Here is a 121,896-nt window from a genome sequence, read left to right on the forward strand (position 1 = left end):
TGCTCAGAGGTTAAGGAGGTGAGCTGGAGCAATTGCACGAACAATCCTGATGGCAGAACAAAGCTTCAGATCCCACCTTGCCAGCTTCTAAGACTGTTTCCATATGCTTCCTTCTAGGATGGTGCGCTCTGAGGTCAAGACCACACGGGTTGTCTTTACTGCCACTCCTCCTGTAAATAACCCAATGTTTGGCATACATTCGGGTCTCCCTAAATGTTCATTGATGACTAAAGATCTGTGTTTGTAGGACTGCACTTGGGCCAGGCATAGTACAGATAGGGCATTGGGACCCTAAGGAGAGAAGATATTAGAACCCAGTGGATGATGTGTCCACAAACATTTACTGAGCAGCTGCTATGAAGGTACCATGTCAGGGACCACAGAGCAAAACAATCAGGGCTGCTACTTTGTACAAGCCGAGGTGGCACCATTCACAATGGAATTGCATGGAAAGGAGGTGGAATGTGGAGGAAGGAGGGTCCTCGCTGGCAGGGCTGTGACAGAGCAGGGCTGCATTTTTCTGTTTTCTCTGTTTTGACTCTTGGGAAGTTAGCATTTGGAGAACAGATGCTTGGTTTAAAAATAACCAGTCCTATTGTTTTTTTAGATGTGGAAGTTGAGGTTTAGGTGATTTGCACTGAGCTGCCCAAGGATGCCCAGCTGGTTAGTGGCAGACCCAGAACTACCTCCAGATCCTGGGGAGAAGACCAGAGCCTTCACAGTCCATTCTACCTTCGAGTACTGAGTAGCAAGGCCCCCTCTTGGCAAGGCATGAGCTGGATTCAGCCTATCTGAAAAAAGATCCTCATGGGGCATCATGAAAACCCATCTGTCTCATGAGAAGCCCCAAGCTCCCATTGGCAACAATAATGGTTGACCAATCCATTGATGGCTAACTCCATGCCAGACTGTTCTAGGTGCCTTTCAAGTCTTGTCTCATTCAATCGTCACAGAAACCCTGTGGGAGAAGCACTGTTACTAACACCATCTTGCAAAAGGGGGAAAACTGGTTCTTGATGATTTGCCCATGGTGACCCAACTGAGATCCCGGGCAGAGATTTCAGGTCTTACCAAAGGCTCCTTCTCCTTAAACATTGCACAAACACATCAATAACTCAGCTGTTGTTTCTATATATTTTGCAATTTCTTCAGATTACTGCATCTGTGTGTATGTGTGTGCGTGTATTTTAATCTGGTGAGGCATGGTTGACAGAGGATAGGCCAAGAGATCTTATTTATCATTTAGGCAACAGTTCCAGTGATGACTTTCATATGAACCTTATCAGTGTCAAAGCAGAGTTTACTAACACTTTGCTAACTTATAAACAGGCTCCCACACACTCACTTTTGTGCTTATTCAAAGAAACACATGTAAACATTCCCAAACATTTGAGATGGGCAATTAATTTCTTTTCATTTGGGAAAATATTCAATTGATGATAATAATGAAGTTATGCATATTTTGGAGATAAATGATATTAAAATGGATAGCTTTGGTCTCGTTCAGGAATTTCAGGTCCTTAGACGTTGTCATTAAATTACTGTGTACTTAGATATTCCTTTTGCAGCATGCTCCTAAGAGTGTGCTTAGGCATTTGTGATGGAAGGGGGTGAGGCAGGCAGGAGGTTCTTTGGTTTATTTGGAAACTCCATGTCTTCTGAGGAGCTGAAGACTTTGTTTGGAACAGTCTTTGTTTTTTCTAATGAATAAGGCTGCATTTCTAAGAACACTCTCTACAATTACTTCCAGATTTCTTCCCTGCCACTTCTGTTTCCTCTTTCCCTCCTCTCTTCTTTCTGTATAGGAAAGGTAGACTGGGAAGGGTGGCCAATGCTGGAAGGAGGGAGAAGGGGAAATCATGTTTATTAGGTCTTTTAAGACCCCTGTGTTTTCAAAAGGACAAGCACTCCCATTTGAGCATCCTCCCTAAGTCAGATGCCCATCCTGGAAACCTTCAATGATCTCTTCCAGGAAGAAGTCCTGGGTAAATTCTTATGCCTTATTTCTTGTATTAGTCAGCCAAAGGGGTGCTGATGTAAAGTACCCAAAATCTATTAGTTCTTATAAAGAGTATTTGGGGTAGAAGCTTACAGTTACCAGGCCATAAAGCATAAGTTACTCCCTCACCAAAGTCTGTTACCATGTGCTGGAGAAAAAAAGGCTGTAGACATCCTCAAGTGTCCAGCCTTTCTCTTCTTCTTAAGGCTCCATGGTCCCAGCTTCTTCCAATATTAGCTGTAGGCTGGGATAAGTCTCGTCTCTCTCCTGGGGCTCATTTCTCTCTAGGTTCAGCAGCTCTGGTCTCTTTGTAGACTATCTGGTCTCTCTGTAGACAAGGTCTACTGTAGTCTATCAGGCTCTCTCTTTTCCTGGGGCCTCTGCCATATCTATGGAGCCATCTCTATTCCTTTGTGTTCTTCTCCTGCATGTTTACTTCCTGGGGCTCCAGCTCAAAACTCCAGCCAGCTCCATTGCCATGTAGTTTTCTATGTGACACTGACGTGGCCCAATCAAAGCCTTACTCATAATTTAACCAAGTAAAAGTGAAACTTCTGAATCCAATTTAATCTAATATGCCCAGAAGAACAGACCAGTTTATAAACATAACACAATATCTATTTTTGGAATTCATAAACAATATCAAACTGTTACATTTCTCTCTAGCTATATTAAGATAACACCATTCCTCCATTTGAATGCCAAACAAATTTTTGGTTAAGTGATTTGAGAAAGTCACCGCAGAATTCAAATATATGACCTCCTAACTCTAATGATATATGTTGACCAACGATTTTCAAAACCTTTTCTCTCTGGGCTCACGATAGTCGTTCTCCTTTTTCCTGGCACATAGTAGGATTATACTTCCTTACTCCCTTTGAAATCAAGCATGACATTGTGACTTGCTTTGGCCAATGAAATGTGAGTGGCAGACCAAAGATCCAGAACATGGTTTATCATATTAAATGTCCTCCTGCCATGGCAACTAGCAATGTTTTAGAGGGTGAGGACTCCATCAGCCAGGGGTGGCCCTGCCATCTGTGACAGGTGGTTACAATGGGGTATGGATGCCACATAGGTGTTCTAGGACTGGATGACCATTTGTGGAGAATTCCTTGATTGGATAAGAGCTAGCTTTTCAGGTTCCTTTTTATTCTAAATTCCCAATTACTTTGAAATTTTAGATTGGCAGTTAGCTCTGGTGTCTTGCTGTATGGCACCTCCTTAGTCTGTTTTCTGACTTATAGTCCAAAGATCCACGTGTATTTTTTGTTTCTGTCTCTTATTAGCTGAGTAACCCTTATTAGTCAAATCATTTAACTTCCTGAATCCCAGCCCCAAACATCTAATTGGGAATGGCATCAAGCTCAGGCTATTTCTTGACTTTTTGGTAGCATCTTAAAGTCAAAGTAAGATAATGTATATGAAAATGTAGTCTAATCCTCTAGAAGTGGAAACAGAGTCATTACTGTATCATCATTCCTAGCTACAAAGGGGTATTTCTGCCCATCAACTCCTAGTTTCTGGGATTGGTGATCCAAGGTCTGGTGTAGAAGATGTGTCCATCCTGGTTGGGGTAGGACCCATGGTGCCCCACTGGATGAAATAAACTCTTTCTGAACTCAGGTTCTGGTGGCCCCACGTATACCTGCAGTTGGACTTTCTTTTCCAAACACAAGTTACTTATCTTGACTTATCCAAAGCACCTAAAATGGCTACATCATTTGGCTGATGCTTTATAAAATGACATCTGAGGAAGCATTGTGTAAATGTTGGAAAAGTCACCCGAAGTGTCCTAATAATGACGCTGGTGCTTTTTCCATCAGAGAGTGCCAGAATCCCCTTCTGCCAGTTTGTCCCCAGGGTTTCTGATCTCTGAAGACCAATCCTTTTGGCTATTTTCCAGTCAGCAGGAAGCATGGCAGCGTTTAAGAACTCCTGAAGATCTGTCTTTCCTAGCAGATAGTTCCCTTTCCTGGACATAGCCACACTAATTTTTACTAAATCAATCTTTTCCTGCTGAGTAGATCCTGAGCTTTGGCTATTAACTCTATGAAAATATTCTGATGTCTCAAGACAAATAATAATAATAATAACAACAACAACAACAAGGGCCCTTTTCTTTTAAGTGTAATGTTTTCATTTTCATACACTTGGCATTACACAGATTCAAAATAACTCAACTCTTAATTCCTTCATTCTGCCCTCCTTTTCGCCCTTCTTGCCTACCTCTTTTTTTCCATCTTCCCTCCCTCCCTCTCTCCTTCCCTTGCTTCCTTTTCTGTAGCATATTAACCAATTCTCTGCCAGTCCTGGATTTAATGGGGAAATCATCCTCAGCAGCCCCTGAGAAGGTGATTGTGGTAACTGCCAAAAGGCCAGGCATAAATGGACTTTTCTTCAGGACCGTTCTGGAACCAATTCCCATCCTCACCCCAAGACAGGTTGCCACCCCATTCAGGAGTATGGTTAGAGACTTTTGGTGGGATGTCAAGGCGTAACTGATCCATTCATCAGTCTGGCCACAGTGCACAGTGAGAGCCCTTTCCCTGCCCTGGACCCCACCAACTCCCAGCCGAAGAGTTAGAGCTTATCTTTAAGAAGATTAGAGAGCCTCTGGCTCATCACTGGTTGTCTTTCTATGCCAAAAGGCCTGGCAGATCAAAGTCGACTTTACTTCACATAGCTAGTGGCTTATCTCCTGCCTGTCCTAAGACCACTGACCTCTCAATTAAGGTTTGAACAACAGTTTCTCTTTGGGGAGGAAATGCTCATAGGATAGAGGGTAGTTTATACTATCAGACCTTCAGCTCTGACCTCTCTGGCTACGCAGCCTGTCCTGACTGCTCGCCATGTAATTAAGCGACATTTTTTCAGTTCCTTTTATAAAGAAAAAATGTTTTTTTTTTACCGAAAATATCTCCAAGTGTCCGAAAACGTTTTATTTTTCATATCTAATGAGGTGACAGTGGAATTTGTTAGATGAATATGACTTTATCAGGCTTTAATGCTAACATTCCTCTCAAATCCAGAGCTTCATGGTGCACAGAAGGAGACACTGCTAATCCAAAGCATTTTATGAGTGATGTATCTTTGTACATTCCTTTACTTTCTCACTGAGACCTGCCCTTCACCCCCTTTATGGCTTCATCCTCATTGGACTTTCTTTCAAATCACAGCCTGTCGTTTGCAAGTTTTGAGTTACTTGAACATAAATTGAATGCTAAAGAAAATTAGCTTGTACTTCGGCACTGGAAAATTTTATGAAAGACATGGGCTTTTTAGACAGATGTTCTAAGCTGGGTGCATTATGTATATACAATTTTTACTAGCAGATAAATTCCTTTTATTGAATGTCTGTGCCAGTTACCGTAGAAGATGCTACAGATGTATATAACACTACAAGTGGGGAGGTGGCATGACAATGAGGCTGGTTAATTGGGTGTTAAACCCTTGCCAGAGACTAGAGCTCAAGCTCTGGGTCAGAGAGGACTGAGTCTGAATCTCAGTTTTGCTCTTTATTTTTTTTTTTTTAAGATTTATTTATTTAATTCCCCCCCACCCCGTTGTCTGTTCTCTGTGTCTATTTGCTGCGTCTTGTTTCTTTTGTCCGCTTCTGTTGTCGTCGGTGGCACGGGAAGTGTGGGCGGCGCCATTCCTGGGCAGACTGTACTTTCTTTCGCGCTGGGCGGCTCTCCTTGCGGGTGCACTCCTTGCGCGTGGGGCTGCCCTATGCGGGGGACACCCTTGCGTGGCAGGGCACTCCTTGCGCGCATCAGCACTGCGCATGGGCCAGCTCCACACGGGTCAAGGAGGCCCAGGGTTTGAACCGCGGACCTCCCATGTGGTAGATAGACGCCCTAACCATGGGCCAAGTCCGTTTCCCAGTTTTGCTCTTTATTATCTATGTACCCTTGGGAAGTTGATTTGTGGACTTCCTGAGCCTCAGTTTCTTTGTAAAATTGGGAGAAGTACCTTTGAACTATCTCACAGGGTATTTATAAGGCTCAAATTACAAAAAGCAATAAAATATGTAGCCCAGAGCTACATATGGCAACTGCTGGTGGTTTTATTATTATGGTATAAATTCTTGAAAGATATTTTTGTAAAAGATGGGATAGGATTTACTTAAAGGTGGCCGGGCAGGAAGCGCTTACAGGGACAAAGGTAGACAGGAATGCCTACTGAGTACTGAAGGGACAGCTGGTAAACCCTCAACAACCACTTGTTGGTTCGTTGATTTAACACCTGCCTTCCTGGTCATCTGCCTGTACGACCTGCTGAGAATTACTGGGGAAGCCACAAAGTTAGTTTGCTGTATCTGTTACAGATGAGGGTCAGTTGTCATGTCCATCATAAAATCCATGCTCCATGGATATAAAGCTTGGAATTGAAAATGACATGGGGCTTAAACTCTACTTAACACTTTTGATTTAAAGCCCAGTCAGAGAACAGGAGTTCTTAGTCCACATGGCAGATAATATCACTGTAGGCTCTTGGTATAAGTTGCCTTTTTAAAGTGAATTCTATATCTGGCTTTGTACAGCCATCTAAATTGCAAATAGTTTTAAATGAAGAGTCATAAAAAATCAACACTTTTATAAAAATAAATAAATAGCCATATTTGTGTTCTCCATGGAAAAATGACTGGTGCCTTGGGAGGGTTTTGTTTTCATGCATTTTAATGATGACTTTCCAAGATGGCTACTTTTAAAAAGGGGCAATTTAAGCAGAGGAAGCAGAAACATTTTTACTACTTTCTTAGCCTCTTGAGATATATATTTAATTTATCTATATTTTTATATGAAATTTTATTTTAAGATAAAAATGCATTATGTACAATACCAGTAAATATTTCAGCTGTTGGCTTATGCATCAAAGGCATACTACGGCTAGATATGCATCTGTTAGCAGACTGATCCTAAAGCATTTTATATAAAAATAATAAAAATAAAAAGATAAACATCCCACAGGAAATATCTGATGACCAGGATCAGGAAGGAATTTTAACTTTTCGTTTAAAAAATAAATGTGTTGCTCTGATTTCAATGTTAGAAAGAAATGAAAACATGAAAACACTCAGAGAATTTTCCAAAGGAAGGTTGAGAGTTTGAAACACCCCCGGGAAGTGCTCACAAACTTGTTGAAAATTTAAAGCTCCATATCATTTAGTATCACACTATAAACATTGTGCAGCATCCAAGTGAAGGTGATGGTGAAAGGATAATGTAGCTCCTTTTTAATTTACTTGTGAGCAAGGAGGATGGGACATAGAGAAAAGGTTGCAAAGTAGGTTTTGGGGAGATTGATTTCCCACTTCTGGGCAGACCAGGATATCTGCCATAGACTTTTTAGCTTTCATTTTCCAGGGTCCAGTGAATATATCTTCAGACCTCCAGCTGCTTCATAATTAGGGCAAGATTTTAAGAAAAGCTATCACTGAGTGCCTGTGTGGCGAGCCAAGTACCCACTCAGCAAGCCAAGTGCCCACGTGGCAAACCAGTGCCCACGCAAGTGAGTTATGCAGCAAGATGATGATGCAACAACAAAAAAAGCAAGAGGAAAGGGAGAGTCAAGGCGAGGCACAGCAGAAACCAGGAACTGAGGTGGCACAAGTGACAGGGAACCTCTCTCCACATCAGACACAAATCCCGGTGAATCCTAGAGGAGAAAAACGCGAAGAGAAGACAAAAAGAGAAGTAGATACAAAAGGTCACACAGCAAATGGACACAGATAGCAAAACAAAAACAAAAAACAGCAGGGGGAGGGGAGGGGGAGGGAAGAAAACAAAAGAAAAGCTATCCAAAGCCTTGGGCGAGGCTAATAACGGAGTTTAGTTTTATAATTGAATTGACTTCCATGAACTCAGGCTGGTAGCACAGAGCCCAAAATACTCACAGGCTCCAGTGAATTTCTATAGAGATATGAAAGCTGAGGTATTTTGTTCATTTCTGAGGTAGACTGAAAAATATGAGCCTTTGATTTTGGGCAGCATTTTCTAGAACCAAGGGATGGAATCTATTTCTCCGCCTGGCATGGCCTCGTGGCTTGCTTTACCCAATAGAAGAGGCAAATAATAATGCCCAAGTTTTGGATTCTAGTCTTCAAAAAGCCTTGAAGCCTCTACCTTTGTCATCTTGGAATGTTCCAGAAGGAAGCCCCAGCTAAATTACTAAATGACAGAAGACCACTTGGAGAGAAAGAGAAAGGCAGCACCAAGGTCCAGGCATGTGATTGGGGCCAACTTAGACCCTCCAGCCCCAGCTGACCTACTGGTGGCCAGCAGCCACATGAGTGAGGCTGGGTGAGACCAGCAGATCTGCCTAGCCAACCCACGGAGGAGAAATAATATCTCGTGGTTTTAAGACAGGAATTATCCAACTTCAACCCCTAAGCCAAACCTAGTGAGGCACCTGTTTTATGATAAAGTTTTATTGTAGCACCCCCATTCTCATTCATTTAAATCTTGCTTATGGCTGCTCTTGAGCTACAGTGGCAAGTTGAGTCAGGGCTGAGTTGTTACAACAGAGGCCATGAGGTCCACAAAGACTAAAACATTTACTGTCTTACCCTTCACAAAAAAAATTGTCTACCCATCTTTTAAGTTGCTGAGATTTGGGAGTGGCTTGATACATAGCAATAGAAAACTGATATGGAAATTGGTACCTAGAGGTAAGGTATTACCGAACAAAATCTAAAATTTGTGAGTTTGGCTTTGAAATAGGATGGAGTCAGAGGGAGGACAGGGCTGGAAGAGAAGTGAGGAAATTGCTAGAAAGGGTGGAGAAAAGGAAACCCAAGTTATGTAGTGGCGGACTAGATCAGACTCCTACTTATGGCAACTTGGAATATTTATTCAACTCATAGATTTGGCAAAAGAAATCTCTTGATAGAAGATTGAAAGTGCCAGTTGGCTTCTCCTAGCTGCATATGATAGTGTACATGAAGAAAGAACAGAGCTGAAGAAGGATCTGTTTCACTTATAAGCTTGATTAGAAGATAAGACTGTCTCTCCCTCCCAGCATCCCCTCCACCCCACCAATAAAACATTCTCCAAGTGAAACAGGTCAGGAGCTAAAAAGAAAGTCAAAGGTTGGCTGTAAGACCTTTATTAAAACCTTAGAAAACCCTAAGCTATTGCCTAAGAGAGGCTTCCAGCTAGACAAAATTTCTAAGAATCTTAAGGGACTGTCCTAAGGCAGTTTTATACTCAGCTCAAAGCAGAAAGAGCTGTCTTAAAAATAATGGGTATGATTCAACCCCAATGAGTCAAGGGAAACCATCAACTTGATCTAAGAGCAACAGAGAAAGTTCAAAATTAAAAGAACCTCTGGGCCCCCAATCTTCTATGGGCAACAAATAAGCAGAAAAAACTACTCCAATGCAAAACATGGATCATTTCCTATAGAAAAGAAAGGATAACTCACGGGGCAGAGCCCAGGACCCAAAGGATGGGGCCAAGAACCCAAGGAGAACAAGGGTTTATGGAACCACTCTCAGATTGCATAAGTGAGCCCAAATCCAGAAGCACTCCCTGTTCCTGGAGAAGGGGAAACCGGCAAGATGTGCCCAGCTGGATTTCAGAATGCTTTCGACCAGCACCTGCCATATGCCACCCGTTGCTCCAATTTTGAAAGTGCATGTCCACTGAGATTAGCTTGTCCCTGTTTCACCATAGTATGTTGGGGAACATGGGACATGTGACATGTCTCTTTACTTTGCAGTTCTCTGACTCAAGAGGAGCTGCATCTGAAGGCTGCACCAAGGTACTTCCTTCTGCTTCTGCATTTAGAAGACCAAGAGCTTGGACTTTGAGACTGAGGCCAATGCTGTAATGGGATAAGACTGTGAGCAAGCGAATGAGTGTATTTCACATTTGGGAACAATGAAAATAATTTTTCAGCCCTTCCTATTAGAAAGAGGATCCATACTCCTTGTCCCTAAGTGGGTGTAGTAGTTTGTGACTGTATGTACCCCCCAAAATCTTAAAGCTGGTCCATTCCTGTGCATGTGAACTTAGAGTGGGTGGGACTTTTGATTAGGTTATTTCAGTAAGGCTTGGCCAAGATGGGTCTTAATCCTCTTATGGGAGCCCTTTATAAACTGAATGAAATGAAGAGAAGAGCGAGAGAAACAGAAGCAGGCAGCTGAAGGCAAGGAAGCCAAGAGGAGAAGGGAGAGCCCAGCAGGTGCTGCCATGTGCCTTGCCATAGGACAGAGGAGTCCAGGATCGCCAGTAGCTGGTCTGTGGGGAGAAAACATCACCCAATAATGCCTTGGTTTGTATATTTTTTCTCAGCCTCAGAATGGTAAGCTTGCAAGCCAATCAATCCCCATTGTAAACGCCAACCCATTTCTGGATATATTGCTTTCAGCCACCCAGCAGACTGAAAGACCTGACTTTGCAACTTGCTTTGGCTGATGGAAGTGGCATTAAGGAGCTCCAGAGCTTGGGCCTCATGAACCTTGCAGTGGCCTCCTTTGCCCTCTTGGAAGACCAGCATCCACGGAAGCCCAAGCTGAGTTTCTGAATGGTGAGAGATCAGAGAGAGAGGGGGGCCCAACCAACAGCTAGCCCTAGGCAGGTGACTGAGGTCACCTTAGATCCTCTGACCTAGCCGACGGTCAGCTCAGCTCCCTGCAGCCACAGAAGTGAGCTCAGGGGAGACCTGCAAAATGCAAAACAACTCCCCAGTCAGTTTACCAAGTCATGAGAAGCAATAAATTGTGAACTTACGCAACTATATTTTGGGTGGTTTGTTATGCAGCAATAAACGATATGCTTTCCGACTAATTATTTTTATGTTCACATCCAACTGAAGGAAATTCTGGGGGAGCAGCATGCTTTAAACTCACCACCTATGGGAAAGTAATTATCGCACACAGATTTTAATATAACTCTTTCCCTTCTGTTAAAATCTACCTTAGTCACAGGCACTCTACCAAACTGAATATAAATCTAGGATCATAAAAATGTATTTGGATCCAACAGCTAAACAGAACAGTGTCAAACGCACAAATCACATAACTTGTTTATTTTTATTTAAAAAACGACTCCAGGGACTTTTCTTCCAAATTAGGAACAAGAGTTTCCATCCCAGAACCTACCTGGGGCAACCTGGAGAGACATATTTAACTCAGAAAATACTGGCTAGCCACATCAAGCTGGAACGCGCATTAGTCAGTTGTAACAACGTTGTCACTACAATGAAGACAAAGAGGAATTTGAGTGCATTGTTTTAAAGGGTGGCTGACTGCAATACTTGCTACTGTAAAATTAAAATAGAGCTTGAACAAAAGTCTGAGAGATAGAGCTTTCCTACTTTCACTGAAAAAAGAAATCCATATAAGCAGTGATGAATTTCTTTGTCACTACTTTTTAGCAGAATGAGGGCGCATTGAAGCTCTAGGAACATTCAGCCAGCCACGGGGGGGTGGGGGGTGGGGGGGTGGGTTGTAGGTTTATTGGCGTCTTGCCCACAGCTGGAACTTATGTGAGCCATTTCGTTTTTGTGTCTCTGATTCTGTTCATAAGAGGGAACTTCTCCCCACCCCCAGGGCTTGGCCGGGTTTAGCCTGTGGCTGTTGGTGTGCAGAGAGCAGTGCCAGGGCCTCCCTCTGATCAATCTAGGCTTAAATGCTCTTTCAAAAAGTCTCCTGGCATTCATTATTCATCCTTCCTAACTAGGGTTCAAAGTGCAGCTCCACTACTTCCAGCGACCTTGGGCACATTATATGACCCCTCTGAGTCTCATCTACAAAGGGGAAAAAGGATCCCCACCCTTTGCAGGGTGGATTCGAAGATTAGAGATAATATCAGAACTACATCTCCCATGGCTTGTAGCTGGCATGTCGAAGTGCCTCTCTCACATGGGCTTTTTATGAGGACTTACTAAGTTAGGATTTGTAAAGCTCTTAGCACATCGGTTCAAACATGGTAAGAGTTTGTTGAATAAAATAAATAAAAATCTTCCCCATGCAGGTGGAATCAGCAGAATCAGGACCTCAAGGAGCTTGCCTTCAGCTGCATACATGGGACACAAGGCCAAACGCCTGACTGGGGGCAGGTCACTTCTGCACCTGTGCCCTGGTATTCCGTTCAGCCCACTTGTATGGGATGCTTGCTGTATGCACTGTGCTAGGCACTCCAGGAGGCACAGGAGAGAGCACCCAGTTATACACCCTGTCTGAGCAGACAGAGAAGAGATTAGCTAACTGCTACTTGGCTCACCTAGGGCAGCTTCTATAGTGGACATTGGTGGCACCTGCTCCAGTATCCATGCCCCTCTCTTGCACTTAATTTGGGGGAGTGACCCATCCCCCCAAGGACACAGTGTTGGCAGGAGAGCACAACAAGGTTCTATGAACAAGAGGCAGACCTGGCTGGTCTGGGCCAATCAGAAGCTCTGTCTCCCTGCATTCTGATACAGCTGAGGGAACCGTGAGCCCTGGAACTCGTGAACCCTGGGCATGCTCTGGTTCTGATCGCCCAGAAACTTTAAATTCTCTGGACCCAGAACCTGGGAAATGGTACTTTTATCAAGGTCCCAACAATTTGGTTTTTGAGCTGTTGGTTAGAAGACTGACTTCTGAGTCATTGCTACAGCCTAGAGCCAGCCTGAAAGAATTGCACTAAAATCACACCCGAAAGCAGTGTAAGTGGGTGGGAAATAAAAGGAAAGAAAGTAAAGTAGTGAAGAGCAGAATGGAGTGGAATGGAATGGGAAAGAAAATAATGGGATGCAGATAATAAGTCTGAGTAGTGTTTCCTTGAACTTTATTATCAGTTAAGAGTCTATTGATTTGCAATGTCAAAGGTATACATGAAAGCATTTTTTTAAAAGATTTATTTATTTATTTCTACCCCCCTCCCTCCATTGTCTGCTCTCTGTGCCCATTCGCTGTGTGTTCTTCTGTGTCAGCTTGTATTCTCACTAGGCAGCACAAGGAACTGATCCTGGAACCTTCTGGAGTGGGAGAGAGGCAATCATTCTCTTATGCCACCTTAGCTCCCTGATCTGTGGCATCTCCCACTGTCTCTCCTTTTTCTTTCTTTTTGTTGTGTCATCTTGCTGTGTCAGTACTCCGTGTGGGCCAGCACTCCTGTGTGGGGCAGCACTCCGCACAGGCCAGCACTCCATGTGGGCCAGCTAGCCACACGGGCCAGCTTGCCTTCATTAGGAGACCATGGGTATCAAACCCCGGACCTCCATATGGTAAATGGGAGTCCAATTGCTTGAGCCATATCCGTTTCCCACACTGATGTATTTTTTACTATCATTTTTGGCCAAAAAAAATCTGTGTAAGTCATGAAATATATTTGGTATAAATTAGGTATATACATATGAAATATACTTAGCATATTTCTCAAACTACCTTAATAATAAGAATCCCCGAAGAGGCTTGTTAGAAATACAGATTTCTAGGCCCTGCCCCTGGCCATTCTGATCAGGTAGGTTTGGAGTATGGGCAGGAATTCCCTGCTTTCTCCCTCCTCCTTTTCTGTCTTTAAGTTACAGGCATCCCTCTGGTGATTCTCATACCATCAAGTGGATGTGGTGGGGGGGGGCGAGGAACTGTTCTAAAAGCACCTAAGCTCTACTTTTCAGGGGGAAAGAAGCCAGTGAAGAAAGCTAAATGCACAGTACAATTAGTTGTCAGAGTGGGAAAGGTGCAAAACTGAGACACAGTAAAAACCTAATGGTGAAAGGAGTGGGGAGATGGTGAGCTCATTGTGTTCAATTGAATCACATCTCCCACAAGGATTGTTCAAGTCTAACACCCTTCCTGTGAGTATAAAAACCCACTTGTAAGTAGGACCCTTGGAGATCCTATTTAGATGAGGCCAAACTGAATCAGGTTGGGCCTTAAGCCAATATGGCTGAAGTCCTTAGGAGCAGAGGTAGGAGAAGCCAGAGCAGGAAAGGGGAAGATCGTCATGTGACAGAGGCAGAGACTGAGCTACCACCAGAAGGCTACAGACTTTGGAGAAGACATGGCCTGTCAATACCTTGATATTGGACTTCTAGTTTCCAAAACAAGGAGCCAATAAATTCCTGCCATTAAGCCAACCTGTGTGTGTGTGTGTGTTTTTTTTGTCATAGCAACACTGGCAAACTAAGACATTGTTAACCATGATATGACCCAAGATGATGGATCATTTTTGTACTTGCTTAAGGCCACAGTACTCATTCCTCCTTCCAACTCACAGCTCCTGAAACTACTAAAAAAGACATTTAGAGATGAGCTCCTTGAACAAAGCCCTTCAAGTACAGATATGAAAACCGAGGCTGAGCTCAGGGACATCCTACAACTGCCAGAGAAAGGCTGAGGAGGAACTGGAGCCTGAGTCAGTGGGGTCCAGAGTCTGGGCTCTTCCTGCTGGGGGGGTCTCTGTGGGGATCACTCTCCTCCTCTTGGATGCCAGCCCTTTCTGGACTTCAGCTGTTTCTCTGTCCCTAGCAGGCAGGCTGTGTCCTTTGACCTTTTCCAGCTTCTGTCATTCTCACGTGGTGACAGAATATACCCTGGTCCAGTCCTCAGATAGAAGGGAGAAAAGAAAGCCCATGTCTGATCTTGGCTACCTACAATGAGAATGGCCAGTGCCCTGGTATGTGAGAGGGCTGCTCGAGGAGAAGCAGGTGTGATTCCTCATCTGTCCTCACTCACCTACCCCCACAGCTTTTATCAAAACACCAGCAGTGGAGGGCAGGGGACACCCAAGTCTTCAAGGAGACCCTATGCCTGTCCTTTGGGCCACAGCTCTTCCTCTTCATGAGATAAAATGGAACCGTGGCTTGGCACAGCCCAGAAACCTCTGCCCAGTTTTTCCTCTCTTGTGAGAGAAAGAAATCTTCAGTCCCCATCCCACTGAGGAACCGGGAAGCAGAGAGTGCCTGGTTTTCGCTCTGCATCCTGTCCAGACAATCACGCAGTCCGTCAGGGGGTGCTCAGGAGAGGGAGGAAGATTTGGGGAACCACCACAGCCCATTCCGTACCCTGGCTCAGAATTCGTTCCCTGGACTGAAAGGTTGTTATCTTCATCTGTGGAGACACCAGCCACAGTCCAGGGCCCCCAGGCCATCAGGGAAGGCTCCCAGCCGGAGCTGGCTGCATGGGGTAATGAGCCTCAGGCCTGTTCAAAGCCTTTACATGGGGATGCACCTTGGCTGAGGGGAAAGATGAATGTATGTTGGGGAAAATGTTAACCTAATGTAAAATTCTAGAAATGTTAATTGGAAAAATGTTCGGTTGAATCAACTAACATTTACTGAGGGTGTGTGTGAGAGAGAGAAAGAGACAGAGATTGAGATTGTTCTAGAAAAAGTGGCATGAGGGGTATAAAGAGCAATGATCTGAGAATCAGAAGTCATGAGCATGAATATTAGCTGTATTGATTCCCTCTGTCCTCTGAATCTCAGTGTCTCCTTCTCTGAAAGGGAAGAAATGATAAAAGCTATCTTAGATTCACCAGCAGTTGGACCAAAGTCTCTCTCATGTGTCTTATGTCACATGGGAACTTTTCACACATATCAATAATCCATCTTCGAGGAAATGCTGCCCGTTTTTCAGGTGAGGAATGGAAACTTTCGAGATTCCCTTGGAGCCTCATGATGAGGTAAACTGCAGACTGGATCTCCCAAATCCTATGTCTCTGCTGCACTAGGGTGGCTCCTGGCTTATATCGAGAATTGAGAAGGCAACCATTCATTCTCTCAGGCACTTGTTTATTGCATGCCTTTTTGTCTAAGCCGGGAGGCATGGGTGAACAAGACAAGGCCACCGCTCTTGTCCAATTCCTCCTTTCTCTAGGGGAGGAAGACACTATAAACAAAAAAATAATAAGGTATAAGGTAGGAACAAGATGCTATGGATAAAATAAAACAGGGCAGTATGATAGAGAAGTTTGAGAACCATGACTCACAAGAGGCAGGGCTTCTTTCAGAACAAAGTTAATCAAACTCCCCAGAATCCTACTGACCTCAAGGAACAACTGTGCTTAGCCAAGTGCCCCGAGTCCTTGGATGCAAAGCATCCCATCTTATCTTTATAAACACTCCAAGTTGCTTGGTTCCTATCCCAGGTGTTTGGTTCCATGTGCAGATGTGTGTATTAATCTTCAAAAGAAGATTGGGTAAGGAGATGAAGACCGGCCAGTGGACAAAGGAAAACACATGGTCTTATGCCAATTTGAACTCAATTTAGAATGGAACGTAAGGCACCTTCTAAATAAACCATGGGATTTCTAAAATGAATAGCCTCTTTGTGTGTGTCTGTTTTGTTTCTTTCTGTTAACACAAATTGCTTTGGGGCCAGCACTTATCGATGAGCTTTGGATGCCGCCCAACTCCCCATCACTTCATGTCCATTGTCACTGGGACATAGAAAGAATTACTCATGAGCCAAGAACCTTGCACATCCAGGATCTTGGTGTGTGGGGCCCAGCAGGATTCACATGTCCCCCTTCCCCCGCTGCTGAGCCACACTCATCCCGCCTTTCGGACCCGCTCCACGGTCACCAGCCTCATCCCTGCCATTGCGTGGGAGCAGAGGGAAACTCTCAGTCATCCGCAGGACTCCAGTCTCACTTTTCATGGTCTCTGGCCTTAATTATGGGTTCCTCTTATCCCTGCTGTCCTGACAAATCCCAAATAAGAGCGCAGGCAGCATGGTTTTCATTTTCATGCAGCAAGTCACATTTTGTGTCCACTGCTGGTTTTGCAGAGAGGGTTTTCATGCCAGAAGGGCCCTGAGGAATCATGGCATTCAGCAGTTTTATTTGACTAATGTAAGCATTTAATTAATTAATTAATATATTTTTAGCCGCCAAACCCTTTGTTGAAACAAAAGGTCATGCGGAGTTCTACGCTATAAAACAGATGAAGGCAGGATAGGGCCCCAGAGTCCCTCCATCTGGCCTCCCCCTCCTCCCACGGCAGTCCCCAGGGCGGCCCCTGGAAGGCCCAGAGCTCTTCACAGCAGCCACTTTGGAAGGCTCCCATCCTATTAGACCCCTCCTGCTGCGGGAGGACCTGGAGGAGGGAGAGGCCCTGTTCAGGGGTGGCACAGCAAGTTGATAGAGAACAGGTGATTAATTCAATTGACAGGGGAAAGAACAACCAACAACCAACAAACAACATGGCTACCACGGACGGGCACGGCAAGATTCGGGGGCTGGCATGGGAAGCCGGATCATCCGGGTCAGAGGGAAGCAGTAATTCCCACCTCCAAGGAGCGCCATGTGGAGCCCACACGAGCGCCTGGAGCGTGGAGGAAGCTGAGTGATGACAGCTCGATAATGCATTTATCCCCAGGTGCTCTTACACACGTTATGAGTTTTGATATTTTTATTTAACTGGAAGCGGTCAATCTGGTACATGTGAAGCAAAGAGGATGAGTCCACTGTGGCTGCCCCCTGCCTCCCCGAGAGTGCTCCTGGCCTGACTGAGTGTTCAAGGCAGGGCACCCATGTCCCTTGCACAGCCCATCCCACCAAGCCCTGGGCTTCCCCTTAGATCAACAGCCAGTTGGAAAGGGTTTGGTCCCAAATGTTATGGGCCAGGAGGCTGGGTGGCCAAGAGAGGATGAGCAGGGGTGACCTGACAAGCCACGTGGCTGCAGGCCATTTTCTTAGCCTCTCTGTGCTTTTGTTTTCTGTTTTGTAAAATCAGGTTGATGACAGTAGGATTTACCTTACTGGGTCCTTGTGAGGAATAAAGGAGCCAACCCTATAAAGTGCTTAGACTAATGACCTAGTAAGGCCTCTCACCAGACTTCTCCCAAAAGGAAGTCAAATTGCATTGACACTTATCTGCCTGGAGGGCTGTCTCCCAAAGACCTTTTGGGAGATTCTATAGGAGAAAATTCTACTGCTTGCTAACAAGCCTTGAACTCTTCCTGAGAACCAGCTACTCTCTACTGAACAATCTCTACTGAACAATTTGTTTTGCCATGGAAGGCTCACACTGGCTCTGAAAGACAAGGACTGTTTTCAGCTCTGTTTTAAAGATGAGGAAAATTAGAAAGTTCAGGGACTCAAGTCCTCTCCATCTGCGTTTTGCTGGACTGTGTTCGGTAGAGAGAGGACCCACAGGCACCTGCAAGAGAACAGCGAATGCTGCTGGATGATGAGATGTCAAAACTTAACGTGGATTTGGCCCAATGGATAGGGCATCCGTCTACCACATGGGAGGTCCAAGGTTCAAACCTAGGGCCTCCTGACCCATGCGGTGAGCTGGTCCACGCGTAGTGCTGATGCGTGCAAGGAGTGCCGCACCACGCAGAGGTGTCCCTGCATAGGGGAGCCCCACACGCAAGGAGTGCACCCCATAAGGAGAGCTGCCCAGTGTGAAAAAAGTGCAGCCTGCCCAGGAATGGCGCCGCACACACGGAGAGCTGACACAACAAGATGACTCAACAAAATGAGACACAGATTCCTACAGAAGAACACACAGAGAATGGACACAGACAGCAGACAACTGGGGGCAGGGGGGTGGGGGGGAGGAGGAGAGAAATAAATAAATAATAAATCTTTTTTAAAAAAAACTTAACGTGGGGCAACGTGGCACCTGGAGACGGCATGTGACCCAGGAGGGCGGAAGAAGCCTGACAGCCTCCTTGGGGAGACCAAGGGACATTCCAGAGTTCGGGAGCCCTGGTGGAGGGAGGAGACACACAGGAGCAAGGGCGAGGCTGGGGCGCTTCTTCCTTCCATACAACGCAGTGAATCCGTCCCTTCTTCAGGCCGGGGGATGGAGACCCAGCTCCATTATGAACGAGAAGCCTGGCCTTCCACAGGTCTCGTGACCTCTCTGTGGTTTAGTTTCCTCCTCTACAAAATGGGGATAATAAGTCCTGGTCACTGTACTTCCTAAAATGTTACAAGGACTACAAATACGAACGCCTAGAAAAATGCCGTATAAACTGGGAAGCACAGGGAATTCTCATGGTCCTGCTGGACATACTTTTTACTGCATCATAACAGAAACTCTCAGGAAGACACAGAAAGTCTCATTCTCGAATAGAAATAACTTTATCATGCCAGACACCTTTATCAGAAGTGGAAGGGAAGCTCAGGGGGTTAGGGAGCTCAGGGAGGTCCCATACTCTGCTTGTGAAGTGGCAAAATTCAGATTTCAACCGGGATCCGTCTGGCTGAGAAGCTCCTGCTGTCTCCACTATGCCACATGGCTGTTCTGGGGCTTTGGGCACTGACAACATCACCCACAGGGGATCTGATGGTTAGGTATTTGGCCATCTTCTTCACTCTTGTATTGGGATCAGGACCATGTTTGGTGCTTGGTAGTCACTCAAAGGGTATTTGTTCAACCGCATTGAAGCAAGGAGCACCCCAGCCCTGCCCTGGCTCCTGAATCTCTCCTTCTCCCTCCCACTGGGACTCATGCCCACAGGACTGGTTCTAGAGGTGCCCCAAGAAGCCTTTGTCAGGCTTTCTTGCCCACCCGAATTGCATGCCCTTGTTTGCTGGATGGACGACAGTTACCCAGAAACCCTCATGCTTACAACAGCCGAGTCTTTGGAGAGAAGCGTCTTTCTCCCAGCTCAGCCCCTGCAAGTGGGCTCATTTTCCAGCTCTCTCTGCCAACGGCCGACTCTATTGTTGATTAGGGTAATGAAGCTTATGCAGCCTTCCTCTGTCCCTCCCACTTCCTTGACTCTGAAAGTTCATCCACTGTCTAGCAATACTGTCTGGCACGAGAAAAAAAGCCCCTCTCCCTTCCTGCCCCCGGCATCTGGTTGCCTGGAAACCAGCACAGAAGCCGAGAGCATCTTGGGTTTCCTTTTAATTTCCCTGCCAGGTCCCGAAAGCAAGCAGTGTTTGTTTGAAGCGGAACCTTTGCTCTGTGGAGGCTTGTCTTACCCATGCCCAGAATGATTTCATCAACCTGTGTAAATGTGATGCGTAAAGACAGGGACAGCGGCTCCGGGCTCAATGGCACTTGGTTATCAGTGCTCAGAGTCATAATTAACAGTGAAGGCTGAAGATGGATTGTTACAGAAGGAGCCAGGAATAGGATTGAGGCGTGTGTGAGCGTGTGTGGGGGGTGTGCACGTGTGCCCATGCACATGTGTTGAAATTGGCAGCTCCATGGATAGCAGCTTGCTGTAGCCACATGCAAATGGGAAGAGAGATTTTCCTTTTTCCAAAAGTACAAAAAGCCTGTCTTGAAAATGAACATTCTTCCAATTTTGCTTGACAAATGCCACATAATCCAGGGTAAAGGCTCCAAGCCTCTGCTCGGCTCATCCAGCTGTGCCTCAGTGGGAGCAAGGATGGCATTCAGACTGGGCTACAGGACTGATGTGGGCAGGAGAGTGACCAGTGCAAAGAGAACTTTTCTTCCCAAACCTCTGGCTAAAGAGACTGAACACGGAGAGGGCTTGCCAGGGTTTAGGGCTAAACGCTGGCACTTCTAACCTGTCCTCGCTCTCACCACCGGCTGCTGTGAGTTCCCCAAGACTGAGAAGCATTCCATTCGGGGTTGGGGAGGTTGGATTTTCAAGGCTGCCCTGCATTCCCCAAACATGAAATCTTTTGAGGATCCATCAAATAAGGCCCATTGAGGAAGCAGCTTCCCAGTCAAGCATCTGCCCTGTGCCTGGTTCTGACCCTCACCTCACCTTACCCACCATGTGTCCCCATTTTCCAGATGAGGATGGGGAGGCCCAGAGCAGCTGTGTGTCTTACTTGAGACCACAAAGCTAGTGGGCAGTGAGCCAGAACTTGAACTACATAGCTTGCTCAGAAATCATTATACTACATATTTTAGCTGACTTCTAGCAACTGAAGATCTTTCAAGGAGACGCTGAGTCTTAGAGCTGACTGTCTCCTGGAAAATTCTTATCTCTCAGAGAATAAATTGGAAGAGAGCTAATAATAGACAGGTATTTGGCATGCCTGGAAAGATCTATACGCTATGTCTTCTTGCTAGGCTTTTTAAAGAAGTATTTGGGTGTATGTCCAAATAAGAGGATGAGGACTTTCGAGATACTTTTACTATGTAACTAAATACACGTTTCCCCTTTCCATTGCTTCCCTGGACTTTCTTTACCTCTTCTGGGGCCTATCAGAGTCATGTGTGGTTAGTGGTTTTTTTAATTCAGCAGTGGCTTTTCTCTTTTTTTTGAAAAACAGCAATTTGAAGGCATCAACTCATGTTTTCCTCTCATAAATGGGGCAGAGTGGTTAAGCAACAGGGAGCCAACATTTGGCCTGAGCAGTCGAGGCTCTGGATGGCACATCCTGGCACTGCCCTCTTCTTGCATGCATGAACTGGAGTGCGCCGATGATCTATCCAGGCCTTGGTTACTAATCCCGGAAATGGGGATGATAATGATTTTGAGGATTAAAAGAATTAATGAGTAAAGTGATGACCACAGTACCTAACGCATAAGGGCTCCATGAGAGGCAGCGACCATTAGCATTTTCTTATCAACTTGGAAGTTAAACAGTAGACTTTTATAGTTATGGAATAAAATCAGGACTCGAACTCAGAAATTCCAGAAAAACCTAAGGAGGTGCTTGGAAAAGGCTTTCCTGGTGGGAGGAAGATTTTGCCACATGCCCTTGTCCCAAGGTCCCTCCATCCTTTGCATTTCTTTTAGTCTTTAAAATAGTACTGACTTATAAGGAATCGTCAAAACACCTTCAGTGCAGGAGGCTATTGTACCCGTAAAGCAATCCCTAGTCCTTGCTTGGAAGCACTACCCTATACAGTTCAGTGAAAGAATTTGAAATTATAGCCTCAAAGAAAAAAGAAAGATAATAGAATTTCTAGCCTAGACTCCTTCCCACCTCAAAGAGAAACATCCCTTCCTCTTCTTCCTCTTCCTCTAAAGAAGAGCCGAGATGCTGTAACTGCTCAGGAAGTGTTCTTTTAGCTCCGTGTCCACCACAAACCTTCACCATCCTTAGGCTGTTTTCACCTTCGTAGTTTTTATCATTCCCTGTTCAAACACATAAGGCAGGCCATTAAGCATGAAGGGATAGAACCTGTGCACCAAGCAGACCCTCCTTTCCAGTGTTAGTCTCCGGGCCACCACTGCCCACCTATGCATCTCCGAGGATTCCGCTAAGCCACCTCACCTGGACCTGCCTCCCCCTTGCCTTGGCCTCACACAGCAGGGCCTGAGATGGAATTTGCATCTGTGCCTGGGCCAGGACAAGATTCTAAGACTGTGAAAAGTTCCAGCGAACCTGCTCCTGCCCTCTCCCCTCCAGAATCCCCAGACCCCTAGGCAGACCCCACCTTGCCCACCAGACACAGCCCCTGGGTCATCCCTGGAGCTCACTAGAGAGAGGATTCTTTCCCTAGAAAGAAAACTCTTCTTGCCTCTCTTCTTTCTCATTCACTTATCATCCTCACCCCAAACTCTCCCCAAAGAAACTGAATTCAACAATTGGCCAAGCAGATGACTTAGTATATTTCCCTGCTCAGGAAACTGATTTGCATTTTAATGTGAGTTTCCTGGCACCTCCGAAGCCATTAGAGACACCTAAAGTATCAAGTCTAATGGTACAAACCTTGGGCGCCAAGACCTAACATCTGGGTCTGTAATTTTAAACATATGGTCCATTTCAAATCATGCCATCCAACAGCCGGCTGCTGTTTCTGCCAGCCTTTACCACAGAGGCACAGTTAGCACCTTCACCGCCTCATCTTACTACCCTGCAGGTTCAAGGCCGTCATCCTCGCCACCAAGAGGCGAAGCAGCTGTGGGTTCGCTCCTGATGGTGACAGCTGAGCATGTGATGTGCGCGGTGCTCTGGCACCTTGTGCCTCTCATTGACACAGTGAGCCCAGATACAGTGGCATAACAGCTCCTGTGTTGTCCAAGGCCACAAAACTAGAGGTGAAGCCAGAATTCAGAAACCAAACTCAGGTCCTTGGGATTTCAACCACGACACCTGGAGACCCTCTATTTCCAGATACTCTTAGTCATGCTAAGGAGTAAGAGCCAGCATCAGCCAGGAAGTACTTACAGGACGCGGCCAGGTGCTTTTCACGTATTTGCATTTGGTCTTCCCAAGAACCTACAGAGCAAAGTACAAACCTCATCCTCACGGTACAGGTGAGGAAGCTGAGGTTCTGAGGTCATGAACATGTCCGCCTCGCCAAGCACTAGAGACTGGTTCAAAAACACCTTTTACTGCTTTGCGGTTGATTCACCATGTGGCTTTTGGCAAGTCCCTTAACCCCTCTGAGGAGGGGAGGGGACCTTTCTCATCTGCCAAATGCAGTCATTGGCCTGGAAAATCACTAAGGTGTCTCCCAGGGTCTCCACGCCGACACCGCCCCACCTCCTGAGGACGGGCTTAGGCTGCGGAGCCAGCCTGGCCAGCCTCCCCCATATGTGCTCCCTGTCTCTGGAGACTGGACGGCTCCACCATATGGGCCATTCCTCCCTGGGAGGGGCCCAGGGCCACCCCCAGAAGCTCAGGTCCTGGTGCCCCTGCAGGAGGGAATTCGCTGGAGGGCCGCAGTCCCTGGTTTGGCCCCTGGGCGGGAGGCGGGCAGCAGCACGGCCCCCACGGAGCAGGGCCCTTGCAGGCTGCCTGGGCTGCTTTTATTGCTTCGTTATCTCAGCCGTGGCTGCAATCTGTCAACCCACCGGCTCTTGGGGCCCAGCCTCTGCAGAAGTCAGCAAATGACGCTCTTCTTGGCTTTCCTAACCAGCCATTTTATTGCACACATCCTGAGCTCCCAGGGGGCAGGTGGCCTTCTCTTCTCTTTGTCTCCGCACCTAGCAACAGCCCTGCTCTGCTGCGGCGAGCTGGAGAGTCAGAGGTGGTCTCCTAAACCCCAGGGCACCGTGCCCACCGTTGTTGGTGTTCCTTGCTTTTGTTGATTTTCAGGAGAGGCAAGATGCCCCTGCCCTCGAGCACCCCAAAGCTGAAGGTTCCCGGCTTTACTCCGCAAGCCACTTTGGTGGTCCCTAGCAGCTTGCTCATGAGCCATGCCATAGCCAGCCCAGATCCCCAGCAGGGGCGCGGGCCCTGCCTTCCCCCTTCTGTCCAGAGAAGGAGCTGGAACTGGGTGAGCACGGTGGGGCATGTGCAGGAGGTAAACCCTGCTTGAAGGGCTATGTCTTCCTTTCCAAGCTCTCTGGCAACACCTGGAAAAACTACTGGAAATTTGTCCCAACACTTCAATTTTCTGAAAGACTGGAAAGGCCAGGAAAGTTGTTTTCTTTTCTCTGTGCTGAGGAGGAGTTCCAGCTTGTAATGATGATGTGGAAAGGAAAGACTAGCAAAGGAGGGAGGGAAAATGAAAGACAACTCTTCCAAGAGCATCTGGTCTGAAGAGATGTTCAAACTAGACATGACTGGGGTTGGGGGGCCCGTTTTTCTTACAGGGTGGAAGGGGCTTCTCTTCTCTCCTGGGGAGGGGTTCACCCTGAGAGGCACTGAGCAGCTGCACCTGGGGCTCCTTCTGGACTATTTCAAGAACAAGAGGCAAAGCATGTAAACAGCATGTGGAAGCACCCCTGCAGTCACTACCTCCAGCGAACCTGATCTGGTGGCAACCTGATCACAGGAAACCCCTCCCACAGCCCCCAGACTCAGCCTCCCCAGTCACCTGGAGTCCAGGCTGATGACGGTGATGAGATTAGCACCATTTGCTTAGTTTAAGCTGGGATTTGTGCTGGCTCGTATCAGATCAGCACCACCTGATGGTTGCAAGGCTTTTCCCAGCGATGCTTCCTGGAAATCACTTGAAACACCGACCTGAGGGCTCCAGGTGCACCTGGGCCTGAGGGGGTGGGAGGAAGGGGCGGGCAGCTCCCCAGGGCCTGGGAGCCTGCTCAGAGCTGCCTCCTCCTGCACCCTGGCTGGAGGCGCCACGCCTCACTGCCCCTCCCCGGAGACCGACTCGGGCCAGAGCAAGAAATGGGAGGAGCGAGAGGCTGGATCCGTGTGGAGCTAGGCGGGAGAAGCCTTGCCTTCTGGATCCCTGAGGACCCCAGAAAGGGGTATCTGAGCCCAGACACGTGTGTTCCAATGCCAGGAAGAAGGAGCGGTCCGTGGAACCGGAAAGAGGCAAAATGGGAAGGACTTAAGTCACTGCCTTGGTGCCAAGTGCAGAGTGGGAGGGGAAAGGCCCAAAAGAAATGCTGAGGTCCTCATTGTCGGGGGATCCGGAACCTAAGACAAGGCCTGGTCAGCAGGGTCCTTAGAAGGAGCCCACAGCCATGACTCTTGCTTCTGGCAGCATCTGGAATGTCCCTGTAGCAGTTTGATATTACAGATGAATTCCAAAAAGAAATATTGGATTATGTTTGTAAACTGATCTTTTCTCTGGGCATATTAGATTATATTGGACTCATAGGTTTACTTGATTAAGCAATTACGTAATCATCTTGTACCAGTAGGGCGTTGAGTCCCTACCCTTTGGTGGGGGGCATGGCAAAGGACAAAGTTAAGGGTTATGATGTTGGAGTTTGATGCTGAAGCCTTAATCTGGAACCCTGGGAAGTAAGCTCACAGAGGAAAGAGAAGCCAGCCCCAGGAAGAGAGGAACTCTGGGCCAAGGAAAAAAAAGCCTGAGGAAGGGAGGAACCCAGGAAGCCTGAACCCTTGCAGACTTTGGCAGCCATCTCGCTCCAACATGTGAAAACAGACTTTGCTTATGGCCTGGAATCTGTAAGCTCCTACCCCAAATAAATACCCTTTATAAAAACCAACCTATTTCTGGTATTCTGCATCAGCACCCCTTGGCTGACTAATAGAGAATTTGGTACTGAGGAGTGGGGAACTGTTTTTGCAATTACCGAAATGCTGGAACAGTTTTATAAATGAGTAAGGGGTATTTTTTGGAGGAATTGTGAAATGTTTGATGGAAAAGGCCTAGATTGCTTTGAAGAGACTGTTGATAGCAATATGGAAGCTGCAGAGAACCGAGCAAGATTAACTCCTGGTGTTTTATGGAAGGCAGAATTTGAAAATGGCAAACCTGGCTATTTACCTGAAGAAATTTCCAAAATAAATCCAGAGAATGCAGCTTGGCTTCTGCTTGCAGCTTATAGCAAAATGCTAGATGAGAGAGATATGCTGAGGACTGAATTGTTGGGCACAAAGAAATCAAGCTCTCAGATGAAAGTGTCCCACTGGAGGTCTTAACTATACTTGGAACTTGTAAATCAGGATTGAAAATGCAGTTATGTCGGAAAGACTTGTGGAAAGTCTTACTGTCTGGTGGCTGGGACCCCTGCTTCCTGTATGCTAAAGCAACAGACTTTTTGAGAGAGCTGTATGAACAAAACCACTGTCAGCCTGCAATAAAAGGGACATGGAAAGGAGAGATTGAAGAGGAAACGACCTCATGAGGAAAACCACGGAAACTGAGACCTGGAATTAAGCCATCACCTTGGGCCAAGAGAGGAACCCTACCCAGGTGCACAGAGAGGGTGAGTTTGCTCCAGCAGTTGAAGAGAGTGGATGTTCCTGTCCATCGTTTTGGGAGAGTTTTGCTGCCCCAGGGTAGAGAGGGGGTGGAGCACATTCCCCAAGGATTAGGGCAGTTAAGGTCAGCACCCCACAGGTCTGAGAGGGGTGGATCTGTCCCCCAAAGGTTAGGGAAGGCCATGTGGTCAACTCGTTGATCTGAGAGGGTTGATCCTGTTTGCCAAAGGTTAGGGAGAAGGTTGTCTTCATGTCACTGTACAAGGGGGGTTAAGACTCTAACTCAAAAATTGGGTAAGGTATGGCAATCACCCCAACACTCTTGGAGGGAGAGGTCTGGAGCTTGGTTAACACCCAAATGCTTAATGAGAGTGGAACCAAGAAAATGGCTGTTGGGCAAGCCTATGGAAAGGGTGGGTTCACATAAGGCCCCAAGGAGAAAAGAACATCTTCTTAAGAATGACTCTCAGACTTTGAAATTGAACAGAGAATTCCCTGCAGGTCTACTGAACTGTAGAGAAACCATTATTCATGTTTCCCTCCCAATTTCTCCTTATGGTAATGAAAATATTTATCCTTTGTCCATTTGTGTATTGGAAACAGATGAATTGTTTTGTAAGTTTCAGAGGTCTATAACAGACAGGACTTTGCCCCAAGACAAACTGTATTTCTTTAAATTCATTGTGATATAATTTAGTACTTGCATTATAACTGATTTAAGGGTTTTAAAAAATATATTGTAATGTCTTTTTGGAATTCAGAGGGTAGAGTCTAGCAGTTTGATATTATTGATGAATTCCAAAAAGAAATAATGGATTATGTTTGTGAACTGATCTCTTCCTCTGGGCATATTAGATTATATTGGATTCATAGGTTTACTTGATTAAGCAATTATGTAAACCTCTTGTACCAACAGGGCATTTGGTGGGTGGGGACTGACAGAAGGCACGCCAAGGGACAGAGTTAAGGGTTTTGATGTTGAAGTTTGATGCTGAAGCCTTAAACTGGAACCCCAGGAAGAAAGCTCACAGAGGAAAGAGAAGCCAACCCCGGGAAGAGAGGAACCCTGAGCCCAGGAAGAAGCAAACCCTGGGAAAAGAGGAACCCTGGGCCCAAGAAAAAGAAGCCTAAGGAAGGGAGGAACCCAGGAAGCCCGAACTCTCACAGACGTCGGCAGCCATCTTGCCCCAACTCGTGAAAATAGACTGTGGTGAGGGAAATAACTTATGCTTAGCTTATGGTCTGGTGTCTGTAAGCTCCTACCCCAAACACCCTCTATAAAAACAAACCCATTTCTGGTATTTTGCAGCAGCACCCCTTTGGCTGACTAATACATCCTCTGGGCCAGACGCTGGGACCAGTGCTGGAGGAAAAGAGCCAGAAGGATGCCGCGCAACCAGCAAGGAGCCAGCAGGCCATCAGCGCAGATCACGCCCACTGCCAGTGTGGAGTTTTGGAGGAGGAGGAGGGCCTGGACTGCTCAGGGAGGGTCAGGGGGCACATCACAGGGGGTGCAGGAGCACCCTACCAAGGCCTGCCAGATGGAAGTTGAGGCGGGCTCGTTAGGTAACCATAATCACTGCCATCTCCTGTGCACTTACGTGGGGCCAGAGACCATGCTGGGCAGTAGAGCAGTAGTGTTAGGATCTGAGTTGGTGGTAGGATTCAGGTAGGATAAGATGACACAGGATAGCATAATAATCTGTCAGTCAAGATTGGAGCCAGGACTTATCTGTCCCCAAAGCCTGCCCAGCACTATGGCGCCTGCCTCTCCTTGTATAACTTTAGTCCCCAGGAAGGAGAGAGGAGCTGGGCATGAGACTGGCGACAACAACGACGCTCTCAGGATACTGGAACATTCTTCCCGGCATCGGGGTAGACATCCCAGATAACAACCAAGGCCTCCAAGGAACGCTCCTTCCTGCCATCAGTGAGACAACGTCGCAGGGTTATCCAGGCCTGAGCCCAGCCTGCAGACCTCACGTCCAGCCTTGAGAATGCTCCCCAACGATGTAGCACAGTGGTTGACCACCTGCCTCCCATGTACAAGGTCCCAGGTTCAATCTCCGTACTTCCTTAAAAAATATATATATATAGATGCCTGGGCCCCACTTGAAACTCATTAAATCATAGTTCCATGGGGTGGAGCCCGGTGTCTGATTTTCTAAAAATTAAAAAAGAAGGCTCCCTAGGCAATGGGACTTGTGCAGTCCCTCACCCTTGACGGGCTTGGGTTAAAGTAGCCCTCCCGGTCTCAGGTAGTTTAAATTCCATCCTTCCTTCGTGTGGGTCCCAGCTGTCTTGTTTCTCACCATAAACCCACATGGTAGGGGGGCGATGGAAGTCGGAAGCAGGGAATGGGCCCTCCCAGGTCCTACTTTCCTCCAGCATTGACACTTGTACATCGGAACACGCTCGCTACCGGCTCCTTTTAGGGTCTGGAAACTCGCTAAGACCGGCATTAGATAATGAAAAATGAGGAACAGAAGCAATTTTCCTTTTGGACTTGGCCCCAGAACGACTAGCAGTCTTTGCCCTGGATACAGATCCTTGTCCGTTCTGCTGTTAATTTATTCTCACTGATCTGCCCAAGGGCAGCTAAAGTTAAAGGAAGGAGGAGAGTGGAGGGCAGGAGCCCCGGGCTGTTTCACTGGCTGAAGGAGAGAGGCTGCCGCGGGCCACCGGGACTGCAGGGGCGGGCCCCGCCCACACGCCACGTGGCCGTGCCAGAGACCCCGGGAGATGGGAGGTGGGAGGTGGCCCTGCCGCCCCAGACCCCGGGAGAGGCCTGTCCCGGGCCTCACTCTCATTGGATGGATCGTCAGACATTCAAAACGGGTTGGAGCACTTGGAAATGGAGCTCGCGGTGCAGGGCGAGGGGCAGCAGCGAGGTCCCCGTGGCCTCCTCTCGGGAGCGTCTCTATGTGAACAGAACGGCGTTTCCTTGGCCGGTCGCTGCTGACTACACCGCACTGCCTGAGAGGGAGATGGAGAACGGAAGTGACTGCAGAGTATTCTTCCATGGGAGCCTGGGATCGTGACCCCGGGGAGGCCCCCACGCGCTCCCTCAGGTCTGCCCCTGAGGTGGAACGCCCAAGCGCTCTGACGAGCCCATGAGACAGTGCAGTGCTGCCCGTGCCCACAGGACGGAGCTTGCCATCTTGGCTTTGGCCTTTAAGGCCCTGTAAAATCTGGCCCCACCTGCATGTCCAGGGGTCTCTGCCGCCTCCCTCCCCCCTTGCACTGCCTCCCGGAAGGCGGAACTGCTTGAACTTCAGGCCTCTACCCCGTTGGCTTCAGCCCAGGCTGTTCCCTGTGCCTGGACTGCTTCCCACACCTTATCTTCCTGGCCAACTCCGACTCCCCTTCCCTAAGAAGACTTCAGAACCCCTCTCCTGGCCCCTCCTCCACCCCTTTGGGCAGGCGCTTCTTCCTATGTCCCCACGTACCTGTGTGCACCTTCCGGCCTCTCACAGTGATTGGAATGCATCTTGATTACCCAGCCAGAACCGGGGCTCAGCAATACTTGCAGAAGGAGGGAGAGAAGGATGGGGGCCTGGAGGAACAGAGGAAGGCAGGAAGGATGGTCTGTATCCCTACTCTGCTGTCACCTAGCTGAAGGCAGGAATGTTGTCATTCACGTCTATATTCATGCCTCCCCCAACAGTGGCCAGAGCAATCATTCAAAAAAACCTACGTAAGACTATGTCAGTCCTTGGTTAAACCTCTGCAATAACTCCTTACCTCTGGGAGTAAATGTCCTTACAACGACCTACCAGGCTCTACCTAAGCTGGACACTGCACCTCTTGGACTCTCGGATACTCTCTTTACAGCCCTCCCCTCATTCTGCTCCAGGCCTACTGGCCTCCTGGCCAAGTCAAAATCCTGCACCCTCATTGGAGGCAATATTGTGCCTTGAGGGCAAAAAACACCTTACTCTATTTATAAATTACAGTTACATTACATAAACAAATATACAGAATATCCATGGAATAAAAATGTTATAGGGTTGGGTATTGACATAGGGGGTAGAGTTGCATATGACAACTGAGCGAGTGCTGAGTTCCCATTCTGGGAAACTCTGTTGCACTCCCCCAATGCTGCAGCAGCAATCCCCTAAGTGCAAGGGCAAAGACCAGTGAGGAAGGATAGTCCAATGATGGGCCCTTGATACTGATGACTATGCTTATGAACCTGTGTGATTGAAATTTCAACTAGGCCTAGAACTGCAGGGTGCCTAAGAGTTACCTCTTGAGATCCTCCATGTTGCTCAAATGTGACCATTCTCTGAACTAAACTCAGCATATAAATGCATTACCTTCCCTCCAGTTTGGGACATGACTCCCAGGGATGAGCCTCCCTGGCACCGAGGGATTACTCCCAAGCACCAGCTGGTGATGCAACTAGAAAAAGGCCTTGAATAAAAGGGGGAAATGGTAAAGACAAATGAGTTTATATGGCTAAGAGACTTCAAAATGAGTCAGGACTCATCAGAGGGGTCACATTTAAGCACATCTCAGCAGGATCTCAGAGACAGCCAAAGTAGATACAACCTCAGGTAGGGGTGCTCCTGAGGGCTACAGAGACACCCAGGTCTTATTGTCATGACAGATGGTTCTCGATTTCAAGGCCCTACTTTGGAATTTGTGCTCCTGAGTGTGATGGAGTTGGACTCAGATATGACCCCTCTGTGCATGCTTCTTCTGTCACTTTTACTGAACCTGTGGTTGGCACTGGGGTTGGTATATGCTCAGGAGACTTGAATCTCTGGACTATCCATGTGCCAGCTGGGCCCTGAGCCTCATCAGAATTGCAACATCTTTGGTTCATTGGACTTACCCAGGTCAGCTAACAGAGAGGTGAAGATGGTCAACCACCATACCAGGGAACTGAGAGTCTACAGCTACAAACTGGAAAATTCCATCCATCATCCATGTGGGATCTAAGCCCCTCTTGATTTAGAGGTGGAGTGGACATCGTCATCCCAGGGTCCTCAGGATGGAGGAATAAAATATGGATTAGAGTGAACTTACTGGTATCCTACTATAGAATTATTGTGACTCTAGCAATGGAAGAAATTATATCAATGATGTGGAAGCAGTGGCCACGGGAGTTGCTAAAGGCAGGGAGAGGAAAAAAGAGGTGTGATATTGGGGCATTTTTGGGACTTGGAGTTGTCCTCAATGATATTGCAGGGACAGATGCAGGAAATTATATATCCTGCCATAAACCAGTGAATAGACTGGGAGAGAGTGTAAACTACAACATAAACTATAATCCATGCTGTGTAGCAATGCTCTGAAATGTACTTATCAAATGCAATGACTGTACTACCCTAATGAAAGAAGTTGTCAATGTGGGAGAAGTGGGGGATATGGGGAGTTGGGTATATGAGAACCTCTTATATTTTTTAATGTAACATTTTGAGTGATCTATGTATCTTTTTTTAAAAAGATAATTTTAAAAAATTTTAAATTGCAAAAGAAGAAAAAAAATTTATAGGGGAGAACGATTAGGAAAAAAATATCTAAAAAGGCTCCTTGGGGAGGATTATCTGGGGAAAAAAAATAGTTGAGAAACACTAACCTATATCATGCCAGGAACAATTGACCCCAGGGCCTTTGTGCTTGCTGTTTCCATGCTTATAATTCTCTTTCTCCAGATCTCGCTGGACTCACTCCCTCTCCTTCTTCACCTCTTTACGCAACTGTCATCTCCCTTGGAGGAACTTCCCTGGCCACCTTACCTTCCATATTTCCCATCCTATTCTCTATTTCTACTCTTAGACCTAGCTTATCTGGCCCACTATATATTACTTATTTTTCTTGCTTCTTGTTTTCTTTAGTACTGATTACCTGAGTGGTAAATCTTATTTGTTTGTTCACTGCTATATTCCCAGTGCCTACTATAGGCTCTGAAGCACAGTAGGTGCTCAATAAATTCTTGTTGGATGAAATGAAAAGAAGCCTAATAGATACTCAGAGTGTCAGTGGCTGGAAAGGTCCTAGCAGCATCTACCCCCCATCCTAGGCAGTAGTTTCAACTTTCCCCCCTGCAACGATATGTGGAAATGCAAGCAGACAGCTCAGCAGATCAAGGTGAGGCAGAAAACAGTCTGAGATTCCGAATACCCAGCCCTAGACAATTGAGAATTAGCAGAATGTGTCCCATGTGTGATGGGGACATGGCCTGCCCATGGCATGGTGTGGGCTGTTCTAAATGTCCATGGGACACCATGTGGCATTGGCTTGCCTTGGAATGAGCATTAAGGAGCAGAAGAGGGAAGACGTGCTGGAGTGTTCCCCGCCCTGGCCCAGCCCCCTCCTGCCACCCCACCCCATGGGCATGGCAAAGGCTGCAGAAGTGGACGGGACCATAGCAGGGCCACCCCAGACCAGCCTGTTTTCCCCCAAGAAATGGGTTCCTTTAAGCCCCATCCACTCACTGGCAGGTACTTGTCATCACAAATTGGATGTTTTTCTTTCCAAGTGGTGCAGAGTGTACTTTCTGACTGTAGTAGAAAACTTCATGGAAGAAATGTTACCCAACATCGTCATCACTTTTTTAATGAGCAAGAGTCAACTAGTCAGACCCTTATTAGCTAATAAACTTATGTGAATCTTGACACCATGAGTTTTGAAATGTCTTTCAGACATTTTTCTCTATCACTGACTCCTTCTCCACATGTTTGAGTGGATGCTTAGTATTCCATCATAGCAATGAGCTATGATTTATTAAACCAATCTGGTATTATTGAACCCTTAAGTAATCTGCCCCTCCTTTTTTAATGCTATAAGTAAACCTCCAAGGGATGGTCTCAAACAAAATATACCTTTGCCCACTACCCTGAATTTTTCTTACAATAAATTCCTAGACTTGGGGTTGCAGCATTACAAAGTACAAACATTTTTTTACTCTTCCTCTTAGATCTGTCAATTCCCAAGTCAGATGCCATCCCCAACCCCCATGGCAAGGGAAATTCCTGTTGAGTCAAGGGGACTTTCCAATGCCCTGTCTTCCTTCCTTCACATCTGCTGCTGACCTTTGCCCTGAAGATCCCTTTCCCTTCTTAGGGGAAGCCATTCCAGAGAGCAGCTGTGTGTCTGTAAATCCACATACCTGCACACTCTGACCTAAGGTTAGCAGCATTCAAAATCCACCGGAAAAATCCTAAGATTGCTAAATCCTGGCTAGAGTTGCCATGCCAACAGACAACCACAACCCTTTAGTCACCTCCCACCAAAGTCTTTAGAAGCTTTCAAGATTCAAAAGACTTTGGGGAAAATGTCTGTTTTATTGGCTGGAGCAGTTTAATCCTCTTCCACCCAGTTGGGGGCCACATATGGGCAAAACTAATGGCCATTCAAGATTTCATGGGAATCTTATAAAAATACCGCTTCTTTCTCTCTCCTTTTTTTTATTGCCCTTTGTTCTTTATTCCTGGCTTTCCCTGCCTTTAGTATATCCCAAATAATCCTTAGTTTCCAAAAGACTACCTATGCATGTGCCTAGAACACCAAGAAAGCATGGACTTTAAAGACACAAAGACACAACCATGTGAAAAGACCCTTTTGAGACAATCAGGAAAATTTTATTATGAGCTATTTATTGGAGGATGCCCAAAAAGTGCTTAATTAATTCAAATTTTATAATGCCTTGTAGCTAATATAAAAATATTACCATAATTTTTAGAGAGACATGCTGAAGTATGCACGGGTGAGATGATATGATGCCTGGAATTTGCTTTCAAATAATTTAGCGAAGAAAAAAAAAGCAAATCTCTCTCTTTACCTTTCAATGAGGCAAATGTGGCAAAATTCTAATTGGATGACAGGTTCAAAAATTGCACTCCTCTCTCCACTTAGAATATGTTTAAAAGTTTTCATAAAATAACAACAAAAAAAATGAAACAATTTTAAGGGTTTTATTCATACTGTGGCAGTTTCCAAAAAGAGAGAGTATGTTTGTAAACTGGTCTGTTCTTCTGGGTGTGATAACCTTTTGATTGTATGAGATTCACCTGTTATGTTACATTATGCTAAGATTAGGGCTTTGATTTAACCACATCATTAAAGGGCAACTCAAAGTTGAGTCCCATCCCCATTGGGCTAATAAAACAGACCCTCACACGGAAGTAGACACACAGGAGAAAAACACAGAGGAAGAGAGATGTTCAATAGACACAGCAGAGGCCCCAGGAAAAGAGATGAGTCTGAGAGTCTACAGCTGACCTTGTGAAGAGACCAGAGCAGCTGAGTCTGGAAAGAAATGAGCCCGAGGGAGAAAGGTGACCTCTATACCAGCCTACAGTGGAGGCTGGAAGAAGCTGGGACCATGGAGCCTTAAGAGGAAGAAGGAAAGCTGAACCCTCACAGACGTCACCCGCCATCTTGCTTCAACACACAGCAACAGAGTTTGGTAAGAAAGTAACCTTGAGATGGGCTCTCTAAGACTTTGTGACTATAAACTTCTACCCCAAATAAATACCTTTTATAAAAGCCAACAGATTTCTGGTACTTTGCATCAGCACCCCTTTGGCTGACTAATGCATATACAGTTTTAAACAAAGTATTGAAAGGGTCATTAATGAAAAACCATCAGAGCTCTCATATTTGTTTTTGCACCTGAACCTTGTTTTCTTCTGAATTGCTCATGGAGTTGCACTGCAATCGCTTCAGGGCTTAGGGTCCCTAAAGGGCTTGAACTTTCCCTGGTCTCTATGTTCCAGTCCTGAAACAACAACAGCTAGGCAGAGAGACAAAAAGCAAAGAGCCTGACCACTCTTCCAGGGTGATTCAGACCTGGTGAGATCCAGTGATTCTTAGTCTGAGCTCCCTCTACAGAGGGGATTCTTACCAAGGGGACTGGGAGCTTGAACTGAAATTGAAGGAAACATTCTTGTGGGGACGTGTTGGTGTGGATGTGACATATTTATTAAATAATACACAATATAGTCTGGACTTAGAAAGGAGTCTGTGGAACAAAAAAGGTTAAGAACCCCTGCTCTACACTTTCTGCAATTTAACATACAAAAATATATCACTCATACAGAAGAGATTTTTACTGCAGTTTACACACAAGGGCTTGCAAAAGCCAACCCTCTTCCTTCAGCCCTCCTTTGTTCTTGGTTGCTAGGCATTCGGTTGTGTAAGAGTACAATATTTACTTTTATTTATTTTATTTGCCCTCACATTTGAAGAGTCTGGGAAGCGCCTGGGATGCCGGGGATAAAACCCTCTGAGAAGCAGTCTGTCCCTGCTTGCATCTTGGTGTAAGGTTCTTCCCCACACAAGGCCAAGGCCTTGGATTGGTGCTTGGTCTCTGCCTCAAGGGGCAATGTGAGATTCCCACCCGGGAAATGGGGGCAAGAGGTTCCAGAAGGCTGTGCGAACGTGCCGGCCAATGCACCACTTCTTCTGTTCATCGTATTTTGCAAGCTAAATGTTTTTAAATCAATACAGTCTTGTTCTAAAAGACTCAAATGATATGAGAAGTAAAATGCAGAATCCCTCTCACTCCCAGCCCCCAGTCCCTCTCTGGAGAGAACTACCACATACAGTTTGACATGGTCCCTGACCTTCTGGAGCTTACAATTCCTCAAAAGATAATTCTAAGGACCTATTTGGGAGTGGGGGAGTAGGGACAGATTTAAGAAAGACAAGCCCTTGCTCCCATCCTTAAGGAGATTATGAGATTAGGGTCAAGAAGGTCCCTATAAGGAGACCCCTAAAGGGTGAGTTAGATTCAAAGATTTAGGTTCTTCTCCCAGTAGTTTAGAGAAGGGAAAGAACAGTGAGGAAAGAAGTGATGAAAAACTCGAGGTGATTGGAGCAATACTCTGAAGGATCCAGAGGCCTCAAAACACAGAGGAGGAAGACTTCTGTGTGTTGGGGGGGCAGGGTCTGGGTCCCTCCAAATATCTGTGGGCGTATATGGCACTTGCATTCTTTAGGACTCTGTTGGATATGGAAGACAGAAAATCTAACCCAAATTGGCTTACACAAAAAGAGGATTTATTTATTCACGTAATTGAAAAGTTCACGGGAGGATGTGCATTCAGGCACAGCTTAATCCAGGAGCTCATAAAATGTCAAACATCTTTATCCCTCAGCTTGAGTCTCCTCATGTTGACTTTATTCATAGACCCCATGAGCTGGATGGTGGCAAGATGGTAGCCAGCAGCTCAGGGTCACATTCTTTCAGGTTAGAAGTTGTAGACAAAAGAACATGTCTCTACCTGTTAGCTGCCGAGCAAGTCTCAGGATGAACTTTGATTGGACACACTTGGGTTACCTGCCAATCCCTGAAGCCATCACTGTCACCAGAGACTGAACTTATACGGATGGACTGACCTGAGTCACAGACTCAGGTTGAGAGAGGGGGGCAGTAGTTATTCAAAGGAGATTGGGGTTCTGCTACTAGAGAGGGGTGGACTGAGGCTGAACCACGAACCCCACGGCTGGTAACTCGCACCGAGAGGACCCTGGCCTCCACGGGGACTTTAAACACAAGATCTTTGCATGTCCTTAGTTGCAGGTACCTGTTCAAAATAGAGCAAATGCCCACAATAAAGAGATTAACTTGAGCAAACGCTCCTCAATCAACACTGGAGAGGCTACCGTGCTCAAAGAGTTCTGCAAGGGTGACTTAGGAGGGCACACCTACTTCAGCCAGGCCTCCCCAGAGCCTTCCAAGGAGCAGCTGGCTGGGGCGTGCTGGCTGCAGTGTGCACAAATGGGAGCCTGGGGGATCGGGAGGACTAAACTGTTTACGCCTCTGGAGATGATTAGTCATCCAGAGACCCAGGACACAGGAACCCTGAGGACGTGCTTACTGGGAGTCTCTCCCTGTTGTCTGCACAGAATTGGGAGGGAGTGGAGGACCTCTGCCCTCAGCAGAACCCTGGGCAGTGCAGAGCACTGAGGAAAAGGCACCATGCACTGGAGGCCCAGTGAAGGGGCACCCCCCAGGTGTCCTACTTCTGGGGATGTGGGGCTCCCAACCTCTCTGGCTGGGACTCCTTTAGTCCAGCAGGGACATGGAAGGGCATAATCACTGCAGCTTCAAAAGATCCCCAAATGAATTTTTATTTCTTTCTTTTGCTCTTCCCCCAGGGCCAGGCATTCTCTTTCACTGGAGTTGGGAAATAAGGGAACCTAAGAAGGAGCAGAGAGAGACTGGTGGTTGTTGAGAGAGAGGAAGAAGGATTTAGAAGAAAATCTGGTATAGGCTTGAGATTTAAGTGTTTCCTCAGAAAGTTCTAGAATGAATATGTTGCTTTAACTGACAACTAGAAGTAAACAGAGAGCATTGTCTTGGGGCTCAAGTGGGGCAGGGGTTGGGCAGAGGAGTTAGCCTTTGAGCACCAATACTTTCATTTTATTTAAACCATCTTGCACAAAATATTTTCAGTGTTTTATATAATACCATGCCACCTGAAACATAGGATATAACTGAGTTACTTTTCCTTTTCTCCTTCAGTTGTTATTGTAGGTATCAGGTATGACAATATATTCTGGAGCATAGGGATGTTTGACATAAGTTGGAGTAACTACCTTCTGTACACTGGGTATTTTAAAAAAATAATAAATACCTGAGGAACACTCTAAAAATTAGGAATAGGAGTATACTTCTTCAACCTGACGAAGGGCATCTATGAAAAGCCCACAGCTAACAGTATACTAAACAGTGAAAGACTGAATGATTTCCTCCTACAATCAAGTATAAGACAAGATGTCTACCCTCACCACTTCTACTTAACATTGCACTAGAGGTTCTAGCCAAGGCAACTAGGCAAGAAAAAGAAATAAAAGGCATTCAGTTTGGAAAGAAAAGAATAAAAGTATCTCTGTTTGCAGATGACATGATCTCATATGTAGAAAATCCTGAAGAACCATTTTAAAAAAAACAAACTAGAACCTAGAACTAATAATCAAGTTCAGCAAGGTTGCAGGATATAAGAGCAACATACAACAGATAACTGTATTTCTAGTTTGTAGTAACTAGCAAACCAAAATAAAATTAAGAAGAGAATTCCATTTATCATAGCAACAAAAAGAATAAAACACTTAGGAAAAAAACTTAACAAAAAAAATGTAACTGGCACACTGAAAACTATAAAACAATGTTGAAGGAAATTTTAAAAGACCTAAATAAATGGAAAAACATCTCCTGTTCATGGATCAGAAGACTTAATATTGTTAAAATGGCAATATTCCCCAATTTGACATATGGATTAAGAAAAATTCCTAACAAAATCATTTTTGTTTTTGTTTTTGTATGTGTGTTTGTGTAGAAATTGAAAAGCTGATTGTAAAATTCACAAGAAAATGCAAGGAATCCATAATAGCCAAAACTATCTTGAAAAAGAGGAACAAAGTTGAAAGACTCATGCTTCCCAATTTCAAAACTTACTACAAAGCTACAGTAATCAAAATACTGTGGTACTGGCATAAAAATAGACATGTAGATCAATGGAACAATCGAACAGAGTTGAGAGTCCATAAATAAACCGATACATCTATTGCCTACAGATTTTCAACAAAGGGGCCAAAACCGTTCAATGGGGAAAGAATGCTCTCTCAACAAATGGTCCTGGACCAACTGGATATCCACATGCAAAGAAATGAACTTGACAGCTAATTCACACAATATACAAACATTAACTTGAAATGGATCAATAATTGAAATCTGAGGGATAAAGCTATAAAACTCTTAGAAAGAAATGTAGGAGCAAATCTTCATGACCTTGGGTTAGGAAATGGTTCATTAGATACAAAACCAAAAGCACAAGATTCAAAAAGAAAATGAGATAAATTACACAGTAAAATTGAAAACTTTAGTACTACAAAAGATATCATCAAGAAAGTGAAATATGGGAAGTGGATTTGGCTCAATGGATAGAGTGTCCACCTACCACATGGGAGGTCCAAGGTTCAAACCCAGGGTCTCCTGACCCGTGTGATGAGCTGACCCATGGGCAGTGCTGATGTGTGTAAGGAGTGCCGTGCCATGCAGGAGCGTCCCCCGTGTAGGGGAGCCCCACACCCAAGGAGTGTGCCCGTAAGGAGAGCCGCCCAAGGTGAAAAAAGTGCAGCCTGCCCATGAGTGGCGCCACACACAAGGGGAGCTGATGCAGCAAGATGACACAACAAAAAGAGACACAGATTCCTGGTGCCACTGACAAGAATATAAGAGGACACAGAAGAATACACAGTGAATGGACACAGAGAGCAGAAAACGGGGAGGCGGGGGAGGGAGGGGAAAGAGAAATAATAAATAAATAAATAAATAAAAAGTGAAATACAACCACCAGAACAGGAGAATATATTTACAAATCATATCTGTACCAAGGGACTTTTATCCACAATATCTGAAGAATTCTTACAACTCAACAACAAAAAGACAAACACTAGCTTAAAAAATGGACAAAGGTCTGAGTAGACATTTCTCCAAAGAAGGTATACAAATGGCCAGTAATCACATGAAAATATGCTCAATGCTATTCATCGTTAGCGAAATGCAAAACAAAACCATAATAAGGGAAGTGGACTTGGCCCAGTGGATAGGGTGTCCATCTACCACACGGGAGGTCCGCGGTTCAAACCCCGGGCCTCCTTGACCCATGTGGAGCTGGCCCATGCACAGTGCTGATGCGCGCAAGGAGTGCCCTGCCACGCAGGGGTGTCCCCCTGTGTAGGGGAGCCCCATGCGCAAGGAGTGCGCTCCATAAGGAGAGCCGCCCAGTGTGAAAGAAAGTGCAGCCTGCCCAGGAATGGTGCCGCACACACGGAGAGCTGACAGCAAGATGACGCAACAAAAAGAAACACAGATTCCCGTGCTGCTGACAACAACAGAAGCAGACAAAGAAGAACACGCAGCAAATAGACACAGAGAGCAAACAACTGGGGTGGGAGGGGGAAAGGGGAGAGAAATAAATAAAAAATAAATTTAAAAAAATAAAACCACAATGAGGGGAGCGGATTTAGCTCAGTGGTTGAGCACCTGTTCCCATGTACAAGGTCCCAGGTTCCCAGGTTCAATCCCTGGTACCTCCTTAAAAACAAAACAACAACAACAACAAAAACACAATGAGATACTACCAGGATGACTATATTCTAAACGACAGAAAATAACAGGTATTGGCAAAGATGTGGAAAAATCAGAACCCTCAAACATTGCCAGTGGTAATGTAAAATGGTACACTGTTTTGGAAAACAGTCTGGCAGTTCCTCATTATGTTAGATGTAGAGTTATCATATAACCCAGCAATTTCACTTGTAGGTATATATCCAAGAGATATGAAAAATGTGTGGCCACACAAAAACTTGTACACAAATGCTCAGAGTACCATCAATCATAATAACTAAAAAGTAGAAACAACGCAAAGGTCCATCAACTGATGAATTGAAAATAAAATGTTGATATATCAATATAATAGAATATTATTCAGCAACAAAAAGGAAAGAAATACTAACACAAGCCACAGTATGGATGAACCTTGAAAACATCATTCTAAGTGGAAGACCCCAGTCACAATAGACCACATTTTCTAAGATTCCATATATAAGAAATGTTCAGAACAGGCAAACCTACAGAGACAGAAAGTAGATTTAGTGATGCCTAGGGCTGGGAGGTGGGTGGACATGGGAATGACTGCTAATGGATACCAGATTTCTTGTCAGAGCGATGAAAATGTTCTGGAACTAGATAGTGGTAATGGTTGTGATCTTGTGACTATACTAAAAACCATCTAATTACACACTTGAAATGGGTAAATTATATGGTATGTGAATTATATCTTCCCCCCCTCCAAAAAAAAGCTGTTTTTAAAAAGGCAGGGAAAAAACAACTAAGGAAATGGAAACTGAGATACCATGAGATCTAGAAGACACTCAAAGATTTTCTCGGTTGCCCCTTTTTTCTATATACAAACTGATACTATTTTTAAAAACTTTATATTATAGATGTTGCCACACTGACTTCAGCCCTCTACTTCTTGTGTGGTTTCAGTTTCCACATTTGCTATGAATTATTTTTGCATATATCTGACCAGCACTGGATTCCCAACGTTTTTGGAGGCAGACACAGACAATCTGGTGTACAGCTGGGTGTCTGGTTCAAGAGAGCAGGAGTTTCCACCTTCCCAAAAAGAAGTGGTAGGTGGTTGTATTAGTTTCCTATTGCTGCTGTAACAAGGCCAACAGCATAACATCTGCAAATCTCTTTCCATCTCTCCCAAAGCTTTCATTGTCACATATCCTTCTCTTCTTCTGAAGTCAAATCTTCCTCTGCTCCCCTCTTATAAGGACACTTGTATTACATTTAGTGACCTCTCAGATAATCCAGGATGATCTCCCAATCTCAAGATCCTTAACCTAATCACATCCACAAATTCCCTTTGCCATATAAAGTAACCTTCACAGGTTCAGCTGAGAAGGACCTAGAAATATTTGGGGCCATTATTCAGACTATCACAGTAGTGATGACATCCAGTTTATGAATCCAAGACCCCATCAGAGGTAGGAGGAATGGGTGGGTCTCTCTTTGGCCTTTAGTGACAATGTTAAACAACCAGCTGGAACTACCTTTGGGGAAAGATTCCCCTTAAGAACTTTGCAAGCATTATTGTTCCATTTATTGTGAACAGGTGAAATTGATCTTTCTGAGGTGGGTGCATGCAGCTTTTGATGGAATCTATTTGAAACCAGTGGTGGACAGCCAAAACTCATTTGCATTTGTTTCCCATGAGAAAGGGAAGGGCCTCAGCTGTAAAGTGCATATTTCAGAGTTCAAGCACTAGAAAGGGCTTCCTGGAACATAGGCTGCCTGGGTCAGGAACAGGCCTATTGCCTCCCCATGGAATGGCTCCGGCCCACTGGACTTTGATTGCCTATGTCTGTGTTGGACTGATTTTCTCTTGCCTCCCTTAAATTCTGCTGTCAGCACCTCTTGATGGGACTGTTATGCCTGCCTCTGGGAAGTCCTCACGCTCCAGCAGTTTGTAGCTTTCAACATGCTGTCATGCCGTGAGGATGGGAAGCAGATCGCACAGCTGTAGGTGAAGGTGGAAGAGATAAACCTTGGCAAAGACACCAGAGTAGGTCTCTGTATTCTCTCCTTGCATCTTATGAGTTGAGTTTGAGGTTTCCCTTTTGACTCCTGGATGGTTTTTTGGACTTACTTCTAAATTTTATAAAATATTCCAAATGTGAGAGGTTGCAAGTAGCCTAGGTTCTGAATAACCAAAGCTTTCCAGAATTGATCATCCCCAAAGTTAGCCAAATTCCACTGAGACATGCGTATGCTTTCTGCCTGAGTAATGAATCTCCTCTTAACAGTTTAACACCCAAATATCAATTGTATTTCTATAACTAGCAATTAACAATCCAAAAATGAAATCAAGAAACAGTTCCATTTAAAATAGCATCAAAAGAATAAAATGCTTAGGAATAAATTTAACAAGGAGGTGGAAGGCTTGTACACTGAATCCTACAACACATTTTTGAAAGAAATTAAAGAAGATCTAACTAACTGGAAAGGTGCCCAGTGTTCATAGATTGGAAAACTTAATATTGTTAAGATGCTAATACTCCCTAAAATGATCTAAGTGTTTCAGTGCAAACCCTAAAAGGATTCCAAAGGCCTTTTTCTTAATAAATGGAAAAGTCTATCTCAACATTCATATAGAATTGGAAAAGACCCCAAATAGCTAAAACAATCTTGGAAAAGAACAAAGTTGGAAGATTCATACTTCCTGTTTCAATAAGACTACAAAGCTATAGTAATCAACACAGTGTGGTACATACATAAGGATAAACATATAGATTAAGGGAATAGAATTGAGAGTCCAGAAATAAAACCCATATACCCATGGACAATTGATTTTCAACAAGGGCACCAAGACCATTCAATGGACAAAGAATAGTTTTTCGATAAATGGTACTGTAACAATTGGATATCTGCATTCAGAAGAAGGACGTTGGACACCTACCTCATACCATATACAAAAATTAACTCAGAATGGCTCAAAGACCTAAATAAAAGCATTAAAACTATAAAACTCTTAGAAGAAATTGCAGGGGTAAATCTTTATGACATTGCATTGGCAATGATCTCTTAATTATGACACCAAAAGAACAGGCAAAAAAATTAAAAAATAGATAAAGTAGACTTCATCAAAATTTTAATACTTTTGTATTTCAAAGAACACTATCAATGGAATGAAAAGATGACCCACAGAATGGTAGAAATTATTTGTCAATGATATATATGGTAATAGACTTACATCATAATAATATAGGGGAGCCGATGTGGCTCAGTGGTTGAGTGCCAGCTTCCCACATATGAGGTCCCCAGCCCCAATACCTCAATAGGTTCAATCCCCAGCCCCAATACCTCAAAAAAATATATACAGAGAGAACTCTTACAACTCAATAAGATAAAACACACCCAATTTAAAAAGGGACAAAGGACATGAATATGACATTTCTAAAATATATACATATATATATATAAATGGCCAAAAAAACACATGAAAATATGCTCAGTATCATTAGTTATTAGTTAAATGTGAATAAAAACCACAATGAGATACCACTTCATATCCACTAGGATGGCTATAATCAAAGAAATGGAAAATATCAAGTGTCGATAATGTTGTGGAGAACTTAGAACCCCAGTACTTTGCTGGTATAAATGTAAAACAGTGTAGCCACTGTGGAAAATATTTTTGCAGTTTCTCAAAAAGTTGAAAATGGACTTAATATGTGACTCAGCACATACTTCTAGATATAGATCCAAAAAAATTGAAAACAAATATTCAAACAAAAATTTGTATGTGAATGTTTGTAAAAGTATTATTCACAATATTCAAAATGTGGAAACAACCTGAATGTTCATTAACTGATGAGTGGATAAACAAAATGTGGTATAATTCATACAACGGAGTATAATGTAGCCATAAAATGGAATGAAGTAATGACACATGGCACAACATGGATAAACCTTGAAAACATTATGATAAGTGAAAGAAACCAGGTACCAAAGGCTAGGTATTATATGAAATGTCCAGAATAGGAAAATCCATAAAGACAGAAAGTGATTGGAGTTCACCTAGGGCTGGAGAAGAAGAGGGAAATAGGGAATGACTGCTAAAGGATATTTGGTTTCCTTTAGGGGGATGAAAATTTTCTGGTATAGACAGTGGCAACAGATGCACAATATCGTGAATGTATTAAATGTCACTGAATTGTAAACAATTTAAAATGGTTAAAATAGTAAATTTTATGCTATGCGTATTAACCACAATTTAAAAAATCAATTGACCATATATTGGGAGTCTATTTCTGGACTATTTTATGCCTTTTGCATTTTCATGAATATTTTCATATTATCTAGTCCATTTCTAACCCCCAAAAGCCTACTAGGATTTTAATTGAGATGGTATTGACTCTGTAGATGATTTGAAGAGAATTAAGATGCTAATGAGTTTTCTAACCTGTAGACATAGTACAGTATATCTCTTTTTATTTAGAAATTCTTTGATTTCTCTCAGCCAATTTTTGTTGTTTTCATTGTAGAGGTCTTGAAAAACGTTGTTGATTTTATTCCTAAGTATTTGATGGCTTTTATCGTCAATCTTCTCACACACTAATCTAGGTGAGGGTACTCTGTTGATGTGATTGAAGTCTATAATCAGTTTTCTTTAAGTAAGGGAGATTATCTGAGATAAGCTTGGTGGACCTGATTCAATCAATTGAAAGCCCTTAAGAATAGAGCTGAGGTTTCCCTGAAGAAGAAATTCTTCCTAAAGACTGCAATTTCAGCTTATGTCCTAGAAATCCAGGTCGCCCTTCCTGATGGCCTGGCCGACAGGTTTCACACTTGCCTAGCCAGCCCTCCTGATCGTGTAAGCCAATGCCTTATACTAAATCTCTTGAGATATATATGTGAGTGTGCCTTTGTGTGTGTGTGTGTGTGTGCCCTCCTGGTTCTGCTTCTCTGGTGGAATGCTGACTGATACACTTGCTAAGAACTTTTAATATGAATGAGTGTTGAATTTTAACCAAAACTTTTATTTGCACCTATTGACATGAAAATGCAATTTTCTCCTGTTTTCTATTACAGCAACTAATTATATTGATTGATTTTTGATTATTAAACCAATCTTACATTCTTGGAATAAGTTCCACTTGGTCATAATGTAGTATACATTTTATATATTCCTGGATTCTGTTTGTTAATACTTTGTCAAAGATTTTTGTATTTACTTTCATAATTTTTAGCTTTTATGATGTCCTTGTCAGATTTTAGTATCAAGGACAAATTGATCTTTATTTAAAAGTTAGGAAATGCTCCCTCTCTCTAGTTTCTGGAAGAGCTTATGTATTTTCTTATTTTTTTAAAGGAGTTACTGGGGATTGAATCCAGGATCTTGTACATGGGAGGCAGGCACTCATCCACTGAGCTACATCTACTCCCCTCTTCTTTCTTTTTTTTTCCCTCTTCTTTCTTTTTAATGACTATAGAATCTGCAGTAAGTCTTTGTTTTTATTACCAATATGGTCACTGTTTTCTCAATTTTTAAAATATTTTTGTCTTTATAGAGTGTTGTCAATTTTATAAATCTTTCAAAAAATCAGTTTTGATTTCATTGACTTTTATCTCTTCTCTGTTTTCTATTTCACTGATTTCCCACTCTTATTTTTATTATTTTCTTTCTTCTTCTTACTTTTTTTCTGGTTTTATGAGAAAGAGACTTGGTTCATGGATGTCAAAACTTTTTTCTTTTCTGTTATAAGTATTTAAAGCTATAAATTTCCCCCTTTAAGTGTTGCTTTAACTGCATCCCACAAATTTTGATAGGGTTGTGATTTTATCTCTTAGTTTGAAATAATTTCTAATTTTCCTTGTTAATCCTTCTGTAACCCATGGTTTACTTAGAAGTTTGAGGATTGAACTTCTTTCCAAATGTCTTTTTATTATTGATTCCTTATATAATTCCATTTTGACCCTTTAGAATTTTTAAGGCTTGTTTTGTGGTTCCTATATACTCTATCTTTGGTGGCCCTTCCACATGTCTTTGAAAATAATGGCATTTCTGTAATTGTTGGTCGTTATGTCCAATATTTGCTAATTGGGTCAAGTTAGTTAAGAGTGTTACTTAAATCTGTATTTCTACTGATTATTTTGTGTGTACTTATTCTGTCATGATTGAGAGAGATTAGAATCTTCAACTCCAGTGGTTTTTTTGTACTTATCCCTTTAACTCTGAAAATTTTTGCTTTGTGTATGTTGAGGATCAGTTATTAGGTGCATGCACATTTAGGATTATGTCTTCTTAAAAAATAACACTTCTAGCATTATGAAATAAATTCTTATCTTTGGCAATACTCTTTCTTAAAATTTATTTTGCCTGATATTAATATAGCCATGATATCTTCCTTATGAATATTTGTATATGGTATGTTTTTCATCTTTTTATTTTGACCTCCTAATTGCCTTGTATTTGAAGTCTGTTTCTTCTACACATCATATAATCAGATCTGATGTGGTGGATCCCTGAATCTTTATTGGATTTATCTCTCACCTTCAGGACAGGAGTTCATGTCTTTCCAAGACCTCCAATGTCCATGTCTTGCTCATTTGGTTTGATTAACAGTGATGTCATTTATATAATGGACAAATGTGATATTGTATGGAAGGATCAGTTATTTCAGGTCCCTTCCGAATATATTATGACCAAGGATTGGAGAGCTAAAATAACACTAGGAAAAGACTGCAAAATATTTGTTATGCAACTCGTGAATACAAACAGCTTCTGGTTCTCCTTTCTGATAGGGATGAAAAAGAGTACATTCTCTCTGTTGCCATGTAATCTGCTCTCATGAAGATACTACATTAGGCATCCGAGCTACATTGGGGCTACTTCTTGGTTGAGTTTGCTTTAATCTTCTAGGATCTGTTTTTCGTAGGGGCCAGTCTGGTGAATTACATGAACATCGGATGGACCACAATCCTTGCATTCACTAGGTCTTTATGGGTCTCCACCATTTCTCCAGAGATGAGGTTTGTCCATGGCATGGATTTGAACTTTGTTTCTTTTTATGGCTATGGCAGAATTGAATATCTGAATTTTGTTTATCCACTCATTTGTTGATGAATCTTCCCAAATGCTCAACACCCAAAACCTACAACCTCCAGCACGTACCCCTCCCCAGTGTCCTATCCTATGTTCTCACTAGTGAATATTTTAACAAGTGCTCCTACCACCAGTGAAGAGGTCCTCATGCACTCATTGCAGGCAGCTGGCAGGTAATCCAGTTCCAACATACTCCTAGGACCAACTTTCATAGGTCAGCATCCCCAGGAAACAGACTGTGTGCAGGACGTTTCCTGGAGAGTGCTCCCAGGACCACCTCCTGCAAGAGGCTGAGGGAGAAGTTAAACTGTGATCCAGGTGCAATGGAGGACTCAGCCAGTCCCACGGGGAGCTCTGGTATTGGGCTTGTCCTTCAGAGTCCTCCAACTGAGGCAAGGGGGCTAGACCTCTGCACCCCCTGTGGCCTTGAGCAATTAGATACAGGTTGCTCCCAGGAAAGGTGCAGAACCTGGAGGGAAGCTTCTTCCTGGGGCCAAGAACAATCCTGGAGAGGGACTCAGCTAGGGCCTACAGCAGCTGAGGGAATGGGCATTCCACCCTGAAGGAAAAACTAGGTGGCCCTCTACAGAGAGAAAAGGATGGGCGAAGAGGGGAGGAGAGAGGGGAGTGGCAGCATAAGCCCCCCATTTTGAGTGATTGTTCTAGAGATTATAGCCTGCATCCTTGATATAATACACACTGAGTTAATTTTATACCACTCCAAGTATCAGGTTGTAGCAGTATATTCCTATTTACGTGCTTCATCTTTTGTGCAATTATGTCAATTCTTTTCCTTCTACATATGTTATCAATCCCATAGTATATAGCTATTATTTTTGCTTTAAATGGTCAATTACCTTTTAAGGAAATTAAACATTGAAATAAGGGTCTGTTATAGTTACTCATATATGGACAATTTCAGGTGTGCTTTGTTTCCTTTTGTGTCTCTACCTTTCTGATCTTGTAGTATTTGAGCTGGGGGGGGCGGGGGGCGGTGAGCTATGATTCCCAGTGCCTTTGGGTCCCTTTGGGGTTTTCCTCAGTCTGGGTTTCAGAATCCAAGCACCCAGGTTTCCCTCACTGACACTGTCTCAACAAAACGCAGGATGGGGTATCAACTAGTGGGAAGAGTTTTTGGACTGAATTCGTCCGTCTATCACCCTCACTATTCATTTCAGGCTCAACTGAGTTCCCCTAGTTCCTGCAGTTGCTCCAGTTCTTCTCATAGCAGGATCAGATTCCTTCCCCACGTATGGAAGCTGCTCACCCATGAAGGGTTCCCTTCTCTCTGGTATTCAGTTCATCAGGGATTTCTTGCATCCCACCACTCTTAACCAACCTAATAGAAAAGTACACATTTATTTTGCTTCAGTTTCTCTTGCTCTTACCCCAGGAACGAAGGTCTTGCCCCATCTTCTTCTGTGTCCTAACCAGCAGTGTAAGGCCTCTGCTTGTCTGCTTTTGCTTTTGGTTTCTTTTCTGCTTTATCAGTGGCTTGTTGTGAGGAGTGAAGGTGAATCGTGCTGTACTATGAGACCAGAATGATCGCCGAGCCTGGTGTACCCAAAGCCGTGCCTAGGATGCACGTTGGCTTCACCCCTACTTGGATGATTATAACATTTCTCTTCCTAAAGGGAAGCGCCAATGGAAGAAAGAGAGCACATGCTGCAGTGCAGGATGGAAGTCCTGGGATTTACCTGTAGGTCCTGCTGCCAGACCATTGGAAGGTCTTGGGCTTGTCACAACCCCTTTGAGCTTTGATTTCCTCATTTGCAAAATTTGGAAGAGTTTGTGCTATACAGTCATGATGGTTAAGCTTGTGTGTCAACTCAGCTAGGCTGTAGTACCCGGTCATTAAACCCAACACTCACCTAGCTGCTGCTGCGAAGGCAGCTCGTAGATGAGGTTCACAGCTGCCGTGAGCTGACGCTACGCGGTTACCCTCGACACGGTAGGTGGACCTCATTCAATCGGTTGAAGGCCTAAGAACAAAGACTGAGGTTTCCCAGAGAAGAAGCCTCAAGACTTCAGCCTCACCTCCCATGAGAGTTTCCAGCCTGCTGTCCTGCTCTACAAATTTCGAACTTACCAGCGCCCACAATTAAAATAGATCTCCTTATACATTATGTATGTGAATATGTATGAAGATCCAGATCCTATTGGTTCTGTCTCTCTGGAGAACCCAGACAGCTACTGACGCAGAACTAAGCTGTAGCGCTTTAAGACTCTAGCTCCGTGTTTGCCCGAAGAAAATGAAGAGGACATGTTGTGGTATCTGAGTTCCGGTAATGTGAGAGGCCCCAGTCATGCCACCTCCTCATTACCTTGTGATGATAATGTACACATAAGGCACTAATTCTTTATTTTTTTAAAAATAAGATGGTGGCTAATTTGATTTGAATGCTCCGGTCCGTGAGTAGGCTGCATGATTTTTAATCCAATTAGTGTGGGAGATATTTCTGATTCTAAACGGATCTGGTTTCTGGGTATGGTATAAGTTCTATGCCCTGATGACTCATGTTTCAAGAAGGGAGAAGTTGGGACCTATAGTCAATAAAGAGGGTCTGTTTATGCGGCTTTGTTTTCCATTATTGAACCCCAGCTCCGGGGAGCATAAGCCTTGCATTTAGCTCCGATTTCTGTAAGCAGCAGAGAAGCCACAGGCAATTTCAACTTGAAAGTTTGCCATACAAATTAGCATCATTTCTCAATAAGGTCTCAAAACATCCACTGGAAGGTAAACAAAAGCTGCCACCATGACCACCCCACTGGGGAACATTCAGGAACGTCTCAGCCAAGAAGTGAGGGTCGGTCAGCTAGAGGGCCAGGGCTTGTTTTGAGTTGAATTATACAAGCAGACAACCTTTGGTGCCCAATTCCCCACGTCCTTGCAGCCTTTCTTTTCACATTAGACCTCAAAATCAGTTTGAACCACTCTCCAAATAAGTAGCAGGTTCGCTGAGAAAATAGCCCTCCCCATCACATCATCAGCTCTGCTTTTGTTGGCACCAGATCAATTTAATAGTTCGAAATTTCTAAAAGGAATATGTGTTTGTAGTAACATAATGGTACAATTTTCACACTTAAATTTTTTAAATCAATAAAACTCTTCATCATTCTCAAGGTAACTTAGAAAAAGAAATTTTCTTCTGGTCTCGGCTGCTGTGGATAAAAGTTGAGTGAAACCATCTTAGGCACAACACAATTGGGCCCCGTTGCCCCTGTGATAAAGCAGCCTATGATCCAATTTTTATGTGACAGGGAACTTAAAACAGTAGAAAGTGAAAATGATGGATTGGAAAACACTTTGTGAGCCCATCTGTTTGAGAACATGTTTTTAGAACTGTGATTCTGCTCAAATGATTGGGGAATAAAGTTTGTAATGAAGTGCAGTCTGGTTTCGCATTGTTCAGTGGGGAATGTTGCTAAATAGTTTTGGTGTTCTTTCACAAGATGGAATTTAATAGCTCTGCCGTGGAGGCTCTCAGGTGATCAGAAAGAACATCACGGTGAATCTTCATATTTCTGGCAGGAAAGAAAAAAAGATTCGTTGTATGTAATTATCCACATTGTCCTCTACGGTGACTCTGGCTCTGTATGTTCAATTAATTAAGAAATCATACGTGAGACCAAGTAAAACACTAGACAGAAATTAAAAACAAATACTGCCCATCGGTGAAGAGTTGTTGTAAAGAGTACGAGAAACATACCTCTGTCAAGAATGTGGAAAACAGGGAGTGGCCTTGAAATAACATTTTTTTAAGGCCCTAGGAAAATCAAAAGCACATTGAACTTTGGATCAGGGCTCATGGCAAAGGGGGTAGTGACAAGGCTATTTCTTCTTGGAGCTTCTAGGAAGGGATTAGTTCATTGGATCTGTGGTTTTTAGATTTAGTCGGTGCTCCTGGCATGGCTGCTGGATAGAGCAAGATTCCTGAGTCCATTTTCCTGCTGGGTTCCACGCCCAGTCCTGCAGAATGAGAGGGACGGTGTCTGCAGTCCATCAGCATCCCGGTATGTTTAGACATCCCGACGTGATGAAATATGCATTTATTTGGGCAGCACAAGGAACTTAGATGTCACAGGGTACCAGGAGAAAATGTTCTTGATTGTAGATGCAGTGTTTTGCTATTATCTCCAATCCAAAAGAGGAGAGGAGGGGAAAAGGAGGAGGGTTGGGAAACTCCAAGCTCTGGAAGCTTTCCCAACTTAAGAAATGGGAAAAAAAATGAAAACATTTAACTATATGAGGCAGAGAGAAAACAAAATGCAACGCTTTCCCTCTTTCACCTAATTTTGAGGCTTAAACCTTTAACAAAGTTTTTACTGTAGTAACCTATACAACTCAAACTTTCCTATTTTAACCACAGTCAAGTATAAAATTCAGTGATATTAAGTACATTCACAGTATCGTTCTATGATCACCACCATCCATTACTCCAACTTTTTCATTGCCTCAAGCAGAAACTCCACACCCATTAAGGAATGACTCCCCCTTCCCCTCCTTGACTTTTTGTGTCTGACCTATTTCACTCAACTTTATGACTTCAATGTTCATTCATGTTGTAGCATGTATCAGAACTTCTTTCCTTCTTAAAGCTGAATAAATATCCCATTGTGTGTGTATACCACAGTTTGTTTACCCATTCATCTGTTGATGAATACTTGGGTTGCTTCCATCTTTTGGCTACTGTGAATAATGCTGCCATAAACACTGGCGCACAAATAAGGCTTAAAACTTTCATAAAACCATTATGCTCTTACGTTGCCTCTAGCAAGATCCCCATATGTAAGGGATGGCATTGAAGTCATAGGAATGGGATCCCGATGGAAACTCCTGTATGAATTTTGGTCCCATCTTCTTACTTTCTATCCATTAGCACCACTGGTTATTAATCTTTATACTAAGTTCAAAAAAGAAGTGATAGCCTCATCCCTAGTTTATAATCAGGGAATTTATGACCCAAATAAATTCTTCTTTTAAGGCAGATTACTGTGCCCAAACAGTCTATTACTCTACAAACCCAAAACAAACAAGACCTCAACAATTCCCTGGAGAATACGGAGTCCTCAAACTTAATGAGGGTGAGTTACTCTGCTTCTTCCCTGAAATTTCCCAAATGACCACATCTAAAGCTAGAAATCTATGATTGGAAGTGGTAACATTTGGGACAGGATACAGCACCAACACACACATCAGTTGGACAGTTGTCCTAGCTCTAAATGGCTGGATGGCCATACAAAAGTCAGGTGACCTGGTCTAAGTCTTAATTCCCCCATTAATAAGGGCATCAAGCTGGCACAGATACTCTCAAAGACATACCACCACCCCAAAGTTCTACTAGTCCAGGAGTTAGTGAAAATTCCTTTTTTCTTTTCCCCTTAGAAGGTTATGGCTCAATGCCTATTGCATCTGTATGTTTTTTAAAGATTTACTTTATTTATTTATTTCTCTCGATTCCCCCCCACCCCCACCCCCGACCTTTTTGTTTCACTTGCTAAGTCTGTTCATCTTCCTTGTCTCTTTAGGAGGCACCAGGAACCGAACCCTGGACCTCCAATGTAGGAGAGAGGTGTCTAATCACTTAAACCACCTCTGCTCCTATCTTTGTTGTATCTCTTATTCTGTTTTTCCTTTCCACATCTCTTGTTGTGTCATCTTGTTGAGTCAGCTTGCCATGCCTGCCCATCAGCTTGCCGTTTTCTTTAAGAGGCACCAGGATCCGAACCAGCGACCTTCCTTGTGGTAGGCAGGAGCCCATTAGCCTGAGCCACATCCACTTCGCTGCATCTGTATTTATGAATCATACCCTTTAGTTGCTTTTTAGAGGGCTAAACCAAAGCACCTTATTCCTAAGAAATATTTACAATGGTTGGAAATAGAAATGGCCAATGAGCATCCTGAATGTATCCAACTTCTTGGGCAAGTTTGAAAAAGAGAAGAGGAAATTATATGTTTATTGCTAGATTATAGGTAGTCCCATTGTGACCGCTTATGTTTTTCCTTAGGTGTGTGTGACTATCTTGCCCAAACTCCCTAAATAGCAACAAAAAAAAGCAAACAAGTACAAAAAGAGGCAAACAACAACAATGAAGCACGACAAGGAGAAAATATGACCCAAATTCTTGCCTCTTACATCCTTCTTAGATAAGATTGTGTCGTCAGGTGTTTCCTTTTAGAATTCAGACATTTCAAGAGCTTTGCTTACGATCACTCCAGACAGTGGCTACTCAGGAGGCATGAGAATGGGGAAAATGACTTCCTTCTAACCCACTTCTTCAAGCAGGATACAGCAGGACACCTGGTGGAGTTTGAGTGAGAGGCTGTCTTTTCTTGGTTCCTTCCTCTTTCATCCTCATCTGTCCTGCAGTGGGTCCAGAAAATGCACAGAGCTGCACATTTATTTTTGAAATGACCGTGCAGAAAACTTAGAGGAAATTTCAAGACCTTGTTCCAGTGTAGCCACCCAGCAGCCATGTGATTCAGGACTAACTCCTGGGAACTGAGTTTCCTCCCCTGTGAAAAAGTGAAACTACCTGCATTCTTCCCAAGGCCTCCTCCAGCTGTAACATTCCACGTGCTGATTCATTGTGTATTAAATGGTCAGCCAGTTTCTAGTAGATGTCACTTACTGTTTGCAGAACCAGAACCTTCTAGGAGGGTAATACAAAAAATAAAACCCATGCAGATACCAATTACATATTACATAAAGCTCTAAGTTTGGAGCAGTTTTTGGTGTATCTCTTCCTATTAGTAATTCAAAATCATTAGAGACAATTATTTTAAACTAATGATTGAACTAGTTTAGGGCTAAGATAGAAACATTGCCACAAGTACTTGCTATTTCCAAGAAGACTGAGATTTTAAATATTTAACTTGTAAATATTGTGATTCAGACAAACATAACTTTATGAACAAGGAAGTTCAGGCGATTAAAAGGAACACCATGCTGCAGTCGGGTCACGTTATAGATTGTGCAACACTAGGAATTAATGTTCATTGTTTGGTGCAAAGGATTCCAGTTAAGGACGCACAGCTTTGAGTCGTGCAGACTTGCTTCCTCAGATTGTCTCCACCATTTCTCCCTTCCCTTGCTCTTTTGAAATGCTATGCCTCTCTTTAGAGAGGCTACCCCAAATATCAGCAAGTTCTTTGGGTTCACAGTCAACCAGGAATCGAGCATCAATACAGGTATTTCAGTTACACAAGAATCTCAGATTAAATTCAGCTGTGAGTCGTCCTGTGCCACTTATGAATTCATTGCCTCTCTGCTCCAAATCTACCCTTCATTGCCTGCTCAGGAGCAATATAGAGGGTCCTTTAAATAGCTTCCTCTGCCACCTGTCATAAGGTTAAGCTTTGTCAATAGAGAGCGCTGGAAAGGCATTTTAAATAAGAGGTTTTCCTTCTGGTTCTGGTGACGCCCTCAGCTCTTAGGGCTCACAAGGCTTCTCCAGCTGCAGGCTTCCCCAATGCCCACATCCTGCAGTGAGGGTGACTTTCTCAGTGTTGGATTCCCACAGTTCACATGGCCAGCAGCACCCAATGGCCAACAGCTTCCCTGTGTACAACTTTCCCTGGCACCCTAAAGGGCAGATTTCCAGCAAGTTCCTCTGGCATAGTACCACAGTGACTTCTCTGCTGTCTGGTGAGCCACAACCCTGCCTTCTCCAATGAGATCTGGATTGGACTGGGGCTCTTCCTTGCACTCTCTACATCAGCCCTGCTCCATATACCGGCTATGCCTATATGCTTCAGAGTCCTCTTAATCCATTAGTAGCCAATCACCCACTGCTCCAATACTCCAGTTCCCTGTTACAGTTAATAATTCTTGGGAAGCAGATGTAGCTCAAGAGATTGGGCTCCCTCCTACCACATGGGAGGTCCATGGTTTGGTTCCCAGTGCCTCCTAAAGAAGACAGCAAGCAGGCAGGCGTGGCAAGCTGACACAACAGGGTGATGCAACAAGAGACACAGGAAGAAAAAAAACATAATAAGAGACACAACAAAGCAGGAACCTCTGTTCCTGGTGCCTCCTAAAGAGAACAAGCAGGACGGTGAGCTGGTGTGACAGGCAAGTGTGGCGAGTTGACACAACAAGATGATGCAACAAGAGACACAAGAGGAAAAACAACAACAGACACAACAAAGCAGAGAAAGATGTGGCTAAAGTGATTAAGCATTTCCCTCCCACATCAGAGGTCCCAGGGTCAGTTTCTGGTGCCTCCTAAATAAACAAAGAAAATGAACAGACCCAGCAAGTGCAAACAATGAAGGAATAGGGAGAGATAAATAAATAAAATAAATCTTTTTTAAAAAAATAATTATGTGGAACTTTTCTTTATATGACACTTGCCTTGTTAATATTACCGTGTGATGTTATCTCCTGATTGGACCCTGACTGACACACCCCAAGGAGAAATTTTACATATATGTAGAGAGTTAGCGTGACAGAGATTAAGAGGGAAAGAGAGAGAGAAAAGGTCTAACCTGGAACAAATATGGTTACGTTTATTGCTCATTTGTTAATGTTGGGCAGTAAATTTTGGTGTTAGCGCCCTTTCATCTTTATTACTGTTTTTTGCTTTCTAGCTTTGGTTTTGGATATTATTTAAAAGTATCTGTGGGGAAACGGACTTTGGCCCAGTGGTTAGGGCGTCCGTCTACCACATGGGAGGTCCGCGGTTCAAGCCCCGGGCCTCCTTGACCCGTGTGGAGCTGGCCATGCACAGCGCTGATGCGCGCAAGGAGTGCCGTGCCACGCAGGGGTGTCCCCCGCGTAGCGGAGCCCCACGCGCAAGGAGTGCACCCATAAGGAGAGCCGCCCAGCACGAAGGAGGGAGCAGCCTGCCGAGGAATGGCGCCACCCACACTTCCCGTGCCGCTGACGACAACAGAAGCGGACAAAGAAACAAGACGCAGCAAAAAGACACAGAAAACAGACAACCAGGGGAGGGGAGGGGAATTAAATAAATAAATAAATAAATAAATCTTTAAAAAATAAATAAATAAACAAATAAACAAACAAATAAATAAAAATATCTGTGACAGTGAAAATATCATCAGACTTGGCTTTGGAAGACCTGATTTTTGAGCTCAGGTTCTAACGCTTACCAGCTGGGCAAATTGTTTAACCTCTTTGAAGCTCAGTTTCTTCATCAGTTAGATGGGCTTACAGAGCCACAATGAGGATCAGTGTGGGTTCACAGTGGAAGTGCTTCAGGACCTACAAAGCACTTCGTAAATGGGAGGTTTCCCTTGGTAGGTATATGGAATCACACCTTTTTTTTTTTTTTTTTTTTAGATTTATTTATTTATTTAATTTCCCCCCCTCCCCTGGTTGTCTGTTCTTGGTGTCTATTTGCTGCGTCTTGTTTCTTTGTCCGCTTCTGTTGTTGTCAGCGGCACGGGAAGTGTGGGCGGCGCCATTCCTGGGCAGGCTGCACTTTCTTTCGCGCTGGGCGGCTTTCCTCACGGGCGCACTCCTTGCGCGTGGGGCTCTCACGCTGGGGACACCCTTGCGTGGCACGGCACTCCTTGCGCGCATCAGCACTGCGCATGGCCAGCTCCACACGGGTCAAGGAGGCCCGGGGTTTGAACTGCGGACCTCCCATATGGTAGACGGACGCCCTAACCACTGGGCCAAAGTCCGTTTCCCGAATCACACCTTTTAAAAACTCTCCCATTCATTTACTATTTGATACTTACTAAAAGGTAGTTACCAATCTATTAAGCAGGTGTTAAGTATAAATGATCCATGTAACCAAAAATCTATATGGTTTATTAGACGCAAGAACATTTCTCCGGCCCCTCCGCTGTCTCTACACATGCCAGATAATCTTAATCAAAACAAAGTTTTGGGTGTACTATATAATCTCTTTTGTTTTCTCATTCCTTGCAAAGTTATAAGAAATGTGTTTAAAGCACTATGAACTTATTTAACTGACCGGCCTGTAGTTTTTGGAAAACATAGAGAAATTACATGACTTTTATAATGACAGCCAGCAATTTTTTTTTTTTTTTGGCAATTACAACATTCACTAATAGAGGAATAGGAAATAAATTATAGCCTGGTGCTCATTATACCCAATATCACAGTGTTTCCCCCACCACAGTAATTCAGTGCTTGCCATCATCTTGCACAATAGTAAACTGAGGCACCAAGCATCATTGCCTTGTTCAGACCCCAAAGGGAAAGGAAACTCCCATTTATTGAAGAGCTTTTACTACAAGGCACATCACACAAATTTCATTTAATCCTGACAACAGCCCCAGGGAGTAAGTGTTGTTATTAACCCCATCTTACATAGGAAACTGAGGCTGAGAGAGAGTAAATAACTTGTCCAGGGTCCTGTGGATAAAAAGTAGTAAATCCGAAATCAGAACTCAGACTAGCCCGACTCCAGCACTGCATGTCTTCCCACCTCGTTTGTTAGCCAAAATGTATTCCCAATGGCCTCCAAGTTGATAGTGCTATTAGCAGTGTAATTTCATTGAATAGAAAGCAATTAGCAGTTGAATCTAATAGAGCTTGAATTAATAAAATTCTCCAGTGATTAATTACATAAAAGTTCTCAAGCCACATCATGGGTACTAAGAGTTAAGTGCTGGTTTGAAAAAAAAGGTTGGCAAATATTCAACCGTAAGCTGTAATAGCCCCAATTGGCCATTTGCCGCCTGTGCACATATAATCATCTACAACGATGTTTGTTCTGTTGCCTTTTCAGTTCTTCCTTTGCCATCTGTGTACGTGTTGACTTAATCTCTAAAGCAAGTTATGGTCCCATATTTATCCAGTAAAGGAAAGTGCACGCATGATAACTAATTGTTTTCCTTTTAAATTTTTCTATTAGATTCAGCAGCTGAGAAATAGCATACTTTTTAAAATTTAGACTCTTTCAAGTTTCTGCTAGATCTTTAAGAGTCTTGAAGTTTAACCCTCAATAAGCTTCACTTTGAAATCTTGTTGGAACAATCTGAAAGACTGATCTTATTTCAAAAGGAAAGTGGGGGGAAAATCAAACTTTACTGAAATTGAAATGACAAAAAAAGAGAAAAAAATTGAAAAGACAAGTCACGAGGCTCAAAGAGGGAATGAAGGAGACCGGAGCTTTAATAATGGAAGGGAGGAAATGACTTCAGTTAAGTAGGACCATTTGTGGGGAAACATCCTCCTCTGAGGTTTCCCCCAGTGTCGGCTTTGCAGTTCAGCCATTTCAGTATTGGACTTCACCCCCTGCGAGATAAGTTCGTTGAGATCAGGAATTGTTTCACCTTACTTTATCTCCCGTTTTTCACCCACATCTCCCACATGGACTATTACTGCAGCTTCTAGAAACGCTTGCTGCCTCCAGGCTCCTCAGCACCATCTCCTGTCCACACTGCAATGTGATCCGGTCCTGAGCGCTCCCAGAGGATGCTAGAACATTCCCCAGATAACATTCAAACTCTGTCACTGACACTGAAGGCCTTGGAAAACTTGGCCCAAACCAAATATGCTATCAACAGTGTTGCCCACTCTTGACTCTTTCCCTGAGTCCCAGCCCCTGTGAAGGAAATAAACAAGAGAAAGTGACGACCATATGGTGTGATGGCGGTGACTTCTTTAGACTTGATGGTCAGTGAAGCCCTCCTTTCAGGAGGTGATAATTTGTATTGGGACATTTGAGAGCTGACCACATGAGGAGATGGTCAAGGAACGTAAACAGGCAGACACAAGTTCAAATGCAAAGTCGTGGGAAGTCAGAGCTTGGCCTTTTAAAGGGCATAATGGAAATCAGTGTGCCAGAAGCATGGTGAGGGTGGGAGAGGGGCAGAAAATAGAGTGGCAGACTAGGTAGGAAGCAGGTCCTGGAGGAGCTTCTCAGGCTTGAAAAAGGTTTGGGCTTATTCTAAAGGCAAAGATAAGCCCCTGAAAGTTTTTAAGCAGAGCCATGAGAGGGTATAACCTCCTTTTGAAAAGATCATCCAGACTGCTGGGTAAAGAGAATTGGAGGGAGCTCCAGTTCCAAAAGACTTTTCCAGAGTCACCTTTCTGCATACGATCTGTGTACTGACAAAGGAGTATTTACTTCTCCTAAGTTGTAAGAAGGGCTACAATGTCTTCCTTTAGGATTTCTTTTGGAAGTCTCCATGGAGTAGGCAAGTGCCAAGGCACTTATTTGGAATTAGTATGCAGTTTGGCAACATTCTATGAATAAATCTGTTACTAGCACTTGCATACTAAAATTAAACATTTATTGAGCACCTACCCTGGAGCAGACATGATGCATGGTTTTAAGGATATAATTTAAGTGATGTCTGTCTTAGAGGACTTAGAATATAGAAGGCTAGCATTGTTCCTGATGACCAATGTTTAAAGTTCTGTTAATGCATCATTTTGAGACTCTAAATCAAGCATGTGTTTTAGCACTTGGTGATTTAATTGCATTGTATCAATTATGTCAGCTTGGAATCCATTGAGACCATCATGTGATATTTTCACAATACAGTCACATATTTTTCTATATTTCCTAATTTAATCTGTGCAGTTAGTTTTTCCTTTCTTATACTTGGCTTTAAGGACTCATTCTCTTTGGTTCTGATGACATCTCTAAGACTATTTATAATATTACATATTGGCTGCAAACAGCTAAGGGATCATTTCAGAGAAGTCTTTCCCCACATAATAAAAAAAAAATGGTGCTGATTAAATAGTTCCAAGAGTGAGGTTGACTGTGGTATCTGCAGAGTGGTTTGATAGGTTTCTTCTCAGTTTTGGAGGAGACTATAATTAGGACCTCGTTCTTTAAAGCAGGACTGTGAGGGCCAAAAGCTGTCTAAGGGATCTGCTTTGGGGGTCAGCAGACTAGGAAAGTGCTATGCAACTACCAGGTAGACATGGGACAGAGTGACAAAGAACACAGGAAGGGCTCCCATCCCGCACCCTCAAGACATTAAGCCTGTATATAACTCCTGGCTCACTGCAATTAATAAGAGGGGAACAGCTATCTTCCTCCCTGCCAGGTGTTACAAGGGAACAAAAGATAAGTCAAAAGGCTTCTCTCCAGTGAATTTGGCCAGCAGAACCCACTTTGTATCTCAACTCTGGCCAAACCAGAAACATGGGAAAGTAGAGATCGAAAGAAACACCTCCATGGAAAGTTTTGCCAGTGAGTGCCATCTGCTGGCCAGTCAAGAAACTGCAAGGAGAAAAACTGTTTTTAGGTCTCTCTTTAGCCCAACCCCTGCAAGAAAATCTGTGCCCATTAGTGAGTCCCTGTCCCAATTTTGATAACTGAAGGTGGGAAATTTTAAAGACTTAGAATAAGTTGAACCAAAAATCAAAGAAGAGCTGTGAGAGAAAACAAAACAAACAAACGAAAAAACCACTAGGGAAGAGAGAGAAATTGACCATCAAAGTAAATTTACCAATATACTCAGACGCCTAGACATCAGCAAAAAATTACAGGCCCTACAACAAAACAGGAAAAGATAGCCCAGCCAAAGGAACAAAACAATTATCCTGACAAGATACAGGATTTAAGACAACTAATCAGTGTTAATCACACAAATCTCCTAAGTCAATTCAAATAATTGAAGGAAAATATGACCAACAGATAAATGATATTAAGAAGACACTGGAAAGTGGACTTGGCCCAGTGGATAGGGCACCATCTACCACATGGGAGGTCCACAGTTCAAACCCCAGACCTACTAGATCTGTGTGGAGCTGGCCCACATGCAGTGCTAATGCACGCAAGGAGTGCCACGCCACACAGGGGTGCCCCCGGCATAGGGGAGCCCAACATGCAAGGAGTACACCCGTAAAGAGAACCGCCCAGCATGAAAGAAATTTTGGCCTGCCCAGGAATGGCGTCACACACATGGAGAGCTGGCGTGGCAAGATGACATAACAAAAAAGAGACACGGATTCCCATGCCGCTGACAAGAAGAAGACACTGGGTGAGCATAAAGAACAATTTGAGAGCCATTAAAGAAAAGTGACAGAGCTAATGGGAATGAAAGACACAATGGATGAGATTAAAAATATCTTGGAGGCACATAAGGGCAGATTTAAATTGCATGAAGATGGAATTAGTGAATTTTGAGGACAGAACATCCAAACTAGAAAAGACAGGAGATCAGAAAGAGGAAAGAATGAGGAAAAAAAATGGAACAGTGCTCAGGGAATTGAATGGCAAAACAAACGAACATACACATTATCAATGTCTCAGAAGGAGAAGAGAATGGAAAAGGGGCAGAACGAATATTTGAGGAAATAATGACTAAACACTTTCCACCCCTTATGAAAGACATAAATATCAATGTCCAAGATGGACAACACACCCCAAACAGAATAAATTTGAATAGACCAACGCTGAGACACCTACTATTCAGAATGACAAATATCAGAGATAGAGAGGATTCTGAAAGCAGTAAAAGAAAAGCATCACATACAAGGGAACCTCAATAAGTTTAAGTGCCAACCTCTCCTTAGAAACCATGGAGGTGAGAAGAAAGTGGTATGATATATTTAAATTACTGAATAACAAAAACTGCCAGCCAAGAACTCTGTATCTGGCTAAACTGCCCTTCAAAAATTAATGTGAGTGTAAAGTCTTCACAGACAAACAAAAACTTAGAGTGTATGTTACCAAAAAGACAAGAACTACAGGAGATACTAAAGGGAGTGCTGCAGCCTGAAAGGAAAAAACAAGGGCAAGAGACTTGGAGAAGAGTGTAGAAAGGTTAATAGGATGGATAAATTCAAGGGTAAGAAGACAGACAATAGTAAATATGACAATGGAAAGACAAAAGATAAAATGGACAAAGTAAGTAATGTCTTTACAGTAAAAGCACTGAATATTAATGACTTGAGCTCCCCAATCAAAAGACATAGACTAATAAAATGGATTAAAAGAAATATGAGCCATCTATATGATGTCCACAAGAGATTGACCTCAGGTGTAAGGACACTACCAAGTTGAAAGTGAAAGGTTGGAAAAAAATATTTCACACAAATAATAACCATGAAAGAGCTGGAGTAGCAATACTAATATCAGACAAAATAGATTTTAAATGCAAAACTATTATAATTGATGAAGAAGATCATTATATATTAATAAAAGGGGCAATTCACCAAGAAGAAATAACTATAATAATTATTATGCCCCTAACCTGGGTACCTCAAGATACATGAGGCACACAATGGCAAAATTAAAGGAAGAAATAGATGCCTTGACAATAAGAGCGAAAGACTTCAATACATCACTGTCAGTATCAGATAGAACATCTGGACAGAGGATAAATAAAGAAACAGAGAGCTTGAATAATATGATAAATGAACTAGATCTAACAGACATTTATAGAGCATTATAACCCCAACCCACAGGATATACATTCTTTTTAAGCACTCATGGATCTTTTCCAGGATAGATCATATGTTGGGCCACAAGACAAGTCTCAATAAATTTAAAAAGATTGAAAGTATACAAACCACTTTCCCTGATCATAACAGAATGAAGCTAGGAATCAATAATGGATGGTGTAGCAGTTTGGTATTGTTTATGAATTCCAAAAATAGATAATGGATTATGTTTGTAAACTGTTCTGTTCCTCTGGGTATGTTCCACTTTGATTGTATTAAATGCAGAGGTTTGAAAAATAAAATTAGGGCTTTGATTTGGTCACATCAGTAGGACAAAGGAGGTGGGGACTCACAGAGAAAACAACACAGCAGAAGAGAGAGCTTGAAGTTTTAATACTGGAGCCCCAAGAAATAAACACACAGGAGAAGAACAAAGAGGAATAGAGACAGCTCCATAGACACAGCAGAAGTCCCAAGAGTAGAGAGAGACTGACAGTCTACAGCTGGCCTTTTGGAGAGAACAGAGCAGCCAAGCCTGGAAAGAAATGAGCCCCAGGGAGAAAGATATTTAGGAGGAAGAGGAAGGCAAAGATCAGCAGCCATCTTGCTCCAACACATGGCAATAGACTTTGGTGAGGGAAGTAATTTATACTTTATAGCCTTGTGACTGTAAGTTTCTATCCCAAATAAACACCCTTTATAAATGCCAACAGATTTCTGGTACTTTGCATCAGCACCCCTTTGGTTGACTAATACAGATGGGAAAAAGGGAAAATTCATTAATATATGGATATTAAACAACACACTCAAATAATCAGTGAGTCAAAGAAGAAATTGCAAAAGAATTCAGTAAATATGTTGAGATGAATGAAAATGAGAACACATCTTATCAAAACCTATGGAACATCACAAAAGCTGTGCTGACAGAGAAATTTATAGTCCTCAATGTTTACACTAAAAAAGAAGAAAGAGTTAAACTTGAAGATTTAACTGCACACCTGGAGGAACTAGAAAAAGAACAGCAAACTAATCCCAAACCAAGCCAAAGAGAAGAAATAGTAAAGATCAGAGCAGAAATAAATGGAATCGAGAACAAAAAAGCAATAGAGAGAATCAACAAAACCAAAAGTTGGTTCTTTGAGAAGATCAGCAAAATTGACAATTCTTAGCTAGACTGACAAAGAAAAAAAGAGGGAAGATACAAATAAATAAAACCAGAAATGTGAGGAGGGACATTACCACTGACCCCACAGAAAAAAAAAGAGATGATAAGAGGATACTATGAACAACTGTACACCAGAAAACTAGACAATGTAGACAAGATGAACAAATTCCTAAAAACACATGCATCACCTCCACTGACCCTAGAAGAAATAGAAGACCTCAACAAACCAATCACAAGCAAATACATTGAAGTAGTCATCAAAAACCTCCCCAAGCTTATTTGCTCTGCTTAGAGTGTCTGGAATTTGGCACCCTGACAGTGAGCTTTACTGTGGAATTTATGCTCCCCAGTGTAACAGAGTTAGACTCATTTACAGTTTCCCTACACATGGCTCTTCTTCCCCCTTTATTTGAACCTATAATTAGCACTGTATCTGTTAAATATATGTCCCAGAGACTTAAATCTTTGGTCTGTTTATGTGCCACTTGAACCTTGAATCACAATAGAGTTGCAACACCTACTCTTCAGTTCATTGGACTCACCCAGAACAACTAACAAGGAAATGGGGATGGAACGGAGAGTGGCTGCAACTGCAAGCAAGATATTTTCATCTACCTTCCCCATGGGATCTAAGCCTCTCTCAAATAGAAGCAGAATAGGCATCACCATCCCAAAATCCTCAAGACTTGGGAATGAAAATGGATGAAAGTAGACTCATTATTATTCTATTTTAGACTTATTATTGTTCTAGCAATGGAAGAACTTTTATCATTGATATAAAGACAGTGGCTGCCAGAAGTTCTGAGGGGAGGAAGAAGGAAGGATAGGAGTAACATGAGGGCATTTTCAGGACATTGGAATTCTCCTGCATGACATTGCAATGACATATACAGGCCATTATATATTTTGTCATAACCTACAAAATTGTGCAGGTCAGAGTGTAAACTATAATGTAAACTATAGTCCACGATTGGTGGCCATGCTTCAAAATGTGTTTATCAATTGTAACAGATGTACCATACTGCTGAAAGATGTTGTTGATGTAGGAAATTGTGGGAAGGGGAGGGGTGGGGCATATGGGAATCCCCTATATTTTTTATGCAATATTTATGTAATCTAAAGCTTCTTTAAAAATAAAAAATATCAATTAAAATAAAAAATTTCCTCAACATGAAAAGCCCAGGACGAGAAGGCTTCATAGGTGAATTCTACCAGCCATTCAAAGACCATCTAACACCAGCCTTGCTCAAGCTCTTCAAAAAAATTGAACAGTGAAGAATGCTACTGTGACAGTTTAGTATTATTTATGAATTCCAAAAAGAGATATTTGATTATGTTTGTAAACTGGTCAGTTCTTCTGGGCATGATACCCTTTGATTGTATTAGATTCAGCTGAGATGTCTTTGATTAAATTATGTTAAGATCACGGCTTTGAACCTTGAATGAAAGGGGGAAATGGTAAAGACAAAGGAGTTTATATGGTTAAGTGTCTTCAAAAAAGAGTCAGGAGGTCTTCAGAGGTGTCATGCTTACACACACCTCAGCAGAATTCCAGAGATAGCCAAAGTAGATACAACCCCAGATACTGGTGCTCCTGAGGGCTACAGAGACACACAGGCTCTATGGTCATGGCAGATAGCTCTGGAGTTCAGTGCCTTGCCAGTGGGCCCTACTTTGGAATTTGTGTTCCTGAGTGTGATGGAGTTGGACTCAGATGTGACCTCTCTATACATGCCTCTTCTGTCACTTTTACTGAGCCTGTGGTTGGTGCTAGGGTTGGTGCATACTCAGGAGACTTGAGTTTCTGGACTGTCCATGTGCCAGCTGGGCCCTGAGCCTCAGCAGAGTTGCAACACTCACTTGCTGGTTCATTGGACTTACCCAGGTCAGCTAACAGGGAGATGAAGAAGGTCAACCACCACACCAGGGAGCCAAGGGTGCCTACAACTGCAAGCAGAATTGCATCCATCATCCATATGGAATCTAAGCCCCCTCTTGATATAGAGGTGGAGTGGACATCACCATCCTAGTGTCCACAGGATGGAGGAGTAGACTATGGATTAGAGAAGACTGACTGATATTCTACTATGGAACTATTGTGATTAGTAATGGAAGAAATTGTGGCACTGATGTGGAGAAAGAGGCCATGGTAGCTGCTGAGGGCAGGGAGAGGGAAGAAGAGATATGATGTGGGGGCATTTTCAGGACTTGGAGTTGTTCTGGGTGGTATTGCAGGGACAGATGCTGACATTGTATGTCTTGCCATGGCCCATGGGGTGGACTGGGGGCGAGTGTAAACTACAATGTAAACTATTATCCATGTGGTGCAGCAGTGCTCCAAAATGTATTCACCAAATGCAATGAATGTGCCATGATGATGAAAGAGGTCGTTGATATGGGAGGAGGGGGGTGAGGGGGGTGTGGGGCATATGGGAATCTCTTATATTTTTTGAATGTAACATTTAAAAAATAATAATAAAGAGAAAAAAAAAGTAAACAGATTTCTGGTACTTTGCACCAGAACCCCTTTGAGTAACTAATACTGCTACCAAATTCATTCTATAAAGTATGCATCACCCTAATATCAAAACCAGATAAAGATACCACACACACAAAAAGAAAACTATAGACCAATATCTAATGAAATAGATATCAAAATAATATTTCAAAGCAAATCCAAAAGCACATTGAAAGAATTATACATCAGATTCAAGTGGGTTTTATTCAAGGTTTGCAAGGGTGATTCAACACAAGAAAATTGATTAGTGTAATAAACCACATTAATAAATTGAAGAAAAAAAATCACATGATCCTCTCAATTGTTGCTGAAAGCATGCTTGACAAAACATAGCATCCTTTCTTCATAAAAACTCTCCAAATGATGGGAATGGAAGGACGCTTTCTAAATATGGTCAAGTACATATATGAAAAACCTACAATTAATAGTGTAGTCAATGGTGAAAGACTGAAAGCTTTCCTGCTAAGACCAGGAACAAGACATGAATGTCAATATGGGGCTAAAAGTTCTAGGTAGAACAATTAGGCTAGGTAAAGAAATAAAAGGCAGGGAAGTGGACCTGGCGCAACTGACAGAGTGTCTGCCTACCCTATAAAGGATCCAAGGTTTGATACCCAGGACCTCCTGACCTGTGGTGGGCTGGCCCACGCACAGTGCTGTCTCGTTCAAGGAGTGCCGTGCCACGCAGGGGCGCCCCTGTGTAGGGATGCCCCATGCGCAAGGAGTGTGCCCCACAAGGAGAGCCACCCCGCATGAAAAAAGAGCAGCCTGCCCAAGAGTGGCACTGCACACATGGACAGCTGAAACAGCAAGATGACGCAACAAAAAAAGAGATGCAATTTCCTGATGCCACTGATGGGGGCAAGGGAAGAGAAATAAATAAAATAAAAATAAATAAATAAAAATAAAGGGCACTGGCATCACCACTTTGAAAAAAAGAATAAGAAATAAAAGGCAACCAAATAAGAAAGGAAGAAGAAAAACTTCCACTATTTGCTGATCCTATATCTAGATAATCCTGAAAAATTCACAACAAAGCTACTAGAACTAATAAAGAGTTCAGCAAAGTGGCAGGATGCAAGATTAATGCACAAAAATCAATTGCATTTCTATATACTACTGATCAGCAATCTGAAGAGGAAATAAGAAAAAATTCCATTTATAATAGCAACTAAAAGAATCAAATATTTAGGAATAAACTTAACCAAAGACATAAAGAACCTATATTCAAAAAACTATAAAACATTGCTAAAAGTAACCAAAGAAGGCTTAAATAAATGGAAGGAGAGTCCACGTTCATGACTGGATGACTAAATATTGTTAAGCTGTCTGGGAAGCGGATTTGGCCCAATGGATAGAGCGTCCGCCTACCACATGGAAGGCCAAGGTTCAAACCCAGGGCCTCCTGACCCGTGTAGTGAAGCTGGCCCACACGCAGTGCTGATGCGCGCAAGGAGTGCCCTGTGCGAAGGGGAGCTCCATGTGCAAGGAGTGTGCCCCATAAGGAGAGCCACCCCACATGAAAAAAAAAAAAGCACTACCTGCCCAGGAGTGGGGCCGCACACACGGGGAGCTGACGCAGCAAGATGATGCAACAAAAAAGAGACACAGATTCACAGTGCTGCTGACAAGAATGCAAGCAGACAAAGAAGAACACATAGTTAATGGACACAGAAAGCAGACACTGGGGCAGGGACGGGGGTGGGGGGAAGAGAAATAAAAAATAGATCTTTAAAAGTAAATAAATAAATATTGCTAAGCTGTCAATTCTATCCAAACTGATTTATCAATTCAGTGCAATCCCAATAAAAATCCCAGATTTTTTGTAGAAATGGAATAGCCAATGATCAAATTTATTTGGATGGATAAGGAGCCCCAAATAGCCAAAAATGACTTTTAAAAGAACAAAGTTGGAGCACTCTTAGTTTTTGGCTTTAAAGCATATTATTTAGCTATAGTGGTAAAAAAAAAAAAAACACAAACAGCATGGGACTGGCATAATGACAGGCAGATTGACCAATGGAACTGAATCAAGAACTCAGAAACAGACCTTCACATCTACAATCAAGTGATTTTTGACAAAGCTGTCAAGTCCTCCCAGCAGGGCCAGAATGGTCTATTCAACAAATGATGCTGGGAAAACTGGATAGCCATATCCAAAACAAAAAAGAGGACTCCTATTTCACATCTTATACAAAAATTAACTCAAAGTGGATGAAGGGGCTAAATATAAAAATGACAAGCATAAAACTCCTAGAAGAAAATGTAGGAAAACATGTTCAGGAACTTGTGGAAGGTGGTAGTTTCTTAAACCTTATACCCAAAGCATGAGCAACAAAAGAAAAATAGATAAATAGGACCTCCTCAAAATTAAACATTTTTGCACCTCAAAAGACTTTGTCAAAAGAATGAAAAAGCAGCCGACTCAATGGGAGAAAATATTTGAAATCATATATCTGGTAAAAATCATATATCTGGTAAGAGTTTAATATCCATACATATAAAGAGATACTACACCTCAAGAATAAAAAGACAAACAGATCAATTAAAAATAAGCAAAACACTTGAATAGACAATTGTCCAAAGAAGAAATACAAATGACAAAGAAACACATGAAAAAAGTGTTCAGCATCACCAGTGATTAGGAAAATGCAAATCAAAACTATAATGAGATACCATTTCACACTTATTATAGAATGGCTACTATTAAAAAAACAGAAAACTACAATGTTATAGAGGGTGTGGAGAGGTAAGAATGTTTATTAGCTATTAGTGGGAATGCAGGATGGTACAGTTACTGTGGAGGACTGTTTGACAGTTCCTAAAGAAGTTGAACATAGACTTGCCGTGTGATCCTGCAATACCACTGCTGGGTATATACCCAGAAGAACTGAGAGCAGTGACATGAACAAACATCTGCACATTAATGTTCATAGTGGCATTATTCAAGATTGCCAAAAGTTGGAAACAACCCAGGTGTCCATCAGCTGAGGAATGGATAAACAACTGTGGTATTTACATATGATGGAATATTATTCATCAAGTCATGAAACATATAATAACATGGATGAACCTGGAAGACATTATGTTGAGTGAAGCAAGCTAGACAAAAAAGGACAAATACAGCATGATTGTGCTATTATGAACTAAATACATTGTGTAAACTCATGGAATTAATAGTTAGAATATAGGTCACCAGAAAAATAGAATGAAGGTGGAGAGTGGAAAGCTGAGGCTTCATCTGTGCAGAATTGTTTTTTTTTTTTTTTAATGTTGTTTTGTAAATCTTTGGAAATGAGTAAAATTTCTGTCAGGGTTGCTTAGTTATGTTGATTTGCAGCTTTTGATAAATAATTTTAATCACCAGTTTTAGATGTTGCCAGTATCTTCTCCCATTCTATTCATTAAATATTAATTTTTTTTTTTTTTTTGAAGGAGGGCTATGCTTGAGTTTGAGGCCAAACCTGAGATCTTCAAGGACTTGGCTATTCTAAAGTTATGTGCCCACAGCTACAAAATTATGTTTTTGAGAAGTAGCTAGTGCTACTTCTTGAGTGCTAGAGCCTTCCATTCACAATCACGTTTGTTGCATTTGGTTCTAGCAGGGAAAACTAAAATCTGTGTCTGTCAGTACTGAGGCAAGGATGTCTATGCCCCAAGTTTAAATATCTAAGAATTGTCCAGAGGTTTGCTTTTATTGTTCTTATGGTCCTTGGAGCAAACCACCTGAGCCATTCCAGATGTTGACTCAACAGGGCTATACTTCACAGACCTACATGTAAAAAGTAAATTTATAGGTCCAAGAATAGGTCAGGAGGATTCTGTCACTTCAGGATAGAAAGAGGCTTTCATTCTTAAAGCAGATTAAACACAGGACATTGAGTTTGGCAGATAGCAGATATAAGTAGCTCTTACCTTCCTTGGGCTATTTGAGGCTTTGTTTTGCAACCACTCCTCTCTGCTCTTTTTGTAAAGCAGAAATCCCAGCTATTGGCTGGCCAACTGCAGCAGACCGTACTGTTCTAAGATATTAAGCTCTCTTAAAATTCAACAGAATAACTTGAGAACAACATGGCAAAGAAAAACCTCCCCACACTGGCTCAACTGCTCCATCTCACTGGTATTTTGGCAATGAGGTGTGACCTTGTTCAGGTACCTTGCCTTGTGAATTGGCTAAAGGGTAACATTACATGGTGGTAAATAACATGATTTTCGTAGGCCTGGGGCCAGGAAGTTGGAATTTGTTGCCATAAATCTTAAAACCGATGAAGGTGTCTCATGTTCAAGTTTATCTGGCAGAGGACAAAAAGTGAAAGTTTTGATATCCAGAATGCCTACATGGCTATAATACATAACCTTACTGAGTGGCAAAGAATTTTTATGACTACTGGCAAGAATCCAAACAAAGATTCAACTCTTTCTCCACAAGATGTTCAATAGAGTGACCCAAGTTATTCAAGGAAGATTCTGACTCATAAATCTAGGGTTGGAAAAATAACATTATTCTGTATCCTAAGTATTATATTACAATGGCCAGAAGATGGAAGCACCTATATTTCTTACTCAGTCTTGCTCCATTGTCAATTGTTGAGTCGTTGTAATGATCATATTGTGTATTGTGCAGTAGCTAAAAGCTAACATTTACTGAGAGGTAATAATGTGTCATGAACTCTGGTAAGTGGGCTTCAAACATTATCTCGTTTAAGCCTCCCAAGTAGTACTGTGAAGGAGTTGCTCCTTACAGATGAGTAATCTGAAGCACAGAGCAGTTAAGCAATTGCCTCCCTCAAAAAAGAATTGAAAACAGGGACTCGAACAGATACTTGTACACCAGTGTTCATAGAAACATTATCCACAATAGCCAGAAGGTAGAAAGAAACCAAGTTTCCATTCACAGTTTCATGGATAAATGAAATGTGGCACAGCCATCAACGGAGTATGACTCAGCCTTAAAAAGGAATGACGTTCTGATACATGCTTCAACAGGGATGAACCTCAAGGACATTTTAAGAAGTAAGCAGAAACCAGTCACAAAAGGACAAATACTATATGATTCCACTTGTATGAAATATCTATAGTAGGCAATTCATGGAGACAGAAAATCTTACCCCCTGAGCAGTATCTCCACCTTCTGCCTTCCCTCTTTTGTGGCTAGAACAACTTTACCAATCCCCCTGGGCCTGGCTCCCCACATGGCCTCTGTGATGGTAAGTTCACGGGCCAACTGGGTTGGTTATGGTGTCCAGTTGTTTGGTCATGCAAGCACTGGCCTGATGGTTACTGTGAGAGTCTTTCATAGATGAATCCTAACCATCAGTCAGTTGTTAACATCTATAGCCCATTACATTAACAAAGGAGATGCCTTCAGCAATGAGAGGGGCCTCTTTATCCAGTCAGTGGGAGGTCTTAAAGGGAGCGCTGAGGATTTTGACAATCAAAAAGAATTTCCATCTCTCCTCCAGACAAACAATTCCTTCTAGGGAAGTTATCCTAGACTCACCCTCATCGGCATTCCCCAATTGCAGCTATTCCTGGGGAATTCAACATCACCTTCCTTGCGTTTCCAATTTGTGGTGCCAATCCCCACAGTAGAGTGAGAGCCAATTCCTAGAATAAATCCCTTAATTTCATAGATATAGATATAGGTATATGATATAGATAGATATAGATATAGGTATAGATATAGATATATGATATAAATGTGGATATGATATAGATATGATTTAGATAGATATAGATATGGATGTAAATGTAGATATAGATATAATATGATATAGATAGGTATAGATATGGATATAGATATAAAGATATATGATATAAATATATGTATATAGATATGATATAGATAGATATATGATATGAATGTAGATATATATAGATATGGATGTAGATTTAGATATAGATATATAGATATATAGATACAATATAGGTACATATAGATACAGATATATACAGAACAGATACAGATAGATATATAGATATAGATATATAGATAGATATAGATATAGATATAGATATAGATATAGATATAGATATAGATATAGATATAGATATAGATATAGATATAGATATAGATATAGATAGATAGATATATGATCAAGATCTCCTACCAATTCTGTTTCTCCGGAGCACCCTGACCAGCACAACGTCCTCTCTGAAGCTCTTGAAGGAAGCTGAGCTTGAAGGCCACATCTTAGCACATTATTCCCTTAAACTAAATCTAAAGGGCACAGGAAGCTCTGAGATGATAGTTAGGCCTAAAGGAAGTGCCTTCCCTCAGGAGGGCCCAGGGCAGAGCCCTCCACTTTGATTATTAAAGGAGTGCTTAAATCCATGCCCATTCACGCACACACACGCACACTTTTACACAGAGATGTCTCGGTGGAAAAGGAAAAGGCCTGGAAAGTACTTCCAGGTGGTTATAGCCTAACACCTTGCCAGGGGCCTGAAAGTTGAGAAAGTAGCTAGGACTTGTAAACTGATAAATTGAAAACCAGTAAGAAGGCAATGAAAGCAAAATGTATCATTTGGGTCTTCACTTTTGAAGAGGGTGGAGGCTGATTAATAAAACAGCAGTCCGTTATTTCTATCTACAACTTCCTTTCCTGGCTCCACATAGCATCCTGGCAAAGAGAACCCTTTAGGAGCAGCAAGATGGTTATTGTGTTCCTTTCCATAGAAATCATTTCTAGAGGAGTGAAGTTGAATATTTGGGAGGAATCCCTTTAAAATATATTTTATTATAACTTGAATACACAGGCAAAATCCAAATAAATTCAATGAATAGTACTATACCAATGTCAATTTTCTGGTTCTGGTATTGTATTATCATTATATAAGGCATTGTCCTTGGGGAAAGCAAAGTGAAGAGTACACTGGAACTGTTGATCCTTTTAGCAACTTCTATGTGAGTTTAAAATCACTCGCATAAGCGTCTTAAGAGTTTAATGATCACCCAAACTCTCAGGACCCACCCCGGCAATGGAGCCCATCCCCCAGGGGACGACTGCGCCTCAGGGCTCCTCTCCCTCAGCGCTACTGGCATCTGGGGCCGGGGCAGTGGTTGTCGTGAGGGGCTGCCCTGCTCGTTGCGGCTTGTGAGTAGCATCCCCGCCTCTGCCCACTACATGCCAGAAACATCCCCCCCAAGTCCCGATGACCAAAACTGTCTCTGGACATTGTCAAATGTCCCTTAGGGAGAAAATCGCCACGGTTGAGAGCCACAGCTAAACTTGGGGTGGGGGGCAGATCTCTTGCCTCTGCTTTTAAAAGAAAATGAAAACTCACTGATTTTATAGGCTATTACAAGGACAGTATCCCCCAAGCACCCTTCTGTTGGCCTGAAAGTACAAACTCCTTGGACAGAGGTTTTAGAATTTTTTTTTTAATGTAAAATTTTACCCATTCCTGGGTATCTTGGGTATATGCAGTGGTACTGAAACAGAAATATTTGCTTCTCTTTAAAGACCACCCAAAACAGCTCTTTCAGAACAAGAAATGCATCTCAGTTCCCCCCAGAGGAGAGTGTGGACAACGTTGGCGTCACTGAGCAGCACAGAGTCCTAGGCTCACACTCGAAGGTAATTCATTACATTAAAACATTCACAGGCTTTAGTTTATTTGAGCCTCCGAAGCTAGCACAGCACATTTCTAAATATTATGGGTTTTGTAAAGGTGCATGACGAACAAGCCGACGGCCAGTGCACTGGAAAAATGATAAAAATCAGAGCTGAGCCTAATCACGGCTTTCTTTCTAGTGTATATTTATGCAGTGATGTCAGCACGGTCTCCTGCAACTGGTTGAAGGTCGTGTTCTGTGTTCCTCTGCACAGGATTTAGAAACTATCAAACAGACTTGCTGGAGAAAAATGACCAGCTGAATCAGAGACATGGCTATCCCCTCCCCGTCTATGTTTTCCTCGAGCAAAGGAACCGAACAAAGAAATCCATCTTGAAATGAGCTCAAAGCCGCAGTGGCTCCATCTCTTGCCACGTGAGCGCTTTGAGTTATTGAGGCTGGCTCCAGTGTCGAGCCATGCATGTTGCCTTAATGTATTTATTTAACCCGGGACTGCCGCAGCGAAGGCAAACCCCCTCAGAATGCGAAGGTCTGCGACAAAGAGAACATTCAGAGCAGGTCCTGGGCAACACACACATCAGCAACACTGGGAAGGGAAGGATGTTGCAAGCCCAGCACAATGCTCGGCTTTATTCCCCGTGAGCAGCCAGACCGTCGTCAGCCACGCTGAAAGCTGCCGCTGGCTGAGCAGACCCAGCCGGATGGCAGGTCTGCAGCGAGAGGGATTCCAGCCGGGCCGCTCTGAGCCCCGACGGGGGAGCAGACACTGCACGTCAGGGCTGTGTGGGGCTCTGTGTTTCCCGCTAGGAGCCCAGTACTGGCCAGATGCTGAGGGAAATCCAGCAGGAACCCAGGCAGGGGCCAACAACCACGTAGCTGTTCCTTGCGCTCTCGCCGCTCTTGGCCCAGCCAGCGGCCCTGGACCCAGGCAGGCTGACCCTGCATCTGGACAGGGAGGCTGCTGCCCCCACCGTGGTCCTCGTGGAGGAGGACTCTAGAGCTGCTCACTCACAGGACCAAACCCAGAGGACGGCTCATCTACCTAATGACACTTCGTTTGTCTTTTCTCATTTGGTAGGTTTGGCCATCGGGAGGCAGGCCAATGGCTTTGAGTGAAGGTCGAGACCCTGCTACTGTTTCCATCAAATCCAACTGAGATGTCACCCATGAAATTCATCCTACAGGTCAGGACCCTTTGCATATGGCAGAAACGTTATTCAAACTAAATTAAACATAAAACAGCCAGCACACCTGTGTGTGCCAGCACTGTTCTAAGTCCTGTATCAACATATCCAATCTTCACCATCCTATAGGTGAAATTATCATTATCCCCATTTGATAGATGTAGACACTGAGGCACCAAGTAATAACTGGTGCCTCTGGATCACAGTTCCTCCGTGATGGAGCTGCAACTTGAACCCAGGCAGACTGGCTCCAGCGGCTGTGCTCTGAAGGAGCAGCTGATCCAGCAAACAGGAAAACCCATGGGCTCTGTGACTGTGTGGACACAAAAGGAGGGCTGCAGGGATTCAGCACTGCCTGGCTCTTTTTTTGTGCATGTGTCTCATCTGTTCTTGTCTCTGCTTCTCTCTGAAAGCTGGTCTTGCCTCCTGCAGCAAGTGGACCTTCTCTAAGCAGTGGGAAACATGACTGCTTAAAGCCTTAGTTGAACAACCCAGTAGAAAAGTGAGCTCCTTCCTCCCAGGATTTATGCACCAGTAAGGGAAAGGCCCATATTACCCAGCAATCCCACTCTTCTGTATATACACAGAAGAATTGAAAACGGGGATATACACAGATATATGCACATTAATGTTCATAGTGGCATTATTCACCGTTGCCAAAAGTTGGAAGCAACCCATGTGCCCATCAACAGATAGATGGATAAGTAAAATGTGGTATATGCATACAATGAAATATTACTCGACTGTAAGAAGTAATGAAGTATTGACACATGCAACAACATGGATGAATCTTGAAGACCTTATGTTGAGTGAAGTAAGCCAGTCCCTAAAGAACAAATATTATATGACCTCACTGATATGACCTAAACATATTGAGCAGACTCACAGAGCTAGAGTCTGGAAGGTAGGCAATCAAGAGACAGACAGGGAGTGTGGCGAGCCAATGTCCAATATGGCAAAATCCCTGATAAGGTGGAAGGGGTGGTTTGGCTGTGGATGGGGGTGGGATGATGCGGGGATTTGAATGGGGTCAATGATGCTGGAGTGTGAGGGTCGGTACAGTGAGGGGGGTGTTGAGTTGGACTATCCATGGAACTGGGGGCAGAGCTGGAGGAAGGAATGGGTGAACTCTGGGGATCTGTAGGTCTGTGGTTGAAATTGCAATGGAGGGATTTTTTTTTGGCAAGTGTGCAAGGGGTGTCACTGGTCCAGGGCATTGGTGGTGGGGGGATGTGTGGGTGGAGGTGCACCCGGGGCATGCTTCTGTGGGGTGTGGGTGTGTTCATCTTTTCATGGGGTATTGTCTTGGTAGGTGGAGACACACACAATAAACAAGACAATATTGAACTTCCATCCTGAGGAGTCCTGCTACATTTTAAGTAGAGGGGCAAGAATCTCTTGAGTACATAGGCAGCACCTAATAAAACAAAACAGACCAGTATGTTAAATCCACAATATTAATGCATGTAACCATGAAACTTTTTCTTCAGAAATTGAAACTTACTGGTTGCCACAGGTTCTCAGGGGAAGAGGAGAGAGGAATGAATGGAACATGGGACATTTTGGGGGCATAGGAATTGTTCTGATGATCTTATAATGACAGATACAGGTCATTCTATATTTTGTCAGAAGCTATAAAATGTGCAGTGCAAAATGTAAACCATAATGTAAACAATTGACCATGTTAGTAGCAATGCTTTGATATTTCTTCATCAATTGTAACAAATGTACCATATTCATGTAGGATGTTATTGCTAGGGGAGAATGTCGGGGGAGAGGGGCAATGGGAATCCCTTATACTTTTTATGTGACTTTTCTGTAACCTAAAGCTTCTTAGACTATAGAGTGAAAAAAATAAGACACTGAGGGAACATACAGAAGAAATTGTCAATATTCATAAGCGATAACAGATCTTGGGGAAGCAGATGTGGTTCAACCAACTCGGCTCCTGTCTACCATATGGGAGGTTCAGAATTCGATATCCAGGGCCTCCTGGTGAGGGCAAGCTGGTCCATGTGGAGTGCCGGCCCATGCAGAAAAGATGCTTCCACAGGAGTGCCAGCCCATATAGAGAGCTTGCACAGCAAGATGACACAACAAGAGACACAGAGGAGAGAAAATAAGAAGACATAGCAGAACAGAAGAGAGTGATCACCTTTCTCCCACTCTGGAAGGTCCCAGGATTGGTTCCTGGAGGCACCTAATGAGAATACAAGCAGACCTAGAACAACATAAAGCAAATGGACACAGAGAGCAGACAACAGTGGGAATGGGGGGGGGGGGGAATAAAATAAATCTTAAAAAAAATAGATCTTACAGTGATGAAAGCACAATACAAAAAAAATTTTATTATTTTATTATTCTTTTTGCTTTGTTTTGGTGGATGCTTGGATTGCAGAGTTGCAACTGTAGCAGGGGAGGATCACTGATTTGGAGTGTCTGTGGTGGGAGAATGTGTGGGGAAGGGTGTGTCTGAGGCATGCCTCTATGGAATATAAAGGTGTTCATGTAGTCAGAGGGTGTTGTCTCATTGAGTGGAGACCCGTGCAATAACTGATGAAAATTTGAATTCCCATTCTGGGGAGTCCTGCTACATTCTCTAATAGAGTGGCAAGAATCTCTAGAGTACATGAGCAATGCCTAGCAAATGAAGACAGACCAATACACCAGACCCTTAATATTGATGCTTGCGCTTATAAACCTTGTTCTTGTAAAATCAAAACTTGGATTAGTAATATATATTACCTAAGAATTACCTCCCGAAAGCCTCCTTGTTGCTCAAATGTGGCCTCTCTCTTAACCAAACTCAGCATATAAACACTACTTTCCTCCTGCATGGGACATAACTCCCAGGAATGAACCTCCCTGGCACCAAGGGATTATTTCCAAGTGCTAATAATTAATTAGTGTTTGGAAAAAGACCTAGTCCAAAAGGGGGAAATATTAAATGCAAATGAGTTTTTATGGCTAAGAGATCTCAAAGTGAGTTGGGACGTCATTCCAGAGGTTACATTTACACACATCGCAGAAGGATCTCACTGACTGCCACAGTAAACAGTGCCCCAAGCAGGGGTGTTCCTGAGGGCTCTAGAGTCATCTGGACACTATAGGCAGGGTAGACAACCCCAGGAAATTGGCACCCCACAAGTGGTTCTTGCCTTGAAATATATGACAACCTATCTCCCAATGTATCAGAGTTAGATTCATTTGTAATTTTCCCACACATGGTTTTTCTGCTCCTTTTTTTTGAACCTATAATTAGCACTATACCCATTAAACATATGTCCCAGAGATTCAAGTCTTCTGGCTGTTCATATGCTGGTTAAGCCCTGAATCTCAGCAGAGTTGCAGCCAACACACCTATTCTCCAATTCATCAGACTCACCCAAGACAACTAAAAAAGGATGATGATGGACAATGCCCAAACCCAAAACAGAGAGTATTAAGACAGTAAGCAAGACAGTTCCATCCATCTGCACCATGGGATCTAAGTCCCCTCTCAATTATAAGCAAAATGGTCATCATCATCCCCAAATCCTCAAGATTATGGAATGAATAAACATAAGGGGGGAATGCAACTATGAACCTAAGTAGACTTATTATTAATCTAGTAATGGAATAACTTGCAACATAAATATAAAGACAGTGGTCACCAGAGGTCCTGTGGAGAGGGAGAGGGGAAATGGGTATAACTTGGGGCATTTTTAGAAATTGAAATTGTTCTGCATGATATTGCAATGATGGATACAGGTCATTATACAAAACCTATAAAATCGAGCAGTGCAAAGTGTAAGCCATAATGTGAGCTATAGGCCATGGTTAGTAGTTCATTAATTGTAACAAATGTAGCACACTAATGAAAGTGGTTAATGGGGGAAAGTGTGAAAAGGGGAGGGGTTTGGGTATATAGGAATTTCCTATATTTTCAGTGTAAAATGTATGCATTTAAAGCTTCTTTAAAAATAAAGGAAAAATTTTTAAGAAAAGAAAAAAAATTTTTAAGGGGGTAGGGGTAGGCCCCTGATCCACATGCGGTTGTCTGAGTACCTCTGGGATTGTTCAGTTGTCCAGGAAGGTGCAGAAACAACACAGCCAAGCCTGGATCATCTGCCTGCTGTGGTAATTCGTATAACTGATGGTCCCAAGTTCTCAGCACGAACTTTTTCATGTGACTTTGCAGCTCCTCCCATGAGCAGGTGGCATCTCTGTTACCAGGCCTTGATTGTGAGTTTGGCCATGTGATTGCTTTTGTCCCATGGGGTGTCAGTAGAGCCTTAAAAAAATGCACTTGTACATTTCTGCTTCCACTTCTGAGGCTCTGCCATGCCATAGGGACAATCCTGGGCTAGCACGCTGAAGGCTGAGAGGCCTCTGGTGCAGAGCCAAGATGCCCGGTGGTCCCGGCCCCCAGCCAGGGGACCCCCAGGCTTATGAAAGGAGCAGCCAAAGTCAGAAGAACTGCTCGGTCGAGCCCAGACTAAATCGTCGGCCTGCAGACCTGTTCATGTAAAGCAATGGTCAGAAGTCTCTGAGCTTGGTGCTGTGGTATTTGCAGCTGAAAGGGTGAGGTCTGGTGGTTGACGGCCTTGCCAGGACCACGGAGAGGGGAGAAGGGTGCCCTTATCAGAGAAAGGCCAGTAGGGAAGTATTCTGGCCAGACAAAATAATAGCTCCATCGTCCCAAACACTTACTTTTCCTTTTATTTTAGGAATCTTGGTGAGGACATTATTTATTATATTATCTGGAGTCCCTTTTGTGATAAAGCATATGAATAATGTCTCAGATTTTCTTAAGTATGATTACCCTTATGAATAATGTACTTTTGTCAACTGATTGTGTTTTCCTTTTTGCTTGGTTTCCAGGAAACTCAGGGCCAAATTGTAGCCCAAAATTGTGTAAACTCTAGGACCAAAAGATATGCATTTTGTTATGCTAAACCTCCCTCGTCTTTCATCTTACCTCGATTTTGCCTTCTCCTGATTTTAAAAATTTCTTCCTCCTCTCATTGTTTTGCATGCTTTTTTAATTAAGCAGCCTTAGATTCATTTTGAGGTAAGTACGGATATAAGATTGGTTAAAAAAAAATCTTTTTACTTCAGGTAAAGAGTTCAGGATGAATTCCAAATTTGTGCTTGCATTACCTTTGACATCTTGGGAATTATGGTTGCTTGACATTAAGCTGGCAAATAAATAAATAATGAAACTATTAAAGTTCATAAGAGAAATGCACTTAAAATTACATTGGGATTAGCACAGATCAAACAGTTTGACAGTGGGAAGAGACCACTCTCATGCATTGCTGTGTGAGTATAAATTGGCACAACCTCTAAGGAGAGCAGTTTGTCAGTGTCTGTCTTAAAATGCATATGCCCTTTAACCCAGCAATGTCACTTCCAAGAATCTATCCTGCAGCTACACCATAGATGTGGGAAATGATATATGTACAAGGATATTCACTATGTCTTAATTAGTAATAAAACATAAAGTTTAGGAACAGTCTAAAGATGCATTAATGAGGGACTGGTTAAAATATGGTACAATCCATAACAGAATACTAAACAACCATTCAAAATGTTATCAGCGTAACAATACGAAAACAAGTTTAAGATAGAGCGTTAAGTAACCAAAGCAACACGTAGTACAGTGTGTGTTTACTACACCACCTTCTGCGGGGCAGGTGAGTGTAGGTATACGTGTATGCACACCTGTATATACTTCTATATGCACAGAACACCTCTGTAAGTTTACACAAGAAAACAGGGAACAGCTGCTCATTCACTCTAAGTGTGAGAGATGGGTAGCTGTGACAGGAGTGGGGTAGAGACTTACTTTTAATTTTATATCCTCTGTGCCTTTTTAACTTTGTACCATATTTATGAGTAACCTAGTTTTAAAAATGAGGAAAAGATTCAATGAGTTCTTACTGACTTATAGCATAAGAAATGACCATAATTGCTTCTTAACGTGAGGAAAGAAAATTAATCTAACTCTTCTAGTAATTCTCTATATTAAGGCAATTATGCCATTTATTAAATTACAGCTCCACGATCCAAAGGTACTCATTAATACTCATGCCCCAAAGTGCTTACCACTGGCAGCTGTGACAGCTGTACTCCATGTTCCATGACCATCCTCACTCCATTAGACACCACAGCAATCCAATCCAACCAACTTACTGAGGACGCCTCATGGACCACATAGGTATGGTGAAATCCAAGATCCTTGAAGGTAGGAGCTGTTGGAGTAATTTTGTGTCTCTACCATCTAACATGCAGTATACACTCCAGAATTTCTGTGGAATGAATGAATGAATGAGTGTGGAACTAGATATGGACAAAAAGACAACTCAAGAGAGAGAGGCAACTAGGAAATGATAAACTGGGTCATGAAGAATGACCCAAATCCACAGCCTCACCACCTGGCACCAAGATTTGGAATAGTTGCCCATGCAAGTGTTATTCTTTACTGACATGAACTAGATTTAGTGGGTCAGCAGTTGGGTGACTTCATGGTTTTCTGTAAAAAAAGTATCAACTTTGGGGCCAGAAAGACCTGTGTTAGAAACCAAAATCCGGCAGTGGACTTGGCTCAGTGGTTAGGGCGTCCGCCTACCACATGGGAGGTCCGCGGTTCAAACCCCGGGCCTCCTTGACCCGTGTGGAGCTGGCCCATGCGCAGTGCTGATGCGCGCAAGGAGTGCCCTGCCACGCAGGGGTGTCCCCCGCGTAGGGGAGCCCCATAAGGAGAGCCACCCAGTACGAACGAAAGTGTACCCTGCCCAGGAATGGTGCTGCACACACAGAGAGCTGACACAACAAGATGACGCAACAAAAAGAAATACAGATTCCCATGCTGCTGACAACAACAGAAGCAGACCAAGAAGAAGACACAGCAAATAGACACAGAGAACAGACAACCAGGGTGGGGGTGGGGAGAGGGGAGGGGAGAGAATTAAATGAATAAATAAATCTTAAAAAAAAAAAAAAAAGAAACCAAAATCCACTATTTACCAGCTAAATGACCACAGGCAACTTAGCCTTTCTGGGCCTCAGCCTCCTCATTTATGAATTGGGAAAATCATAACTAATTTACGGGTTAGGAGTGCTAGGGATCATTCATTCATTTATTAAAAAATTAGAGATCTGTGGGAGCCTGGTACTGTGCCAGGCACTGGATAACTCATGTATAAAGTTTAGCTCAGTGATTAAAACCCAGCAGGCATTTGCTACATGTAACTGCTTGTGATTGTTAATACTGTTTGGGGCCTGGCGACCCTTCTTCTCTTCTCTAATCAAGGGGAGTTAGAAAAAGGAAATAGGACACTTCTGTGTCCATGTGTGCATGCTTATGCATGTGCTTTGGGAAACCGTGAAGTAGATGGTGCTAATCAACAAATGGAAGGGGACTTCATAAAGAGAATGAAGGTGAGAAGAGGGATAAATCCATTTCTGGCTCAAAAAGGTCAGAGTTACTCAAACAGAGAGAATTTTAACTCTCATTGATAGATTCAAAAAGGCATATTGGCGGTAACCTCATGCTCCTGGTGTAAGATGTGTACACTATTTTTTTCCCCCAAAGATAACAGGGGGCACCAGAAGGAAAATAAAGAAAAGGACAAGTCAGAGCAGATGATCCTCTTCAGTAGCCCTCACAAGTTTCAGACCTGAAGCCCTCCTCTTCTTTCACATGGCTGAGGAGAGAAGGGCTTTTACTCACACTGAGACAGGCAGGCTGAAAATACCAACAGAACAAGGGGCTTGATGACTATTGGGGGTAGGACAGAGGGTAGTAGTGGCCAGAATAAGAAGAGAGGCAGGGACTTTGTTGGAGGAAAAGAATTAAAAAGGCAAAATATCTGAAGAGGAGAGTGAGGGTGATATGTATAGGTGGGGATTCCCTATCAGCCAAGGCAAAGACTTCAAGAAAACATCCTGAAGCACTGGCTGATGCTACCTCCTTTGTGTGTGGCAGAGATGACAGGTAGACCAAACGAATAATGTTTGATTTTTTCCAATCCCCCATATCTGCCAATATTGTCAGTTTTGGGCAAATTATGGTAGATATTGACGAATGACCTGTTTGAAACTTCCGTTTCCATGTGTGCATGTATATGTATGTATGCATGTACGTTGGAAACGGTGAAGTAGGTGGTGATAATCAACATGAAGAGGAAGAGTTTCCCACACCCATAGAGAACCTCCGGGTGGGCTACAAGGCTACAAGGAGACCATGCACAGATGGTGCCCAGTGTTGGGACCCAGCCATGGATCAAAGAACTAATGATGATACAAGACAGCATGGTGACCTGGCCTCACTTGGTCACCCCTCATCTCTCCCCTCTTACCACACATATAGTGCTGCAGTCCCCAAAGTGCATCTCACTTTCTTACTCCTCCACCTTTGTATAGGCTGCTCCCTCTGTCTGAAACTTTTGCTAACTCCTACATGTCCTTTAAGGTTTAGATCAAAGTTACCTCCTCCTGGAAGCCATCTCTGGTCACATTTCCCTCACCTCCGCATGCCCTCCAGTCCTCAGGGTCCTGAGCATAGCTTCTTTACCAGCCTTATCACACAGCCTTCCATTTACTTACTGCCTCCCCTGCTCCACTGTGAAATTAAATACAGGTAATGTGCCCCGTGTCTTCAAATCTCCAGAGCCTACGGTAGCATTGGGCACATACTACAGGCCCAAACATTGTTGGTTAAATGAACAAATTAGCTACTGAGTGATTTTGGAAAACTCATTCTTTGTGGGAAAATCGTCATTTGTAATCTTTTTTTCCAGGTGCTAAAAGTATTCCACTCAGGTGATAGAGCATCATCTATGCTTCATTCATCTCCAGCACCATCCATGCTTCATCTCCAGCACCATCCATGCTTCATCTCCAGCAAGAGGGCAAAGAGATCCCCCAGGACTGCCGAGGAAAGGAGGGGAATGGAAATGTATCCAGCTGTGTAAAGTCGACAGAGCCCAAAAGAGTCCCCATAGTAATTGGTGGTTTTATGAGTTTCTCCCTAGAGGCTCTATTTTCAGATGCCAATTCTGAGTCTTGGGAATAGCCTCTTTGGAATAGCTCTTAAAAGGTTTTCATTCAGGGAGAAAGAAGTTACCACAGCTAAAAATATAGAACTTCACTAACAGGAAGTATTTTTATTTTTGTTTTAATTTTGTTTTTTTTTTTACTCCATATTTGAAGACTGGAAAGCCCAGGCCCATTCCTCTTGAAGATTTACAAACAGATTTGGTTTTCATGGCACATCCACAGTGGCTGCCGCAGTGCCAGCCTCCTCACCGCTGACAAGAAGCAGCTTGTCTAACGGGAATCCAGTCCCACCCCCTTTGAGGGCAGAAACCCAACCAGGTTCCTGCAGGAGGTCATCACACAAAATGGGGTTGAAAGCTATTTGTGTTTTAAACCAGCTTATTCCAGTTTTGTCCTTGCATTGAAATGTAAAATTACTGTGCAGTTTTTAGCATTTCACACTGGATATGTGAAAACAATGGGATCAGGCCACAGGCCCAGACCTGATTTTGACCTTGTTCTGTGAATGTAGAGACAGCCCTGCTGAGCCAAGAGAGAGGTCCATGGAAGCTGGGACAGAGATGCTCTGATGGAGAGTGAGGGCTGGAGAGATTTAGTTCTTAGGTGGCTTTGCCAAGGCCTCAGGACAAAGACCCCTAGGGAAGGTTCTGGAGAGCTGCTGTGGAGTTCTGACGCCTTCAGAAGACTGGATGCCCTCTGATGACCAGTCACCTCAAGAACTAGGCTTGTGATGTCCCTGAGGCTACTTAATTTAGGAATCAGAGATAAAAGTCATTGAAGTAAGTTTGGCCAAGCTCAATTTGAAGGAAATACAGTTTTGTGAGCTATTGATGATGATGGAAGAAAACCCTCTACTTAACACTGGCAGGTTTAGTTTCAAAACTCCAGTGTCTTCATATACAGCTGTGTGAGTCTGGGCAAGTTACTTAATAAGCCAGGGCTTTAGTTTCTTCCTGTTTTAAATGGTAATTATGATGCCTGCCTTAGAGAGACATTGAGAAATTCAAGATGATGTACACAACACACTTAGCAAAGTGACCAGTACAAAGAGAATGTGACATCAGTAATAGCAATGGAGGATTTTGCTTTTAAAAATCCGTCTCTTTTCAGGTAACCCAGCAACCCTCTCCAAGTCCAAGAGATAGAGAAAACAGGCAGCAGGCAAGATAAAAATGATGACAGGGCCACGGTAATGAAATCCCATTCTATTAAAGCTTTGACAAGGTGCATATGGCCTGGTTAGTGCCTTCTTTTCTCTCGATTCCTGCCAGGATCGTACACTTTTTCATGTGTTGACTAGGATGGGGCTAAAGGTCTCTCCATAGTCATAGTCCAAGGAAACTGCATCATTTCACTGTCAGATGGAAGGGCAGCCTGCTCAGAAGGGAAGTTTATTTCATCTGTACTCCCTGAGGCCCTAACTTCCCAAGGGAATTCCATTCTTTCCTCCCAGCACATGGAACGTGGACCACTCAATCAGTCTATCTTTTGGCACCTGAGAGGCAGGTGTATCTGTTTAATGTCCAACCTGTTTTCATTGCCAATACCAAGGACACCAGTGGGTTCAACTGGCCATGATTTTAGAGGAGTCAGAGTTTGTCCTTTTTCCAAGAATACAGTTTCATAGCAGCCATAAAATGAGGACTCTGTTTAGCCCAAGGATACTGAATCGGGGTGAGGCGCTCCAGCTGTGAAACTAAGAACGATAAACTTTTCAGCAAATTGGCAAGAGTATTGTTATACTACTTCCTCCTCTTCTTGGGGAGGTCATAAAAGACATCCAAAAAGCTGCATTTCAGTGATACAGAAATGGAGACACACACTGACCCCGCCCCCCACTGATCCCTGCCACAGGGATGCCTTTTCTATGCTTCCCAGCAGATATTCAGACAATCAATCGCCTTGGGAAATTTTAGAAAGGGCATTCTGTGAAATCCTTTTTATGTGAAATGCTGAAAGCACAAACTCAAGGATATTAAAACTTAAACCTGTGGTCCCACTGTCCTCAGCACCAATTATTCACTGCCTGGACCTGTCGTGGTTCAGGCCAAATCAATACTGTTATCTCTACTGTGCACAAAAAAGCAAAGACCCTTAAAACTCTGTCCCCAGGGGGCCAGAGATACTACAGAGTCATCTGAAGCATCTAGCAATTATGTAGCAACCTCCTTTCTGGGACAAAGAGCATCTTTTGGTCTTTGTTACCCAGTATTTACCATTGGAGAATCACCCCTTCACTGGTTCCCCGTCTCTATGGTTAAACTGACTCCATCCCTGATTCTGGAGGTTGAGTGATCTAGGCTTAAGCCAATCAGCACATTACATTTTCTCTGGTCACTCTGATTGGTTAAGAGATGCGCATTCAGTTCAAGCAGAGCCAATGAACTATGATGAGATTTTCTCTGGGAATTCTGGGAAACTCTCACTACCTATGAAGTGAATGGGATATGAAAACAAAGGGATGTTTGGGGTTATTGCAGAAGGAGCTGCAGCCCGGAGAGAGACAAGTGAGTACACTGACAGACACCAGCAGATGTGGTCTGAGGATCATGATTTCATCTCCGGACTCTTCTGGGTCTGTGAGCCGATAACTTTACCCCTCTGCTTCAGCCACTTTGAGTAGTGGATTTTGCTATTTACTTTCACCCCTTTATTCCCCATTGTCTCTACTTTTCCTTCTCCTCTCACTTCCTTTTTCACTATTTTATTGTTTTACAACTACTTCTTTCTCATTTTAAAAGCAGTACAAAGTTATTTAGAAAATTTTATTAGCATAAAAATAGAATTTTCCCAAGATCTCGTAGCTCTCAGGTGGCTGAACCTGGATTCTGACTGAAGCTGACCAAAGCCAAAGGCCACATTTGATCCTCCAGTCTGCTTTTAGCCTCTCAGATCTTCCAAGCATTCAGATGGAAATAGAGTGTATTAGTCAGGGTTCTCTAAGGAAACAGAATCAACAAGAAATATCTGTCAATAGTATGTGATTCTGTAAGAGTCTCTCACACAGCCATGGGGATGCACAAGTCCAGGTTCCTCAGGCAGGCTGCAACCAGGGGCTGCAATGAAAGTCCACTGAAGGTTCTTGATGAGTTCTGGGAGATGTTGGCTGTCCAAAGACAAGCTGGGAAATTCTTTCACAATGCTGGAATCTCTTCCCCTTTTAAGGTATTCAGCTGATTGGGTTAAGCATCACTCATTGCTGATGGCAGTCTCCCTGATTGATGTAATTATAACCAGCTATCTATGATTTACCACTGCAGTAAAGTCAATGGTGACTAAAGTCCATAAATGCCCTTGTATTACAATTAGCCCAGTATTTGCTTGACCAAACAACTGGGCACAATTACCTGGCCGAGTTGACACAATAGCCTAACCATCACAGTCTACCCCTTGTTAACTCTGCAACCATACACATTACCTTAAACCATACTTAGTCTCTAAGTAAAAACAGTAACAGACATGTCTATTTAATATTTCTGCCTAACAATATTCAACCATCCTGTGTACAACTGGAAACACATTAATTCCATACAGAATAGGGTACAAGGTCTAGGGTAATATTCACTCTCAAACTTGACATCCTCAAATATTACGACATGAAATGGATACAACTTATTATATGATATGGGGAAGAAGACAAAGAAATTCATTTTGTGTGCATACACAATCATCATCATAATGAAACGAGGAAGAAAGATTCATGACCATTATAGTCCTTGTTTCTGTAACTGATCACATGGTCAAAGTTCATATTTATCACTACCTTCTTCCACTACTCATTCCATTTTCCATTACCCTCAGCAAGCACTTCAGCTGGCCATGGTTCTTTGCCTGGTGGGGTGACCCAAACTTTTATTCCTGAAGATTCTGGGCCATTGTTAGTCCTGCTTGGATTGGGCTGTTGCAATTTTCCATTGACTTTAATCATGGAAAGTACTAGAAGATGCCCTAGAGGCTCTCCTGTATTCCAGGCAAACTCTTCTTTACCCCTATTATGTAGATGCAGTCCTATTTCCCCTTGATAGTCAGGATCAATCACCCAGCCAGTACAGTAATTCCCTTCTTTGACTATTGATTCAGAGGTAAGAGGAGCCCAAAGTGGCCAGGTGGCAGTTTTAACTTCCAGGTCAATGGAATCATTGTTGTGTTCCCTGGTGACAGCACTACTCCTTTTGGGACTAAAACCTTTAGACCAGCAAAGTTTGAGGTTGCAGGGATAGGAAGCAAAAATTTTCCTAGTGGGGCTCTAGGGGTACCACTCCCATTTCCACTCCTTGATTTCTGGACCCATGGATCCTTGTTATGGGAGAAATAACACCATAGAGTGGATGATGATTTAAAGCATACACAGCCTCCTGGAGAACATTGCCCTAGCCCTGCAAGGTATTGCCACCTAGCTAGTGCCATAATTGAGGCCATTCCACGAGTCTATCAATCCAGTTACTTCAGGGTGATGGGGAACATGGTAAGACCAGTGAATTCCATGGGTATGTGCCCATTCCCTCACATCATTTGCTGTGAAATGGGTTCCTTGATCGGAAGCAATGCTGTGTGGAATGCCATGGCGGTAGATAAGACATTCAGTAAATCCATAGCTGGTAGTTTTGGAAGAAGCATTGCATGTAGGAAATGCAAACCCATATCCGGAGTATGTGTCTTTTCCAATTAAAACAAATCACTGCCCCTTCCATGGTGGAAGTGATCCAATATAGTCAACCTGTCACCAGCTAGCAGGTTGGTCACCTTGAGGAATGGTGTCATATCAGGGGCTGAGTGTGGGTCTCTGCTGCTGGCAGATTGGGCACTCAGCAATGGGTGTAGCCAAGTCAGCCTTGGTAAGGGGAAGTCCATGTTTCTGACCCCATGCATAAACTCTATCCCTACCCCCATGACCACTTTGTTCATGAGCCCATTGGGCAATGACAGGAGTGGCTAGGGAAAGAGGCTGAGCATTAGCCACAGAGTGGGTCACTTACCCACTTGATTATTAAATATTCCTCTGCTGAAGTTACCCTCTGGTGAGCATTCACGTGGGACACAAAAATTTTCATGTTTTTGTCCACTCAAAAAGGTCAATCCACATACCTTTTCCCCAGACCTCTTTGTCATCAATTTTCTAATCATGTTCCTTCCAAGTCCCTCACCATCCAGCCAAACCATTGGCAATACCCATGAATGAGTGTATACACGCACCTCTGGCCATTTCTTCTTCCAAGCAAAATGAACAACCAGGTGCACTCCTCGAAGTTCTGCCCACTGGAAGGATTTGCCCTCACCACTGTCCTTCGGGGATGTCCCAGAAAGGGGCTGCAGTGGGCTGGAGTAGCACATCCAAATGAGGAATGTGTTGTCTCCAAAATCCAAAGAGACCAACTAAGTGTTGTGCCTCTTTTTTGGTCTTAGGAGGAGCCAGATGCAGCTTATCCTTCACTTTAGAAGGGACATCTCGACATTCCTCACACCACTGGACACCACCCCTGCATCCTTTAAATCCTTGATGGTGGCACTAATTTCTGCAATCCCTCCAGGAATCCAGTATTGCTTTTGGTTTACTATTTTGCTAGGTAGGGGAAGTTCTAGTGGCTTCCACGTGGTCTTTCCAACCATAATAACCCTCACTCCACAAGCCAGGGATCCAATGTGGGGATTCTGCCAGTTACTGAGTATGCCTATTCCAATTATGCATTCTGGACCTGGGGAAATAACCACAGAATGGGCCCAGGGACCCACTGGACCAACTGTGAGATGGACCTGAGTTAAAACTCTGTTAATCACCTGACCTCCATAAGCCCATACTCTGACTGGTGGACCACGGTGACATTTTGGATGTCCTGGAATTAATGTCACTTCTGAGCCAGTGTCTAATAATCCCTGAAATTTCTGATCATTTCCTTTTTCCCAATGCACAGTTCCTCTGGTAAAAAAGCCATAGATCTCCTTGGGGAAAGGTGGGAGGAAGATTAACAGTATAAATTTTGGGCAGTTTAATGGGATCCTTCCCCAAAGAGACCTGGCTTTCTCCTCATTCAAGGGGCTCTGGGTTTGTAAACTGTCTCAAGTCTGGGAATTGATTAAGGGGCCATGATTCTCTGCATCTGTAATTTGAGTTAGGGTTTCATTCACTTGACCTAGAACTCTTCTGTTTATACAGATCCAGAAGAAATTTAGTAGACTACCTGTCTATTTCACTGTTAAGTACCCCATGCTGTATTAGTCAATGCCATAACTCTATATGACTCAGACTATTTTGAGTGCTTTTTTGAATCTGCCTTTCATTGTGGTAGCCACACCCGCCTTGACTTTGGCATTAACAGCAGATACTTGACTTTTACCAGACCAATATCCAATCATCCCCATAATGTTTAAGGATTCTAATTCCATCACAGCCCTCCCTACAGTAATATCTGTACTACAGAGAAGAGCAACCAAAGAGCTCTTCAGGGAAGATTTGAGTTAGTCTTACAAATTTATTTCTCACAGTCCTGGTTAAAGGTGTGTCCTCTGGGGTGGGTGGGCAGCTCTCAAATGGTAAATCCATTCTAGCATTTCAGTCTCCCTAAGCCTTTAAATTCCCTCTTCTACTTCTTCTACTGTGTACCAGGGCAAGTCGGGCATCTCAACTTCAGACATGCTAGGCCATTTTCAGGCCCATGTTTCAATCAGCCACCCAAACAAATTCTTAGAGCCCATTCTAACCCCTTGAGCTACAGTGTTGAATCTAGAATTTCTGCTTAGTGGGCCCTTATCAGTAAATTCAGCCTGATCCAACTTTATATTTCTTCCACCATTATTCCATACCCTTAATATCCATTCCTACACATATTCCCCTGATTTCTGTCTATATAAGTTGGAAAACTCATGCAGTTCTTTCTGAGGTTACCTTACTTCTTCATGGGTCACACTTTGTATTTCACCTTTGGGGGCTTATTGTGATTTTAGTCTAGTAATAGGTCTTGAAGACAAGAGAGGTGGTGGGGTGGATAAGGAGAAGGATTGGAAATGCCTTGCAAGCTACTGACTTCAAGGCATTCCCTTGCATTTCGTTCTGGTGAGACAGGATTAATCTCTTCAGGCAGAGGTTGGAAGGCAGTTTCCTCAGGGCAGACTGGAGGCTTGGCAGTGCATGCTGGAGTTTGGCTGGTATGTGCCTCAGGGCTAGGAGGAGGTCCAGACTCCCTGGGACAGACTGGAGGTTGGGCAGGGCAGGCTTCAGTTTGGCTGGTACCCACCTCAGGGCTGGAAGTTGTTTCAGACTTCCTGGGGCAGGCTGGAGGCTGGATGATAGAAGGTTGACAAGATGTGGCCTGGACAGGGCAGGCCATGGCAGGCTCATCTGGTAAAGTCTCAGCAGAATTCAGGGTTCCAATGTCTCCATCAATATCATCATCATCCCATATGTCTCCATTCCAATTCTCTGGATTCCACTCTTTTCCAATCAGTGCCTTCACTTTAACTACAGAAACTCTGCAGTTAAAATCTAAACAGATTTTAGTTTTCTTTGTAACTCTGCTACTTGTACAATGAGTATGAGTTTGATTTTCAGATGTTTCGAGCCTGTGGCTACACAAGACAAGATTTTCTTTCAGAGCACACATAGAAACATTTGCATCATCCATTTGGTGTTTAGGTTTCAAATTTGAAGCCTTTAACTCATCTCTTTCTTTTGTAACTGTATCCAGTGTATCTAGAAGGAGTCATCCAACATCATTATACCGTTTGATTCCACAAAACTCTGTTAAGGTGTTGAAAACACTCACCCAGATCCTTGTTTCTTATAAGCGTGGAAGTAGGGGAATCCAGTGATGCTATTTTGCATATCTTGATTACCAACTAGCACCATGGACTGTTAGCAGCCTCTTCATTATTGGAAAGGGAGTCGTCAGTACACTTGAGTCCAATTAGAGTAGGAAGACAATAGCAAAATTCCCAGAACCACCTCAGGCATCCCATGTTTAAGACTCTGTTCCTCAAGAACCACCCCACTTCTGGTACCAAGCTTTATTAGTCAGAGTTATCTAGGGAAACAACAAGAGATATCTGTCAACAGTATGCAATTCTATAAGAGCCTCTCACTTAGCCATGGGGATGCAGAAGTCCAGGTTCTGCAGTCATTGCTGATGGCAATCTCCCTGATTGATGTAATTATTACCAGCTATCTATGATTTACCACTGCAGTAAAGTCAATGGTGACTCAAGTCCATAAATGCCCTTGTATTATAGATAGCCCAGGGCTTTCTTTTTTTTTTTTTTTATTGATTTTGTAAAAATATTACATTAAAAAAATATGAGGTCCCATTCGACCCTACCACCCCCACCGCACCCCTCCCCCGCCCCCCAGCAACACTCACTCCCATCATCATGACACATCCATTGCATTTGGTAAGTACATCTCTGGGTATCTCTGCACCTCATGGTCATTGGTCCACATCATGGCCCACACTCTCCCCCATTCCATCTAGTGAGCCCTGGGAGGATTTACAATGTCCGGTGATTGCCCCTGAAGCACCATCCAGGGCAACTCCAAGTCCCAAAGGCGCCTCCACATCTCATCTCTTCCTGCCATTCCCCATACCCAACAACCACCATGTCCACTTTTCCCACTCCATTGCCACCTTTTCTCTGAGGTCCTTGGATTGGTTGTGTCCGTTGCACCTCTATGTCAAGAGGAGGCTCAGATTCCACATGGTTACTGGATGCAATCCTCCTGGGCAACTGAAAACCCAGGGCTTTCTTGACCAAACAACTGGGCACAACTCAACCTGGCTGAGTTGACACAATAGCCTAACCATCACATAGCACCTTTAGTCTTTTCTCCTACTCTGGAGTATTTTTTCCTTTGAGCACATATAATTTCTTTTGCAAAGTTGGAATGATATTACAAATACAGTTTGTACACTTGTTTTTTACATAGTTGTATATCATGGCTATTTGCCAAAGTCATTAAATATTTTACAGGAACATAATTTTTTAATGTCTGCAAAATGTTTTTTTGTTTTGGTTTGTTTTGTTTTCAGGGGAGAGCATGAATACAGCCCCTCTCACCACAAATTTTGCAGTCGAGTTCCCACATTTGGGGAAATCGCAGTGGTCAGCTTATCCAGAGTGCAACGGATAAGGCTCGCCCTGCGAAAACCACCCTCGTGATCAAGGTATCTCCCCTGCCAAGTAAGTGTGCATAATGTTTTATTTGAATTGAACCTATAATTCATTTAACCATCCTTATATTGTTAGACTACTACTGGAATATTATTGGACTACATAATTTGGGGCTATTTTCTATTTTAAAAGGTAATACAAATGTAATTTTTCAACAGTTCTGATTCTCTCCTTAGAATGAATTCCTAGAAGTGAAATTACTGAAACAAAAGGTAAAAATTTTTAAATACCTACTGCCAGAACTTCTTTTCAGAAAAAAAAATTATCTCTTCACATACTCACCAGTTGTGTATGAAAGTGTCTAGTTCATTATGTTCTTATCAACACTGAAAATTAGTGAGATTTTTTAATCTTTGCAAATTTAATAGGAAAAATGAAATCCTTAAGTCTAATTCTCTGTCTTTAATTATTAGCTGTAAGAATTAAAACAGTATGGTGTGGGGGGAAGTAGATGTGGCTCAAGCAGTTGAATAGTGCCTGCTTCCCACATGGGAGGTCCTGGTTTGGTGACTCAAACAACAACAACAACAACAACAAGCAAACAAACTAAAAATCCAACGCAAAGGAGCCAATGTGGCTCAGCAGTCAAGTGCTGGCTTCCCACATATGAGGTCCAGGTTAAAAAAAAAAAAGGTATGATGCAGTTAACTGGTACAGAATAAATAGTTCAAAAAAGAATTACAGTATTGAAAAAGGTGGCACCACAAACCAGTGGGCGGGAGGGGGGAGAGAATAATTACTCAAGAATGGCAGTAGAAAAAGGTTATATCCAGCCCTCATTCCTCATAAAAGTGGTCCTCGAATGTGAGTATGTATCAAAATCTCCTGGAGAGCTTCTTAAAACACAGAATGCTGGGCCTCAGAGTTTCTGATTTGGTAGGTCCAAATCAGGGGTGGGGACTGAGAACCTGCATTTCTAACAAGTTCCCAGGTGATGCTGCTGCTGGTCCAAGGACCATGCTTGAGAACAATTCCCTTGGATATTGCATTCCCAGATAAACTGAAGGGGTAAATATTTTTTTAAAAAATCAAATTCTACATCTTTCTGTCCTTGATAGATCAAGAAGATAAAACTTGGGTATATAGATTATTTGAGTACTGTAATTAATAAGGTTGATATGCATATATATATAAAACAGTATGTATATTCTTTTCAAGTCCTTGTGAAATATTTATAAAACTTAACTGAATATTTTACATAAAGACCACATTATACCATAAAGGCAACTTCAACATATTTCAAAGAGTAGAAGACACATGAAACTAGAAACAAATATTAACAGTAAACACAGATAGCAACTGCTCAACCCTAGGAAAAGACACCTCTTTGCTAAAATAGCAATGAGATTCCTTCATACCAAAATCTATAGAGCGAAACTAAGCCAAAATTGCTTCTGGGGAAAAAAAAATATTTAAAGCTTTAAACGCTCCTGTTATTCAATATGAAAGAGTGAAATCAAATAAATTAATCATCAAACTCAAGAATTTAGGAAAACAATATCAAACCTAAAGCAGAAGGAAAGAATTAATAAATATAAAAACACAAAATTGAATTTGAAATAAGAAAACCCCAAAACAACAGAATCAATTAATTAATTCAAGAAATAGTTACTTGAAAAAAATTAAAAGATAAGCCATGACCTACCTAAATCAAAAGGGGAAAAGGTCAGAAAATAAATATCCATAATTAGACCAAGGAAAGGAGAGATGTACAGGAAAGTTTTTGAAGGATCAAAGATTACTTTGTAAAACTGCAAACAAATTTGAAAACTTTGATGAAATGGATAATTTTTCTAGAAAAAAGCTAAATTTTCTACCTCAAGAAGATTAGGAAGCCTTAACAAAAGTTATGAGACAATGGTGAAAGCACGACTTCTCAATGGGCCAGGTTCAGACAGCTTACATGGTTCAAGCTCCATCAAAGAACAGATAACATGGAAATCATTTAAATTGTTCCAGAACTCACAGAAAGAAGGATTGCTTCTCAATTCTTTCACTGTTTTGTGAAGTCAGCAAAACCCTATAACAAAACCAAAAGATACACCAAAAAGAAAACTGCAGACCTCGTTTTCCTTGTAAGTCAGAAACAAAATATTAGCAAATAGAATCCATCAATAGCAGTGAGTCATTATCATCATGGCTATATACCATCTGCCCAGGGCAATAAACCAAAATACAAGGAATAAGTGTCAGAAAGAAGCAAGAAAAACTGTCCTCATTTGCAAGGGAAAAAAGATTATATTCCCCCAAAAAAACCCAAGGAAACAAATGGAAAAACAATTCGAAACTGTATGAGACAGTGATATTAAGACGAGTTCAAAAACAAATATACAAAAAAATAATAACTTTATTCAATACTAACAATAACCATTTAGAAAATATAATTAATAAAAATCAGTTCATTACAGCAATTTATACAAAATGACAAATAAGAAGTGCTTTCTAGAGGAAACTAAAAACTCAATAGTAAAGAAGATTTGATAAAATGGAGATGCATACATTTTAGCTACGCTTTACGAAATGGGGAAAAATAGTTGTCAATTTTTTTAGCTATAAGAGTGGAATATAGAATTTCTCTTGGGAGAAAAACATTTCTGTTTGACCAAACACCTTGATGAGCTGGTTGATTTTGGAAAGGTAAATCCTGTGCCTCAGTGTGATGGACTAGAATTAAGATAGTGAGATGGGACTGGACATGAGTAAACCAGGGAGGAGAAGGGAAGAGGTCAGAGTAAGGTGTCAGCTGGAGTGTAATTAGAGAGGACCTTTGTCCTGGAAGAGGGCCAGTAGAGGGACATTTAAGAATAAGCACGTCTAATATTTGCTTCAAAGTCATTTGCTGTGCTGCATGGCAATGTAGCACATTTCTGCAGCCTCCAATCTTCAATGACAATGATGACAATGGCTATGACAGCCCATATTTATTGAACACCTAATTTCCAGACAATGCCTGAAGCACTTGAACTACTTTCTATCATTGTCACAAAATCCAACTTGTCCACTTTACAGTGAGGAATTGAGGCAGAGATTAGGAAAGTAACTTCACCGAGTGGACAGCTTGCAAGTGTGGAGTCCAGCTGCTGACCTAGACACCCTAACTCCAGGGCTCAGACTCATAACACCTGCCTTGAAGTCACCTGTTATGTTCATGGCCTTGAGTTAGTGCCATGGAAAAGATCATTGCAGTTTCCATTGTTGTGTTGCAGACTAAAAAAAGGACATGTGTGAGAATTAGAGTGGAAATCAAGAATTCCGTGGGAGTAGGACATGGAACTGACTTGGAAAAATAAACAGGAAATCCTTCCATTGTCATGAAACCCCAGAATCTTTGCAGTGTGCTGCGATTTCTATCAGATGGGAGTTGTCAATTGCACTATATCTTTAGGTAAGTGATTACTAATAAATAATAAAAAGGAACCGAGAACCCCAACACTTTGCCATGGGAACTAGGAGGGCATCGAGCCAACACCTGCAGAGTCCAGACATGCTTGGGACAACAAAAGTCCCCGTCCCCTTGCCAGATGTGTCATTTCTTTTGCTTGAGTTTACAGTAGGCTCAGGGTGGAAGGCAGGTGACAAAACCAAGAAGCTGGACACCAAGGAGAAGAAGCCTGGACCTGGGCTGGGTTTCCCCATGGAGGAGTAAGAGCCAGGGGCCCTCTTGGATTTAGAAGCATCTTCTGAGGCAAAGCCCTCTCCTGGAAGCATGATCCTGGCACAAGAGATTGCCGTGGAGGTCAGGGTGGACTTGGCCTGGGGGATGGAGGTGCTAGCAGGTGACTTTCAGTCTCCTGGGCTGGCGCTGCAGTCAGAGTTCTCCAGGGGTGGTAGCTTATAGGCTGTGTCCATCTCCACTGTGCCCTGTACTTAGACAATCATCCCTTTTGGACAGATAGAGTGGTTGAACCAACAAAGCATGCCAGATTGGCATTCGCAGACATGGGAGGAGTTCCATGAACAGGGCCTCTTTCACCAGGTCATCTTGGGCAGAGCTCACACAGCACGTCCAGGTGGTAGTCCAGCTCATGCCACTCCCTGCAGTGGGTGCTGCGGGGACAGCCCTGGCAAAGGAGGCAAAGAGGGTACAGGCTCAGAGGGCACCACCCCACTCCCAACCCCCTGATATTTTTTTCTTAATGCACAGACCCACATGGACACACAGACTAGGAAAAAGGACAGTTGAAATGCAATTCTGCTGGAAAGCACTTGGACTGGTGTAAATGATTTGGAAAGCTGACTCCTAAGGGGGCCATGAGGAGAGCCAAGAAGCAACCCGATTTATGCTGTGAAACTCCCAAAAGGGCCCACACTTGGAATCATAAAGTACTTCTGAAAGTAGGAATAAGGGTAGTATGAAATCCAGGAAGATTGATTAGAAGCCTCTTTAAGCAGCTGGTTCCCTAAACCCAATCATCACCACCACAACCAGGAATCTGGACCTCTACCCTCTGGTGAAGGTACAACAGAGCCACTTTTCTGGAAAGTAGGGAACAACATGCACAGTTGAGGGGGGGTGGGGCGAGTCATGTTCCATTCAGTGGGATTAAGTCCCAGAACCGAGGACTGTATCCCCCAGGCAGGAGATGGCAAGGTCCTTCTGTAGCAAATGTGCCCAGCCCCCAAGCCAAGGCCCAAAGGGGCTGAGAGTAGGGGTTCTTCAAAGAATTGGCCAAGTCAGATCACCCCACATGAATCAAACCTCACCCTCAGACCCAGAGCTGGCTATCAACATATTTTTCTTATTTTTCCAAAGATTTCATTATGAAAGCTTTCAAACATATAGAAAAGATGAAAGGAGTTTATATTCAACGTACTATAACCCCCATCTGATTTCTATCTTTAGGGTTTCACTCTGCTTGTTTTATCATGCATCTGTCCACATGTCCTTTCCTCTGTCAATCCATCAGTTCATCCTATCATGGGCTGCATTTCAAAGGAAATTGTAGATATCAGTACCCCTCCCCTAAACACTTCAGCATGCACAATCTTTACTAGAGTTCAAATATTGTTTATGATGGTTTTCTTTTTCTTTATATAATAAGATGAACTATACAAACCTTAAACGTAGTATTTGAACAACTCTGACAAATGCACTGTTATAATAAAACAATGAGAGATTTTGAGAATTAAAATATGGTCATCACAATGCAAAAGTTCCACTGATGGGTGTCTGCTAAGATTGAATTCGTAGACTGGAAGATCAAACTGAAAGATTTGTTTTTTCCCAGAACACAATTCAAAAGAACAAAGAGATGAAAAACGTGAGAGAGGAAAGTGTCTTAGAGGATAGATTCTAAGATCCCAATCTCTTTCTAATAAAATATACACAAAGGAGAAGAAAAAGAAATGAGGAAGGTGAAAATAATCAAAGGAATAATATTATTTTAAGTTTCGCAGACCCTAGCAAAGACATGAGTCTTCAGATTGGAAAAGTGCGTTGAATCATATTCATTCTTTAACTTCTCTCAAGGTTTACAAGATTCAAAATAGAAACGCTTAAACTCTTTTTAAAAATTGGCCCTCTCCTTGTCTTTTTCTCTACATGTTTAAGATATAGTAAGTACTAACATCTATTACGAGTCCCCTGACACATGTTTTGTCCCTGGCCATCCGATCTTGTCTCCTTTTCTTGTGTCCCAAATTCCTGTCTAAAATCTCTAAATTCCTATATTTTCCCCATAGTTTTGCCGTTCTAGTTACCAATGCAGATTGAAACAGCCACAGTTTCATCTCTTAGCAGTTTAGTCTGTGTGACTATGAGTTTGAAGGGAGTTATATCATCAACAGGATCCTCTGTCTAAATGTAGCTTTGCATGGGAATGTTCTGCTGGGATCTTACACTAATTGTTACAAGGATGTTCCTCCCAGACTCGGATGAGCCTCATAGGAAATTATCACTGCCCGTCTCATGACAGTTGGATTTAGCCCACCTCAAGTAAAAGCCTATAAACAAGCACGTCGTATCCTCAGGATACAGCTGCGTCTATATCCTCATTTCCAAATTAAACCATAAGTATCTAATGCACAGACCAAATCAGGCAGCTTGTGGGAAATTTTTGGTCTGCAGCCTATCATCCACAAAATATTTTGTTTGGCTGACATGGTGGTTTTTTAAAGATTTAAAGATTTCAGTTGGTTATTGGAAAATCAGGCTCCAGTGCCCACAAGGTAACAGTCGTGACTGCCCTGTGTGACATGGCATGTGCTTGTCCAAACCACCGTTCACCAACCCAGGAGGAGGCAAAACCCTTCAAACTACACTCTTTATTGAATGTGGTAGAGAACCATTCCATCAAGGTGTGAAACACCTGCTATATGTCAACACAAAGCTAGTCACAGGTGGTGCAAAGATGGGTAAGACCATCTTTGGTAGGCTATTTGAGCAGGAAGAACCTTAGAGATCACTGCATCAGTTTCCAGATAGAGAAGTAAAAGTTCAGTGATGTCAAGAACCTTGCTCAAGGTCACATACCAGTGGTAGCAAAGCCAGAACTAAAACCCAGGACTCTTTTTTTTTTAAAATGCCAACCCCCCAAATCCAAGGTGGCTCCCTCTTTTGTTTGTTCATTGTTTTGGCTCCCTGTTTTTCCTCATTGTTTTTTTGTTCATTATTAGCTCATTGTCTGCTCAGTGTCTGTTTTGTTTTTTTCTTTAGGATGCACCGGGAACTGAACCTTGGACCTCCCATGTGGGACGCAAGCACTAAACCACTTTAGCCACATCTGCTTTCTGTTTGCCTGTTTTGTTGTTTTAGGGTTTATTTGCTCGTTCTTGTTTTTTTTTTTTTTTTTTCTTATGTCTGCTCATTGTTTTCTTTCTTGTCTGCTTTTTGTTTTTTTCCCTTGTCTGCTTATTGTTTCGTTTTTTTTCTTGTTGTCTGCTCATTGCTTTTTTACTTATTGTTTTTGCTTGACGTCTGCTTGTTGTTTGTTTGTCTTCTTCAGGAGGCAACAGAAACCGAACCTGAGCCCTCCCATGTGGGACGTGGTCACTCAACTGCTTGAGCTGCATCTGCTCTGCAGGACTCTTAATGTATTCAAACATCATTATATGTGGATCATTTCATTGCGCTGATGTTCAGCTTGTCTTTACAAAGCTCAGTGGGAAAAGAAGATGATCTGATATTTAAAAGCAGTTAGTAAAAGGTACTATTAATAAATAGTACTTTGTATGACCTCAGTTCCTTGTAAAGTATCCTGTGGAGATTACAGTTCTACTACTGAAAGGGATAGCCTATGTACACACAAACTGGAGTATTTCTTCTTCCAAATCTTAACTTTTCTTAAGGATAAGGGAAACTTTACAAACATCGAGAAATTCAATATGTGCGAGGAATTTGGACCATGTGTGGCCTGTCTCCCCACATGGAAATGGAATACTCCTTTAGGTTTGAGGGCTCAGAAGTGCTGCTGCATGGGATCCTAAAGAAAACTCCTGGTCCTTACCTTCCTGTAATTCTGTGTTGCATGCTAAGGGGGGGGGGGGTGGCAGGGGCACAGATGAACGCATACTGCTCTGAATTGTTGGTGCCCCTGTTAATGTGAATTGGATCCAGCACCACTTTGGAAGGACCTAGCCTAGAAAGCCTTTGTCAGGATAGGCACAATTTGTCTTCAACCATACAAGAGAAAAAAACACAAGAGATTCTTGAGTCAGATTCTAGAAGAGTCGATGGTGTAAATTGCATGGATATATGTGTGTGTGCTGGATTTCTGATGGCGTTTCTCTTTGATCACCTCTCTTGCTGTCTTGCCTCTCCCTCTGATCTGAGCTGCACTTGTGGCCAGATGCTCTTCCATGAAATCATACACCCACTGAGGCTCTTTCCCTGTCTTTCCCCCAAAGGATTAGAAAGTGCTGGTTTTGTTTCCTAGAAACTGTCGACCCTGGGGCCTCTTTCAATGGTCAAGTCCTTACACAGGATGAAGTGTCCAGGTTCGTTTCCCTTATTCGCTTAACCTTAATCTTTGCTGCTCCTGTCCTCCAGAGACACTGTGTAAGCCCCCACCTCTGCATGCAGGCTTCATGCTGGGCCTCCCATGTTCCAGCCCCACTTGGGTGCCCCCTGTCCGTTAACCCTGCTGTGCACACTCCCACCTGTGCACCTTTGTGCATGCGGGTCCTTCAATCTAGACCTGCTTCCAGGTTCTTGACGCTCATCACCCCAACGAGACTCAGTCCCTGCTCCTCTGGGGCTTCCACAATGGCAGCTTCCTTAAACAACATAGAGCGCTGCAGTCTGCACGGTGTCTGCTGGTCTGTGGCCCCCTCCAAAGTGGGGGCTTCTTTATCAGTTATTTTGCTTCTTCAGTGCTGCCCCATATAGTCTCATTTTAAAACAAACAAAAGTATGATTGTCCAGAAATAACTGGCTGCTGTTCATAGAGGTTTCCTTTTCAGTTGAGTTGTCTTCTGAAAACGTTTCTGGCTTTTCGGGGTCTGCCTTTTTTGTCCTGAACAAATTCAGGAGATATTTTTACCCCAATTATTGTCAGTTTCCCACAATTTGAGCAATTTCCCATCATCAGAGCAAAGAGATGGACTTATAATTTTACCATCTAGTGTCTGCCTCTCACTGGGTTATGAATAATCACTTCCCTTACTTTATGTAACCATAGTTCCAATGTGTTAACCATATGCATAGGAAAGGATGCATGGAGTCCCTCATGCATCCTATGAGAAAAAGCCACCATTGTAATTTTTTAATTGACCACAGGGTTAGATTTCCCTTGTCATATGGGCAACTAGAAACTTGTAAAGTTACAGAACCAAATATTGCTCCATTGACCTTGGCTTAGATCACCATAGTACGTCAGCTTGGATAATCTATTTGTACTCTGCACAAAATCAGGTGATAACAAGAATAATGATCTAGACTAACACAGCAAACATCAAACCAAAGTTATTAAAATGATGAGGGAGTAGTCAGACTTCCCCCCACTCTGCCTCTCCTTCACCTACCCAAGATAAGCCTGTAATTGCTATCCCATTGCAAGGCTGGTACTAAGGACCTGGGAAGACCTGGAGTGGGGGAGGAGGGGGAGATGCTCCAGGAAGCTGGCCTGTGGGCAGGAAGTGGGTAGGGGGGAATGCTGGTTACTAGAGGCTCTGAATTTAGATCCCCTTCACAGTTTTGAGAAGCCCAGGTAAGAAATGAAATTCCTTTTTAATTATTTCTTTGGCTGCAAGACTGTGGTTCTTTGAATGAAGCACACTGCTCTGAGATTTAATCTCTGGGTCCCAGGGTTTAGCTGCGGTACAGAAACAGCACTGCCCGCACCCCACCCCCCCGGCTGGCTGGCAAGGCTGCCTGCGTAGGCATGGCCTGCTCCATGCTGGGCAGGCATTTCTTAAGGAAAGGTGATTACTGCAAGAATGAAAAGAAAGGTAGAAAATGGCACATGATCTATAAGATAGTCTCTGAGAAGAAATTTATTCCTGATTGGCACAAATAAAAGGCTCGTTTTTGTTGCCAGAAAAAATAATGAAGCTTAGTTTGCAGGACTGTGAAAACCTCAAAGTTTTGCCCGGAGGAATTTCCTCCTGCAAGAGAATTTTGAAAATCTCGACTTTGATCTGTCTTGTTTGATCCATGGAAAGTAATATCGGCAAGATCTCAGGGTTCAGTGGAATGCCCCATTAGCCTGCCATCACCATGAAATCATCACTTCTGTTTAAACAGAGGCATATTCAAAAGAAGACAGAAGCCTTCAGCCTAAGACATCCCATGTGTCCGAAACAGCCCCATGTGGTGGACACAGTCTTTCTCAGAAAACCCAATAATCTGTGGGATCTCAGAAGTCTAGGCTGTCAGTAAGCTAGGCTAGGGGTTATGCTGTGCTGGGCCAAGCACTGGGCCACCTCCACTCTTCCACCTCAACTGCATCCATTCATTCAAAACCTGGTTTACCTCTTGGGTTCACTTGTAAGATGTTATTTGAATAAAGGGTTCTGTGGCTAAAGAAAAATGTTTAAAAACGATGGGTCGTCCACCCACAACTACGAATGACTCTCTTAAACGATATGCAAATCGGTTGCTAGCGACCTAGAATACATTTTTCCTCGAGAAATAATATTAATGATTATGGGTAGCATCCTAAGTTGATCCATGGATGCCTGGATTGTTATCCTCAGGGCCCTTGGACAACAGAGAACGAGTGGAACTGCTGGTGCAAATGGGCATTCTACAAACAGGAAGCTCATAGCAGGTGTAATAAGGGACATAAAATAGTGGTAATAATAAGTAATACGCTATGTGTCCCAGGCTCTCTTCTGTGTGGTTTCTATGTGGCATCTTGTTTATTTTAGTTAGACTTGATCCTTACTGAGTTCTGACTATGGGCCAGGCCCTCTTCACAAATTTTCTCTTGTAACCTATTTTACAGATTTAAAAACTGAGACATTCATTAACGTGCTTTCATTTGTTCTCATTTCAATCATGTTTTCTGATAACATGGCAAAGGAATTTCTCTCAAGCAGTCTGCCCATCTGGGTCCCACTGCTTACAGATGGGTCTTTTGGGCCACTATGGGGGGGTTGCAAACTAGAGGGTGTGGTCAGCCGGGCAGCAAGTTAGCAGGTCTGGGACAGCAGGCAAGTTTGCATCGCGGGTCTGCCACTTATCAGCCGTGGGACCCCAGCAAGAATCAGATCCACCTCACGGGGTCTCCATGAAGACTCGATGGGGATGCATCAAATGCTCCAAGTGCAGAGCAGCTATTACATCTCAGACCCGGCCCCTGCCTCTCTGAGTCACTCAGCTGAAAGCTAAATGCCTGAGCTCTGGCCATTCTGGGCTCCAGACCCACATAAGACACTGCTGATGATTTCTATAGAGACCTAATTATACATCTAGCACGACAATTGGAAAAGCCTGTGGTATCTAAAAAATAAAAATGGTAGGTAACACGCAGCCCACCTCAGATAGAATTAAACCTGGACTCCTGGAACCCACTCCGTCTCCTCTGGACTGCCCTTGAAAGCCCCGGGAGAAGGGAGCTGGGCTTTGATGCAAAAACTCCGGCTTCCCTGGTGTAAGATGCCTGTAAGACGATGATAGGCATGGTGGCCCAGGTTTGGCGTCTGGGTCAGTCCCCAGCCCTCTAGACTTCTGGGCCAGTGTCGGGGACAAAGGACGGCCGTGAAAGACCAACGGCCAGGAATACTTTGGAGTTTGCACAGGTGGACTACGGGGCTTCTCCAGAAGGAGAGGGAAACTTGAGCTGTTTCAGGGAAGGCTCACATGTAAAATGAAAACTTGTTTTGTGAATCCCTGAAGGGAAGGATTGGAAAGGGCTCGAGATCTGCCTGGGCAGAGAAGGGGCTCCTCGAGTGATGTGGAGGTGTCCAGATACTGCGGGAGAAAAGAACAGGAGGAAGAGCGAAAGGCAGCCAGCTCTCTGAAAACAATGTGCACACAGATATGCACATGCGTTTATTATAAACCAGACTGATACAAAGGAAGTGTAGCGCACAGTTGACAAATAATATGTCCAATTACCTTCATTGTAAATGCCATACACCTATAACTTCAGCAAAATCCACTGCCTGTTTTTTATCATTCGTCACAATAGTGTCACAAAATCAGACATGAGTAAATAGTTGACTGTTTGAGTCAGCAAAGAAGTCGGTCACATTAGTGGCAAACGAATGTACTTCCAACATGAATGTAGACTGGTGATATTTTCTTAAGACAAAAGTGAAACAATGACGATGTATGTTGGAACTTCATTCATTCATCAGTGATATGAGCAACTTCTTGGATGAATCAGACAACATTTTTTTATTGGAGAATATTTCCTCAAGGTTTTGTTATTTGCAAAGTCACTACTATACATGACACACTTTCTTCTCCCTCACTGCCTTCGGGTAGAAAATAAGCACATCAGATCTATCTCGCCGATTTCGGGGGTGTAAATACTCCCGCCTTGGCCATCTCAAGCTGGCAAGGGGACCTGAACACAGGGTTGGGAACAGAGGACCAGTAGCCATCGTTATGTGCTATTAATATTTCTACTATTCAGTTAAAAGAGGTACAAATATTGAGCATAGAAAGTGGTAAACTTCAGCAAAATTATTAGGAAATAATGAGTTTTGACTATTTTTTACCTTTTATTTTAATATTCTTTAATTCATTGTTTTGAATTAAACAATGAATTTATATCATTTAATTTACAAATTAAATTATATAATTTGTATAATTTAATTTTTAATACTGGCTTTGTTCACCCAGCTCACAAAAAAGTCCCTGAAAAGTTAGCGATTGACTAGCGGCCTCCAACACACCTTGGCCGAAGGGATGAAGGAAAGGCCCGCAGGAAGCTCGAATCAGAATTGCAGGAGCTGAGCCTGGTTCCTGAATGGAAAGCCCCGGCAGAACTGGAGCGCAGGCGCAGAGAGAACACCAAGCTGGGGCTCACGGAGTGAGCAGGTGCCTTCTGTGTTCGGGGACCTATGGGGACCAGGGACCGGAAAAGCAAAACCCAAAGCATGAAGGAAGGTAGAGGTCTTTCTCTGAGTCCTGAACTCCTGGCCTCCTCCTCCTCCCCGCTCAGGTCTCAGCTTTAGGGGCACGTCCAGCGAGCTGTGCGGCGACTGCCAGGCTATGGGCCTTTCATATCACCCTTTCATGTCCCTCGTCCCTTTGCCGTTACTTCTTGAACATCTGCCCACTTTCCCCCTAGATGATAAATCATTCCAGGGCAGGGACCGTCTGGTTTCCTGCTTCATGCTTGGGACCTAGCGTGGGGCTTGGGACCTAGCAGGTAAATATTTGGGTATCCAGTGCAATGGCTAATTCCAGATTCCAGGCATCGCCTTCCTCACCTTATCTCAGCCCCGGCTTCCTGTTTGGAATCTGGTGGCAGATACCAGGTACAGGTGAGCTGCAGGGTCTTATCAACTATGCAAACTTAGCCGGTTTGGTTTTCGGATTAAAGCAGTTGTGGGAGGGGAAGGTTGAGCATGAGGTCATAGAAGGAACCTTTTGGACTGGTTTCCATGAGCTCAAAGCGGTTTTGTTCTCCCATTTACTCATTCATTCATTCATGCTCATTTAGCAGGTATCCTTTGTGCACTGACTCTGCCCAGCCTGTTGGAAGGTCTCTGGTACCTGGTACCTGCTCAGTCATGAAGTTCTAGCTGTGAAGGCAGTGGCTTTTGGAGACAGCCATTCATGCTTCAAGTTCTGGGTCCTCACTGACAGCCTGTGCAAACCTGGGTCTTGGGTTCTCTTCTTGGTGAAAACGGCAACTGAAGTTAATTTGCAGGGCTCTTAGGTGGACCAAAGGTGGTGAATTATCTAAAACAGCCAGCCCCTAGTGGGAGCTCACTATGTATTAGTTCCCAACGCTCTGCCCACCCCCCCCCCCCCCCAACATTTTTCTACCTCCTTTTTAAACACATTTTTTGTTCTCTAGAGTTTAATCATTTGGAAGATTTGCATTTGTTCTGCTTTGTTGACATTCAGAGCTCCTCAAAGGGCAGTGCCTAGACCACCAGCGTCAGAGTTACATGGGGAGCCTGGGGAGATGCAAATTCCTGGACCCCCGAGTCATTTTAGAGACTTGGGGGCAGGGGCAGGCGGGGCTCAGCAGATGGCAGTGCAAACATGGTCCTGAGGCAAGACCATCTGTATTTGGTTTCTCTAGTCTCTGAGAAGCCCCCGGTGGCAGCAATTGGTGCCAGATAGCCTTGGCTTGAAGAGAAACCTTGGACAAAAGACAAATAGACAACCAGATGGAGAGAGGATCCAGGAAGTCACCTGTGCTTTGCAAGGACACTGGAGGGGAGGGAGCCCAGGTCCAGGTGATGTTGGCATGAATGAGCCAAGGGGGTGCAGCCAGCAGTGCCTGCCTGGGCAGAGCCAGGGGGATGACATTTGAGCCTGCAGGTGGAAGTCTCCCCCCACCCTCCAGAAGTGGCAACAGGCTCCCAGGTGCTGGCTCCTCCAGCAGTCTCATGGAGTTAGGTGAGAGAGTCAGGACCCCACCAAGCCCTGCAGGTCCAGGTCGGTCCTGGGTTGAAATATTTCATCCCTTTATTAGATTTTGTGTCCTGACTTGGGGACAAAGTATAGGATGACACTAATAGCTGCTACCATTGATTGAGAGCACCTTAAAGGGCAGCAGCCATGCAAATGCTTGGAAAGAAAGCAGTTACTAGAGTCAAACTTGGGTTGAAATCCCAGTTCTGGCCCTGGTAAGGAAGGTGGGACAGTTGTGTGATTTCTTGGAGCCTCTGTAGTTCATTTGTAAAGTGGGGATTGCAAAGTCCTCATCTCAGGATTGTGACAAGGAGTTACTGAAGTCGACAGTGTGTTAAAAGCCTGGGGTAACCCTTGTGCATTGTAGTGGAAGCATAAAATGGTGCAGCCACTGTGGAAAGCAGTTCCTCAGAAAGCTGACCATAGAATTACCATATGACATGGCAGTTCCAAAGAAATGAAAGCAGGGACTTGAACAGGTATTTGCACACCAATGATCATAGCAGCATTGTTCACAATAGCTAAATGGTGGAAGCAACCCAAGTGTCCAACAACGGATGGATGGATAAACAAAACATGGTATTTAAACACAACGGAGTATTATTCAGTCATAAAAAGGAATGAAGTTTGACACATTGCAACAAGGATGACCCTTAAAGACACCAGGTTGAGTGAAATCAGCCAGACACAAAATGACAAATACTTGTCTTTATGAAATACCTGAACTATAGAGATGGAAAGTAGATTACAGGTGACCAGGGGCCAGAGGGCAGGAGAGGGAGTAAAGGCATAATAGAGACAGAGTTTCTGTTTAGAGTAATGTGATCGAAGGTGGCGATGGTGGCAAATAGTGTGAATCTAACTAGTACCACTGAATTGTATCTTTGAAAGTGGTTAAAATTTGGGACATTTTATGTTGTGTATATGTTAACCAGCCCCCCGAAAAAAAAAAAAAAAAGCCCAGCATGAAGACAGGCATACAGTAGATGCTCAATGAATGCTCCTTTCTTCTCCCACTGTTCCAGCACGGGAGTCGGGGCAGTAGCTTGCCTCTCACAGTCCCCGTTGGCTCAGGCGGCTCTGGCAGACACACAGTGCAGAAGCCACCCAAGGAGATGATGTTTGGTCTGCAAGTTCCGCTTTGATTGACGGGCCTGTGCTGCACGCAGGAGGTTTGCACTCCCAGTGGGAGGGGAGGGGGGCAGGAGGGCGAGGCGTAGAGGGCATCCCTTCTGGAGCTGGTGGCCCACAGGCAAGGCTGGCGGGGTTCAGTCCCAGCAGCAGGAAAACCGAGTCGAAGTGGAGGCAAGTGGCCGGTGAAGGCAAAGGCAACCTGTTTAAGCCTCAGCTCCTTGACATTTTGCTTGGCCAGGCCAAGCCTTTCGTCATTTCAGGCTCTAAAGATGGCTGTGAGGGGCTCAGGCTGAAAAGGGCCCTGGACGGAGCAGTGACGTGTGAGTCCCACTCCTCAAGAGCGGCTGGCCCGGGTGCTGCAGGGGGCTCGGGGGGCCACGTAGCCCGGGTCCTCTGCCTCCATCCCCTTCGACTCCTTCCTGGGGCTAGTGCTCAGGCCTGGCGGGGAAGGGCCGGGTCGCCTTACATCAGGGGCAGCAGAAAGCTGGGGGCGAAGAGGAACTCCCCGGATGGGTGGGCTCCCTTGGAAGCGCGACTGGAAACTGAAAAGTCACGGCTTGCAGCTCTACGTGGCTGGGGCCCCGCCTGGCGCGGCTTCCGGGCGGCGGGGAGGCGTGTGCTCCCCGCCCCGCACTTGCCAAACCACCGGAGGGGAAACCAACCCTGTCCGGAGGGCGGGAAGGGCTTCTGGCGAGTCATCCCTCTCCTCTCACTCGTCTGCTTTGGATGTTCAGAAGGACCCGGGAGAGATCTGGGGGCAAGCTGAAGCTCCAGAGTCACAGGCTGAAACTTGGTGGTAAAATCTGCCTCTGAGTCTTCCGAGAATTGCAGCAGCTCAAAGCATGCGCTGTTCCCGGGCACGGCTGCAGCCAGCTGCCCCTGCTCCCGGGGAAGGCCACTGCCCAGTTCAGGCACAGGAGCCTCTGCTGTGATTCCAGCCCTACACCCCGCAACTGCTCCTTCATCCCTCGCCCCACACACGCACAGCTGACACACACTTCCACAGCTGAGTCCAGAAGTTTCTCCCGGCCTCACTGAGGGGCTTGTCTCTCTCTCCAAGGTCTGCAAGAGACACAGCCATCACAGGGTGACATCCTTGCCTCCAAGCTGCCAGGTTCAACATTACAAGACCGAATTTTGTCTGCACATATCTCCTCTGCACCCCAAATTTTGTTGTCTCCCCTAGCCTCCAGAATGTCAAGTTTATTTCACCAGGAGAAGCTCAGATTTTTCTTTTAAGCCTGTTGTCCTGTGAGCCCTCTAGTGGTGCCTCTGGGATACAACTGAGAAGAAGGATGCCAGGCCCTGCCCTCACTGTGCTTATAGTCCAGAGAGCCAAGAATCAATCAATAAATACAAATAGCTATGAGGGCCATGGAAGAAACAGACAGGGCTCAGTGATGGTCAGGAGGGCTTCTCGGAGGAGGTGGCATTTCAGCAGTGACCAAAGGACAAGAGGGCAAGCACCCCTCATCCCTGACATCCCTCATAGCATCCTGCACCTTAACTCTGCCTTCTGTGTCACCAAAACCCTTCATGACACTCAGGACTGAGTCCACGAAGGAAGAAAATTGTCCAGGACTTCAAACCTGAGGCCTTAACCAGTAGCCGCTTCCCCCTACAGTGGAGATGCCAGAGGGAGCCCTGTTTCCTGGGCTGGGGGAGCAGGTACTCCCCCACCTCTGGAGTTCACTGTCCTCAAGCTCCCATGTCGTCCTTGTCTCCTCAGCGAGAGGGGGACACAGGCCCACGTTTCCCCCTACCCTCAGCAACGCTAATGCAGGGATGGAGCAGGTCCTGAGACACGGGGACTGAGCAGCTGCTCAAGCCACAGCACATCTGTTCCCAAGCTTGCCGGGGACCGGCTTTGGCCCCGACCTTGGCATTCAGGTATGTGGGTGCTTCCAGCTCCTCCCTGCCCCGGCCCCCTCTGCAAGCATCAGGGATCCTCCCAGCCCCGGGAAACTGGCGTGGCACAGGCCCCGGCGTGGCACAAAGCACACCTTGCCAGGCATCTCCCCTCTGCCCCTCCTTCCTCTGCAGGCCCAGCTCATCTCTCCTCCACCTCTCCCACCTTCCCGGGTCCGCCATTCACTCTCACTCTCTCTGCACTTGCTACTGGTCCAGTGACTTTGGTCTAATCTCATGGCTTATGATATTGGTCATTTTTTAAGAAAACGTTTATTGCTTCCCAACACTGGGCTGAGGGGGAATGCCATGTAATTTTCACAATTGCCAGTCCTGGGGGTAAGTACTAATGTTTTCCCAATTTTACAGGTGGGAAGTGGGCTCTGAGATACCGAGTAAACGGCCCACGATCTCAGGCCTGGAAGGGCAAGGCTGGGATTTCCCTCAAGTGTGCCTGATCCAGAGCCTATACATGTAACCACTAGCCCACACTGCCCCCGGGCACCTGCTGTCAGCTTTTCTTGAGGACTGTGCAAGGTTCACGAAGATGCTCAGCAGCTAAGTAGGAGGTAGCCAAGAACGCCCCAGAGAGCAGCACGGAGGCCCGGTTCACCCCATACATCCAGGGGAGAGGCCAGGAGGAGCTGCGTGCAAATCCTGCAGCTGCCTGCTGCCCAGCTGAGGGCGGGCCGAGGCGGGGAGGCAGGGAGGCTGAGGACTCTGGCTCCCGGGGTCCACAGAACCCTGTGGGCATGGGGAGAAGCATCCCGGCCAGCCTCGGACAGCCCCACCTCCAAGCCTCCAGAGCAGGGAGGTGGGCAGGGAGCAGAGAGCTGAGCCGGCACTTGGGGGCAGCAGTGAGGTCACTCTTCTGGGAAAGATCCAAGAACACTGGTCTTGGGGGCGACTTCCCAGAGGACGGGGGTCCACACTGGGCACCAGCCTAAGGTCACGTCGCTGGGGTAGGACTCCACTTCTGGCCTGGCCCTCAAGCAGGAGCTTCTCCCGCGCCCTGGGGCCCCCCGAGGGGCAGCCAGCTCGTTGGTGCAGCAGGTCTGAAAGCGTTAGAGTCCCACCACGGCGAGTACTAGCTACCACCGGTCGCGCTTGCGCTGCGGGCCAGCACTCAGCACGGATCGGTCATTCTGCTTAGTGGCCGCAAGAACCCCTGAGGGAGGTGTCGGGATTATCTGCATTTTACAGCTGAAGAAACACAGTTGGGAAGGGCCACAGCCTGGGCTGGAACCAGGCTTGAGGCTCCGAAGCTGGAGGCTTCCATAGCTACATGGCTGATACAGCCGTTTACATTTGCTCAACAAGCTTTAATGGAGAGGCGCTTTGGGGGCAGCACAGAGAGGAGGAGAAGACTATAGATGTAGCTGCGCACACACCCACATTCACACCCACACGCACGTGGTGTGGTCATGCTAACAAGAAAGATGAACACATTGCCATACATAGCAGCACACACCAGGGCCACCCCAGTGGTTAATGCCGAGATCGGATAATGCAGGATTGGGTTTGGGCTGAGAAGACCCAGGAAAGAATGGTCTCCTCAAGCTAGTGTTCCATCTATTCGCTCTGCCTACAATGTCCTCGATTCCCTCCGCTTGGCTGAACTCCACTCTGCCCAGGTCTCTCCTCCTCCAGGAAGCCTCTCCTGATTGCCTGCCCTCCCTCCCTCTAGGCTGGGGTGGGGGAGTCGCGCTGTCCTTTCACAGTGCCCTGAGCCTTCACCGTCATTGCTAGTCGCATTATATTGGTCCTTGGAAGTCCCTGCCCCCTTCATTGGGCTATGAGGTGCAGAATTGCTGGTACCTTGCTTTAATCAATCATCTCCATGTCCCTATGGCCCAGCAGTGGACCAGGATGACCAAAAGTGTGTGGGGAAGGGGTGGTTTGTTGAACAGCACTGCAGGGAGGGAGCTGAGCAAAGCCATGTGGGAGGCTTTCACACGGTGACAGGTGCCTGGTGTGGCTGGAGCTGAGAGTCCCTATAGAGGCACAGTGACAGCTGGCCCTGGAGAGGTGGTCTGTCCCCATCCTGGTCCTCGCAGCCACAAATGCTGTGGTTGCAGGAACCATGGGGAGAGTGCCATGGCCTCTCCCACATTTCTTCAGATAATCCTGCACCCAAGGGCCCCAGGCAGCTTTTCTCCGCAGACGTGCCATGTGTGTTTGTTTTGCCCCAGACGTGCCATGTGTGTTTGTTTTGCCACCTCTGGCTGAGCTGACGGCAGGGGCTCGGAATGTGTCCCTGGCAGGCACTGGTGGGTGTGTAAGGTAAGGCCACGTTTGTGCACGGTCAGAGACAAACACAATCTGATTCTGTAGTCGGACCTGAGCTGTTTGCTTTAATTCCACATGCCTAACCCCTGAGACTTTGGAAAAGAAAACATGCTCTGATCTGGGCTTGCTTGGACAGCAGACAGTAGCTCCAGCCTCATCCTGACTTGGGGAGGAAAGTGGGGTTCTGAATTCTTCAAATGCTGGTGAATTCTGGAGCTGAGCCTGAGTCCTCCCAGGCTGGGAGAGGACAGCAACCAGGCGGTGAAGGAGACAGAGGCTCCTTTCTGGATGGGGCAGGTTCTCAAGTGGGTCAGAGTGGTGGTCCTGCCCAGGCAAGAGAGAGAAGGTGCTGGCCCAGGAGGGCGCCCCACCAGGCTGCCCCAGGAAGCAGGGGTTCCTCCTGACTGTCCTAAGGACTCCCCAAAGAGCTCCCATTCTACATTCCAGGCAGCTGAAGGCTAATTGCTTCTGCCCAAACCAACCTCACTTCCTCTTCCTGAAGCACTGGAATCACCTCCTACCTGGGCCACCTGCTGAAAGCTTTGCCCCCATTAGTCCAACCACCTAGATGCTGGAGTCATCTCCCAAAAGGCCAACATAGATCTGGAAAGTTTCTATTTAAAAATGGTCTGGGCCTCCCATTGCTCTAGGAAGAATGTCTGGATGCCTCCGCCTGGCATTCAAGGCCACCCACCGCTCCTTTTTGGCCTTCCTCCCCACTCCTCCTCTTTCACGATGTGCCAGCCACATAGGTCTCCAGCCGGTTGCTCTGTTTCTGCACTGCCCTTCCCCACCTCCCCACCTTCACCCACACCATTTCTACTGCCTCGAAGACCTCCTGGTCTAGAGGTGCCTGTGCTGGGGAGAAGACCCTCTTCTCTGCTGGAGTCCACGTGTTGCTCTTCAGGCCCTGCCCCCTCCCTGGCCTACACTCACTCCTCCAAGGCAGGGGTGGGGCTCTCTCATCTTCATTGAACACGTCCATGCTTCCGTGAGAAAAGTGGGTGGAGAGGGTGAGCTTGGAAAGAGACGGGCTGGTGGGCACAGCCGAGGCACATGGAAAATAACCACAACGACTCCTCTCCACAGCACTTGGCCATTTTCTAATCATGTGCAAATCTGCAAGCACACTTGAGCCTCCTAGAGCAAATTTTACCAAGAATCTGTAAATCCAAGCTGGCATTTATTTACTAAGCACTTGGACCTTAACACCAACCCCAGGAGGCAGGGAAAATGCCAGAAGTTTCCCTACAGTTCGACTAAAGAGAACCAAAAATAAATGCAAAACATATCAAGGACGCTGCGGTTCGCACACATCTCAGTTGGTGGAACTGCTACACATGAATTATCCTATTAGCTCCTCACCACCAGGCCCTGAGACACTTACAAACCTCCTTCCTGTTACAGATGATGAAAGAGCGGCTTAGAGAAGAGGCGACACACTTGGGGCCCATGGCCAGGAAACAGCAGAGTTGGGACCAGACTAGGGTCTGGTTCCTTAGCTGGGCTTCTCCCACACTTCAGATGGAAGGACGCCTCTGGCAATTTATCCCAAGGGGTTGGATCCCACCCTGAGCCATATGGACTTATGGGACATTCCCCCCACCCCCACCCCCCACCCCCCCAGAAAGCCCACGCGCTCACTTGCATTCCCCTTTCATGTGCTTGGGCTGAGATGTGTCTATACCATCTAATCTTTAGATACAGGGTCATATATAAGAAAGAGGGTGGGGCTGGAAGGGAGGGAGGAAAGAAGGAGAGAGGGAAAAAACTGACAATACCAAGAGCAGAGAAGGACAGAGCAGAACTCTCAGGCATTGCCGGTGGGAATGCGCAACGCCACAGTCATGCTGGATAAGAATTTGGCAGTCTCTCCTGACGTTAGAGACACCGACCATGTGAGCCAGCAGTTCTACTCCTAGGTGGTCAGCCACATGAAGTGAACACCTAAGTTCACATGAAACCCCGAACACAAGGTTTAGAACAGCTTTATTCATAAGGGCCCCAAATCGGAAATAACCCAGATGGTGAAAATCTTAAATGGGAAATGGGCGACGTGAGGTGAAAGACGCCGGCCACGTGGGGCTTGGGGGTGTCCTGCCCCGAGGGCTCAGGGGTTCTTCTCCAAGGAACTGATGAGTGCAGAAGAGCCGCGGGGTCCTCCCACCACATCCTTGTTGGAAAACCTCATCAGAAAAGCCATCACATTGGAAGTGCTTTCACAGATATCACCTGTCAGAGGGTCCCACCCAGGTGACAACATCACCTCCATTTTAAAGCTGTGGAAACCGTGGCTCAGAGAGATCGGGAGACTGGCCACACGATAAAAACAAGCAAAAAAAAATCAAAAACAAAAAACAAGACTGGCCACAGTTTGTCACTAAGGAAAAACAGAGCTACTTCTGGGATGGGGGAGATGGGCGCAGACAGGGGGAGGCAGCCAAAGGGATCGGAGACACAGAGGCCCCCAGGAGCTCACAATGTGTTTGGGAAGATCAGTCACAAATCTATGAAAAGGGGAGGAAGGCCATCTGAATTGCAGGACGAAGGAGGCAGGAATGGAGATTGAAAGATGGGGCGGTGGAGGGCGGTGGCCGTGGCTGGACTGAGAGACGCTGGTGAGCATTTGAGGGAGAGGATCCTGGGACGCAGGAGGGCCAGGACAGAAAGTAGCCTGGTCTGAGTGGAGGGAAGGACCAGTGGAGGGAGGGAGGCAGAGCTGCTGTGGTGAAGCTCCAGGTGGAGGGCTTTGGACCCCAACTGAGGAATAAAGGCTTTATTTTGTGGGTAGTAGGGAGTCACTGGGGACATGTGAACAGGCTTTCAGGCCAGATGGACTGAGGTTTTAATCCCCCACTCTATCACTTGCCAGCTGTTTTACCTTGAGCAAGTTAACTTCACCTCTCTAAGCTTCAGTAAGTTCGTTTGTAAAATGGGGATCAATGCCATATTCCTAGGAATATGAAATAATCATGTAAGGCATTCAGCACCATATTCAGTGGGTCCTCAAAATAGTAAATACTCATTTTCAGTTGTGTGATGTTGGAAAAAACACAGTAAAATCCAGTCTACATAGTGTCTCAGAAGGATGAAGTCAGGTTGAGAACGTTGATGGAGTTTTAAGCCCTGAGCTAGAGATTTTTAAGGAAGCTCTTGAAAGACAGATTTATGGCGTAATACTTTTCGACTGGTGAGCACAGCGAAGCAAGGGTCTTGACGTGAGTATTGATGAGCAAGCTTTTGGTCCTGTCAAGTCAGGGTTCTCCAGAGAAACAGAACCAAAGAGATTTATTATAAGGAATTGGCTCAAGCAACCATGAGTGCTGGCAAATCTGAACTCTGTAGGACTGACCTCAAGCTAGATCTCCCATAAAGGTGATGCTGAAGTCCTTAGTTTGAATTCCCTAGGAGAAGATGGTTGGCTGGACATTCTGGCAAGAACCAATGCTGATGTAGAATCCAAATTCCTCTCCTGACCTCGGAAATCCTCCGTTCTAGTTTTTATAAGACCACCAACTAATTGGATGAAGAGACCTTCAACATCGCCGAGGGCACTCCCTTGTTGAGTGTAGCCAGAATCAACTGATTAAAGATGCAAATCCCATCTTGAAATATCATATTAACAAGCAGACCAGTGCTCACCCACACAACTGGACACCATAACCTAGCCAAATTGACCCATGAAATTAACCATCACATCCAGAAAGCTGTTTTAGGTTTGCAGTTTTGACTTCTAGGAGCAAGTATTTCCTAGAGCAAGCAGCTTAATTATTTTGCTTAGCCCGGTTTTATTTTAGCACCAAAAACTGGATAGCACGCTCTATCTCAGTATTGTTTAGCATTTGAACAGGAATTTATATTGGTTTCAGTATAATAATTGAAATCCAACCTCATAGGATTCTTGGGAAGATTAAATGAAATCATGTAGAAAAAGAGCTTAGTGCAGGGTTTGCTCAATGGAAGTAGTCATTAATTAGGGTGAGGTAGAAAATAACAAGAGCAGAATATGATAGACCAGGGTGACAAACTGTCCCGGTTTGTCTGGGAGTGGGTGGGTTTCCAGGGTGCAAAACTTTCTGTTTAAACACTGAGACAGTCCCTGGATGCAGGACTTTCAGCGCTAAAACCAGAAAAGTCCTGAGCAAACCAGGACTAGTTGGTCATCCTCATGTCAAGAGAGGACATTTTAATTGGGAATTTTTTTAAAGCATCAGAAATGTTGATGAGTAGAGTGCAGTAGCCTTTAGTGAGTAGGAAGTAAGTTTGCTGAGTAGCAGAGGCACTGCCCTTGAGTGAGCCTTTGTTGCAATCCTGCTTTGGAACCTTTGCTGAAGCTTCCGAGATAGCCCTCCGGAGGCCTCTCAGCTTCTCGCTGAGCCCCCTGCGTTGGGCAAAGGACCCCCAGAAGATGGCACTGCCTGGGCAGTCTGAGATCCTAAACCAACCAGAGTCACCCTTGGTGTGACAGAGCTTCACCTCTTTCTGTCGACTTAAAACAACTTGTTTGAAAGTTAGATGTTTTTCCCGTTCCTTCTTTTCCGCCAGATGTAGACCAACTCCACTTACTGAGCCTTTCTGTGCTAAGTGTTCAGAGCACACTGGCCCGTTTAACTCTCACCACTGTCCTGCAGGGAACACACGGTTACCTCCACATTACAGACCAGGAAATTACAGTTGAGAGGGGCGAAGGGACATGCAGAAGGTCATGAGGCTACGCGCCGGCAGGGGAGCTGGGATTCTAATCTGGATTTTTCAGGAGCTTAACAGAGGTCTTTCTTCTGAGCCTCTAAGTGTGGGCCCTCACCTGCTGGGTGACCAGCTCTCCCAGCTTGAGTCAACAGGACTTTCAAAGCACTATCTGAAGGTAAATAGGTCGGTATCATCTACCCTTCGGGTTTCTGAATGATTTTCCCTCTCTTGGGAGGATCAAGGAAATCCACACCTAATTGAGGCAGGGGCTCAGTTTTCTCCAGCCCGTCCTTTGCTTCCAGCCCGCTGGGGATCCTGGTCCCCTGGAGCTCCTGGTCCTGCAATTTGCAGGAGGGTCTCCAGCGCAGCAGGGAAGCTGGCTGGAGGCTCCAGTGGAGCAGTTAGCTCTGCGGCCAGGATTTGCAGGAACTCCTGAACTCCTGATGGAGAGCCAGCCCTGGGAGGGAAGTTTTACTCAAGTCAGACAAACACTCTTTCCCTGCCCCCTGCTCCCCAGGCATGCGGCCCCCTGCAAGGCCCTCACTACCCTGATCTTATCTCCTCCTGGGGAATTTTCCCACAAGGAGGCAGGAAAGGTCAGGGGTGTGCCCAGGGCCTCCCATCCTGCCCCCACTCGGAGGCCAGGCTCACCTCCTTCTGCTGCAGGGGGTCTTGGGGAGAGGCCCGAGCCCACAGGCATGCGCTTGCCTGCCCCTGTGTCCTAAGACGTGCCAGACAGTTGGGGGGCAGGGGGGAAGGGGGCGGTGTGGCGGCACCTGTCCTGCCAGAGAACTTCCCCTGCAAAAAAAGAGGTGATGGGTGATGGGGAAGTTTTATTAAGTTCCCCTTGAACAAGTTTGAAAATTGGCCCAACCTGGGTAAGGGGCACAGAGTCAGAAAGCCCCATCCCCCTAAATTACTGTCTCAGATGGCAACACATTTTCATAACTTGCACACCCTCTTCACTGTTTTTGCCATTTCTGTGTTCCACCTGTACCGTCATTTAATTTTTCCTAAAATCTATTACTTTATTCTTTTTGTTAATAGTTTTTAAAAGTAGCTATGTCATACGAGTAAATGTAAAGCCAGTATCTATACAAAGTCAGCATAAGCACACAGTGGAATAGGATGAAAACTCTTTAGTGGTGAGAGTGAACCTACAAGCACACCCAGTAAGTGGCTGCACCCAGGAAGTGCAGGGAAAGCAGCTGGATGCAGTGTGATTCCATCTATATGCCTGATGGCAAAACTAACCTAGGAGGGTAGGAGTCAGGAGAGGGTTACCCTTTGGGAAGGGGCGCTGGCGCGAAGGGGACTTCCGGGAGCTGGTAATTGTGTTTCTTGCTCTGGGTGCTGGTTTTACAGGGTATTCAGTTTGTGATAATTCACCCAGTTTAACTATTAGTGTAATCTCACTGAAGATGTTAAACTGTAGTCAAAAATAAGCTAAAAATAACCCCAGCCAACACCCTCGGTGCGTATTAATTCCAGCTAGAGAGCGCCGCGAATGGCGCTGAGGCTGCGGCTGCCCCTGCGTTGTTCAGAAGATGTATGACAAGTGCTGGAGAGGGGTCCACGGCCCGCGCTGAGGGGGCTTTCGGCTCCTCGTTACCAGAAGGTTTGGCAAGAATTGGAAAGGAAATGACTTTCTCATCGTGTGGTTCCAGGCTTTACTCAAGCACTTAAAAAAAAAACATTGACTTATTCCCAGCTCTGGTAAATGATTAAAACGCGATATGGCTGGAGAGGTGGGGGGACACTGAGTGTGCGGGATGGGGAGGCAGGTGGGCCTGTGAGTGGACGGGTGTATGGAGATGTGGGGGTGGTGGTGAAGATAGATGGTTGGGGGATGGGAGGACGGGCATGGGCAGGTGGGTGGTCGGAGGGTCGGGGCACCAGCAGCAGTCAGTGTGGAAGGCTTCCGGTCCGGGGAGGAGTGGGAAAGGAGCGGGCGTGGAGGCGCTCAGGAGCCGGGGATGGCCCTCAGCGAAGCACCGCCAAGTAGCTGACCCCAGGGCAGCCGCAGCCACGTGTGGCTCTGGGCTGCTAGTCAACCCCATCTCAGGTCTGGCCTAGAACGAGGACTGGCCCACGTTCCCGGGGCGAGGAGAGCCCGCGTAACGGACCCAGTTCCCCAGCCGGGTGCCCCCTCGCGGCCATAAATCACGCACCCGCACACACCCCTAGCGGCCATCCATCACACGCACACGCCGGCTCCTCCCGAGCCTCGGGCTCTTCCAGCTGGAAGGTCGCCTCTGCCCACCCTCGGCTTCAGCGGGAAGCCCCGTCTGAAGGAGGGGCTCGGGGTCCCCGGATGCCGTCCGAGCCCCGTCGCCCCCCCACACCCCCACCCAAGGGCCGAGCCGGGCCTTCCCGGGCGCCGCCCCCGCACCCACTTAGGCGGGCCTCCTCCCAGCTGGTTTAGTATTAGGCGTTAATGATTAAAGCGGGCTTCTCCATTAACCCCGCCGCGGGCCTTTGTCTCCAGGCGCTTCGGAGCCTCCTCCTTTGAAATGCCACATAAAAATGATAGATGCCCTTTTCCTCCCTCCCGGGATCGGCCGCCCCTTTATCCCTTTAAAGTCTGAGTCAGGGCGCGCCTTGTTTAAACACAGAAGCGCGAGGCCCAGCAGGGGCTCCGCGGAATCCGCGCCCGGAGGCTGCGGGACGTGGCCGACGCGGACGGCCCGCTGCGCGCGCGGAGCCCGGGAGGGGCCGACCCAGGCGCCCGGAAAGCCCCCCGTCGGCGGCACCGCGCCGGCGCCCACCCGCGAGCGGGCTGCGAGCTCGGGGCCCCATCTGGAGACCCAGGACGACCCGTCGCTTCGCCGAGACTCACGGCGATGGCCGCAGTAACGTCAACCCCCTGACTTCTTGGCCTGTCCGCGTGGCTCAGCGTTGTTGAGACGCCGATGAGCCCGGACCCGAGCTCCCCTGGTAAATCCCGAAGTGCTCTCCAGCTTCACCCCTTAAAGCCCCGTCCAGGGATGGCAGCGTCAGCATCACCAGGGAGCGCCTTAGAAATGCAGAGCTTCAGGCCTGCTGGGTCATAATCTGCATTTAATTAACCCCTTAGGTTCTGTCCTAAGCACTTACCATAATCGGCCTATTTAATCCTTACAACAGGCGGGCTGCAGCATTTCGTGGATGAGAAGACTGGGGTCCAGGGAAGTTTGGTGGCTTGTCAGAGATCACACACCCAGGCTGGCAAGGGCTCACCCACAAGCACCCAATCAGAAACCCCTTTTAAGCTAGCTGCTGTGTTCAGGTTGGGGACTGACCTTTAGCATAGCCAGGTGCCCTCTCGTGGCAGGTTAGTGGGCACCAGGCAAAGCTGGATCCGTGGGAAGAGTCCTCAGCCACGGAAAGACGTGCCTCTCGTCTGGCCCCTGGTATCTCCCCACCTTCGTCCACTGGAGATGCGCTAAACTCGGAGCTGGTTTAGCATTAGGCATTAATGATTCTGTCCAGGATTTAATCATGATTAAATCCCAGCTTTGGGAAGAAACATTCCCCACCCCCAGTCGTCTGTGGCTCCAGGAAAGGGTTAAGTTCGGGCTCAGTCGATACATAAATCTGTGTTTATCTGCTGCAAAGTAAGCTATTTAGTTCTCTGATTTACAATCCTCGGTTTTCATAAAAGTCAGTCATTCCCAGTGAAAGAATGTGGGTTAGATTTATAGGATCTGCGTTAGTCTTTAAAGCCCAGAGCCGGTCTATGACTCACCTTCCATAATGTTTTTGCTCTAGTCCAGAGATATTCATGTATAAAGGGAAAGATTCAGATCTTTGCCTTGAAAAATAAGACTTTGGGGGGAAACTAATTATAATGGCGTCAATTGTGCTACGCTTGTAAACTTGCCGTCAGCGGGCCCCCTGGAGCCTGTTTTCCAGGGGTTTTATTCCGCAGTAAAATGTGTTCTGGTTTGCAGCTTGGCATATAAGACCTCCACTGGTATGAGCGAATGCTTTTTCCTACCAAATTATTAGAAATAAACAGCCCACCAGTGGGAAGGCAGAAAAATTATAAGCAAGGAAAATAAATCTTGGAATGTTTGCATTTGGTGACTTTAATAAAAATGGTCATTTTTAGCCCAGCAGCCCAATGGGCTAAATGGAGCTGGCCTGGTATTTTTATTTTAATTTGAGTTTGTGCTTTGCCAGTGTGAATCGGGGTCAAGGCAAGACACCATGGAAAACAGCTTTGATGTATCCTTGAAAAATATTTTGCACTGTGACTTTATGGTATTTGTGTCCTTCTCTCTCCTCCCCACCCCCCAGCCTCCAGCTTGACAAACTGCATGTCTAACCCATGACCATCACACATA

The 121,896-nt window shown here is 44.4% G+C and overlaps 1 long non-coding RNA gene and 1 other non-coding gene across 2 annotated transcripts; both read right to left on the reverse strand.

Annotated features, from left to right (window-relative positions):
- Positions 1-21,132: 21,132 nt before the first annotated feature.
- LOC131278669 (uncharacterized) lies at positions 21,133-120,746 on the reverse strand. The gene is made up of 3 exons (XR_009186052.2): positions 120,665-120,746; positions 29,874-29,980; positions 21,133-29,400 (listed from the first exon to the last, which is right to left on the reverse strand). It is a non-coding gene; the product is annotated as an uncharacterized lncRNA (long non-coding RNA).
- LOC111766447 (U1 spliceosomal RNA) lies at positions 93,420-93,581 on the reverse strand. Its single transcript, XR_002798495.1, has one exon. It is a non-coding gene; the product is annotated as a U1 spliceosomal RNA (small nuclear RNA).
- Positions 120,747-121,896: the final 1,150 nt, after the last annotated feature.

Source organism: Dasypus novemcinctus, chromosome 6 (genome assembly GCF_030445035.2).
Source record: "Dasypus novemcinctus isolate mDasNov1 chromosome 6, mDasNov1.1.hap2, whole genome shotgun sequence".
NCBI classification, from domain to species: Eukaryota; Metazoa; Chordata; class Mammalia; order Cingulata; family Dasypodidae; genus Dasypus; species Dasypus novemcinctus.